General features: G+C 37.5%; 5 protein-coding genes across 7 annotated transcripts; 1 reads left to right on the forward strand and 4 right to left on the reverse strand.

Moving 5' to 3' along the window:
- Window positions 1-41,320: 41,320 nt before the first annotated feature.
- On the reverse strand, window positions 41,321-62,119 carry fnta (farnesyltransferase, CAAX box, alpha). Of its 2 annotated transcripts, XM_047802584.1 has the most exons (10): window positions 61,902-62,119; window positions 61,347-61,432; window positions 61,110-61,224; window positions 59,909-60,013; window positions 59,445-59,571; window positions 57,619-57,767; window positions 57,394-57,456; window positions 56,919-57,093; window positions 54,709-54,875; window positions 41,321-41,371 (listed from the first exon to the last, which is right to left on the reverse strand). In XM_047802584.1, the coding sequence occupies exons 1-9, from the start codon at window positions 62,033-62,035 to the stop codon at window positions 54,732-54,734; spliced, it is 1,098 nt and encodes a 365-aa protein (XP_047658540.1). In that variant the 5' UTR covers window positions 62,036-62,119; the 3' UTR covers window positions 41,321-41,371; window positions 54,709-54,731. The 2 variants fall into 2 exon arrangements, with proteins under 2 accessions (XP_047658540.1, XP_026991832.1); XM_027136031.2 differs by lacking the exon at window positions 41,321-41,371 and having other exon boundaries at window positions 53,915-54,875.
- Window positions 43,698-45,586, reverse strand: LOC113636115 (transmembrane protein 271-like). Its single transcript, XM_027136034.2, has one exon. The coding sequence runs from the start codon at window positions 44,887-44,889 to the stop codon at window positions 44,080-44,082; it is 810 nt and encodes a 269-aa protein (XP_026991835.1). The 5' UTR covers window positions 44,890-45,586; the 3' UTR covers window positions 43,698-44,079.
- Window positions 62,120-62,482: 363 nt separating the features above from the next.
- LOC113635977 (LRP2 binding protein) lies at window positions 62,483-67,681 on the forward strand. 2 transcript variants are annotated; one of them, XM_027135794.2, is made up of 8 exons: window positions 62,483-62,968; window positions 64,187-64,260; window positions 64,449-64,562; window positions 64,724-64,857; window positions 64,954-65,059; window positions 65,286-65,509; window positions 66,414-66,579; window positions 67,076-67,681. In XM_027135794.2, exons 1-8 carry the CDS (start codon window positions 62,839-62,841, stop codon window positions 67,139-67,141), a joined length of 1,014 nt encoding a protein of 337 aa, XP_026991595.2. In that variant the 5' UTR covers window positions 62,483-62,838; the 3' UTR covers window positions 67,142-67,681. The 2 variants fall into 2 exon arrangements, with proteins under 2 accessions (XP_026991595.2, XP_026991594.2); XM_027135793.2 differs by having other exon boundaries at window positions 62,488-62,968; window positions 64,184-64,260; window positions 67,076-67,680.
- A 173-nt stretch (window positions 67,682-67,854) lies between these two features.
- On the reverse strand, window positions 67,855-102,694 carry snx25 (sorting nexin 25). Its single transcript, XM_027135791.2, has 19 exons — window positions 101,641-102,694; window positions 98,344-98,428; window positions 92,021-92,237; window positions 90,957-91,129; window positions 86,825-87,011; window positions 84,128-84,198; window positions 81,852-82,042; window positions 78,803-78,934; window positions 76,997-77,272; window positions 76,185-76,349; window positions 75,584-75,715; window positions 73,773-73,913; window positions 73,415-73,528; window positions 72,151-72,312; window positions 71,490-71,607; window positions 71,302-71,368; window positions 69,939-70,120; window positions 69,071-69,171; window positions 67,855-68,239 (listed from the first exon to the last, which is right to left on the reverse strand). Exons 1-19 carry the CDS (start codon window positions 101,944-101,946, stop codon window positions 68,174-68,176), a joined length of 2,886 nt encoding a protein of 961 aa, XP_026991592.1. The 5' UTR covers window positions 101,947-102,694; the 3' UTR covers window positions 67,855-68,173.
- A 3,412-nt stretch (window positions 102,695-106,106) lies between these two features.
- Window positions 106,107-116,325, reverse strand: enpp6 (ectonucleotide pyrophosphatase/phosphodiesterase 6). Its single transcript, XM_027136196.2, has 8 exons — window positions 115,999-116,325; window positions 110,996-111,175; window positions 110,701-110,812; window positions 109,632-109,773; window positions 109,298-109,477; window positions 108,333-108,470; window positions 107,467-107,590; window positions 106,107-106,868 (listed from the first exon to the last, which is right to left on the reverse strand). Exons 1-8 carry the CDS (start codon window positions 116,234-116,236, stop codon window positions 106,657-106,659), a joined length of 1,326 nt encoding a protein of 441 aa, XP_026991997.1. The 5' UTR covers window positions 116,237-116,325; the 3' UTR covers window positions 106,107-106,656.
- Window positions 116,326-117,764: the final 1,439 nt, after the last annotated feature.

A 117,764-nucleotide genomic window follows, 5' to 3' on the forward strand; every position in this document is an offset into this window, starting at 1 on the left:
AGGCTGTGGACATTGCTCGGCCCTTCTGCTCGGCTGTGGACGTCGCTCGGCCCTTCTGCTCAGCTGTGGACGTCGCTCGGCCCTTTTGCTCGGGAGCCGTGCCTCGAGGAGGGGGTATTGTCAGAATTCAGCCCGGACTTTTGGCCATGTGCTTCTGTTTATGTTCCGTGTCACGTGTCTGCCTCCGCCCTGGTTTAATCCTCCCCGTCTCTGCACACCTGTTCCTTATGTGATAATTGTTAATAGTATTTAACCGTGCCACGTTGCCTAAGGCAGTGCGGTATCCTCGTCAATGTACGTCGTTATTCCTCGTCCCTTGTCAATGTCTAGTCTCGTCTGTGTTCTTGTTAATTTGAGCTATCCTGTATCTGGGTCTGTCTTCCTCCTTCAGATGTAACAGCTAAGTAGCATACAGTTAATACAAATAATTATGCTGAATGGATAAAATTAGGTTCTAGAAAATTATTCTAAAATTTTGTGTGTTTATCTGTTTGTTGTGTTTTAATTATGTTCTCATGCTAGAGAACATTAAACTCCTCATTAATTTTTTTTTTACATATAAATAACAGAAAAGTCACAATCTAAATATAGACTACAGTTATAAAGTCTAATTCCCTAAAGAGGTCTTAGTTATTACTTTTAAATATTCAGTTCTGTTCTCATCAATATTTTTATAGACAGTTAAAAATAGAACAAAAAGAAAGTATAAACATTGAAATATGTGATCTTTTTTGTCTTTTTTAATATTTTAAATATTAGACGATCATTGAAGGAACATCAAAGGAAGTGCTGAATAATGTCATTAAATTTAAATTGATTATTGATAATAGACATTTGTTCTGAGAAATGCTTTTGAATAGACATTTTATTTAGCATTCTGGGTTTTTCTATGAAGTAAAGGTTTGTGCATCATTTATGGGAGAACTTTATGATTGCAGGCTTGAGAAAGTTTATACCATCATGTTAATAAATATGCTAGGACAGGATGTTGAGCCCAGGGTTTATTTTCGGGTCAGCCTGTGTATAAGAGAGTGCATATTTTCTGCCAAACAAAGCACAAACTGTAGCCCCCTGAGTAAGACACTCTCTTTTTACAAGCAGCCACACTGTCACCGTGTGCTGTTGGTTAACTGAATCAGAAAGTGTTCATTACCATATTTTTACTATGTACTATTGAAACGGACACCTTCTAAGCCAGCAGAAGACAGCTGTTGAAAATAGTTATAGGTAATTTGGATGGATGATTGGTTTGAGGAGCTCTCTTTTTATACTGCCAATTCCATCTCAGCTATTAACTATCATGTCAGATACCTAATTAAGCATTATGATAGCTAGCTAACATGCTTAATTTATCAGATCAGATTCAATTTTATTGTCATTGTGCAGTGTACATGTACAAAGGCTATGCCATTCTGTTATATTACTTTAACCTGCCTTGATTGTTGTTGCCTAAAATCTACAAGAAACCAGCTATCAAAGTCTAGAATGCTTAGTCAGGTTCGGTGTTATCTATAATGGACATGTTTAGCTAGCTAAAATTTTTTTCATCAGCTAATAATTGAATTCATGGCATCCATTTGAACAGTACCTCAGCTTTCAGTGCCACAATGTCCTTGATGTTGTAAATGTAAAACGCTTTGAATGTGTCCACTAACAACAAAGTTGTAAACATTAAGAGCTGTGAGGTTCTTTGAGATATGTACATAGTATTTCAGGCTTCTAGAGTTTGTAACGTTTGAAGTTTAGCTGAAAAGTACTCTCTAGTGCTAGTCGATATAAATAAGTATATGATTTTTTTTTACCATGTGATAGATTCTTCAGTCAGATTATAACCAAGTAGCATCAATTTGTGGCTACCACGAAACCAACCAAGAAAGATTTGTAATAAGAACTGTGAAAGACTAAGTTCATACATAGTCAATAAAATATATGTTTTGTTTGTTTTGTTTTGTTTTTTGTTGTTTTTTTGTTGTTGTTAGGTTCCTTCTGAAACTACTATAATGGAAGACATCTGTGTTTGAGATCAAAAATGCATATGAGACAGAGAGAGAGAGAGAGAGAGAGAGAGAGAGAGAGAGAGAGAGAGAGAGAGAGAGAGAGAGAGAGAGAGAGATTACGGCTAAGGTCTAGTGATTGACTGTATCAGATTAAAACATTCCTCTTTCCCTTCCTGATGTTTTGGGTCATTGCCTTGCCATTTAAAAAAATTCCTCTAAACTACATTAAATGTAAATTGACAGACAGAACACTTCTGTAGACTTCTAAGTTCATTACCACTGTTAAAATCATGAGTTACATCAACAATAATGAGTAATGTCCTGTTCCAGAACTAGCCTTGTAAGCCCAAGACATGACCCTATAACACCACCTCCAATGTGCTTAGCCCATAAACTTTGGTTTTAAAAAAGACCAAATGTTTTAAGTCACTAGCAGATCCTGTCTTTCTTTACATGTTGGCCTGTCCATCAATTTTGTGGCTTATCTTGGTATTTATTTTGCAAATTCTGATTGATTCTCCAGGTAGGTGGTTTGCATCTTGTGATATGACCTCTATATTTCTGCTTTGAAGTTTTCTTTACCACATTTCTAGCATGTTTTTCAGTTTTAATCCAAAGAAAGCCAGGACATGACAGTTTCTCCTTTTTACTAGACAAAGAACTAAATAAAATTAATGAATGCTACATCCTACAAGACATTCTGAAATATAGCTTTGATCTTTAGATGTGTATAGCTGTATCGTGTCTTGAAGAAGAGCTTCGGGTGAATTTATGATCTAGAAGTGTGATCTGGAAGTCCTTAGAGGAGGCTTGAAAGAATTCAATAATTTTTTTAGGACATTGAGGAAGTTAATCACAGCCAGAGAGAGTGGTAGGATGAAGGTCAAGATTAAGGTAGTAAAGGAATGGCATCAGGGTCATAATTGATGGGTTTCCTTATTAATGATGAAAAAAGAGTAGAGCTGCACATGCACCAAAATTAAGCATACCACTATTCAATCCTCATAAAATTGGCAAAAACCTGGTAGCTTGCTTTTGAGTGTTACCTGTACAGAAATTAATAAAAAAAAAATTTAAAAATGTCAATGTTTTTTTTGTTTGTTTGTTTTAACTGCATAGCAAAAGAATGCTTGGTCACATGCATGTTTTCATTACAAGAGAGCTTACTGAATTAATAAACCCATTTCACTCAGATTACTGAGAAATAAAGGAGTTATTATTGATTATTGATGCTATTATTGATAGACAGAAGAGAGGCTATCATGAAAAAACTGAGGAAGGAATGCTGCATGTGAGGGCTGTGATAAAACATTGTCAGATAAAAGTTTAACGGGTGAAAACTAATACTCATCTCAGCTCAAGGTTTATACACAGTATACAAAAGAATGAAATGCTGTTACTACGGACCATGGTGCATAGGTAGTGAATTATGAGGTATGAGGTCAAATGTAGAGAAAATGTTGATTAAAGAGCAAGTGCACAGTCAGAGGTGTCTGTGTGAAAATGTGTGTAATGGTAACAGTTAAAGTACCTGAGTGCACAGTAAATGTGGCTGAGTGTGGATGTGAGTTGGTGTCCATTTAGAGACCATTAATGCCCATAATGCACAATTAATCAGGTGGTAGGTGGTACCAGAGTGTTAAGTGCTCTGACAGCTTGGGGAAAGAAGCTGTTACAGAACCTTGTAGTGCGTGTCCTGATGCTGGGGAACCTCCTGCCTGATGGAACTAAGTAAGTTGAAGAAAATTTCTTTTTCAGCAAATCTTTCTGCAGCAAATGATTCAAATATATGGGAAGAAGCACTGGAAAAAAATAATTCAGCTAAAAGTGTGTCAAAGCCGAGCTAAATAACGCACCCTTTGTGTTTTCAGCTGTTCCTTTCCAAACAATGTGCACTGGACAATGGGTGAAACTTGATAATTAAAACTCTGCTCACTCAGAGCAGCCTGAAGTTAAGAGCAGTGAAAATATGAGAAAAGGGCAGGAAACACCTTCAGAGCAATAGCTATAAGCAGAGCCTAAGCCACTTATCCGTGGGCCGAAACAGCCCTTTCAGCACTCCCACTCAGGCGGCAAATAGTGCGAAAACACTCCCTGCACACGAGACAGGCTTTCATTAACAACCAGACTAGAGTAGAGGCAGGATGAGCAGACTACCTATCTCCTGGTGCTTTTAGCTGGACACTGCGGCCTAGCAATAACCCAAGATGGCTGACAAGGCAAGTCCAAAGTGCAGCGTCTGCTAAGCTTTCATCCCTAAGGTCAAAACCTGCTTACAGGCATCCACACTGCTCTAAAATGAGAAGAAAAAGGTGGAGACCAAAAATGTGGTGAAGAGGCAGTCCGTGCGTACTAGCCGAGAGAGATTACACATTACATAAGGCATTTGTTCTGCAGTGTCAAGTGAGGCTGCCCATGTTTGCATTGTAATTCAGAGGGAAAATGAAACAGTGTGGGGGAAAAAATAAAAAAAAACATCCTCCTCCACATAGTGTAGAGTGGGTGAAAGCATTATAATGAGTTTGGAGTTGAAGCACAAACAGTCTCATTGTGTGGGCATGAGGACTGAGATCAGCAGGGAGGAAGTGAACTTTGTCCTAATGTTGTGAATGGACCCTGGGCTGATGTGGCCTTCAGTGGACAGTCTGATGTATTAAACTAATGCTGCTTTACGAAGACACAGCATTCACCTTCACCCTTCGCCCACAAACAGTCTGAATCTGACTGTCATTAGCATTTCTGGCACCCAAGGCACTTTCAAAACAACTATAAAAAGTCTTTTAACTGCATAGATGCAGAGGATTTTGTAATGACATTGAACTGTGTGTGCAAAGAGAGGTTAAAATGTGCTTTTTTTTTTTCTTTGACCACCTGAATTCCTGAATACAGAGCTGCACATTGTACTTGAAGATAAGTAACAGACACTCACACTGCTGTGAACATATTTTTGCCCACTCTCTTATTTTTAACAAGTACTTTGCATATGTTGGAGAACAAAAAACCTTAAAAGGTAAAAAAAATTCTAAAAAGTTTTGAATTTTGGTCACAACATCCATGGGATGAGATGGTACAATTGAGCAACAGCAACAACTGTTTCCCATTATCAAAACACTTTAAACATATAATGTGCTCTAAACTATACAAATACAGATACAGTAGGACTGTGGGATCTGAGATCAGTCAGGATGCAATAAAAAAAATCTGTGCTCTCTTCTGTGGTTATAAATATTTATGGCATAGTGAACATGAATCAGGAATCAAGGCCACAAATCAGAGACTATGCTGATGATTTCTATATCTCTTGTTTTGTTTCCTGAGCGTTGACACCTGATTCAGTCTCAGGGTAAAAACAGGCAATAGGTCCGGAGATTGTGTAAATGCAAACAGTATAAAAAAAACAGGGCTCAAAACAATCAAAAATAAGACAGGGCATCAGTGCTCAGACAAAAAAAACTTGGTAAGTTCAGATAAGGTACACTGAGTGCTACACTGAGTACTACTTCACAAAGTTTGCTGTAAGAACGTCTTTTTAAACAGTAAGTGTGTTGTGTAATGTATAACAGGTGTGTGTGAGTAGAACTCTGAAGACTAGAAGACCGAACCTGCAGGTGATATGTACAGCTGGAGATGTGTTCTGATGTGTGCAGTGTGTTCTGGGAGTTGGGTTTCACAGAGCGAGATCTCTCATGACAATCTTCTGCTTTAGGCCACATCTATTTACGGATTGAATACGATTAAAGATACAGTTATAGATATTTAGAGCACTGAACAGACACAGATACAGATAGTGGTATCGTGTAACACATTTAGTCTTGAGTTCTGTCCTAAACTTTGACTTTCATATGTTCTCCCCGTCTCTATATGAGTTTTCTTTCAGGTACACTGGTCTCCTCCTGGCTAACAACGTAGGTGGATTATCTGCTTGAAATTCCTGTGGTTTGGTGGATATAAAATTTCTTTAAATCATATGCTTTAGTTTTTGCATTCACTAGATCACAGTCCAGCTGAACACAATGAAAGCACTCTCCATCATCATCATCCTCATTAAAACACAGATTCTGGGAATATCTTCTAAAAGAACCATGTTCATTCTTCTGCTATAGTTCCAGAGACTTGTCGAAATTATTTTATGCATTGAGATTGTTGAGGTGGTTCACACATTTTTAAAATTATGTTTAATGATGTTTTTTCCTTTAATCGGTTACTCTTTCATATATAAGATTTATTATTATAAGAATTATTTCTATTATATCTAAAGTCTATTAAAGTAAAGTAAATTATTTCTAAAGTCAGTCTATTCTTTAAGTAATGTTCAAATCTAGCGAGTCAAATTTCTTCCCTGTACAATGTTAAGACTAAGTCTTTAGATTTCACTTGAAGCACTTTACTACAGTATCACACTCAACAACAATACCAGCAGATGTATAAGTACTATTGTTATTTATTTGCCTAATATACCATCTGAGCTCTGGGGTTCTGGTAAGAAACAGCATGGATCTCAGCAGGAGGTTGAATTACTGTAGATGTCTTTGGTAGGAGAAAATAAAATGCTTGTTTTGACATATGGAACCTGGTCTTAACACTCATTCTTAAGGTAAACAGGATACTAGATATCTCTATTAGAAACAGTACAAGTCTATCTATAAATTAATCTATTCAGAATAACAAGTTTGCTAGTGGGTTATACTATAGATAGTGGAAAGATTGTATTAAGATCTGAACCTGTAGATGCTTAACAATAACTAAATAATTTGCTTGGACATTGTGAGTGCAAGACTGAATTTATTTGGAGGAAGGTTATTATAAACAACCCAGCCGCTGGATCTACAGTAGTAGGTCTCCAGCATGTATAATGAAGTTCTCTTCCTTGGTACAGGTTTGACACAGGAGGGAAACCTTTAGTTCTGCTGGCAGAGACCTGTCTGTTAAGCTTATTGTTATACACTGTGTTAGCCACAGTCTGTAGAGGATATCTGTTTACACAGAAACATGCATACCGTACACACAAACATACAGTAATTTCCAGTCCAAATCTGTCAACTAGTTCTATGAGTTAGTTCCCTTACTGCCAGTAAACATTTTTTTCTTCTCTCCCTCTGCTCTCCATTTCCACTTCCCAGTCTGTAGTAGCATGTTTCATGTCACCTACTCTGAAATTCAAAAATAAAATCACGTCTCTTGATTTTCTGCACCAAACTGTTAGTTCCAAGCTTAAATTGCATATCTGCTCTTATCATTGGCACATGAGTAGGAGGAGGTCCTTTTCTGCATGATGCTTTGACAAGCTATCAAATCATAAAGTGGGTCTGAAGTGGTACAGGACAACATACTTTGAAAATAGTACAATCCTCACCACCATGCATCGTGTTTTCATAAACAGAATTTTTTGTCAGAAATTCTCATTCTGCGTTTTTTTTTTACATAAAAAAAAATGGTGCATGAGGAGGAAGTATGCCACAGTGGCATGTGTCTAATAGGATATTAGAAATTAGCCTGTTTCATGATCTGTGTTTCTTTTGATAGGTCTTAGGTTGCAGGAGACAGGAGTAGGGTACAGAAGCAACCAAAAGTCAAGAGACAAGGAGAGAGAGAGAGAGAGAGAGAGAGAGAGAGAGAGAGAGAGAGAGAGAGAGAGAGAGAGAGAGAGAGAGAGAGAGAGAGTGTGTGTGTGTGTGTGTGTGAGAGAGAGAGAGAGAGAGAGAGAGAGAGAGAGAGAGAGAGAGAGAGAGAGAGAGAGAGAGAGAGAGAGAGATATTCTGCTCATCAAATTCTAAAAATACTGTAGGTTGCTGGTGCTATTGATTAATGGGTGATGCAGTGTCTGACTTGTAGAGTTCCAGCTGTCTCTTTTGTTCTCTTTTGTTACCTTTATTTGCTCCAAATGACCTATACAGTGTATAACATTAATAACCTGAGTGTAAAATAGAATATTTTACTCTTTGACTCGTATTGTTTCTTAGCATTTGGTTTGTCCCCTTTTTGCTGTAATGGCGGTGTGCACTTGAGCTGCCAAGGACTCTTTATAATCCATAACAAAATCTGAGCTTTTGTACAAAGCGGTTAACATGGTCAATATCAGTCAGTTACTTCACTACACTAAGTTGTTTGGAAGCTGCAATACATTTTATGATAGCTAGTAGTTTATGAGAGCTAAATAGTGAAATATTCTGGTGTCATCATTATAACTTAATCCCATTAAACCTAATTTATATCACTATCAGAGAGTGATAACAGAAAGTGAGACAGAAAAAGATGGGACAGAGAGCAGCAGTCAGTCTCTGAAACTGAAATGTCCACACATCATGTAGAGAGGTGTGAATAAAAGGGTGGTGGGAGCTCCACATGTGTCTAACACAATCACCTCCTCAGATGTGTTTATTATAGTCCAGTGTCGGGTCACTGTGAATCTGTCAGCCTGAATATTTCCAATACAATAGAGATGTGGAAGCATTGTTCCATTTTCAAGCAAGTATGCAGTATACAGGGTGAATGCGAGTTACTTTATGTAACTGTGGTTCTATAAGACCCTGTTTCCAAAAAATACAGACATCATACATCTATCTATTCCTGAAATATTCCTCAGTTCTCTGCAGATTGGCACTAGTTTCAATTAACTAGGAACCATGGCAGTTATCCAGGGTTCACATAATCACAATTTTATGATTTCTTACAGCCAGGGGTGGTGAGGTTCACTTGGTTATATTATGAGCATTTATAATTTTTTGTAGATGTGGAAGTAAAAAGTAAAAACACATCGGAACAAAAGTATAGAACAAAAAAGTAAATAGAAGTAAATAACACCTAATATTTGGTGGTATATCCTTGCTTGCAATTATTGCAGCAAGCTGGCAGCAGCAAACTGTTGCATTCTTCTTTTATGAGCCTTTTACTGTTTTGTACTCCAGTTTCTTTAAAAGCGCAATGGTGGCTCATGTGATTAAGGCTCTGGGGTGTTGATCGGAAGGTCAAGGTTCAAGCTTCAGCACCACCAAGCTGCCACTGTTGGGCCCGTGTGCATGGCCCTTAACTCACTCTGCTTCAGGGGCTTTGTATCATAGTTGCCCCTGTGCTCTGACCCCAACTTCTGAAGATGGGATATGTGAAGAAAAGAATTCCACTGTGCTGTTGTTGTTTATTTTGTGGGGTTTCTCCCTCTAGTCTTAAAATACTGCTCGATTGGGTTAAGGTGCGGTGATTGACTTGGTCAGTCTATTGACAATGTCCTGTATTGTGTTGGATTCGATTTGTTTCGATGTATTTCTCTGTTAATTGGCAGACAGAATATTTCTGTAGACTAATGAATTAATTCTCCTGCTACCATTATGAGTTACATCATCAGAAATGGACATGATAACACTATAGCACTACCTCCGCTGTGCTTGATATCATATGTTTTGGATCACAAGCACCTTTCCAGCTCTTTGGTATACTGGTGCATCTCAATAAATTAGAATTTGAATAGTGAATTGATGGGTTTTTGATTTGTTAAACGAGAGTCAAAATCATCACAATTAAAAGACAAATTACCAATTACCAAAGACTTAAACTACTTCAGTCTGTGTGTACTGAATACACAAGTTTCACTTTTTGAGTTGAATTACTGAAGTTAATGAATTTTTCCATGACATTCTAATTTACTAAGATGCACCTGTATATGAGCATAATAAAGCTTGGTAAAGTGTCGTAACTCCCCCCTGTTTCAGTAATTCACAGGCTCTGTGAATAAAATGCCCATTTTTCTGATTGTTTGCTATGTTGCCCACATTTTGGGAAATAACCGCACTTACTGTAGGCTGCCTGTTTACAGCTGTGGGTGGAATCATTCATACATAGGCACACACATACAGAGGAGGGCCAAGGGCACAGGTCTTCACCCCTTTCATGCTATTACACACGCATACACACACAAATCTAGAAACTGTCTCCCACTCTCTGAATGTTTATTACTGTAGATACAGGAACGAGAGTTGTTTACTGTCATGCTGTCCAAAACAAACACCTGCCCCACATCTGCTCCACAGAGCAGAGGATGTTTAACACAGTCCAGAGGCAATGGTGTGTGTGTGTGTGTGTGTGTGTGTGTGTGTGTGTGTGTGTGTGTGTGTGTGTGTGTGTGTGTGTGTGTGTGTGTGTGTGTGTGTGTGTGCGTGCGTGTGTGTGTGTGTGAGTGCTTGCCTGCGTGTGTGCATGTGTGTGTGTTTTGTGTGTGTGTGTGTGTGTGTGTGTGTGTGTGTGTGTGTGTGTGTGTGTGTGTGTGTGTGTGTGTGTGTGTGTGTGTGTGTGTGTGACACGATACAGCAGCAGGAAACCAATTTACATAATGACAGATCAACTACTTGCAGTGGGTATTTTATTACAGTTGCAGGAATATAATTCCACATCATGTGTTAAACCGTCCTGGGATGTGACTGTTGCTGGACTGACACTAATGAACTTATACTCTTTTAACAAGCTAACACCATACACAAGCTTTACACACACTGCACAGCTACCGTCGGAAACAGACAGCACTGCATTTACTTATTTATTTCAGTTTTCCCTAATAACTAAAAACTAATAGGGGGTAAATTCCTGTCTCACACAGAGTGGGCTTTGGGTGCACCTTGACCTTAAATTGGATAAAGTGGTTACTGAGGATTAATGATGATTTTAAATATGCATGTACTTTATAGGCATATTTCACTGCAGATCCCTGCCTGACCCTTTAAGGGTTCCTTTACTTGCCCTGTGTAGTCTGTTCCACTATTCTCAGTAATACCCCCGATCACATGACCTACCAATTAAAAGTTTTGATCCTTCTAAACTCTAAACTTTGAATGAGTTTGAATCCTGATGATGTCGTATCCATGTTTGGGAGTCCATGAAAGCAAAACTGACTGTGTTAGGAGCTTCTGCTGTCAATTTAACCCTAACTGACCAATCTTAGCAATCTATGAGCTCATGTATGTGGAAGAGTGCAGTTAGTGCTTTACTCCAAACGTGTTACTCTGCCCTGTGACCACTGTTCCCCTCTATGCTGCATGTTTGTGAGCACCCACTTCTGATGATGCTCGCATGTAGAAAAAAAAAATTCAAACCTACCCAAAGCACAGACACAAATAATAATAATAATAATAATAATAATAATAATAATAATAATAATAATAATAATAATAATAATAATAATAATAATATAAAAAAGTAAAAAATTTAAAAAGGTTCAGTCTGACAAATAAATGCAATCTAGAGTTTGGACAGCAAGTACTCTGGAAAAGAGATTATTGGCAAAATATTACTTGGAGGGAGCACTGCTGCTCACCTCCAAGCACTTATGTTATAGGGGAGGACTGATTGATGGGAACTGGCAAAAGTCCAAACCAGGACTCACTAGTAATGCTATTGTTTCTGTATTTACAGTTACATGCTGTGAACCTATAGTCTGATATACCTCTCGCCCATAAGGGGATAGGTTGTTTTGAACAGTTGAGCTCACACTGACACACTCTGCACTCTCACAAAACACACGAACCTCTGTGATCTAGTCTGTGCTAACACATCTGAATACATACTACTTTAGTAAAAGTATGCAATCTGTAAAGTTATAAAGTGTATAACTTCCCAAGACTCTTGTATCTGCGTCTTTTGGGGAAAATTTAAAGAACCAATAACCATCCAAAATGGCTTATTTCTAAGTTTGTAAAGTTACAGAGGAAACAAACTGGTTATCTCTTAACTTCAATAAACTTGAAGCAGCACTGGTTGTAATGCTCACCCAAAAACATGCTAGTAGGTGGACTGATCACTATAAATTACCACTAGCGTGTGAATATATGTGGGTGGTGCCCTGGGATGAGCTGGCATTCGATTTAAGGTGTATTTCCACCTCATACACTGTATTCTTTAGAATAGACTCCAGAGCCACCACCTCGCAAACCTTGGAGAACAGACCACATCGCAATCCGCAGAAGTTGGAGGTGACATCAGAAGGAATGAACTGGTAGAATGACAGGAAGGACATGTGGTGACATGAGGAAGTAACTTTTAATGTGTGCAGACTCCATCTACTGTATGCTGTTTATGTGGAGTCGCTGAGTATTTTTTAAATAAATTGTTGTTTATTTCTTAAAATAAATGAAAAACGACGCACCTGAAAAACAACATAAAAGTGTATCCTTCTCTCCCGCGTTGTGTTTTGTCTCTCTGATGAAAGATTCTGTCTTTGTCTCTGTTTCTCTTTCCCTCACTCTGGCAGATGAATAATTCTTCAAAAGAAAGGAAATAACTATAGACCACAGACAGACAGAACAAAAAGAACCAGAGACACGCCTTTGACTATACAGCGAGTAGGTGTGCAGAGTCTGTACTTTAGCATGAGTTTTCAGTCTTTGTGTTTTCTGCCTTTGCACTACTCCGTATATGAATGAGTGTTGTAACTTCTCTATCTGAGCAGAAAGCAGTAAAGAGCAGGTGGACCTCTGCTTTTCATTTGATATACATTGAAGCTTCATCATGAAAAAGAATCAGCATTGGCTGCAGATGAAAAAAAGATACAAGGATTCAGAGTGGCCTTCCTGCTCTTACAGAGCACCTTAAGTGCTTTTAGAGCTACCTACACTTTATCTGTCACTAGAGCTTTTTGCTCTTTTCACTATCAAACCTGCAGGCTTTTAGATCGAGATGCTTTGAACACTAAAATATTAAAAGAGAGAACCCACTTAAATGTGTATCCAGCAATAAAAGTTATTGTCCTTTTTTTTATTTAAGCAGTCTTTGTCAGAAAATACAAGGAATGTGGTTTAGATGTCCTTAAAAGCTGTAAAACATTTACATACCTGGTACCATAGTACATAAACATGCCAGCTGTTTAAAAAATCTGTATGAGTCCAAACCAGGATGAATACAGTGTACCTATTATCTAACCGGAGCCCTTTAGGTTCACTTTAGGTTCAATAGGCTCATGTTTTGGCTGTTACATCTGTCTTCTAAAAAGAATTCATAAAATATACTCTTTTTTCCATCCTCTCATTTTTTACAGCATTCTCTCTTACTAACCCAAACACTTCCATTGTGCTATAGTCTTCATTAAAATTGTTATTTAAAGGATTGCTTTAAAAATATTTAAAAAGTATTCCTTTAATGAAAAAATATTTAAACTTTTATTATGTTTATTTAAAGGAATACAGTAGCATTTCTTGTTTACTGCATCTGGAGTTGTCATGCATACATAGAATAGAAGCCATATTTTTTGTCACATTTACATTACAGCGAAATTCTTTCTTCACAAATCCCAACTTTTGGAGGCAGAGCACAGGGTCAGATATGATATGGTGCTCCTGGAGCAGAAAGGGTTAAGGCCCTTGTGCAAAGGGCCAACAGTGGTGGCTTGGCAGTGCTTTGGCTTGAACCCCACTTGATCCACCACTTGACAACTTTATTGAGAAATGCTTCACATACATGTGTCAAAAATGTATTTAAAGGCAACTGTCTAAGCAGCTAGAAAGGTTTTTTTAAAAAATGTCTTTATGTTTATTGACAGAGCATAACAACTGGCCTAAAATGTTTAACTTAAACCCCTGTGAAATTCTAATCTTTATCAAAATATCTGTACACTTTCAAACCTACACTATAGTAGCAACTGGGACAGCTGGTATTAATGAGCTAGAAGGTTCCATCTCCCTCTCTCAAGAAACAATTCTTGGTCTTATTTGGCATATAACAAATTGCTGAAATTATGGTATTGTTTTTTAAATAAAAATGCAAAGAATGGTGTGAAGTAGAGGCTCGGGTTGATTTCAGAGTTTATTTATGCAGCCTATCCTGAGTCTGCGTGAATATGGTGTCATTTACTATTGTTTTGCTCTTACATGCATAGCATGTCAGCAGTGATTGAGAAGTTTTACTTAACATACCTTAGTAGGTGTAATAAACATGAACGAGGGTCATTACTTTCTCAATCGCTGATTTTTCTTGATTTTTTCTGAATATGCTTTTGGAGGAGAAAGTAGAGGAAAATAGACTAAGCAAACATTGTCGAATCAATGTGCAAAGAGATTAAAAAAAAAAGTTTTGTGTGGCTTAAATGAGCTTAGTAATGCCATGCGCAGATTTTCAGCTCGCTATTTGGAAGAGGCACTGCATGATTATGAACTTGAACACTTGACTTAAAATACAGCAATCATAAATGGGGTTGTCTATTTGTGCTCCAGTAAGGGTGTTCCTGTGCGTGAGCAATACTTTTGTGTATTATAAAAGCCCATGATTTAATGCATTCATAACAGTAATACAAAATACTGATATGTAGTAGACATTTTTTAGCCTCCTCATTCAATATTGTAAACAGACTTCAGTGAATAGCCATCTCTGAATATGGCTCTTTATTTTGACCCATGGCTTTCAAGCTCTGAACATAGGTTTTATACCTCTATGTCTGTCTTCGAAGCAGAAATGCCAACGTTATGAATGTAAATTAAGCAGTAAATAGGTCTTTTTAGAATTAGCATGATTTTTGTGCATTAATAACTAAAGGATTCCTTTAAATCATAGCTGTGGTAAAAATGCACAAAAGACATACTGTAGTAGGATGGTTTGTCATGTCTGATTCATCCTTCACTTTGTATTTGTGTTAAAGACTTATTTTTAAATGTTTAGTGACAGAGTTCAGCAACTTTAAGGGGGATTTTTTCAAATTCGATTTTTTTTTTTTTTGCACAACCCATAGACTGTATGACATGTAGTGAAATGCTTTATAGAATGTCCTAAGCTTGTGTGTGTTGTATTAGACATGTCCAGAAAAGTCTAGGTTATAAGCATTGATCTGTTTGAGGGTTTAAATGGCCTGTGGGAAGAAGCTATTCTATATGTTAGCCTTAGAGGAATAGAAGCAATTCCCTGACTTCAATTTTAAATAAACAAGAAGCTTTTGGTTGTTTTCATAATACAATTATTTGTTTTATCACAAGTCTTAACTAGGTTCCAATGTCCATGTTCTTCGTGGATGTGGTGGATAAAGATCAGCAATATGAGTGTCATGGTTAGACAAAGGCGAATGAGGATCCAAATGCAGTTTGAACATATTTAATCCAAAATCAAAGAACAGGCAGGCAGGCAGGCAACACAAGGCAGAACACAAAGCAAAACAGGGACCAGGAACAGAGACATAAACATACAACATACCACAATGACTAACACCAGGGAAGTTGACAGACAGATTAGATGTAGCAAACAGGAACCAATCACAAAATGGAGACAATCAGTGACAAAGACAACACACCTGGAGGAAAGCCTGAGTTGAATAGTGTCCATGGAAACAAATGAGTGGGCGGAGCAAACAATTAACAGCAGGGGCAAGACAGCAGACAGAAACAGTGCAAACACAGACAGACAGACAGACGCATTATAATGAGACCATGTCCCACATATCTGCCATTACATGACATACAGTTACACAGGTTTCCAAATCACACAGGGAAATTCAGAGAGGTTTGTATACACACCAAGTAAGGACATTTCCCGCTTAATACAGCTGCATTCTGTTTCAACAGTACAGGGAGTCATTTCCACCAGCTGACAATTTGTTTCCATGAGGTACTTAGCTTGCAAGTCTGACTCCACTGTTGCTATTTTGTTCTGTTTCAAACTCATTCCCTCTCCATCTTCAGGACAGTAAATACAGTATACCCATAAATGTTTAGCATCTAGTCACATCTCTGGCATCTAGCCAGTAATCACAGCACCTGGTGTATCCTGTATTAACAGCATGCATGGAATTACGGCTTATTAATTTTCAGATTGCTTCAGCAGACACGGGGACTGAGAGATGATGCTCAAGTCCTTTTCCCATGCCTCTGCCTTTTGCATGTTTCCTAACACATTATGAATTCATTTGCAACATCTCATTCAATCACTTTAGTGATGGTAATTTAGTATTTTAGATTGAAACTGTACTGAAAAACTCTAAGATATGGCACATGGAGACTTCAGACCAGCATGGAAAATCATCTTGACTGTTAGAAGCTGATGAAGAGAAGATTTCGTTCTGAGATCATTTTATCAGTATATATAATGAATACGAAATCTTCTCTTCATCTTCTCTCTCAGAGGGAGTCTGGATGTATGGACAGAAATTCGCTAACCTTGCCAAAACTTAAGCTAACAATTAACAGCTAATGAACTTCTCGAGATTTTGCACTAGGTTGCACACGATGCACTTTATGTGTCTAGGACAACTTACATTATTCCTTAGCTCTATGTTGTTTTATGTAGCGTTACGTCATTTTATGTAGCACCATGGTCCTGGAGAAACATTGTTTCCTTTCACTATGTATTGCTTCAGCTAGATATGGTTGAAATGACAATAAAAGCTTCTTGACTTGACTTGACCTAAAGAAACCATGTTGTACTACAGTATGTCTTAATAATCTGTTAATCACAAATTCTTGCTGATTGTACACAGTAAAATACTGTAAGTTCTGAGCCCTTGTCTAGTATTTTCCTTACCATGTATGACTCTTTTATCCCAGGGTACCACACCTCCATGGCCCTCAGTTCAATATTGTGTTTAGGTTACTTTGTGGATTTCCTCCAGCCTCTCCAGTTCACTTCCAAAATATACAGGTATGTGGATATTCTACATTAATTTCCTCTTGGTGTAATTATGTCTGAAAGTGTGAAAAGGCAAGAATGCGCTGTGATGTGTACCCCTGGTACACGATGAGTGTATCCCACCTCATATCCAGTGTTCCCAGGATTAGCTCTGGATCCACAACAACCCTGACTGAGAGAGAGAGATTGCTGAAGATTGTTTTCATTTACTGACAAACTTAAAATACACACCTGCAGTCTCTGGCAGCTTGAAAATCTAAGCTTAGTTACATAGTGAAACGCAACCTGCACAAAACTAACTACAATTCAAATTGCAAAATGAATCTTTATGTACTTTACATGACAAAATAAACATAAGATTACATAAAATTACTTTATTGCAATAAAAGAATTAAACACCGAAGGCAAGTTAAAATGTAGTTACACAGTTTTAAACAACAATAAACAGTAAACTCACATCAACCTTCATTTTCTTTTTCTGTTTTCTGAGTTAAGATATAAAATATTATATATATATATATATATATATATATATATATATATATATATATATATATATATATATATATATATAATATAAAATATTATATATATATATAAAATATTATAACTTATTTTGTCCTTGGTCAATCCTGAAGTTACACCATTGTACAGTTGTTTATCCACTTGCTTGTTTTACAATATGCCAACACTTTTTTGGTTTCTGTCATTTTTGGTCCCATCATACAGGTATCAATCCCTTAAATCCTAAGCTAGTTACTTTGTGTAGCCTAGCCCAAGATTGGGTTGTACTATGAATATTAACTGAAACCTTTTACTTTTGATAACAACTTTGGGGAAGCCTTTTGTTCCAAACCAACCCCAAGCACTGTAAGGTGTGTGCCAGGAGTCTGTGCTCATACTTCCTGGCTATCACCTTCTCCATGTTATGTAGGGTTCATCATGAAGCATTCATCTCAATTCATACTTCCAGTCAGTCTAGAGTGGATAAGTTCCTAATAGCATTTTTATCAGGGTAATATTCCCTACCACATGTCCATGGTGGTTAGAAGAAATTAAATACAACAGTGGTTACATTTATTTATTTATTATACACTTCTAGGAGGACTGTACAACAATGGTATTCATTATGAATACTGCTACGCATCAAATAGTCAAGTTTTCAATTTGTTGGAACATACACTATGAAGTATCCAAGTCATTATACGCATGATGGGACTACAGTTATGACAGAGAGTCATATACTACTATTATATGGCATCCACAAAACCCCGAACCCCATAAGATGGTTAACCTTATTTTTATTAGTTTTTTTCATTTGAAGAAATGTTTGAGCCCATTCTTTTACTCACTTGTTGCTATACAAAGAATCCTAGTCCCTTGTACAAAAAAAGAGAAATCAATTTCAGGGACACGTTGTTTGCACATAAGAACCAGTTTAGATGAACCCATGTGCTGACAAGGTTTGTGAATTCTTTCACAAACCTTCATGCTAAACAAATTGCCCATGCCACTAGTAAGTTCATTTTTAATTTATGTTATGCCTCAGTGTCTGACACTTAGATTTATTCGCATCATAACCCCCGAGTAGGCATGCATAAGTCATGAGAGGGGGCATATTTGGATAAGTAAACAGTCGTTTACTGATAAGACTGAGGTTCCTTCAAGAATAACACTGGTCTAAGAAACGCAAAGTGGAAATGTGAATGCAGTTAGATAATGCATTCTCCATTATTACGACAGCAGTCCTCACTGAAAAAAACATACTATTAAATGCAGCAGGTGTGTGTGTGTGTGTGTGTGTGTGTGTGTGTGTGTGTGTGTGTGTGTGTGTGTGTGTGTGTGTGTGTGTGTGTGTGTGTGTGTGTGTGTGTGTGTGTGTGTGTGCGAGTGTGTGTGTGTGTGTGTGCGAGTGTGTGTGTGTGTGTGTGTGTGTGTGTGTGTGTGTGTGTGTGTGTGTAATATGTCAGACTGAAAAGGAGTGTTTGAGTCATTCTGCATATTCTGGCAGTCAAGTGTTCAGTCCCCTCGATAAGGGAAGATGGCTCTAACCTTTTTAATAGGGCTGTTTGACAGGTGATTATTCACATGCAAAACGGATGCGTTTAATTCCTGACAATCTATTACACACAGCCAATCATCCATTTCCCAGCAGGCCTTTCGTCTCAAAAGAGATCTCTTTGCTCAGCAGAGACCACCAATCAGACCTTTGAGAGAAGGAATTCGTGAATCTTTTTTCTCTTGCTCTGACCTGTCAAATCATGGGTCTTCAGATATCAGTGGTCTAGATTGCTCATGCCGCCTCATTGCACCTGTTGGAAAGTCTGTAACTGTGTGAGAGCACTGTGTCATATTCACAGCCACATTGTGCTCTCTCTCTCTCTCTCTCTCTCTCTCTCTCTCTCTCTCTCTCTCTCTCCATTTATGACAAAAATGGACCTAATTTTTGAGTTCAGATATACTGTCATCTATATTGTATAAAACATATATTTTACCAAAATGGTTTGCCCTGATTTGTCTTTTTTGCCATGCTATCCCATAAAAGAAAAGCTCAATTCAAATCTTTTTTTTCTTACAGTTCTTAGTTTTTTATTATTTATTTATTATTACTCATGCTGGTAGGTGGATTGGTGACTAAATTATCACTAGGTGTGAATGAGTGTGTGTGTGTGTGTGTGTGTGTGTGTGTGTGTGTGTGTGTGTGTGTGTGTGTGTGTGTGTGTGTGTGTGTGCTTTCTTGATATTCATCATGTTTAATTATTAGATGTACTGAAGAAATGAATGACAAAACTAGTGTCCAGTAATATACTGCTTTTTATGCCCTATAAAGCAAAATATACAAACTCTATTTAGTACATGTTTATAGTACTGTGTGTAATAACTTATTCATATGGCCTTCAGGAAAAAAAAACATCATTACAGAAGTTGCAAATGAATTATGCATGCACATTTACACAGTGAGTGCTGCAAATAAGCTAATTAAAGGTTTGTTTGAATGTTATTGGAATATTATAAATATGTTATCATCAGTAGTGTATATAATGGAGTTGCTGGAAAAATTTTCACAAACTAATTAGGTTCAGTTTAAACTCTTGTGAAAAAATCTCCTACATTTCATTTGTAATTACATAATTTGAAAAGTCATTATATGAGCAATATTTAAGTGTGAAAAATATTTGATAATGTGAAAGTGCATTTCATGATATGATCTGATGTACATGTAAAAATGTCATGAATAAAACATTATATAAGCAGAAACTTTGTAGACATTACATTCGTATGTGGGTTGTTCCCAGACTGTATCCACAAAGTTATCTACAATACCATTGTTGGTTTTTTTTTAAACTTAAGTTAATTCCCTTAACTGGATTTAAGAGGCTCAAACTAGTTCTAGCATGCAGTGTTGTATAAAGTACTAGAAAGCAATACTTGAGTAAAAGTACAAGTATCGTACTAGAAAAGACTTTGGTAGAAGTGAAAGTCACCTTTTAGAATATTACTCAAGAAAAAGTCTTAAAGTATCTGATATTTACTGTACTTAAGTATCAAAAGTAATTTTCTGATATTTAATGTACTTAAGTATTTGAAGTAAAAGTAAAAAGTAAAATTTCAGTGATTTTCGCTAAGCATAAGAGAAACTTCATCCGGTAGGAAGAATGTACAGAAATATTTCTTGCAAATACAGCTATAGGTGTATAACGTTATCTTCTTCACCCTGTTCACCACTATCGTCGGTGTGGTCGTCTACGATCACGGGAGGTCCTCCAGTAGGTGCTTCCATGGCAGTTTCAGTTGTGCTTCCTCCTCCTTTGGCAACATTACGCTGAAATAAAGCGTGCAGAGCGTAATGCAGTCTCTAGGAGCAGTGATTCGCCAAACCTCCCTTATTGCAGTCACACACAATTCTTCTGATTTTATTTTGTAGTAACGAGTAACGAAGATGCTTAGTGGAAATATAATGGAGTAAAAGTATATATTTTATCTAGGAAATGTAGTGGAGTAAAAGTGAAATTTGACATAAACTTAAATAGCAAAGTAAAGTACAGATACGTGAAATTTCTACTTAAATACAGTAACGAAGTATTTGTACTCCATTACATTACAACACTGCTAGCATGGCAATGCCACTGTGCACAAAGCAAGGTCCATGATAGTGAATGTTAGAGATTTGAGTGGCCTGCACAGATCCCTGACCTCAACCTAACTGAAAAACTTGAACTGGACAGCACACTACTCTTTATAAAGCATTCTGCACAGCATTCCCAGAAAATGTTTTATCTATCTATCTATCTATCTATCTATCTATCTATCTATCTATTTATTTATTCAGTATTTTGTAGGCAGCTCATTAAACAGTATGTTTCATACCAGGATCAACAGTTTCCTGATATCAATATATCAATGAGTGAGAGAGGGGAAGGGAGAAAGCAAGGAGAAAAAGTGTGTGTGTGTGTGTGTGTGTGTGTGTGTGTGTGTGTGTGTGTGTGTTGGGAAAGAACACCCAATTACATTTTTCAATCAAGTGACCCTGGCCTCGCAATGAGTATAGACACTAATGAATGGATGTTTGGGCTTTATTCTAAATAAGTAGCTATGTAGTGATATTGAACTGTTTGTGTGTGTGTGTGTGTGTGTGTGTGTGTGCATCTCAGCTTGTGTCAAACAGAAATTAATAATTGAACCGGTTCATTCTTATAGTGAAGATTGTGATAACCCCTCTCACTCTTGGTGGGCTGTGAGTCAGTAGAGATGCCAAACAGAAGGAAGATTTCCAAGAGTAAGTAGGATCTAAAGAGTGCTTTATCATTATGACTCTGTCTCACATAAGAAGAATGGATTAAAGGCAATTTTTGGTTCAAGATATCGAAAGAACTCCTCCGAGGCCAGAAGAAGCATTTCAGTTTGTTCCTTCTGAAATGAGCTTCAGTGTGGGCATCATTGATACAGTGGGTGGACAAAGAAAGAATTGTGATTGATTTTCCAGCAACTGAGATGCTGAGCCATTTTCATATTTACATTTATATCCACTTTGTGCTGCTTAATTGCATTAGAATGCATTATTTTTTTTTCTGAGGTTTCTTAGGTTTGTTTTCTCAGATACTCTTCAGAGAGAGGAGTCTCAGAATGCAGCGTGTGCCCTCTGAGGAAAGAGATACAGGTGCTGCTTACATAAATAAATGCTGTTTGTTCTTTTGCTCTCTATTTCAAGTTGGCCTGGAAGGAAAAATGACTTTTTTATATCCCAGAAAAATGATGTACTTTATAAAGTGAAAGCTGATGTTCTGGTGTCATTTTGAATAGAAGTGCAGTCATAAACGATATCAACATGCTTCAACTATACAACATCTATCAATTTATACATTAGAATTGAAGAGAGTACAAGTTTTACAACTGTTTTTTTTCAAGTCTCTTTCCATTCCTTTGATATGAAACAAAAAAATTCATGCTGTCACATAAGCTTTACTCGGTAGCATGCTTTTAATGTGCCACTGTTTTTAACAGTAGAATATTAGATAAGTAAAAAAGTTTAATAAAAAAAAAAATACTGTATCTGTACTGTATGTCACGGTGAGGCAAAGGTGAGTGAGGATCCAAATGCAGTTTAGGCGTTTAATAATCAAAAAACAGACAAACAGACAGGCAAAACAAGGCAGAACAAGCACTGAGAGGAAACAGGAGCATAGACTACGACTAGCACCAGGGAAGTGAACAAACAGTGTATATATATCAGGCGGGAACCAATCACAAAGCAGAGACAATGAGTAACTAAGACAACAAACGAGAGGGAATGAATGAGTTCAATGACTATCCATGGCAACAAACGAGTGGGCGGAGCAAACAATTAACAGCAGGGCAAGACAGCAGATTCGGCTTGCTGCTGAGCTTGTATTAAAACCAATACGCTCTAACTGCATCTCTTTCAGTATCCCTTTCTGCTAAGCTTAAAAATGTTGTCCATGTGAACAATATTTATTAACATTGTACTGGTTTCATTACTTCTTAGAAATACTACTTAAGAGTATTTAGTAGCAGGCTTTAGCAGTACAAATAACTTTTCTAATGATGTAAAATAATGACCCAGCTAATGAAAGGGTAGGATAACCATCATCAACATGTCACGGATGTTTTTGTCTGTCTTTGTTGGCTGTAACCTTTAGTGTTAGTTAGTATTCAAAAGCAAAACACATGGCGGCTAGTCATCGGTGCAGCTGAATACATAAACAGGTATGTGTGAGATTGTTCATGACCGCCACATTTGTGCATATTTCTGTGTGATGTTCTCATTGATTGAAAAAATCTCTGAAACAGAAACACATTTATTTTATAATATAGTAAATTGCTTAGTGCCATACCTACTAACATTTTTTTCCCCTTTTCATAAATCAGCATATAAAGGCTGTCTGTTTTTAAAGTTCATCTGATCTAAACCATGTTTTTTTTTCTTTATTCTCTGTAGCGTGTTTATCCATTAAAGTCTCATGGCTTGAATATTGCCTAAAATGAATGTGGGAGGCTAGGATATTTCTAAGAAGTTAGGATTAGCTTTTGGATTTTTTGCCTAATGAATGCAGTGTGGAGAGGAAAACATTACAAGAAAATGACTTTGGCACATATTTTTAAAGTGAAAGGTATACAGCACATCTCATCACAAGCATCTACTGAATATACACACTAATGCTCTCATGTAGTAGAGTGCAGATTTACTGCCTATATCTTAATGTTTAATGACCCATGATGAAACTCCCTTGAGGATGAGTCTGGTGTGAAAGGTTGTAGTCTTTCTCTAATGTGTTGGAGCACAAATGGTATATAAAAAAAGTATTTTTTTTGCTTTTAAAGCGGGTTAAAATTTTATATGTCCCTGTCATCCTTAAAACTTCAAATGACCTCAAAAGCTGCTGAAAACAAAGCTAATGACTCCACTCCCTTCCTCAACTTTTTGAACTCTTTTACACAAGCTCCAAAAGTGGTTGTGTGTGTGTGTGTGTGTGTGTGTGTGTGTGTGTGTGTGTGTGTGTGTGTGTGTGTGTGTGTGTGTGTATACGTATATGTACGTACACACACATACATTAGTTTTAAGGAAGTTCTTTGGTGTTTTCCTATCTAGTGTCCTCAGGATAAGCTGCAGACCCTGATATGGGTGAGGAACTTATGATAAATGAATGATGAAATCTTTTTAAACAAGGAACTTCAAGAAGCAAAAACAGTACACAGTAGCTAGATAATATGGACATTGGCACATCAAATACTTTGTTTAATCAAAGCTAATGAAAGCTTATAACTCATTATTTCAAAGAAAATGTCCAATTATCTAGGGAATCGTACTTAGAAAATGAGTTTATAAAGTGCTATAATCCAGAGTTCTACATATGACATCATGCCAACATGACTGTTCACACCATTACTAGTAAAATAATCAAGCAAATAAACAAATAAATAAATAAACATGATCTGATACAGCACCTCGTTACTTTAAATGAGTAGTTTCCATTTGAAATGACTGTGTTAATTCTATAATGCTGAACACAAACAGAGTTCTCTGTTTTGAGAACATTACATCACTCATGATAAATTCATAGTCACTAATAGCTGGCAGAGCTAAGCTTCTTGCCAACAAAACTCACTCCTTTTCACTGAGCTCAAATATTTTCTAATTCAGAGCTTCAGAGTTAAGCTGGATACAGAACCAGCACAACCCCCCCCCCCCCTTCATGTTGCTATGTAACAATGGTTGAAAAAATAATCCGTTCTAATTACAGTTACAATTGTACTTCATTGCTGTACTTTTATTTTATTAAGTACTCTTTACTTTTACTATTAAGTATCATTTAGGGAGACATAGTCTTTTTTAATTGATAGTTATTGAAATAGAATATCTGTGCACTTTCTTAATTATGTTGTAACAAAAAAAAAAATTGTGAACTATTTTGAGCTGTAATGTTGTTTTTCTTCCGCTGGTCCCGTTAGAGGTTGCCACAGTGGATTATCTGTATAATCCATATATTTGATTTGGCACAGGTTTTACCTCTTCCTAACATAACCCCCCATTTTATCCTGGCCTGAGACTGCCACTGATTGTGCACTGGCTTGTGCAACACCCGGTAGCTGAGCTGTTTCCCTGCCAGGGAATAAAACCTGGGCTGTGGTGGTTAGAGCACAGAACCCTAGCTGCTAGAAAACCGGGGAACATTTACAGCTTTAATGTACTGAATACAAATGTATAAAGCAGTGGAGGATAAACTGGTGACTCGCAAGCTTCATGCAGCAGTCTGGCTGCTCCTCTGCAGCCTTTTCAATCTATTAATGTGTTCTGTGTTTACAATCAGGATTAATTTCTTTATATGTTTTAAATAATTTTGGAATAAATCAAAATGCATATAAATTTGAATGTCTGGATATAATTTACAGTGTATAAATGTAACTCTGGCCCTGCCTCGTTAAAATGTTTCAATATGCTGGAGTCACATTTAAAATTACTCATATAAAAATAAAATGCGATTCTTGTATCAAACATCGTTCCAAGTCAAATTTTAGCAATTGGTAAATACTGTTTATGTACTGTATATTATACAATGATTAATACATTGACAAACATACTGTATACTGTACCATATCACGTATTTATTTGACTATCAAACTTATAGAAAGAAGCTTGTTTTCTGGCAAAAAATAATAGTTGGTTATTGCAGTTTAATATAATTATTTAGAGCCTGGGATATGTTGGCTACGTGGTTGGCACGTTTGCCTCGCTCCTTTTGGGTTAGAGGTTCGGTTCATGCACTTGCCTTGTGTGATGTTTGCATGTTCATGCCTACTGTACGCTTCAGGGGTTTCTTCTGGGTAATCTGGTTTCCTCCACCATTCCAATGACATGTTTTCGGCATGTCTATATTGTCAGTAATGTGTGAATGTGTATGTGAATGTGCCCTGCACTAGATTGGCACACCATTCACGGTGTCCCCTGCCTTATGCCCCGAGTCCCCCAGATAGACCTCAGGTTCCCTATGACACCTGAATAGAATAAGCGGTAGAGAGGATGGATGGATGGATGGATGGATGGATGGATGGATGGATGGATAAATAATTATTCAAGATTGATTTTAAAATACATTTTTAATAAAGTAGTTAAATATAACACTTTACATTCTTTCACTTTGGAAATTCTTTTGACTTATGGAATAAAATGATTTCTTATGGAATAAAAGTGCATAATATGTTACTGTAAATACAGTATATATATAAAGTAATTTAAACGCTATTCCAAAAAGAATCCTGGCTTTGCATTATAAGAGCAGACATCATTAATAGTGTATCACCATACATATACTTTGCTTTGCTGTGAATAGAGGCCTTGGAGCTTGTGCACTGTATCAGAGCACTTCAGTGTCACTTCTGCCTTCAAGTGGCAGACTTAAGCCTTGAGATTCAAAGTTGTTTAAAGGCTTTTGCATTTACATGTCTCTTATCTGCAGCACACAAAGTGTGGGAGTCATTTACAAACTTTCAACAGCTGGATAAAGATATATTTTTGCATAAGTGTGCATGTATATTTGATTAAAATTGTTTTTTTGGGGGGGGATAACATTGATTTAGTTTCACAACTTCCAGAGGTTGTTTTAAAGTTTTGCTTAGTGAATAGACTGAGACTGAATGCTCCCTGTGTCTCTGGGTTCATGTCTCTCCACATCTCATTCCCTCTTCACTCACTCACAATGGTCTGACATACCTGCCTGTTCGACATGCTGTCGCCTAGCAACCTATTGTCTGCTCAAAACTGTCTATCATTATCAGGAATTGCTTCTCAACTCGAAGAGCCCGAGTCCGACATGAGAATACAGAGACGAGTTTCTCTTCATTTTGCTCCTATGACAGAACTACAGTCTCTCTATGATTACAGCCAGCTGTTCACTGAATCAGCTTCGTGTTCTCACAACCATACATTGTTAGACAATATTTTAGAAAGGGATGGTTACAAAGAGGGATTATAAAGGTTCAGCTGAGACAATCAGGGTCTTGTAGCAGTCCATCCTTTTTTTCACATCCTGAAACTTTTTAAGCCCTCAATTACCTGGATGTCATAGTTTCTCTCAAAGAATATCAGGAATGTCTTCATCTGCTTCTGATTGCTGAAGTAGAATAGACTCCAAATAATGATGAGAGAGATTATGATGTGTGAAATTGTTGGTACAAGCTGCCAGTTTAATGTGGTTAAAACGACTTACAAAACTAAACTGCATTTCTCTTCTCATTTGAGTTTTTGTCTCTGCAGCTGATAAACAAAATTCAATTGTATACATATTAGTGGCAGCTGCATTGCACAACTTGTTCAATTGTAGTTCACACATACAAAAAAGTCATTTTTAATACTACTCAGGAACAGAATGTATTAATAAGATAGATTTAGTGTTTTGGTGTTTTTTTTTTACCTGTTGTATACTCTAATACCCATTCCTTTGAAACTCTGAAATACAGCATGACTAAAACTAGACTACATTTCAGGTAGAAACAAATAACATTCTGTCAGTTAATCTGTCATCACTTGCATTGCTGAGGTAAAATAACAGAGCCTGGTCGATGTTTTGATTGTTGAAATATGAAGCATTTCATGTAAAATGTATATTATTAAGCCAGCGTATTAAGTCATTCATCTTGCTTTATCCTGGTCAAAGAGTGGTCAATCTATCCTATCTATCCATGGATAGGATGCCAGTCCATCACAGTGCATCACACACACACACACACACACACACACACACACACATCCACAGTGGATCGACCTGAGAACATTAAGCCGTGAGGCTGCAAAATACTGTAGTATAGGCGATTTTTTATTTTTTTTGAAAAAAAAAAAACCTTTAACATGACAAACAATCCAATCATTTAAAATAAATAACCTTAAAATCTTTCAATGTCACATGTATAATAGAGTATTAACTTGAATGAAACTACTTATTCAACTGCCTTTATCCACTGTACATACAAGTGCCTTTTTTACCCACTGTACATACAACTGTCTTTTTACCCACTGTACATACAACTGCCTTTTTTATCCACTGTACATACAACTGTCTTTTTTATTCACTGTACATACAACTTTCTTTTTACCCACTGTACATACAACTGCCTTTTTTACCCACTGTACATACAACTGCCTTTTTACCCACTGTACATACAACTGCCTTTTTTACCCACTGTACATACAACTGCCTTTATTATCCACTGTACATACAACTGTCTTTATTATCCACTGTACATACAACTGTCTTTTTTTATTCACTGTACATACAACTGCCTTTATTATCCACTGTACATATAACTGCCTTTCTTATCCACTGTACATATAACTGTCTTTATTATCCACTGTACATACAACTGCATTTATCATTGCCATTCTGTTTACACTGTGGATCTCCTGTACTAGAACAAATTCCTCATATGTGAAAACATACTTGGCAATAAAGACCTTTCTGATTCTATAGCTAGAACCAGTAACTACTCTTCAAAATGTACAATCCGGTGTAACAGCCATGGTTGAATATTCAGAAGAAGACAGCAAATTAAGATGGCAGTCTCTTCAGACTTTTTGCAATTGGAACTAGCTGATTAATTGATTAGTAAAGTCATTTATTTAGTCAGGTTTGGGTTGCAGGTCAAATAATTGTTTGGGTAAGAGTTAGATAACCTTCTGCATGATTATATGAGGAAGTATTACAAGTGATGCAAGCTCTTACTAATAGAGAAAAAAAAAACAAATGTATAATTTGGAGTAAGTCATTTACCTCAAAATGAACTGTATAAGCTATAAAAGCTATAAAAATTTCTATGTATTGTTCCTGATCTTCTGATGTAGAGAAAAGTGAATGTGGTACAATTTTGAATAGAGCTTGAGTATATAAGACAAAGAAATGTACGGTGTCGAGTGCAAAAAAAAAAAAGGCACGTAGAGTAGTAATCATCATTCTCATCCTCATCCTCCTAATCATCATCATCCTCCTTATCATCATGGGGGCCATGGTGGCTTTATGGTTTTACATGTGACTTCCAACTCCAGGTTGGAAGTTATCCTTATTATTTGGGGATAAAAAAATTACTCCAGTTTTGTCCAGCAGTCCCAAGACATGCATTGTATGCTGCTTGTCATCTCTAAATATTCCATAGTGTGTGAAATTGTGTGTAAGGGTGTGAAGATTGTGATGAGCTGAGACCCCATCCAGGAAGTCCGCCACCTTGTGCTCCAAGTCTTCAGGATAGACCCCAGGCTCCCTGTAATCCTGATAAGTGGTACAGATAATTGATGGAAGGATCATCATCATCATCATAATAATAATAAGAAGAAGAAGAAGAAGAAGAAGAAGAAGAAGAAAAGCTTTAGATTTCTTTGCCTTTATCTGTGCTATAAATTCTTCTGCAACATGTCAGAATTAGGAATAGTTGCACAAGTAAACAAGTACTTAATATACTTTATTCATGAACTGGTGCATCACACTTGTACATTGTGATAAAGCAATATAAAAAACAGAGTGTTCCCCTCATTTTATTCAAAGAGTTAATTGCCTAAACAAGCATTTCACATCCATTTGAGCAAAATAATGTAATGGGTAGCAATGAAAAATCTTTTGCTTAAATATGTTAATGCCTTTACTGTCACTTAGCAAAGGTCATGCCCATATGAAATCGAAATAAATTAAGTCCGTACCCTATAATCACAAAGTAGATTATTCACAGCAACTGTGTACCAATTCACTTAATGTTCTTTCTTAATAAATGACTTAGTAATTCATCATGCCATTGTATACTAAGTAAAGTTTATAGCAAAGCTTTTTCCCTTCCTGTTCCTTCCCTCTTTCTGCATACTGGCATGGTGTCAGATTATGCAATTCAGAGAAAATAAGGCTAGCACCGATGACTCTGCAGCACAAAGTTGGCTGTGCTGTTGTGTTGACTAATGACAGCGGCATTTTGATTCTATGTCGGTTGCCGCGGTTTATCTTCTTTGTTCAGTCCAGCTCAAATCACTTTTCTTTCTTTATTGCTGTCCAATGGCTCACTCCCATTTGGCAGCCGTTGAACAGCCATTTACAGTACTTGTAGAGAATTACAAATACTGTTTGTACAGAAGTAACATGAGATTTGAAACTACAGCACAATAAATGGAGAGAGTAAAAGAACAGCATACAAGCAGAGGGCTAACATTTGAATTTAGCCAAAGGGTTTTTTAATATTATTATTATTATTAGTAGTAGTAGTAGTAGTTACTGATCTTACAACAAGTATTTGTACACTTAAGCTCTTGAATTGAAAATGTTCCCATTATTAATATATAAACGGATATTCACCATCAACCTTTATTTTAGACACAATTTAATCCTTTTACTGATTAGAAAATCCTCTATTTGAATTTTCTCACCTTATTTACCCTGCTGTCCAGCCAAGAGGTAATTCAAAAGAAAAACTAAATTCACAGAAATAAGAAGAATACACTTGGGTTAAGAGTTTTCATACTATAAAAGAAAAGCTCTTAGATTTCCCAGAGAATGCAAAACACATTTCTGTGCTTTTGGCAAGATCATCATCCCTCCACAAGGTCTTTACTCTACAAGGAGTTTATTTTCTTAAACTTCTCAAAGCTCTGGGGTATGTAAAATGTTCTCAAATGCCATTCTGAAAACTGCAGATTCATGGTTTATTGTTGGGTTTATTTATCGCCTATGTTTGATAAAGAACCCAGTCATCATACTTGAGTAAAAATAAAGATATCTTTATGGGAATAACTGAAATAAAGGTTAAAGTAGCCCATGGGAAATTACTCAAGTAGAAGTATTTGACATTCTATCTACTGAACTGTTCTACCAAAAGTAGATGTTAAAAGTAGATAAATAATGAAAGAAATATATATTCCCTGTTTAGTATTTTAAATAAGTGTTCTTACTAAAATTTAGCAATACAAAACAGCGTTCTAAGTCATACAGGTTTCTTTTTGTCAAGTACTGTTATTATATTATATTAACATAATACTATTATATAGTAACATTATTGACAATAAAGACAATTACAAAAAGCTTGTAGATGGCACAGGTGGCTAAGTTTACTTCCTGGGTTACTATCTGTGTGTAGTTTCACATGTTCTCCCTGTGGTTATGTGGGTGTCTGTCAGATTTCCTCTCACCACATGGCAATGGTGGGTCTTCTAGGCCAAAATTGTCCCTAGCTTTCAATGTGTAAGTGAATTTGTATGTGCATGGTACCCCATAAAGAACATCTCTTCCATTCGGAGTGTATTCCTACAAGATGCACGGTATGACCAAAGGTTTGTTGACCAAAGGTTTGTTGCTCATCCAGTCACAAGCGCATTAGTGAGGTCAGAATCTGATACCAGATGAGAAGTTCTGTCATGTAGTCACCATTTCACCCCTACTGTTGTGCTGAGGTAAGGGTTCTGGCCAGGACATGTGAGTTCTTTTACTCCGTCCTAGACAGAGCATTTCCTAAAGGTTCTTTCTTTGTACACAGGGGCATTTTCATGCTGGAAGAGGTTTGGTTTCCAATGAAAAGAATTTCTAATTGTCCTAAATACTGTACTTTTGACCCTATTGTGTTTCTCGGGGGGAAAAATTGAAAAAAGGGGGGAAGGGGGCATTTTAAATAGCTTGTCTGCATTAGTTGTACTACACTGGTAGTAGATTTTCCACTTATTTTCATATTTTTATTTTTATTCATATTTCTGTTTGTTGACCGCATGCTAGCACATACTGTATATATCTATAACAGTTAAAGATCAGGCCATGTTTTTCCCTTTATCTCTTCCTCTTACTAATCTGTTCAAATTGCTGTTCTTGACTGAGTTAAGAGTGCAACCACTGCTGTTGAAACCTGTCTGCCTCAAGGTTGGATGTGTTGTGAGTTCCAAGATGTGTTTCTGCTCACAGTATTAGAGGGACTGAAAAAAAAAAAAAAAAAACATGTGTCTGGGAACTTACCATTTTCTTTAAAAAAAAAATAAAAAATAACAGTGACCCTGAGAAGCATTCCTACAAAAACTGTAAGAAGGCACAGTATTTCTAATTTCATTACTATAAAAGCATTTATATTGCTGAGCTTTCAGTTTCATTATCACAGTGCTGTGGTGTTGAGGCCTGACAGAATACAGTAAGTGCACCATCTTACAGCAACACTACAATACTTGCTTATAACTAATGCACATTTCAGCTCCCACTTAATAAAATGGGCTTTCCCAGGTATTCACTTTGCTCTTATGCAGCAAATACACTCCTCCCTCTGGAAGAAGCGATGCATTATGGGAGCACGTCAATTCTCCTCACCTGCACTCTCATTCTGGTCACAAATTCAATTTTCGCTGGACCATTTCCAACTTATCCAGTGCAGTGGCACACAAATCTCTTTCAAGGGCGCACACACATTCATACGCACATCCATCTCGCTCTGCCTTCCCTTCAAATGTTTTCATTAACACTTAATTTTATTATGACAATAAGAGGCAAATGAACTGCACAACTGAACAGTCGACAGTGTCCCACACTTATGCACACACAAACACGTATACGTGTGAATATACGTGTTTGTGTGTGCATAAGTGTCCCACACTTATGCACACACAAACACGTATATTCACACGTATTCTCTTTTGTGTTATGTATTTTTACCTGTTCCGGCACACATGTTGTTTAGCTATCAACACATCTGCTTGCTTCTGACAGCTGGATGACTTGTGGAAACGAGTCTGTATTTTTGTTCTGTAAAATATCTCCAGCACCTAAATATTTCCTTTGTATTTTGTGATGAACATAATACAATGCTTCACCAGTAGTTTTCAAACATATAGATTTTCTGAAGTATTTCTGGAAAAAAAATAGAGAACACCAATCCTGACTCTGTTGATACTGTCCTGATTAAAAGCATATCAGGTGGAACTTAGTGTTTGTCAACATCATTGTCACATTAGTATGCCAGATCTGGCTTTGTGTTCATTAGCAGTGTGAGCTTGTGCATATGCCATCACATCTGCCAAGTTTATATTTTTGCACGGCTCCATCAAACAGTGTCACCAAACGATTTGCCGGAGAGCTGCTCCCAGCACGCCTGAACAACTGTCGGTGTGGGATCAAGAGACCGACTTTGGTATTAAAAAGGACATAGCACATGGCTATAAAATCACCTGCAATAAATGTAGAAACACTATCAGGGTCTACAGAGGACTGTATCTTTCAGCATGCCCCTTGTCTTGTCCATGATGGCTTGAATGAATATGCTATTTGGGACACATAAAAGTCTAAAATACAGGACAAAGTCAATGTAAATGGATGAATTTAATAACACTCAATGTAATTTTCTGCCTGAATGTCATTTCAGGAAAAGCTTGAGCAAATGCCCAAAATGCAGCTATTATGTTTGCAGATCCCTGTAGACAAAATGATTACTATATATAACTTATATACAGTATTTTTCAGGTTATGCCTTAATGTCTCAAAATGAGTCGCTATGTAAATCTATTAAATCTAAGTTGAATCTATACTATTCAACTGATTCTATACATTCAAGATTGTCTAAGTCACTTATTCATGAAAAGTATCATTGCAGTATGGCATGGAAAATGTTGCCAGTGTTATTTTTTTTTTTTTAGTTCCACAATGTAAGTTTTTTGCTGTGCTGGGATTGCTGAATTTAGACTTAGATGTGGGTTGAGTAAAGGGGCGTATAAAGGGGAGTGTTTACAAAATGACTGATAAGAGGTCAGTCCAAACACAGACATATAATCTGGACTAAAATACCTAACGTTTTCAAACAGGTTTTTTTTAGCCATGTCTTAAACCATCATTGTTATCATGCGCTACAGTACATGCAGCGGGAACAAACAGGTATCCTATTCAGAGTGTATTCAGGCACTGGTGTTGGTCCTAATGTGTCCAGGATTCTGCTCTTAAACCAGTATTTTTTAAATCATGTGATACATATATTTCTGCTTATTTTTATTTGTAAGAAATAAAAACATTTTGATTATTGCACCTTGACAACAGCATACCTGAGAAGATTTTATTCACACATACATTAGGAACAAAACATAATGTATTTTGATCTCACAGCCTTTAACGGGTATTATGCTAGATGTGCAGTTATGAAAGTATTGCAAGTCTTACTTTTAGCTCGACTCTTCCTGGATTCTCCTAAATCATTGGTGCTATTAAAAACAAATAAAAAAAAATGATAAAAAGACTCCTTGACATAGTGATTTTCCACCTGTATGTTTACATGTGTTATAATACACACAGTTATCTAACACGCATATTAACCGCTCACATAACTTATTCTCTTGCAAATGCAAATGTAAAGTATTTTTTAATATTTGATGTTCCCCAGCAACATTTAAGTAATATTGATCCTGGAGAAAAATGGCAGATGAAGAAATGTGTGTGCTTCTAGAGAGGGGTTGAAAAACCAGTGTTGCTGATTATCCACAAGTCTTACAAATGGGGTTGTATTCTTTTGGGAGATAAGGTTATTTCAAGTGATGCACCAGAACTGTTTTCTGCTCAGTATAATTGTCTCAAAGTCACTCCTCTATATGAAGTCATTTGCCTCAAGTCTTTATTGATGATGTTACTGTTTACTGAGCAAGATTAATTCTATTAGGTTGTGCCGGTGATAATGTCTCAGACGCACGGCTTCATTACGGGGCCACTTTATCACTATATCTTACGGTGTCATTCTTGTTCAATCTTGTATTTACATTTAAGAACTATCGGCACCCTTAAAGGGAATTACAGCAAATAAACATTACATACAAGTTAACTCATAATTTCCACTAAAAACAGTTCGAGAAACAACCTACCTTTGAATGACAAATATATTCTTATCTTCTTTATTAAACAGTTCAGATATTTTATTGAATAAGCTTAAAAGTGAGAAATATAACGATAGATTCACAGGAATGTTTTTCTATGAATGGGCAATTTAGTCAACTTGTTGCAAACAAAAGGCATGGCATGCAATTTACAATCATATAGTCATATTTATTTTTCATGTGCCATCTGTGAGATTTAGTAAGACAGCTGTTAGTTATTGCACTCTGTCATCATGCAGACTTACAGAAACATCTAGTAAGATGAATCAATGGAACAGATTTTAAGCTATTTATATGGGAATTGTTTGTATGGATGGCATTTCTCTTAAAAAATAAAACTTTACATATAACATCTTTAAAACAATTTTTATAAATGTTTTATTTCCCAACTGACTAAATATAAGGGTAAACTAACTAACTGAATAAACACTTTATAGATGGTTCTTGCCCTGCACAAATCAGTTAATGGTTTTGTTGATTTTTTTAAATGACAAAACTATGGATAGAATCTGGATAATAGATTCGTAGAAGAGTTGTCAAGTTTCAAAATTAGCTACATGTAACCTCCATAACAGCAAACTGATGCAAGTGTCACACAAAAAGTAAAAGCTTTTTCTGAAAGCAAACCTATCAGAAGGACTTCTTTTAGAGAAAACATCAGTAGAACTACAATTGTAATAGTTTACTGTGATTATAAGAGACCAGAACATTTAGTAAGAAATTAGTAGTGTATACAGGAAAAAGTGCTAATGTGGTGGATAATTGATGCTGTTTAGGGATTTTTTGTGGATGGAATTTCATGTAATTGATTTAATCATGAATTCAACCAGGATATTTTAATCCAAAAACCAGTATCCTCTGCCATAACTGTATCTTTCACCAAGGTAAATACACCAAGCATATGTCCAACTCAACTATGAATGGTTTGAAGGAACCTAAAGTCTGTGTTTTTAGGATGGACATTTTAGTCTTTTGGTCTTAACTGAAGAAGCAGTTCCATATGAACAATATAAACTTACATATGACATGTTCTGTAGTGTGAAATGTTTAAGAGTCCCTTTCCAACCTTGTTAGACATTACAGGAAGAAAGTCATTTCTATCATATCCATTCCATAGAAGGTGTAGGGGTCCTGTTTTTTTTTGTTTGTTTGTTTGTTTTACAGAAATATGAACAGGGAAAAGACAGTTAAAAACACTACAATAACAACATAAAATTCATAAGACAGCATGAATAAATAAAGAAAGAGTAGTCAAATAAATAAGAGAGAGGAAGAAATGACATGCAGGAATTTCAAGGATTTGTCCTTTAATGATTTGTGATATTATGGTATTAGTCAGTGAACATTACAAAGCAATATGCTTGCTTTATAATCCACAGAAAATATAGCAGTTATCTTCATTGTATGTACTTTTTTATTTCCATTGTAAAGGCATGACTATATTTCCTCAAAGGCAAAAATGATTCATGACATATTTTGTGGACTAGATGAAGCACATGTGCGTAGTTATGATATAATTGCAAATGTCAACACTGTGCATTTTATGATTTAGTCAGTTTTCACTTTTTGCGATGTTATGTAAATATATGTAAATATATCATATGAATTATCCAATCAATATTTCACCAAAAATATTAGCATAAGAATGACACGCTGTGAGAGAGTCACGTGCTAAGAAATTAGAAACATAGATTAGAACATACAGAGTGCTATTACTGAGCTAGCATACTTTATTCACATATATCCCCGACAGGGAATTGGATGTGTGCTAGTTTCTAACAGATGTTGGAATAACAGGAACTGATATAGATTTTTTTTTATTTCACTATTCCTGTAAGAAGGATTAGGAATAGAAAATGCTTACATTATAAGAGAAAAGAAATAATGAATACAAAATCACTCAAAAATTCAAAAAAACTTGGTCTATAGGACAGAAATGAGTGCTGGTAGCTAGTGTCCTAGCATGCCATCAGTCTACTAATAGATTTCATGGCCATGAGTCTGTATACCCTCGAGCGTTACCTCTATGCACAACTCTCCATCTTGTGAGGCTTTCAAAAAAACATGACCAGTCAAGGTGTGTTTCAATCGCTGTGCACTTGACGGATGGAAATTCTCCATGATGCAGTGCTTCTTCTCATCATTCTATTAAAGTGACACTAATTACAGTGGATTTGCATAACTGTGGGCCCTGCCGTCAGAATGAGCTTAGGCCTGTATCTGTCACACAAGTCATCAGTACATGGTAAAGGAGCTATTTCCTAAAAACTGAAAGCTGTGCAAGAATTCACAGTGAAATAAGATGCTAGTTTTATATGCAGTGACATTTCCAGGCATCATATAATGCCATTTAATGAGAGCTTTAAAGGTGGATTACAAATGTCGTATGATAAATATACTATTTCCATACTGTATTATCGGTCTCTATAATATTGTTCAGATGGATTCCCTCACACTCACAAATTTTGTCATTGCTCAGAGTTATAAAATAAATATTACAGACTCCAGAATCCAGAATCCAGTTCTCCATTTTCTCTCAACTTCTCTCCAACTGCTTACCTTAAATAAAAAATTCTCTCATTAATAAATATGGAGCAAAAATATCAGCACTCCAAGAGAACATTATGCAGAAAATAAATGCAGACTGAAATGCTTAAAATATATTTTTAATTTTTTTCTCAGTCTCCAGTCTGCTGCCTTCGACTAAGGATAAGGTTGCATACATGAAAAATCCTCAGTATTTAAAAACCGATATGAGAATGACACTCTACAGAAAGAAGTCTGAGAAGGTAAGAATATCAGTAAATCAACTGAAGTTGCAGCACAGCTTTAACCAAAAATTTAAAGCTGTGCAAGCATTTGGAGTGAAATAATCTAGTTTTAGATCCGGTGACATTTACTTAACTGTATAATGCAATGAAATGATTAAGTGCTTCAAAGGTAGAGTAAAAATGCCTAGCCATACACACAATATAAAATGTTATTAAAATCACACAATGGTCTTTGCATACTGGATTTGAAGCAAGAGATGCATCACGCTGATGCATCACGCTTAAAAACCAGGAAAATCTAGACATTCAGATAAATGGTTGCTTTATACTGAGCAGATTGTGTTCAGTCTTAGTGATAGAAAAAGTCTAATGAGGTCAGTCTAAGTGATTTTTGGCTGCTGTCTGGAACACTGTATCTGTAGTTTGGCCGATTGACCATTTCAACCTACTTTAAAAAGTTACCATCAGGACTGTATGACAGAACTGTTAAATGAGCTAGACTTTCTGTTACCTATATATATTTCTGCAAATCAAACAGTGCATAATTTTGACTTCAATTTCTGATCTTAACTCAACAGTGTAACAATGTTCAAATCCTTTAAATATCTCCCAGAAAACTTTTTCTGAAAAAAATTAAACCACTTTGTTCCCATTGCTTGGCATCGTATAATGTCGGTGTCAACATCACTAGCCAAAAAGTACAGCGGGTCCCCTTTCTGAGAAGGTCCTACTGTCATCTCTAATGGTTTAGGAAGTCTACAGTGAATGTACAATCAATTCTTCCTTTACTGAAGATGGGTTTTGCCTTTAATGTCTGGAGCTTTTCCAGAAGCATCTTCTACCTGGCCACTGCACCAAGACAAATGGATCTGTACATAACGAGGAGCTTTTAGCAGAGATCAATTCCCGCTTTCCATCAATGTTGTGTGTCCATATTTTTAAAGCCTGGGAAAGGATGTATCTTTGTCCAGAGGAGACAGAAGAGAAGAAGGACAACATAGTGTATAGAGGCTGCATTGTTCTTTGTAAGCACTTAGTCATGATTGCTCACTAGGTCTCATGAATTAGTGTCCACCCTTAAAAGTGTGGGCAGCAGTCCCATGATCAGGTTACACTAAAATCTCTTATGTAATATAATCACTTAAACAGCCAATACAGTGTAGATGTTCTTGTCAAAATGGTAGAAACCAAGGGCCATTATACCCTCAGGGACATGAGAATGTTCTTTATTACTTAATCATCTGATCAGCCATAAAAGAAAGCTTAATTGTTCCTACCACACCAATTGATTTTTTCCCTGTCAGCATTATGAATGACATTAACAGGGTGATTATGAAGGCTTGTCATTGTAAAATTGATCAATCTCTTACACATTACACCTCCTCCTCGCTCAGCTTCTTTCTCTATTTTCTCCCACCTAATGGAAGTTCTTTCAGAGTTGTCACAATATCAAACTTTCCCATTAACTTTTAATATCTATTCATCTCAGGTAATTTCTTTCAGCTAATGCGTACAGTTCAGCTTGAAACTGTGTTGTCCTCTTTTTTGAGTTCACAATTAACAAAAGTCCTGAGAAGGAATGAAGCTAAGCCTGAGCTCATTTGTGCAGTCTTTTCAGAAGAAGAACATCTTCAAATTAAGAAACCAGTCACTGAACATCGTTCCTGAGGAGCAGCTTCAGGGTCTCATTATATACTGCAGGACAGTATTCCTCTCTCCATCTGGCTTTTTGTTCGGTCTTCAACTAATCTTTACTGCACAACCTGACACAAGACTTTTTTCATTCATGTGCAGCAACACACCTATGTACTCACTATTTTTCACTCTCTAAGAGAATCTCTAAAAAAAATATTTGGGTTTGTTATCCTCTGGTCCTTCAAATCCACTGGATCTACAAAAGTGGTGCATCCTCCTTATAAATCAAAGTTGAAGATTTTAATAGTCCAGATATACAAATTTAAACTAATTCAAAATACAGAAAGCCTCTGCTTTACTCTCCTGTCTTAATTTTACAGTATTCCCATTTTTATAAAATTAAATGCATATTCAGTAATGCAAAACAATGTATAACTATAGATATATTGTTCTAACTCTCTTTTTCCTGATTTTCAAAATATCTTAATTATAAATATAAAAATTCCAGATGGCAAATGCCACAAAAAACAATGAAATCTAAAATATATTATTTGTTTGCATTAAAAAAATCCACCGCACACACATTCTGTTGTGCAATGTCATATATTTATATGCAATTTGTACCATGCAAACTACTTTATTTAATATATGAAAATACATAATAAGCCACAGTAATTTTGTGTAATTATTTGATTTTAAACCAGAACACAGCTGGAGGACAGATTAAAGGAAAACTGTCTTTGGAAATAAACTGTGAAGAGCCACCAAAACAGTTCTTAATTCACCATAGCAGTGATTTCGCAAGTCTCTAGGATTGTAGAACCGCTCTAGCGAAGGCTGAAGAGAGCCAACCTCTGTCACCCTATCCTCAGCACCTACAGAGGGATGACAGACAGCACCCTGACCAGCTGTCGTACTGTGTGGTATGTGAACTGCACAAGTCTCTGACCTCAAAACCCAATAGTAGATTGTGAGAACAGCTGAAAAAATCTTCAGTGTCTCTCTACCAACCAGCATCGCCTTATTAAAACTACATCAGCAAAACCCTCAGCATTGCGCTCAACCCCTCTCACCTATCCCATGGACTCCAATAGAAGATACAGGTGCGTCAGCACCACCACCATTAAACTTCCTTAACAGTTTCTTCTTGAGGCAGTCAGATTACTTATTTAGTCATGTGTACTGTACAGAGTTCCTGGAGAAATGACATTTTGTTCCAAGGTATATAAGCTATATAGAGGAATGGCCATAAAAACAACTTGACCTATAGTTATGACTGGACACAAGTGAGCAGTGGAGGGTTAAAAGTTTGCTTAAGTGTTGGTGATGCAGGGATCTGAACTCATGAAATTCTAATCAACTAGCCCAGTCGCCCAGTGCCTTAACTACTGAGGTAGAACTGCCCAGAGTGGAAGAAATGAACATTGTTTTTTTAAAGGATATTCCTTTCCTCCATGCCTTTTGATTAGCTATACAACTGGGCTGAGATTGATAACTGTGATGGTTAAACTTTCATTATTTCTTTCTTCATAACCACCAAGTAAACCACTGGGCTCTGTGTATACAGCATTGTCATCCTGGAATAGAGCGCTGATCATGATAAAAATGTTTCATCATAGGATAAAAATAATCCTTCAGAAGTACTTTATATATGCAGTGTCCATTTCCCTCTATCGTACAAGTGGATCCTAACTATACTGGCAAAATCCTACAACCTTACAGAGTCACCAGTTATTCCATTAATGTGTCATGTGTCTGTTGCTTTCCAAGCCCTTCTCACTGGAGCGGGACCACGAGAGAGAGAGAGAGAGAGAGAGAGAGAGAGAGAGAGAGAGAGAGAGAGAGAGAGAGAGAGAGAGAGAGAGAGAGAATGAGAGAGAGAGAGAGAGAGAGAGAGAATGAGAGAGAGAGAGAGAGAGAGAGAGAGAGAGAGAGAGAGAGAGAGAGAGAGAGAGAGAGAGAGAGAGAGAGAGAGAGAGAGCGACCAAACAAATGATAATGGAATGAAATGAAGCATGGAAAAGCTTATTTATAGGGTTTGGATAAGAAGAGTAATCACTTCATAAGGCCCAGCACTAAATCACCCACACCTAATTGAATTGCTGAAGAACACTAGTTCATAAAACTAAATTGAGCAAACATGTTTCATTAAAGCTCTGATGGGAGCTAAATGAATTGAGTCTCTTAAAATATAAACTCTTCTCTGTGTTGCCTCTGATAAGGACTCCAATCACACTGAAAGGCAAATACATTTTTGCAACTGCTGCTTGTTTTCAGTCTTTCACTTGATGACGATGTGTAGTTTTAAAGACAGCTACTGAACTGTGTTACGCATTTAAAGGGTTCGATTCACAATGTATCGTTTTTCCCATAAACCACACTCACTGCAGAACTCACTAATGGAAACAATCTATTCCTTAGTTCCTTTCAAGCATCTCTAACTCCTTGCTCCTCCCTAACTCACTCTCTCTCTCTCTCTCTCTCTCTCTCTCTCTCTCTCTCTCTCTCTCTCTCTCTCTCTCTCTCTCTCTCTGTGTGTGTCTCTGTGTTTGTGTCTCTCTCTCTGTCTCTGTCTCTGTCTCTCTTTCTCTCTCTGTCTCTCTATCTCTCTCGCCAACATATCTCTGTGTCAGGTGACAGAATGCAGTAATCACAGTAGTAGAGTCAAGACCTTGGATCGCATCCAGGACTGTCTGTATCAGACCGAGTTCCACAGCAGAAAACCCCTCTGTCTGCTCTGGATTACAATCACACCTCTACAGTCAAAGAAATAATGTGTCTCTTACCACTCTGAGAGGTAAATGCTGGAAAGAAATATTTTTAAGGGATTTGGGCATAGTAATAAAGCATTTCATGCATGCAAATGGATACCATCGTGAACCAGAACACAGTGACTGAAACAATGAGGTATATTTTTGACAATATACAAGAAATGATAGAAATTACCTTTTAAGTACCAGCTTAGCACATACAGCAATCACATTAATGTGTCACTGTTTGTTTTTAAATTTCTATATGCTTTGTAACAGATACCTGATGTCTGCTGATACAGAAGATGGTTCTAGTATTAAACGTGGACTCCTGTACTGCAAATATGCAAATGAAGAGCCTGCCAAATTCATCTCAGGGTTTGACCAAAACATATTTAGGGCAATTAGCTACTTCCTACAATTGGTGAGGTTATTTCACTCATTAAAATTATAATGAATTCAACTCAGTGATTTGCATGTTAGGACTAACAAAGTAATCTCTTTGACATTTATTAAGCTGCTCAAAGCATGACCTCAAAGACATATGACTATTACAGTGCAAAATGTCCTTGCTTCTTCTTCCATATGTCTGCCTATGTGAGATATATAGACGAAGCCTTCATAGATCACAACTGCTTTTTATTACACAAATAAGTGTTTAATTCTGCATTAAAAAACATTAACCTTAGTATTTAATTATAGGAGAAAAACAGCCCCAGGCATATGCATGCCAGTAATAAAGTCAAGCAGGAGTTGTAAAGTTCTGTCCTGCTCACTTGAATAATATATAACAGAAAACAGAAATGGAATTGGGCAGAGTGGCAAACTGGACTAAATTTTGTCTCAAATAACTAAATTAAACCATTTTAAAAACATTTCATAAATGACTAAAAAAATCAACAAGACATTCTTCTCCTAGAGTTTCAGGGATTTTAGCACGATCCTAAATCACTGTAACTTGTACATGTGGCAAAGTTTTCTTGCAGTTGTCGACCCAGCTTCTGTTCCCAGAACTTTAAATGCATGACAGTTATCCACCCCATGGAGATGCATGACAAGTCACACATATAAAACAGAGTGAATGCAATCATAGATTGCACCGACTGATTTTTCACCAAGGCTTTTGTGCAACAAAATTTTTTAAAAGGTTCTCGCAAAACATCTAAGACATACAGTAGTTGTTAGTAGTTTGTGCTGTTTGACCTTCACCCACTAAGCTAACGTTTAACTTTCATTAGGTAACTATTGGCAAAAAAGGCCAAATGTCACACTACAATGCCTTTCCAATGCAAAATTTACATGATAATGTGTCAGTAAACTATATGATGAATCATAGTTGAAGCTACTATCACAAATGCACGATGAGGACAGCCAGTGAAGTGTAATCCATCATACTTTGCTAAGCATTATGCATGGAAAGATCAAGATTGATCTCATGGCGATGAACTGAGCACAATCTTACCCCCATTCTGTTTAGCAAAACTGATCTATGAACTTTTTTATATTTTAACATCATTTTAGCTTATATAATAACAGGTAATCTCTTTGTTCTTGCTGCAGCTACAATTATATTTTTGTTCATCCTTGAACTTTTATTGCCAGTAGGAAAATGTGAATCACTATTAAGTGTACTTCTAAGGTGTTGCAGCATATTAAAAGTGATGCAGGGTTATTGTTTTCCATCCCTCCTGTTCCTCACAAGCTCATCAGCATGCTTTTAAGGCAGCTGTTTATATAACAAATAAAGGCTTGAAAGCTTGGTGATTTTGCATTTCAGTGTTTAGAGAGAAGCACAACACCACAGGTGTATAATAACATTATTCTATTTTAGAACTGCTGCAGCTTTCATTAGCCATAATGTAGGCTGTAATTGCATCAAAGAATTGCATGGTGTTTTTCACCGTGTTTTGTGTCTCCAGTCTGTTTAGATATAAAAAAAGAAACCCAGGTGCATTTCAAAGACCTGTTTGCTGCTAGCCTGTTGACAAAGTAGGCCAAAGAACCTTAGGGGCACACAAGCTACCATCTTTACATGATTAATTCCTGAAATGTAAGAGTTGTGCTTATTTTGACTTGATGTACGCTGCATGAAATATCTACGGCATAGAAAGGTGAATATTCTTTTTTTTATTCATGAGCCAAACGGAGGTAATATGACAATAAACCAACGGAGTGACATCAACCAACGTACATGGGCATAAGATGTTGTGTACAATCAGAGATTCTAAACAAGTGCTGTGTTAAAAAGTCACCAGGCCTTTATATTTATAATCTGAATATATATCTTACCATTTTAGTTCAGTTTTCCTACAGGCAGTTCACTGAGTGTAGCATGTACTTACTTGCCCACTTCCTATGACAAAGGGAGCAATGCGTTAATACATTCTGCTTATTATTTAGCCGAGAAAGGGACGCGTGTGCGTCTGATGTCCGGGGCCAGTGATTGTCACTGCAGATTAGAGATGTGGTTTTGCAACTTTCTCTCTGTTTTAACACTCAAACGCTTTGTTCCTCCTTTCCCCGGGGAATATGTCCTCGTAGGCCGGCGGTGAGTCGTTAGCTGGCGGATAAGAGAAACCGTACACGTGGTGGAGCACGTTTTGGGAAGGCACGTAGCCCGGTAGTTCGATAGACGGATGACCGCTTTTCCGCGCCTCTGCACCGTCCTCACGCGCCTGGGAGCCGCACGCCGCTAAGCTGATATAGGAGACCGACCGAAAGTTGGCGGCCACTGTGAGCTCGCGCTCCTCGACAAGCAAGACCTCGCGCGCGCTGCGCCTGTGCGCTCTGCGCCTCCGGTAAACCTGAGCCGCCTGGTACCGCTTGATGACCACCAGGTTTACAAGCCCAATGAGGCACTCGAGCGCGTTAAGTACGGTGGACGCCACCAGGCCACGCTGGTAATCCTTGAGGCGCCCGCACGCCGCAGGTACATCCAATGTGTCCAGGCAGTAGCGCGAGTACTTCCGCTCCACGAGTGACACGGCGTCGCCGTCTACCACCGCGCCCGAGAACGCAGTGAGCACGCCGAGCAGGAACACAAGAAGCCCAAAGAGGAAAAAATTGCGACACGCAGCTTTGCCCCTGCAGCAGAGCAACGCAATGGCCAGCAGTGACTGTCCAAGTCCGAGCAGGATTCCCGAGTAAAACGCACCAGCAGCCGCGCTCAGTTGGAAGTGCGCTTTCACTTTGGCTCCCAGAGAGAGACACTCGAACCCCACCACTGCTGCGCTCACGGCGCACGCGAATAGCAGGCTGCTGGAGACGACGGCGCACGCTCCTTTGCCACTCAACTTCATTATAATCCTCCTCTGACTCGTCCGGCCCGTCTCCCTCCTTCATCCTCCTTGGTCCTCTTCTCCAGCTCTTCTTGAAGTGCCCTCACAATGGGACATGACTTGCCTATGGCTGCTTGCAGAACGGAGGATGTGCGGAGCCACGTGCCGTGCCGCCGTTTGCCACCGCTTCCTCAACGGATGAATAATTGATGGGCAGGGCGCGCTCCTTCTGCGGTAACAGCCGCCCAAATCCAGCTTAAAGGTAGCGATTACCTTCATGACCTTCTCCCGCCATCCACTTCCGTAGGGCTTAGTCGTGAAGACCGAGAGGAAAGACTCTGCCTCCCGCTCTTACAGCCCTCCAGCGCGCGCCGCCGTGAGCAAGCGCACATCAGTGAGACTAGCTTTCAGTCTGAGCTTTGAACTCGCTCCACTCCGACTGGCTGCAAACTCGAGAATGCGACACGTAGTGATGCTTTCTTTCACTGCTTCCCCATTCTCAAACAGAATCTCGCTACAGATGCTATCGTATTCAGATGGCTTTCCCGACGTAAGCTGCTATAAGTAAAATTATGTTTTCAGAAGGAATATGGTTCAGAAACAGTGATTTGGACTATTATAAAGAAAGTGATGTAAAGTTCGTCTACGATCGTACTTGCAAGGATAGCACGTAAAGATAAAGTCTATATCATTCAATATGCATAATAAAAGCTCCAAGAGCTGCCCATGGTGCTGAAACACTGCCTAGTGTTTGTTCAGGCGGAGCTGAGATTGGCTAATTAGGGAGTGGCTAATGTTACTTCTGTTCTGGTGATATGATAACTACGTTATCATACAACTATATGATAACATCCTTTTTTAAATATAAGCCGTGTGGTTCTACGTGAATTTGTAAAGATCAACAATATTTTATGAACCAAAGTCTTCTGCATGCAAAACTTTATTGGGCAGATCAGGTTTTAACAGTTCTCCAAGACTAAAAAAGCCCCCTTTTTGTATTGGAGAGCTGTTAAAAACTGATCTAGTATAACAGAAAAAAAATGTTTTATATTTTATAATCCAGTGCCAAATGTCAAAATGTAAAAAAAAAATGAGAGTTTAAAAGTTGTTTAGGCCAGAGGGTAAACAGTATTTTCACATCTGAGAATGTTCTGAAAAAGCAAATTCACTCAGTTACTCAGTGTGTGTGTGTGTGTGTGTGTGTGTGTGTGTGTGTGTGTGTGTGTGTGTGTGTGTGTGTGTGTGTGTGTGTGTGTGTATGTGTGTGCGTGTGCGTGTGCGTGTGTGTGTGTTTGGGAAGCACATGGCTACATGGCATGGCATGCAAAGTCTCAAATTGAAATGAGAAAAGCTTCAGCTTTCTGCAAAGTACAACATTGTTTATATTCCTTTTGATGAACTGTTTTTATTTACCAACTCAATACATTCGTATTAAAACAGTTTAAATTATACAGAGAAGCTCTAATTTCAGCTATGGTAACCAACAATTATTCCCATGAGGGAGCTAATCACAGCAATTAAGCCAAGCTGCAGGTGTCAGCATGTCTCTGGCTTTTCTAAGTTTCGGGCTTCTTAACATGCAGCAAATGTACACCACTCACAAAAGTGTTCCTACTACAGTCTTACACACACTTAAAAGATTGCACACTTTAGGGTAATTATAGTACAGGTCTGGTTTGTTGGCACAATTACTTTTTGTGTAACGGTACTGGAAAACTCCAGGGGAAACACAATCATTACAGTTGCAAGCTGTTTTTCTTCCCCCCAAGAGAAGAAGCAGAATACCAGTGTAAACTAGGCTCTTGGTTCTACATGGAAGTGAATCATATTCATTCAATCATCTCAGCTAACTACAGTATAAACACATGCAGACAAAAGGTACAAAGTGCGTTCATAATTAAATAGATGGTAAATTGCTTTACAATCCACTTTTCTGAGAATATCCTCAGTAATTAATATGCACATAATACTAAAGACTTAATTTACGTCTGGACAATATGGCCAAATATATATTTATATATTATTATAAAATTAATATATATACATATTTTGCCTAAATTAGGGACAGCAGGGATACTAATCCAGTTGCCTAAACAAAAAATCAACCTCCAGTTGTGTGTATTTTATATAGAAGATCATAACTGGAGTTACATTTATGTCTAAAGGACTGTGCAAAATTTTACAAAATAATAGATGATGACAGTATCGTCTTAAAATATCACTCTTAACAGTTCATGCAGCAGTTTAACAAATACAAATTTAGGACAGATGTGGTGAACTATTCATATAAAAACTTTGAAACATAAGGTGAGCATATAGAGCAAGAACTTATTGGCAGCACAATTGGTGAATGGTGGCTTCAAAATCATCTAAAGATGATATGGTCATTACTATGAAAGCAGATACTCTCAGTAAACTGTACATAAAAATGTTAGCTCAGGTAATGGATTGCAAAAATCCAGCATAAGACATCCAAACATACACCAAAGAGTACTCAAATAAAATATAACTATCTGAATGTAAACTACATGGCAGAGCATTGTTTAAAATGCTTGTTTAAAATCTTATTACAGACTTATTCCTACACACTTTGGGAAGGCTTTCCACTAGATTTTGTGAATTTGTTCTTAGGTACATTAGTAAGGCCAAGCACAGATGTTGGGTGAGGAGTTCAGGGGTGCATTCGGAGCTTTCAGTGTGGTTAGAGTGAGTGTTCTTTGTAGCACACTCACAGATCTTACACACTGACCTTTGCAAACCCTGATTTATCAATAATAGACATTGCTTTGTGGTCAGGGGCATTGTCAAGTTGGACTATGTTTGGCACTAGTTCCAGTGAAGAGAAACTTTAACAGTAAATGTAAATTTTAACAGCCGTGTATGGCTTAAGTGATCAGTTTTCCATTTATGTTTGGCCATATGATGTATCATATTCTACTTTTAGTAACCAATAAATGGTGGAAGCATTTCTTCTACTGTGTAATGCTATTAAACCTTTGTATGGATTCTCTTCGGGCACAAAATTCAAAATTCCTCGACCCTTCACCCTAAAGTTGTTCAGTGCTAACATTCTCGGTCACTCATTCAATAGTCTTAAAGTCTCTGGAGCAAATGTAGAGAGGGAGAGGGAGAGGGAGAGGGAGGGAGGGAGGGAGGGAGAGAGAGAGAGAGAGAGAGAGAGAGAGAGAGAGAGAGAGAGAGAGAGAGAGAGAGAGAGCAAATTCTGCCTGTGCTGTAGCCAATGAGGTAGAGACAGAGCTCCACTTCATAAACACTTGTCCTATCTACAAAGAAATTTGATTTTAATTTTTTCCAAAATTTGAAATAATTTGTCCTGACAAACAGCACAAAACTCCAATATTTGCTGGGAGAAAAAAAGAGACTGCATTTCCCTAGCAGCTTGGTACGTTCATAGTTGCCACAAAAAGAGGGAGGAGTCAACCAATAGGTAATGTGCTCATGAAACCATACCTCGATTATACCTCACTTATAGATTTTAAACTTTTATTTTGCTATCCTTTTATTTCTTGGTTTATTTATAATTTTGTTTTCATTCCTTGTTATTTTAAATGTTTGTAAAAATACATGTAAAATTTGTCATGTCATTATGTTATGTCATGTCAAGCTAATTTTGAACTGAATTGAACTGAGAGAGAGAGAGAGAGAGAGAGAAAGAGAGAGAGAGAGAGAGAGAGAGAGAGAGAGAGAGAGAGAGAGAGAGAGAGAGAGAGAGAGAGAGACCATTAAAAAGGGCATTTTCTCTATTTAGAGTTTTTTACATACAGCACACTAAAGTAAAGTGGCTCACTATGCAAATAATTATAAACTATCCAAAAAAAAAAAAAAACCCTTTTGAATTTGGAATTTTCTGGCTTATTTTCAGTAATAACTTTATCCTGGTATGGGTTGTAATGGATGTGGAGTTTATCCACACTCTTTCACTCCTAGAGGCAATTTATCTTAGCCAAAATACTTACTAGCAGGAAACCAGACAACCCAGAAGAAATCCACATGCACACTTTGAGAATAAGCACAGAAACTCCACACAGACATTAACCCAAGCTCGATGCTAACTACTGCACCATCCCTCTTCACATTTCTGCAGCTTTAAATAAAATATCTCCTCACAGGAGAAATAATTGCTTTCCAAGCTCTGTAAATCAGAGGGAAAAAAATGTAAGTAGACTACTAATATCCAACCAACCTGTTTGGTGGACAGTTTGAAAAGCCCCTTCACATTGACTTTGTGTATTATACAATCCACTGTAAAGGAATTGGAATGACAAGGCTAATTGCTTTGCTTTACACTGAAGATATTCAGGTTTGGGTTTCCTTCTCTGGAAATGAAATGTTGCTCTGTTGGTTTAAGGTCTGGTGATTGACTTGGCCAGTATAAAACGCCGCACTTTTTCCCCAGCAGGATGAAGTGCTTTGTTGAGTTAACAGTGTGTTTTAGGTCATTGTCTTGCTGCATAATGAAGGCTTAATAATGCTGCCTGTTAAGAAATCAGATAAAGTTGGATGCATTTCTCAGTAAATTGGCAGACAGGATGTTTCTGTAGACTTCTGAATTTTTTTTGCTGAAGCTTTATGGCTCAGCTCTGAATTTGTTTGCAAATTCCAATCTGGCCTTCTGATTTTTACTGCTCTCAAGGTATTCCTCAAAAAACGTGGATTGCGAGACCTTCATCTCTGTCCTGCGGAGGTGGTTAGTAATGTCACTGACTGGTACTTTTGGGGTTTTCCTCATAGATATCAATACTTCTGTCATTAACTGCTGTTGTTTCCCATGGCCAACCTGTTTCAATGTGTGCCTATTAGTACACCAGTGGTTTCTTTCCTTTTCAAGACCATTCAAATTCCTGTGATGGCTATACCCATGTCTCTAATCGATTCTCCCTCTTTTCTCAGCTTCAAAGGGGTAGGACTGTGTTTATGTAGAAGAGAGAATAAATTGGTGCCATCGCCATACTGATGAGTTTGCTATTATTGTACAAGGATCACCATGGCTGTTGACAAAGGAGATAAAAGAATAGGAAAGTGAGGTAACTATTTGCAGAACCACACCACGCACACACAATCGTTGGGTTGCCATGGTGGGAAATGTTAGAGAAGAGAAGACAGAGAGACTATCCTGTTCCATTGAGTGCATACACATCTGTATATGACAGATACAGCTGCTCTGATAGATTCCTGGGAGAATCACACAGAAAGCTGGAGAAGCATATTAGCTTCTCAAAATTAGAACTAGTATGGAAGACAAACATTCATGTGGTAATGATATCACAATATTACAATAAGAAACCCAATACTTGACATGCAGGTGACTTATTACATACACATAAATCATTATGTTGTCCAAATAGAGAAAAAAATAGAGCTTAAAAAAGCCCATTTTCCTTTAAAAATTACAATTCTCTCTTGACTATTCTAACAAAAAAAATGAACAATTACAGATTTGAATTTGAAGCAGAAATCTCAGAAAGGTAGATCACACAATCTAACTTGAAAAAATTAGCAAGACTCTGCTTTCTAATGTGTTAAAATTCACTATAATAGATGTCCACAACCTGATCATGGTATATAGCACACAGCATGCATACATAATCCCAAACTGATTTCTCCTTATTTTTTATTTCCCTTCTTTTAAGTATATATTTACTATCAGTCATACTCATGGACACATGCCTGACTGACTGTCACATTAGAATAAGGAATAAAACACTACAACATGAAATACACCTGGGAACAATAAGCATGCAGGATTTAATAAGGTTCTGAAATGAACATCAGTGAACTCATTGCTATTCCTTCCCTGTGCTAGAATACAGATAAGGGTTTACCTGTCCAGCATCATGAAACACTAAATTTTCCTCACACACACTCACCCACACTCACACACACTCACACACACACACACACACACACACACACACACACACACACACACACACACACACACAGAGAGAGAGAGAGAGAGAGAGAGAGAGAGAGAGAGAGAGAGAGAGAGAGAGAGAGAGAGAGAGAGAGAATCAGAGCCTAGAGAACTATTGTTTCAAATATTAAAAGTTGAAATGCACTTAATATGTTAACACAGACATTCTTCATGATTTAAAACATACCCACGTGTTGAATGATTGTGCCCTAGGCTGATGTTAAACCATGAAAGACCTCTGTGATTTTGTGTTGGGTGATTGAGTTCTTGGCACACCCTAAAATTAATAATGAATTGGTATCATTTCTTACAGACCTCCTCCGATTACTTTCTACCTCATTTACTTTCATGTACCTGGTATTTCCCTTGTCGGCTATAATAAATAAATAAATAAATAAATAAATAAATAAATAAATAAAGCTTACTAAGAACTTCATCTCTCCTTTTTGCATATAAAAACCGGTCACAGGTTATTTATATTTGGAAGCAGATCGAGACTTATGAGGACTATGAAACCAGATAGGAGTTGTAAAACCAAACAGTTCACATCAGTTCTATTTGTACAGCTCAGTTAACAGTAGATCTTGTCATAAAACAGCTTTATGTAAATCTGAACGTAGATGTAAAACTCTGTTGAGAATCTTAACGGTGGATGTAGCAAAGAAAACCTCTCTAAGACAATACGCTTGAGAAGAAAAAGAGTGATAAATGTGAATGATGTTGCCCAGTTTATCTAGAGATAATCCACACACTGAATCCTGGACATACAGGATTCTGGGATGTATAAATCCTTACAGTAACCATGTGTGACCACCCACAGCCTCAGAAAAACAGTAATAAGTGCAGATGTCAAGCAAGGATAATTCAGTCAGGCCTTTTGGATGACATTTAACTGGCTAGGTCTGAAGAGCACCAAAAGCTGTAGTTATCCAGAACACCAGTCACTGAAGGTTATCGTAGGATGTTAGGCAAACAGGTTCCCTAATGTAGTTATCCATGGAGAACTAATGATATAAGCTTTCATCAGTCAGAGGTAACTAAGGGTAACAGATGATGTTCAGTGCTACAGTATGCTCTGGCTATATCCCAGAGGTGATATGATTATGGTTATGATCGCTGAACTGCTCTAAAAACCATGTCTATATAATACTGTAGGAAATAATTGGACTATTTTGAGTCCTTTAAGGCTAGGACACTATCAGGAAGGCTCTTGTTTCTTTTAACACAGCTCAGTCTTAGGACAGGATAAGACTAGTTAAACATTGACAGTCATAGTGGAATCTGTATAACAGAACTAAAGCTGGATCAAGTTGTTATTAAAATAAAAGCAGGTCTGGAGAATCAGTTTCAAATGATGAAACTCAACTGGCATCAATTACACACCAGCGTACAGTCCCACTGTCAGCTCAGTGAGGTTGTAAATAGACTGAATCAACTACTCAAGCTTGTAGACAATATTTTAAGACCAGAGCTTACAGGAAAGATTGGTTAAAGGAACAAATAACCCTGACTGTGGAAGAGGGAGCAAACAAACTCATTAGCCCACATCCATTTTGTTGGATTCCTGGGGTATCACACTACTAATAGAGCAGTCAGTACCTATGGGACAAGGCCTGCAATTACTCACCAGCTCTGGCCACAGGCCCTGAAGTATTAGTCAACACCACTTCTCTTCCCTGCCACCTTCTAAAACAGAGGGCCCTAGTGAAATGAACAGAGGACTTCTTACAATGCTGCCTGTTAAGCTAGTTGAAAGAGGTTGCAGATGAATTAAAGGAGAAACGTCTTTGCTTGGTGTGTATACAGACAGACCACTCGGAATTCTCCTGCTCTCTCCTGCATGACCTGGGAGGCATTGGGTTGCTCCAATACAGCAGTCAATATTCAGAGCCTGTTTACAACAGAAAATGGGATGAAAATGAGATCCTCTCTTTCGTACACTTGTGAATCCTCAGATGAATCCGTAACCACGGGACACAATGAGCTAAAAGCAAGCAAAGGTAGAATACTGAACTAAAATACATATATTTAAAAAAAAAAATCATACAAAGCTGAAGATCTGGATTGGTTCTCGATCGACACAGCCAAAGTTTATCAATTAAATGAAGGTCATGGAAATTAAAGGGGAATTAAATTATTCAGAAAGCAGTGTATGGTGCTATAATAAGCAGTGCAATGGTCCTCCAGCAGTACTAATCTGACACTCATGTATTAATTAAGGTCACAATTAAGCTTCATCCATATAGATAAATATGGATAAATACTATAAAACATATGAATAAAGCATGAAAAAGTGTTTTTTCTTTTCTTATTTAAAAACAGAAATACACATATTGCACTTTGCTTTCCAGTTTCATGTTTATTGGTGATAAATACCAGACATCAGTGGCCAGTCAGTCATTTTCTACCACTTATCTGAACTACCTCGGGTCACGGGGAGCCTGAGCCTATCTCAGGTGTCATTGGGCATCAAGGCAGGATACACCCTGGACGGAGTGCCAACCCATCGCAGGGCACACACACACTCTCATTCACTCACACACTACGAACAATTTTCCAGAGATGCCAATTAACCTACCATGCATGTCTTTGGACCAGGGGAGGAAACCGGAGTACCCGGTGGAAACCACAGCGGCACAGGGAGAACATGCAAACTCCACACACACAAGGCGGAGGCAGGAATCAAACCCCCAACCCTGGAGATGTGAGGCAAACATGCTAACCACTAAGCCACCGTGCCCCCCTACATCAGTAGTGTCCAATCTTATCCACAAAGTGCGCAGGTTTTCAATGGGTACAGGTTTTCATTCCAACCAAGCAGAAGCCATGCCTGATTCCACCTGTTTAATCAGTTTTTCTTGGCTTTTAGTAGACTCAGGTGTGCCTTCTGTTTGGGTGGAATGAAAACCTGCACCCACACCGGCCCTTTCCGGATAAGATCGGACACCTCTGCCATACATTTACCTTAAAATATACAATATACATGCATTTTTTTTGTATGAAATCTTCCTCATGAACTCTGTATATTCCCCATCAGTGGTGCAGGTTCCAACAGAACACATCCCAAATTCATGAGAATGGATTATGAAAATGGATTACAGACAGCAGAAACCAGAGCAACTGTATGAATTTATTAGCTGCAGCCCTTCATGAAGGCATAATGGAGGTGGGGAAGAAACTGGGCTAAATGAAATATATTGCAGGCACAGGGGTACACAAAAAAAGACAAAAATAAAACCGTGGATGAGTGCTGGCTGAATTCATTTAGAAGGCATCTGCTCAGCACTAGTGGCAAAACCCCAGTCACACAGGGAAATGTACACCTGTTCTACATCAAATTAGTTTCCCTACACTGATTTAAACCGTTAGTCACTGTCTTTCAATTAATTATGTGGACGAGAAGAGATCAAGTCCGATATCTTCCAAAGCAAAGTAGTGATAGTGATGCATATTCTTTCCCGAGATTCATATCAAATAAAAATAAACGGTGTGTTAACCTTTTTTTTTCTTTTTTTTAATTGTAAGCATACAAAAACAACCATATGCACAGAAACTTTGCAGAATTTGTTGAAATATTTTGGCAAAAGTGGTTTGATAATATTTGCAGGTTAAGCATATTATTTGTTAGTCTTATTATCAATTCTCAATTTCTTTTTGTCCATCAGACTCTGAATTCCAAAAGTTCCTTTCAACTTGCTAGTAAACTATGACTGATTCATTGCAGCCTTCAAGTCTTGTCGCATAACTACATGATGCTTTCATATTCCTGCTCTACATTTACAGTTACATAACGGGCTTTACCAATATGGTAAAACCAAAATATAGAAACAACACAGTTCAGCGAGAGACATTTAAGCTTCTAAGTAAGAGTCTTACTCCCTCTAACAAGTTATACAGAACTGTGCCTCTCTCTCTCTCTCTCTCTCTCTCAGTTATTGCTGGGGATCTCCTGCTCCTCAGTGGATGTAGACTGGATGTCTTCTGAGCCATACTTGCTCTGAAGAGAGCGGGCCACGTAGCGCCAGTATTCCCGCCGGATAGTATCCTTCTCCTGGGCAAGCTGCTCACAGATCTAGAGGAGAGAGCGGGTGCATATGGGGTAGAACAGGAGAGTGAGTGAGCGAATGAGTGGGAAAAGCTCATTAAGCCCAATACAACAAAATGTTCAAGAAAAAAATGCTGCTGTGAAACACTGCAAATTCCCCTGCCAGGTAATGGCAGCCTGACCTGCACTTTACTGTAGAGCTGACATTTTTCAATCCCAGGAAGAGGGATTGGTTTGTAGTATTCCTGAGGGAACATTACACCTCTCTGTGAGACACTAAAAGCCTTTTAGCTCAAGGAAAAGGTGATCCTACTGTTAACAATTTTCAATATTCAGCACTTCTTGCGCTTTGTGAAAAGATCACTAGTGTGGGTTTGTTTCTTTTAGACCTATTTCGCCATTCCTTGGTCACTTTGCTGGAAAAAAATAAAAATAAAAAATGCTGAGGAAAACACACGAGAGTTATTTTTGAGTATTGGTTTATCTCTTAATTAATTTGTTTATGTCTCCATAAAAATGCCAAGCTTATTTCACAGCAAGTGACTGCACAGAAATCGTTCAAACCTCACGTCTGTTTTTATTAGGCTATGGAGACAATTTTGAAAAAATGACTCGAGTGATCCATCTCCTGTATATCTGAATTGTAATTTGACATGTAATTTATATTGTATCATATTTATATTCTATTATGTTTATTATTATATTACAACTGCAGACAATCGTGCTGGGTTTCATTCCTGTGAGCCAAGACTTTGAAGTTACAGTGAAAGCAGGCGAACAGAAATGTGATAGCTGACAGCACAAAGGTAACAAAAAAGGATGCCTGGTTTTCTGCTTCGACGTGCAGACGACGGGGTCGTCATTCTCGCATGGTTTGAATGCACGGAAAATCCTCAGCGTGAATGTGGCAGACAAATGCGTAGCGATTGTGTGTTAAAATACAATCATGTCAACATGGATCAGAATCTCAAAGCACCTTATAGATTCTATGCCATATGTGCAGTGCCACACAGACTAAATGGGGTTGTTTTCCCAAAAACACCCACATTATTAAAACATTAACACAGCAGTTGTGCATTTATCCAGTACACGTTTCCACAGACAACGGTGGAATACATGGTCGAATGAAATGGATAACCAATAAGACGCAACTCCTTTAGGTCTCGACTAACGCAACCGATACTAAACCAAATATCTAAATGGTATTTATATTCGCCCATTGGCCTGCATTTCAATTATTAATTGATCTGGTTCCCTTTCAATTCCCAGCTGTTCTTTTGTCCTTATTGCTGTACACACAGTATTTAACATTCCTGATCAATGATTCAAAAATGTAAGAGTCAATATGTGTATTCACAAACTGCACACGAATCGCTTCAAATTCTAATCCCCTTTGTCCAAAATGGTAACTCTACAGTAGTTTTGCACATGGATTGTAGAATTATAAAACATCTAATAGCTTAATAAAATGTAGATAGCCACAGGTAAATGAAACGACCAAAGAAAAACAAAACATTGTATTAACCTTTAAGCGCTTAAGCATAATGACGCTTCGGGTCGACCCGAGTTTAAAGATCACATGACCACACTTACCACCTTAAATGGGGTTTAGTTTACACATGCACTTCTTCCCTTAAAGCAATTTCAGTCATTCTAGCAGTATTAATTTATTTTTAAGCCATTAGCTAAGGTACAAATTATGATAGCTCTCAATTTATATTAGTGATTAAATTCTATGCTCCCACTGGAGATCGCTGAGGAATCAAGAAACTGAATAAGTTCCTTTACAGTTTTGTATCCAGCTGCATGGGGTTGGTTCTATTTTGCCTGATTAAACAGAGCATCTGTTGTTTTTAAAAACCTATGGGCCCTAGCTCAGAGTTTAGTTTACCATTAGAGAGAGATGCACTGTTAGAAATTTTAATATACTTGCTAAAATTCTTAATATTTAAACAGACTATGCAGTTATGCTGAGCATTCGAGATAAAACTCAGCGTGATCGTTTCTATGATTATGTCTGTACTTGTTTGACGAACACAATGTTGTGTTTAAGATGTTTTTTTTATTTACCTCTAAGCCCTTGTTGAGTGTGTCTATGTTGTTGCTACTGCTGTTGCTTTCGAGTGCGTCCTCGTAGAAATCCACTAGGAAGCCGAGTAGATGTGGCGAGCAGCATGTCTCCTGCAGATCTAGAACTTGCTGAAGCACCCCAGGATGCGTCGAGAGTCCTGAAGCCTGCAGAATCCTACATCGATCAATCAATCAATCAATCACACACACACACACACAACACTTCAGTTCCAAACTCACAGTCTTGCACATAGCAGGTACAGATCTAACAGTACTAAATAGTCATAAATGTTGTCTTGAGATGTTTAACTTATTTTATAATCTCTTTTCTAGCTCATGAATGATTCCTTTTGTTCCATTCGGATCAGGAAACAGGAATCTTCTAGATTGAGAAACGCTGCCATCTACTGCTTGCATGTACACACTACCCTAGCAGAATATCAGCATGTTGTCACTGATGGGGAGAAACACTTACCCTTTCAGATAATTCCATGCACTTTCATTGTGTGGTGCTTTCTTGATTTGTTTTATGGTGTACCTTTTGCAAAAAAAGAAAGAAGCAAACTGTTCTGTTGTCCAATACCAGCGGATAGAATGAAATGAATGGTAAAAGGCTTCTACGAGACGGAAATAAACATAGATCATGTAAGAAGAAAGAAGTAATGGGCCAGATCCGGCCTGGTCTGTTTGCAGCACTCACTGCACTTCACGCTCTAGCACATCTGGGGGACAGTAAGTGGTGGTGTGACTGATGACAAAATGACGCTGGTTCCATGCCGAATTATTCCTCACATCTTCCTCTAGGAGCTCCTCTACATATTCCAGCTCGCCGTCCCACAGTTTATATTCCTGAGAGAGAGACAGAGAGCGAGACAGACAGACAGAGAGAGAGAGCGAAAGAGAGAGCGAGAGCGAGAGAGACAGAAAGAGAGACAGACAGACAGAGAGAGACAGAGAGAGATAGAGAGAGCGAGCGCAAGAGAGAGATAGAGAGAGCAAGCGCGAGAGAGAGAGAGCGAGAGAGAGACAGAGACAGACGAACAGAGAGATAGACAGACAGACAGAGAGAGACAGAGACAGAGAGAGAGACAGACGAACAGAGAGAGATAGAGATAGAGAGGGAGAGAGAGAGAGAGAGAGAGAGAGAGAGAGAGAGAGAGAGAGAGAGGGGTGTGGGTTTGTTGGTTTCTAAAGATTTCAACATTTACATTTATTCACATGCCTGAAGCCAAATCAAAAAAACCACCCAAGCACACAGATGAAATCAGAGGCAAAGGAATATGTCAGCATTTGACAGCATCTGTAGCGTGGGTGAGATTATCACCACAATCCTTTCAAAATGATTCCTTCCACTGAGAAACGCACACAAAACCCCATATACCCAATCACTAAGACTGAAAGTATCCAAATAAAGTTTCGTATCATTCAATAAAGGTTTGTGATACAAAACTGTAAACATGTTCTCAGGAATTATTCCGTGAACGTTATCTTTATAACAAAGCTCCAGAAATCCGTAGGTTTCCGAAAGCGGGACCTCTTTCACAGACGAGGGAGAATGTGTGCTTATGCATTCTCGGTATAAGGTATCAAAAGGTCTCTCAGTGCCGATGATCAGGTGAATAAAACTTTGACTGGTTGTTTATTGTTGATATTCAACAACTATTAGGTTTTTCTTGAAACAGGAAACATGTCAAAATTCTCCTCAGTGGTAACTGGATATAAGCTACAGATATGACCGAGATTAAGTTGGAAAGAAAAATGATGGAATATTATTTTATAAAACACCTCATAATAAACCAACAGGCAGCTCTGTGGATTAGAACTCACAACCTTATGGTCACTACAGCAAAACTTTTCCTAAACAGTTATATGAGGTTACTTTTGTCTCCACAAAATGACAGCACCAAACCTACTGGTTCTACTGTAACGTACTGTAACAATACGGATCATTTTGAACTTTACAGTAACAGACATTGATGTTCTTGGCTGCACATCTACAACAGCCTCTAGGTCAAAAAGACAAAAAGTTGCAATTGATAGGTTTAGTTTGCGATCTCTTAACCGTCAAAGGTTAAGAGGTTAAGTTTAGAATGCTTCACCATCCTGAGTTGAAATCCTTTAGTACGGTGCGAAAAATCACCAGGCTGGTTGCCAAGCAGAAGCAAATCCCACCGCATGGTGCTTTGCAGAGTCACCATAACCATTGTCACGGCCACCTGTTAAGTCAAGTCAAGTTGAAAAGCTTGTACCATATACAGCTGAAGCAGTACGTCGTGAAATAAAAGGTGCTACATAAAACAACACAGAGCTAAGTAACTTAACTTAAAGTAAGTTGTCCTAGCCACATAAAGTGCACTGTGTTTAACCTAGTGCAAAGAGACAATACAAAAATACTACAAGAGAAAGTAAACAAAATAGCACCGTCCAGAGTGCATTCTGTATATTATACAGAAGATTGTGCAAAAATATAGAAATTTTAGATAGCATGACTGGAAGAAAGACTTGCGAGGTTGTTTGGACTTTTACCTGAATGACCCACTGTCTGTGCTGCCATGCATGGTAGTTCTTGGCGTCCTGAATGAGGATCTCAGATGTAAACTGCAGCTCTTCAGATGGATCGTTAAGCCACTCGACCACCATGTGCCTGTGATGCCTTTAACCAAGCACAAAGTGCAAAGTCAAGCAGACAAGAGTGCAACAATAGTATAAATGTGTGTGTGTGTGTGTGTGTGTGTGTGTGTGTGTGTGTGTGTGTGTGTGTGTGTGTGTGTGTGTGTATTTTAGGGACAACATTTAAGAGAAAGATTTAAGAGTTTATGAAGAGGAAGCTTCTAACTGCTGCATAAGTGACTGTGTGTAATGTATGACGAAACACAAATAGTACATAGTACAAATCTAATTAAAAGCACATGGTAATAAACAAACAGATGGTTTTCCATAATCTAGAATAAGAAATTAGTTAACTGTCAATGAAGTGAAAGCAGAATTACCAGACTTGATAGTTCTTGGGTTGTTCTTCTATAATTGCAGTGATATATTTCATCTCCTTTCTCAGATCTTTCTGTAAGGCCTGCAGCAGTACTCTCCTGTAGTGCCTGTACAGCGGATTGCAGCATATTATCAGTAACCATTTACGTGCAGATAGAGCCAGGTGATATGGCAGTGTTATGTCGAAATATTTGCGTTCCAATACTTTTGGTAGCCCGTGTAGCTGAACAGAAATGAAATGATCTTGCATTAAAGATATGTGCTTATGTAGAAAAAGTGTGGATCACAAATGTGGTTTTTAAGCACTCTTCACAGTCACTTTCTTCTAGTTTACACTAAACCTAGGTAGAGACGGGGTCGGAGAGATTGGGGGATTTCTTATATGCAGATTTCTGCGTCAAAGCAAAAATTTGACAATCATGGAAATGTGCAATTCTCACAGTGGAAATCAGCATTCTACTAATCACGGATCTATTGCTGTTGCACAGTTTGTACACGGGCTGATTTAAACTATACAGTGTATAGTTTAAATCAACAAACTATATTCTTGCATAGACAGCTTGCAAAATTACAAGAAATCTCCTGCACGTTTGATGTAACCAGCAGAATCCCAATGACAGACACACTTTATAGGTAATACTGTTACACAACCGTGTTATGAGAGTTAAAAAACCTACAAAGAAGCTGTAGAAGTCAGGAATTTTATTCCTACCTCGAAGCTATATTTTAGTCACAAATCATCAAATACTGCTGCTAAATGAATCAATCAACCATTAAAACACATCCACAGTTCAGACGCTGTTTATGTACTAAAACAATTGAAAGAATTTATAATTATTAACATACTTAATTATTTTTAGAACAATCTGAACCTGTAGTACATCTTCTCTACACTATTAAACATCTGCTCATAGATATTAAAAATACTTATTTTCATATATATATATATATATATATATATATATATATATATATATATATATATATATATAAAAAACACACCGTACAAAGTTTATAACTCAGAAATAAAATGTGCATTAAAATCTTCTTCTAATCATTTCGAGATTCGAACCGAATTGAAGTCTGTATCGTTACACCTCTATTTTACATTCTAAACACACACAAACGAGGTATGTTCATCTAAACAATGTCACAACAACGCTTGTATATCCTAATACTTCCACAAAACTTTACTAAACTCACCATACTGTGTAGTTTGCAGCGTTAAGTTCAATGGCTTCAGCAGTGAGCGCGAACGCTCTCTCACTCTTCTCATCATTCTTCAGCAAGGCTCTGAAGTAATCAAACACATCTGTAACTGTAAAGACACAAAGTCACCACATTTAAATACTGTATGTTTTGTTTACTAAAGAGAGAGAGAGAGAGAAAGAGTGTGTGTGTGTGTGTGTGTGTGTGTGTATACAAGCTAAATTCACTCACATCTGTCTGAATATGCTATTTTTACCACAGGGTTTGGCCCATCATCCTGAGGAACAGGCTCCAGATCTGCCCAATCTTTCCTGTCCCTTTTCAAAGAAAACAAAACAAAACAAAACAAAACAAAGAAGCTTCGTTTAAAAGCTTGTACTTTAAATATGTAATATGAATGTAATATGATCAGGTCTATCAGGGTTGCAGAAAGTTCACGGGTTCTGAATTACTACTCCAAATACACACCAGGAGAGATGCTTAAGAAAGTAGCAGAACAATTGCATAGGGATGAAAACAGCCTAGAAATAACAAGCATCATAGTGTACAGTGAGACAGGCTGTAAATAACCGGCTTAAGTAGCATTTCCTGTTCCAAAAACCGCTCTAAAGACCTTTCCTGAAGCCCCAATATGATGGTCTCATACCTAAAGTTCTCCCAGATACCACAGTAACCAGTGAGTTTAGTAGTTTAACTACCTAAAGCTGTAAGTGAACACAAAAGCTACAGTAGCCGGCTATGCTAATTAGCAAGTTAGCAAACTAGCCACGAAGCTGCAGTATTTACCTATAAAACACATATCCGCCGCTCAGAGGCTCTTCCAGATCCATATTTAATTCTTCTTCCACATAGTCATAGTTTGCGTTTACTTCCTCTAAGGCATCGGACACAGCGTTAGACATTTCCTCAACTGATGCCATTTGTAATGAAAGTGAACTAGCTAGCTCGTCTTAACGGAATGATGAGAGGAGAAGGGAGTTTGACAGACTGTCGAAGACGAGGACGTGTCAAAATAAAAGTGTTCTGTTCCGACGTTAAGATGCAGGAGACTTTTAATAGAAAGTTACTTATGTATGTCGATAAAGCAAATAAAATAAAATAAAATACATTTATTTTAATTTATTACATAATATTTATTGCAGCCTGAACATTTAAGACTCAGTATTTCTCTAAATCAACAACAACAACAACAACAACAATAAAATATAAATAAAAATAAAATAATAAAAATAAAATAATAATAATAATACCATTAATAATAATAATAATAATAATAATAATAATAATAATAATAATAATAATACCACTAATAATAATAATAATAATAATAATAATAATAATAATAATAATAATAATAATAATAATAATGTGTAGAGCTGGAGTGCAGTGTAAATTACGTTGGGGAAAACCTGCTAAAAAGTGTTTGTAATGAAACTATTTATTGTTTTGTACCAAAGGCTAAAAACAAGAGCTTCAGCTTTGGGGGAAATATAATCAGACTGTGCGACTCGGTCTTTAAAATCTTAAACGTTATTAATCTTTAACAACCACTGAATGTAGCATATAAATCAGTTTACGTCACAAAGCACTGGTCGTTAAGGAGACGGTTGTACTCAGGGTTCAGTTACTAAACTCCAGAGTAAATGCATCTGATAAAGTGCATTCACGTTCGTCTGCGTGGTCAATGTCTCTGTTACTTTGTTAACATTAAGGAACAGAAAGAATGATGGATTACTCCGACCAGACTCCTCACAAGACCGATAAACTGCAGAAAATCAGAACAGACAAAGTGTTCAACGCTGTTCTCAGTGTTTATGAGAACCATGCAGCGTTCAAATCCGCCGGGAATTCAGGTAGCCTTGAGCACAACATTAGTTTCCTGATTGGTTCTATTCCAAGCGCATTAAAATTTACAATGATTAATTTGGTTAATTATTACGTGCTGAAAGAGCTGACATGGTAATTATTCCGTGTAAAACAACGTGAATTTAATCATTTGTAATACAATTACAGTTCTTCTTTAATATAATTAAAGTCACTGAATAAATGAAAAATATCTGTGTGATGGGTACATGATGGGTACGTGATGAGAACGTGATGGGTACATAAGTACGTGATGAGTACATGGGGAGTACGTGATGAGATGGGTACATGATGACTATGTGATGGGTACGTGATGAGTACGTGATGGGTACATAAGTACGTGATGAGTACATGATGGGTACATAAGTACGTGATGAGTACATGAGTATGTGATGAGATGGGTACATGATGAGTATGTGATGGGTAAGTGATGAGTACATGATGGGTTGAGCTGGTTACATGATGAGCTGGATACGTGATGAGTATGTGATGGGTATTTGATGAGTAGTTGATGGGTACATGATGAGTAAGTGATGAGCATGTAATGGGCATGTAATGGGCACGTGATGAGTACATGATGGGTAGGTGATGAGTATGTGATGAGACGGGGATGCGAAAGGTACATTTTGAGTACGTAATGAGATGGGTGTGTGATGAGTACATGATGAGTACGTGATGAGATGGGTACATGATGGGTACATGATGAGTATGTGATGGGTACGTGATGAGTACGTGATGGGTTTAGCTGGGAACGTGATGAGTACGTGGTGAGTACGTGGTGAGTATGTGATGAGTATGCGATGGGTATGTGATGAGTAGATGATGTGTACGTGATGAGTACGTGATGAGTAATTGATGGGTACGTGATGACTCAGAAAAACACTACAGATGGATAAATACATCTTATTGAAACAAATTCACATTCACAAATTCAGCAGAAGAAAAAACAGTAAATATAGTAACAAGTATATTTACTTGGTTACAAATATAGTATGTGTTTGTACATTAGTATTGTACATTTATTTACAATTTAGATATTAATGTTAGCTTAACATGCTACAGTCCCTCAGGAATGCTCAGGAAGATGCTTTTGTTTTTTTTAAGAAGGGATTACTTTTAATACTGGAATATTTATTGTTTATTTCTTTATTTTGACTGTTTCTCTAATCTATGGTGGAAATGTCTAACATGAATTGGTTTTACAGCAGAATGCCTGGTGAAGAAGGCTGAGGCAGGAGACACACAGGCCTGCTTGCTGCTAGGACATCTCTACTATAAGGAGGTAATAATCCAATGTATTCATGATTTTAGACATCCTGGCAGTGAGAGACTGCTTACCTATTGTATTAATTGACTTTTAGAGCATTTTCATTTTTTCAAAGATAATCACAAGCCACCATAATGAAATGACCAGTCTGAGCTCAATATCATGATTTGTGCCAATTTGAGATAAATAATCATGTGCGACAGGGTCACTATACAGAAGCAGGAGCTATATTCCATGGGATTAAAGATAGAGAACCACAAGCTCTCTACCAGCTGGCTGTTATGTACTACGATGGACTTGGTATGACAGCAGACCCTGTGAGTTATGTTTGAATCCAGTAGTAGAAGGTTACGGTAACGGTAACGGTGGAATCATTCCTCGCTACTCTGTTTATTCTTAAAATTCCTATTAATTACTGATGTGATAAATCCCATGATTATATATTCATTTCCTTCCTGCCTTAATGTGTCTCAAACAGAGCAAAGCAGTGGACTATATGAGGAGAGTAGCTGAATGGGACACCGGTAGTGTCAGATATACAGCTTTGTACAACCTGGGCAGAGCCTACATGCAGGGATATGGAGTCCAGGCCTCCAGAGAAGAGGCAGAGAAGTGAGTACAGTCAGAGCAGTGTCTGACAAATAAACAACAAATCAACCATTCCAGAATAAATGTCTAGTTCTGAGCAGCGTTTCTTTGTGCCTGCAGGTACTGGCTTGTTGCAGCAGACAATGGAAACCCAAACGCCAGTGTGGAAGCTCAGTCCTCTCTCGGATTGTTCTATTCCAGTCCTGAAATACAAGATCTCAAAAAGGTAGTGAAGCATTGACTAAAAAATCACACTGTTAAAAAAAAAAAAAATAAGAAGAAAATTGAGCATTTGGTTTAACGTTTTGTACAACACAAATCAATTTACCTTGACCTGGATGACAAAAATCCTAGAAGACAGCAGACGGATTCTGAAAAGTCTCAACGAAAGTGTAATAGAAAGTTCTCTTCTGGTCCAGTATAACAGTCTGGTAAAATGTGTCTATCTTTAGGCATTCTATTGGCATTCTGAGGCCTGTAGTAATGGCAGCCTGGAGTCCCAGGGCGCGCTGGGAATCATGTACCTATATGGATATGGTGTGTCTAAAGATCTGTTGGCAGCTTTTTACTGCCTCACAGATGCAGCGACGAGGGGTAATGTTTATGCCCAGGGTCACCTTGTGGCTTACTACTACCAGCGCAAACTCTACACCAGAGCAGCACTTTTGGCTAAGAGGTACTGCAAAGAAATAAAGGACAATGACATTAAGCAGGTGTATGAATGTATTGAGTTCAATTGAGCAAACAAATTCAGGTTAAACTTGCTGATTGAATGCAAGTAAGATGGGTCATGAAATCTACAAGAAAACACTTGTGATTTCGACTCGGTTTCTTCTAGTAAGAGTTCCACATTTTATTATATTTGAATTAAAGTTAATGGAAATGCTGTTAAAGGAAAATAATCAACCTTGGTGGTGTGATGTTATGACGATCAGCACCATCCATGAACATTAACCATTATGGCTTTTAGTGATCATGTCAGTTTAGCTAAAACAGCTAGATTCACAACAAAAGTTGAAATATAAATGTGAATGAATGGCAATTAATTTTTTTACATAGTGATGTACAGTAACATTCCCATGTAAATACACACACACACTCTGGTGGATGACTGCTTTGTGTGTGCATCTCATTCAGCTCCATTGTTCAGTAGTCGGCCATCTTAAGGGCCGTCTCAATCCCAAAACCCTTCCAGTGCATTGTTCACACAGATGTTCACACCTTAAAAATCCCACAATGCACTGCAAAAACCAGGGAGCATCGATGCTCAGTATATTTCGTTACTGGAAATAGCAATTTTCTAAATACTCTCATTAGTATAGCTCTATTGACTTAAAAAACACAACAAAAAACAATCATACATGACATTACTTTGTTAGCTTATTCAAAATAATTTCTGACATAAAATGTCACCAGAAATTGAGTCATCAATTTCCTAATGTGTAGTGATCCTTACCAGTGCCTGAAGCTGTGTACAATATATACTGATCATGACCTAGTGAGCTAGAGAGCTTACGGAGACACAGGTGCTAGGATTTTTTTTTTTTTAATGAACAGTGAACAATGTGTTTGCATTGCAGGGTGTGCACATATGTAGACATTAGTGCTATAGCCAATTCCACAGGCTGCAACCCTGAGTACATTTGTAAAGGCATAGCTACGGGCTTATTCTACTATGCCCGCTGCCTCCAGCTTGGCCGTGGAGTCACACAGAACACAGAAAATGCACTGCACTATTACAACAAGGTAAGGTACTGAATACACACTCAACAGCCACTTCATTATTTCTGTACACCTGCTCATTCATGCATTTATCCAATCAGCCATTTAAGGCAGCAGCAGCAGGGCGACTAAAATCATGCTGTTTCTAGAATTAACTCATAATGGTGGTACACAATGGTTCTGTAGACAGAAATGCCTTGTTGAAGAGAGACGCTAGACTGCGTTGAGCTGACAAAGTCTGCAGTTATTTAAACCGCCACCCCTTGTAGTGCCACATGACAATTTTTACATTACAAATGTGACTTGAATATTGCATGAATTAGCAGGTGTACATGTGTTCCTATTAGCTAGATGTCTGTTGAATGCATCGTCTGTATGTAGTCTCTGGACACCTAGACAGTTACATGATCCCTGTGCTAATGAGGAATTTTCCCGGTATTGACAATATGGTATCGTGCAAATCATGCATACGCTGCCACCTTTAGTGTGGGTGTAGTTCTTGACCATGATTTCTTTCCAGGCAGCCCTGATGAATCCAGAAGTGTTTAAGGACCTCCAGATGGCCCTCACATATGGCAGGATGTAATATATATGAGCACTGCTGCCATAGCAAATGCCCCTGTAAAGCCACCATTCTGGATCAATCACCATGGATTCAACTTTTGTCTGTTAGAAAAATGGAAGGCTTAATTTTCTTATTAGCAGCATTCTGACTTCATCATGTACTTGCTTTAATCATATCAGGGTTTTTTCTTTAGGATTCTCTATTGTTTTTCCTGAAAATAAAAATTTCAGAAAATGTCTTACTATTATGATACCTGAAGAAATAATAATAATAATAATAATAAAAAAAAAATCATATGAATGATTGTTTTCCTTCCTTATTCGCTCCCTTTAGATCTAAACCCTATAACACAAACAGCGATCCATCACAGGGGAGCATTTACACAACCATTCATAACCTAAATGCATTTACCTGAGCTGATATTTTGGGAAGGTCAGAGAAAAACAGAAGCCATGCGGCCTTCTGAAACTCAGATACTGAATGCGGTCAAAATAACAACCCTGGCACTGCAAGGCCTACCTGCTGCATGACCATCGCTCCCAAATCTATTAATCCATGATAATAATTGTCACGACTATTCTTTTGTGATTTATTGCTTATAAATGCTTTAATCTAGTTTTGGTAAAAATAAAAACTATAATAATAATAATCACAAATGAAACTAGCACAATAACCTTACATGACACATTGCACAATTAAAAGCCATCATAATGAACACAACATGTACTGTAATGTAGGTAGAGGTTCAAGAGGTCCAGGTTTACTTTTTCTCATTTTAAGTATGTACAACACTGCAATCCACAACTATTCACATTTTAGGACCTTGCGGTGTAACAAGATGTCACAGACGATAAAAAAGGGACAGAAAGAAAATTAAACTTGGTTGGTAGGCATTAGATCTGAGTATGGAGAGGATGAAAAAAAAAAAAAAAAGACAATGTCAGTCAAGTCTTTCTCATAGTGATTCTTAAATAAATCTTCCTTCCAGCATGTTCAAGTAAAATAAGTGGATTTAGGGTGAAGCTTTCTTTCAACGGGCGACTGTTTGCGAGATTAGACATGTTCCATCTCTTCGCTCAGCTCAGGACAGAGTTCTTTGAGGAACATCTCCAGCAGGATCTGTGAATGAGAGGGGGGGAAAAAGGAAAAACCTTCACTGATATTTATGAAAACAGCCTCAGTATACATTATAGAATAATACTCCTACATTGCCACTAGATGACACTCCTCGTCAAAATTTTACAACTGCAGTACACAAAAAAGTCTAGATTTGAAAAAGGATTCTTCTCATTACTTAAATTTGCGACTTCTTAAATCCTTCTTCACTTCGGTTCTAAGCTTTACCCTTTGAGGAAGCATATTGTATTCGTACCTGTTTCTAATACACTTCTATTAATAATACTCTTGTATTTGTGCTTTTTCATAATGTATTATTAAATGGTTTGGAGAGGTGGAGAATATATAACAGTCTAAACATTTACATTCTTAAAAAAAAATAATAAAAGTAATATAATAATAATAATAATAATAATAATAATAATAATAATAATAATAATAATAATAATAATAATAATAATATAAAAATAAAAGCCTCTCATCTTAAGATGCATGGAAGAACTCTTACAAGTCACAGACTTTGACCACTAGGTTACGGGCTGTACAGGGTGAAGTTTACAATACAATTCATTCTAAAACAAATTCAGACTGTCCTCTCATGAGCTGCTTATAAAAAATTGCTTATAGCCGATTCTTTAATCCAATGAAGCGATGGGGAAAAAACAGACACTGGTTTCTAAGTTACACTAAATGAATAAAGATATGGCTAGAATGACCATTCTGTAAAGTGAAAGCACCCTAAACAAGAGAAGAAGCAGTCAGGACGCAGGTGCAGATGAAATACAACACTACAGGTTAGGCTGGAGCGACTGCATACAAATGATATACACTTACATAAAGAAGATGCTTGTTGGCACTGGATTCCTGAAGTGCATTGAAGATCTTAATGATCCCATAACGAGCGTTCTGCTGCCCCACAAGATTCTGTAGTGCATCTAATGGGGGGAAAAAGTTAAAGCGTTTCACATTTACTCCTGATTTGCTCGGCTAAGATAACGATCAGACTGAAGTGTGAATGTTGGATTCACAGTTCTGGAGCAAGAGTTCTAATGGTACTGTTTAAATACATTTACAGAATGGAATTGTGTCTGAGTTGCAAAGTGCTCGTCGGGTTCCAGTGAAATCAAGGACAGTGTGGCAAGAGCTCTAACGGTGAACGATATTAATCTCTGTGCTGAGGCTCAGATTTTATATGTTGTGTATAATTGACATCAAACAATACTATATAAGCTTTGGTCAAGCATTTTCTGCCTCCACAAAACAACATCTAATTATATTATTGTAATCACCAGCACTTTGACTCCTTTTCGATTTCCACTTTTCAGCACATTCATTTCAAGTATTAGTAGTTATGTGAAAAATATAAAAGATACACTGATCTTATCTTGTGAACCAAAGAGAATCTTCTCATCTGGCTGTTGTTCGGTTAGATGTTGAACTGCAAAGTGCTCTAAAGTGTGTCTGGTTCAGTGTAATGGATATCTGTGGGTAATTACAGCACGCCTCTGCTCAGTGAAGAAGCCTTCAAGTGGAACTGTGTTTATACTGGACCTCAACTGAATATCATTAAAACTGGTGCCTCACCACACAGGTTCATCAAAAACAGACAGTCACTTAAAACATAGTGATGGATATTTCCTTTAGGAACAGGGAAGCAAAATTAAGTTAAGAACCTGCAGGTTTTAAGAGAAGGCGCGCTTACCAGGGATGTTGTCCAGCAGTTTTTGCTGTGCTCTCGCCTTGGTCTCACGACGCTCTGCATCTGAGCGAGCTTTGTTATGTGGTGCCAGTTTCCCGTTGGGCCAGAAGGAGTCTCGGAAAATATTAATGTAGTAAACGATCATCTGCTCGTTGAAGATCCAGTTCACGGTGTCTCTGATCTGCCTATGAAAGTGCAAAGGGAATTACACATTTGTATTAGTAGGAGGCAGAAAAAAAAAAAACATCTCAGACTGTACACATGGAACATGTGGAACCTTAAGATGGGTGAGCTACAAATAGCAGGAAACCACATTGGGTTCCACTTCCTCTTCAATGTCACACAAGACACTGAATCTGAGTGTTGTTTCAATCTTTACCTTCTGCCTTACTGACAGATCTAACCAGTCAGACCATTGTAATCTCTAACAACACAGCATTTCTACCCACAGAGCTACAGTGACTGGATGTTTGGTTTTGTTTTCACACCATTCTAAATAAAGAGACTGTTACTGTAGGTGTGAAAATGGCAGATAAGCAGCATTTTTTTTTAAATACTGGAGCCAGTCTGTCTGGCAATCATGCCACATCCAACATCACTAGATCACATTATTTCTTCATGCTGATTTTTGACATTTACATAAACCTAAGGGTCTAGAGCTGTAGTTATGCAACAATGCTGTGCAATTAATTACACTACATGACTGGCTGATAATTTCATGAAGGAGCATCAAGTGTACAATTGCTCTTGTTAAACTTACCATTAAGTACATTTTGTCAGGATACATGACTGATAAATTCTAAGAATCTAACATAAAATGATGAGTGCTGAGCTTCATTTCTTTATGTGATAAATACAAGCCAGTTTTCTAGCTGTTAACTAGTCAGCTACCATTAGGCAGCATTTATTTTATTATTCGTTTTCTCCACATAGTTCTTGGCAGAGTTATGTGGAGTGTAGCTATATTTTATATATTTTGCTGTTTTAGTAGTAGCTTCTTAGTGGTGAGCTAAGCAGTGTGTTGTGCAGTATTATTTACACAAGCTTCACATGAAGAGATAATGGCTCTCATTCAGAAGACTGAAAACAGTGGATGAAATGGAAGATTGTCCAACACGTCCCAACCCTCCACTCAGCCTGCAGACTCTCTGTACACACAGCTTCACCAGTGTGCGTTTATCTTATTCGACATGACCACACCATGCATGATGTCAGTACTATTATCCTGTCATTCATGGTACTCTTGTTGGGCAATGTCAGAGCAGAACACAGCAGGAGAGCTCTTTACTTCTGTCTATTTCCTGGAGATTTGATTAGCTGTCAGGCGCGGTCAACTACCAGACAGACAATAAGGCAGCCTGCTTACTTGTTTATCGTCCTTCCAAAAGTGACTTGAACTAGTGCAATTAGTGTCTTCCGAACCCACTTGAACACTGTAGAGGAAAAGGACACATTCATTTTCTTATTAAAATGCAATTGAATGCTTTCTAATAATTAAATTTTACATTTAATACACACAACATATCAGTATTAGATAGGTGAGATTTCGCTTACTGCCCCTGAGTTCAAACACCTCTCCGATGAGCATAAAAAAGGGCTCAGCAAGGACATCTTTCTTCCCGTCCACCTCATCGCCGTAATCGGAAAGATCGCTGTCATCCTCTGCCTCATCCTGTGAGGGAAAGAGAGAGAGATTTTAATTAGAGGTGATGAATTAGAGTGAGGATACAGATGGAATTACACAATTATTTTCCTTAATGGTTTTATATTGTATTTTCCTGATAAGGGGGACTGATGCTTAGAAAATCATGTCTATAACTATTGTTATTAGTTGTTTTAGAGTGCCTTCCTCTGTGCCTTCTACTGACAGTCTTTACCAAGAGCACTCACTAGTCATGAATCTTCATAGTTAAGAAAAGGAAGAGCTTCCTTTACCAAATTAGCTAATCGGATGAATCAAACAGCTTATTTTGTCAGTACAAGCAGTTTTTATATTAAAAAGTGTTTCATTATTGATTAAAAACCTTTTAAGAACGTTGGGTGCATGTACTGTCATCTTTTTTGGTGTAAAGGCTTTCTCTACATTGTCTCTGGAGGTTTATTTAGCTTGAAATGGAGCATAGAGCTATTTCTATTGTAACTGCTTTCTACCACTCCTGTCACTTCATATGCCCTTCAGAAAGTGCATGTGTGTGTTTGTGTGTGTTCATGTGACCTCTTGATGGGAGAAAAGGTCTCCTGGCAGTCTCTCCAAAAATGAGGCAAGAGAGAAAGTGGATTTTTTCTGGATGTCGATGACCTTAAGGTGCTCTGGTGATGGGCTGAGGAATGCGTACAGAGCTTCACTCTGGCACATCCGCTCATCTGTCAGCATTTTCTACACAACACATACGATCAATCAATCAACCTATCATACATGATATCTAAAGGATATACATTATACATTTAGGGTTTATTCTGTTTGCCAAGTCTAAATTAGAGTGATCCTTTTGATTCTGTTATTTGGTTTCACACTGAAAACAACTAAAAAAAAGAAAAGGGAAAAAAATGTGCAAAGAACAAAAAAAAATCACAGTTGAGTGGGAGACATAGTTTGTGCTAAATAAAATGATTATAAATGACTAGTTTACATTCTCTGTGCGTTATCTAGCATTCAATGTTTATTTTTTTTTGCTTTTCAGTCAACACTGCCAGAAATGCAGCACCACAGCTCTGTCCTTTGGCTCAGTTGGAACCTTTAGCAGCTTACTTCAAAAACAATTTTGAAAATAATACAAGAAATGATTGGCTCATTTCCAGCAGATGGTTTAACTCGGAGTCAAATCACTTTCCAACTGCAATCAAACCATGCTGGAGTTAACGTAGAGCTGGACTGAGACTAGCTCACTGAGACGGTGTGACTGCTGTGTTCACACCTGCATAAACAAACTACTCCAAGGGGAAAATGTTTTGTTTTAAATGCCATCTTTTTAAAAGACTAGACACTACTTATGTTATAGCATTAGCAACCTCTTAAGAGGTTTTGGGAAAACAGCACCACAGCAAATCATAGGCTGGTTACTGACTATGTATCCAACTGGCAGGCTAATTAATCACAACACTTAGAACATCTGGCTAAAGCAGTGATTCACCCTTAATATGTCATAGAAAGTACTTAAATGAATCAATAACAATATGTTTAAAACTATGAGACAGACAGATAGAAGAGACGCATGTTGTGTATCAGATAAACTTGTATCCTAAAAGTAAAACACAACAGTGATGTGAAAGTTTTGATTTCTGCACTTTGCGCGTCTACTTTGTTTTGCCGGGTCATTAGAACACATTCGATCAGACTACACTAGTCTCAACCCCGCTTCAGCAGACAGACACAAACAAGCTACCTAGAGAACCGATATTGCTTGTGTTCTGCGGCTACACTGAAAAGATGAATAGCCTTGGAAAATGCAGTCGGTGTCACATGGTAATATAACACTCACCTGCAAGAATGTGTTCAGTTGGTTTTTGGATTTCTCCAGGAATTTTTGGTCAATTGACTTGAATGGCAGTTTACTGAGGGAGGGCAGCTGGACCTTCTTCAGTGAGGGAAAACACTGAGAGAAACAGAAAGAGGTGCAGGTGCCCTGTGGTGTTAAGAGTTTTGTCATGTGTAATTTGTATCACATCCCAAAACATGCAACAGCTCGATGACTCATCTTGTTGCCATAGCAACTCCGCCAGGGACATGGCAGAGTCATTGCCGACTCAGATGTCTGCACTGAAGTGAGGATTAAATGCTCTTTGGAAGAAACAACCATATGTCAAGTAATAAAAATGTCCCCAGGTGAGGACAGGTACCTCAGTCAGCTTCCTGTGCAGTGCCTGAAACTCGCTCAGCTTTCTTGTGACGCACCAGTTGCTGTTCTCTGTGCTCTCTCCTTCCAACAGACTCACTGCTACCAGATAAAAAGCCATTTGCTCGCCGTTCTCCTCATAAGCCTGGCAGTGTGCACAGACACAAAATATATACATTTGAACTGTCCAACGGCTGTTCATTCTGAAAGGACATCCTAGCTGTGATAAGGTTGAACCAGGTTGCATTGGTTACAATCAGACTCACATCTAGATTCTATTGTTAAATGTTTCAAAATAAACCAATGATCACTGAACTTCTGACAGGAAATTACAGTAAGCTAGAGAAAGCTGCCAGTAGACCAAGACTCCTAATCAGATCAATAGAACAACAGGAAATGAATTATTTTTGGAGTGCTGGATGCTGACCTGATTCTCAATGATGACACAATCACTCTTGAAAGTTATCAGATGTGTTGAAGAGCATAACTTAATTACCACTATTTCTATCCTGATGCAAGTGGTCTCTTTCAAAGTCCCTGAGCCCCAATCTACAGGACACAATGGCCACTGAAAGGCTTCACAGTTAGCAGCTCTCAACCCAATTCAATGTCTGTGGGAAATTTTGGAAGGGCATATTAGACAGCAGTTGACCATCATGATCAAAACACAAATTACGTGAATTTCTTTTTGTCAGAAAAGTGTTTATCCATCCAGTGCAACTCATTTATTTAAATATCTTGTTGATACTCTAGAATACTAGCAATGCAGCTCAACTGGCATCATCTAACAGAAAGTTAGATGTTCCTGTATTTGTTTGTTTGTTTGTTTCTGTGGTGTGCTGTTGGGTGTTTTAGTGGCAAAAGACTTCTGCTTGTTTATAGCATGGGTACTGTACATATAAAAACTCCTCTGCTCTGCTTTAAAAAAAATAAAAAAAACAGTTCAGAGTTTATTTCTTTTTTTACAACCACTCAGCCACCTGACAGGTGGTCTTCTCACTGCAGCCTAACCGCAACTGTTTTTCTATTCTATATATAATTTCCTCTGCTGCATATCAGAGCTAAAAAATGCAAGCTATAAACAAAGGCACAGTGTAACAGATGTGAAGCTCAGTTGTTCTGCAGTCCTGGTGTTATGTTTCTCTGCTATCAATAATTAATATCCTGATTGCATAAGTGTAGAAACTCCATAAGTAATATTTAGTTGAATCACATTTTGCCTGTAATAAAGCATTCAGTTTTTTTGGGACTCTGCACAATTTACAACACAAATTACAACATATTCTATGTTATAGTTGGCTCCTCTGTTTGTATACATCTTAGTCTTTTGTATTCTGCCACAAACTGTTAACTACATGTAAAAGTTACATGCAGTGACTCACCATTTCTAATAACAGTTTTCCCTGCACCCTTTATTAAATCCAACTGCACCTAGAACAGTCACTTGCATTCTGTCTTTTTGCCAATTCAATGTTATAATCTAAATCGTGAGTCAAGCACATTCACAATGCATTACAGGGGATTGGATTCAAACTCAAAGTACATGAAGGCTGCTTTTATCCCCTTTCACTCTATGACTGGTTTAAAACCTCTAGTAGACACCACTGTGCTTCTATAACTATTACAGAAGACTGAAGGGAACAGTGATGTTTGAAATGTTTGTGATATTTTTGCATATTTACTCCTTAAAAAAGGAAGAGTTTAGAGTTTAATACAAATCTATTTATGCCTTTCTCGGTAGCAGTTTAATTTTGGAGGGAAAAAAATAATCTGTTGTTCCAAAAGCATCATAGCAAAAGCACCCAGAAGGCTGACCTCAGCTGTGTTAATTATAGCTCTCCATGTGCCCAGATTCTCACACCACCAGTCTGTGCGTGAGATATGCAGCTGCAGGTCACTGTGCTCCTTCTCCATCACCCCAATCTCCTCTTTCAGGAGCGACACAATCTGCATACACAAATACATACAGTATTCAAACACAACGATGCTGGCAATCCCAACACAGCAGCAAGTGAAGAGTCTGTTTGTTTTATGGCTATAAATAAATTGAAGCACAATATTCATGCAGAAAAATATCCTTGCTTGTGTGTGCTCCAGAAAAGGACTTGGACAGAAAGCACATATCTGAGCAAAAGAGTGGTTTTATTGAAGATAAACACGTACACTGACCTTGGGGTTAACAGGCACATATGGAACAACTGAAGGCATTGTTAATAAATCAGGCTATAGTGAGGCCAAGCCATCATTGTTTAGGGCCAGAGGAACAAACAGATATATTTCCACAGTAAGAGCAAAGGACATCTATAGCCTGCTTGCTAATTTTAGAACTACAATCAATCAGGGGCTTAGTTGTGTTGTTTGCATATGTAATGGATCGTCTGTCCCTATAATAACCCTATTTAAATAAAATATTCACCTTTTTGTCAGGTCTGGGTGCATTCTGTATAGAGCCCAGTGCTTGGCGTTTATACTCCAGTCTTTCGTAGAGTTGCTGGAGTTTGTTAGCAGCATAGCTGGCCTGCTCATTTATACCTTTACTGCCCTCGTCTAGAGTCACCTCTGCCCCCTCCATGGTCTGACACTGCACACACACACACACACACACACACACACACACACACACACACACACACACACACACACACACACACACACACACACACACGAGCAGAATGCTGAATCAGCTGCAAAAAGCATAAATATAGCTAGGACAAGAGATGACAAACATGTAGTCATGATTTTAAAAAAAAAAAGTGCAGTGATAACATTACTAAAGTTCACAGGTCACTGCCTTTTTATTTAGCAACAGTGAAGCTTGAATGACTATAGGATAATGCAGTTCTTTTTATTCTGTGGGAAAAGAGCCAAAATTGCATGTATGAATTAGTTTTCATTTTATAGGTACCTATAAATAACTATTTTATTTAATCCGAGCCAAGCTCTGCAGAACGCGAGTTGCATAAGAACATGGTCTAGCTGAGTGACTAGAAACTGGTCCGTGTGCTTTGCTGAAAGCAAAATTGGTGAAAATCTGTTTGTCACTGTGATGCTTGTCTTTGACATTAGCATTTTAGCCTCCTGACTTATAATAGGATATTAAAAGATTGACTGTTACTTCTAAATTGTTTAGCAATGTGTTTAGCTAATATCAAATGTTTAACTGTCAGTCATTATGCCCTTTTCTTCAAACAGCCCTTCTTATCTAGGTATTATGATGCAGGGACTTACGCCATCATCTTTTTCCTCACTGCTGGATTGTGAGCTGCTCCTTTGCTCCTCCCTCTTGATAAGACGCTCATACAGGTCGCTCACAAGGAATGAGGGGTAATATCGTTCCTTCATTGTCTCATAGACGTCGCTCTGGATCTTGTGAAACACATCCGTGCCTTTGTTCCCTACCAGAGTCTGCTGGATCTCTTTATACAGAGCTTTCTCCACTGGGATCTCCCGACTCTCTACAAAGAAATTCTGGTAGATTTCACCAACCAGCTGTGGCACCTCACTCTGTACGGCAAAGAATTTAAAGAAAAAAGAAAAAAAAAGGATGTAAAAATCTGATTCGACTTTCAATACATGGTGTTAATAAATATAAATATAAAAAACTTAATACATCGAATAGGTAACAATCTGGATGCCACACTTTAAATCAATTTATTATGTAGTGGCTAAATAAATGTTTTTTTAAACAAGTAATTCAATTGATATATTCAGCTTGTAGACCAAAAATAAATTACACGGCCATATGGCTTTAATTAAAACTAACAATATGCCATCAGCATGGAACACACTGTAGGAATATTAAAGAGCAATGGAACTTGCAGGTTGGGTCAACGGCAACAATCCGCAGTTCCTAATAAATCTACATTTTTCCCTTCATCAAGAAAACGGCTTGATAAACAAATGCATATGGATTCCCAGTGTTATTGCAGAGGTTTCTGTGCAACATTTAAAATATAATAATAATTATTACAATAATAATTACACACTTTCATTTCACTTTGATTAGCTATACAACAAAGTAAATGACAGTGTAAATGGTCAGTCGTCAATCACATGACATGGACTGATGCTTTTGGCTCACAAAACTGAATGAATTCATGACTCAAATAATGAGTCTTCTGTCAAAAAATTAAGCAATTGCAGAAATGATATTTCACCTTTGTTTTACATCTTTGTTTTGACTTAATAAAATCCACGTCAAATCTAAACTGGCAATATGAGGCAATTAAAACAGTACTTTGAAGAAAATAAATACAATAAACAGCATGAGAATTCTATCAAGGCCCAAAGGGTATCAAGTGTGTCATGGGTATGAATTACTTATTCTTCCATGTAAAACTTTGTGTATAGACTCGCATCATGCTGCCACATTTCCACATGGGGCCACATTTCCACAAAAATACTTGCAATATTTTATTTCCTTCAATAATTTCATTTATAACTATAGCCATCTGTATATTATGTTCATAGTACACACACACATCTGTAAATTACTTCTATATTACCACTTTATTTAACTCATTATTATCTTGTAAAAATCGTATATCCTGCACTTGCTGCTATTGCACTCTGGTTAGACTTAAACTGCATTTCGTTGCCTTGTACTTGTACATGTGTAATGACAATAAAGTTGAATCTAATCTAATCTAATCATTTGCTTGTCTAGGCATTATGTCAAATTACCAAATTGTGATAGGAAGCACTGATTGTAATGCTGGAAACCAGTTCTGTATGTTCACAGCAATACTTCAGCTGCATTTCAGTAAAAAGGAAAACAGAAATCAAAACAGAAGTGCTGTGTTCAACATAAAATAATGCCTCCGGCAGATTTAACAATGCAACCCAGGCCAACTTGTGCTCATCAGATGAACTTGTGCTCATCATATGATATCGTTAACTAACAAAGCACAAGAGAAAGATCTGCATTCAGAAATAAAAGCTAATCAGCTGCTCAGTAGTAAGAGTTCAAACTCCAAGCAAATATTCTCCTTGTTTCAACATTAAGCCTCCAGAAGATACAAATGTTTCTCTCACCTTGTTAGCACTTTTGAGCATCTCCACCAACTCCCAAAAACTGATGAGGGCTCTCTTATCCACACGCTCCATATAAACACGGAAATGCTCCCGGAATACAGCGTTAGACATGATCTCCTCGAACTGAAGAATCTGTGTGAGCAAAGAGGAAATCAGTAAATAAGAGACAAAGGTGCAGTATGTGCACATATTCATATATGTATCTGTTTTCAGATTCAAAACAGAAATTGGTGTGGTCTAGACAAGGTTTTCTCCTTTTAAACTGAATTTTACGACCTACACCTTTAAAACACTGAATAAGGACTCAGAGCTATGGGGGGTTGGGGGGGGGGGGTATATTTCTTTCACAAATTATAGCAACAAGCAGGCATTTGCAGAACATAACTTAGTTTCTAAACTTCCCAACCAAATGCTCTATGAACCTTGCTGGCAACGTCCCTATATAAATACTCTGAGGCATATTTAAATGATCATACATTATATACACTCTATAGCCAAAAGCATGTAAACAAACACCTGACTGTCACTCATATGTCATTTTCATTTTCATTTTCATATGTCCCATTATGCCTATTTAGCCAAACAAGCATGAGTGAGGACACGCACTGATATAATGTGGGAAGGCCTTGCTTCAGATTCATCCCAGATGTGTTCAGTGGGGTTCAACTAAGGGCTCAGGCAACTGGAGTTTTTTCATATCGACCTTGGCAAACTGTCCTCAAGGACTTTGATGGTGAATTGAAACAGATTTGAGCCCCTTAGTGAAAAAGAAATCTTAATAATGCATCATATACTCAACAGAGTGTATATTCTGTGAGATATGAACGCTGTTTGTACGGAAGCATCGTGGTAATATGGCTTTATTTAAGAACTATGAAATACAGAAAGTACAAATCCATGAAACATTAAAACAGTAAGGCTCAAGATAGCAAATAACTTAAGTGAGCAGTCTTTAGTATGCAGTAACACTACTGCTGTGCTATTCCTGATGATGACTGAAGCAGACATCTCTATAGGCTACACTAAAAATATAATGTAACTGTGTGGGCCTAGACTTCTAGTGATTCTAAATTCGATTATAGTCTTATTAGTACGCAAGAAGGCTGCTGTATAGCTAAACGCTCAGGTTTATTGCACTTCCTGGCACATTGGCTGAGAAAGAGTTCATAATTACCCAGAGAGTCTAGAGAATATAAATAACAGAACTCAAATAACAGAGCAGCCAAATGTTAGCTGAATCAGTGAACAAGTCTTCATATCTGGTGAGCCTCGAAGAAAACAATAAATTGTCTGTCTCTGACAGTCCCCAGGTACAATGTGAATGGACAGCTATGAAACTTGGTCCTCAGAGACAAGCAGAGGCAAACCTGTGTGCTTTATAATAAAGTCCCCATATAGACCTGATGAGAACACCATGTAAAACCACATAATGAAGGGCAAGATTATGCTAAAGTAAGTTCCTATCTGAGAAAGGTGGAGAGACAGAGAAGAGAACAAAGGACCAAAGGGATGTGGGTGAAGAGAAACAGCAAGTAAAGACAACAGCATTATTATTGGTGTGTTTTGCTGGTTAAAGCCATTTTTGCAAAAAGAAATCAAGGTAGTAAAAACGTGGCCTTATGATAACTACCTTGTCTTCAATTTTGAATTGGACAGATAGAAGAAGTGTTTTGGAAATGTTCAGCACAATCAACCAACTTGAAAGCAGTTGTGTGATAATTAATTATGAAGCATCGGATCTACAGCAGACTTTTTAAAACACTCCTTAAATTCTGTCATTCAAATTTTGGTTGGAATCCCCAAAATTCTCATTCATGCAACCATGTTTCTTTCTTTTTTTTAATTCTATCTGGTAAGTATTGCACTTAAAATCATACGAAAAAGAAAGTAAACCCATTTAGAACCAGGTGGAGAAAATGTGAGGAAATACACTCCTTCTACACTCCTTCTACTTCCACAACGATCAAAAGAGAAACATCATTGCAAGAAGAAAGCCCGTGCTTATGACCTCAGAAAAGCAAGTGTTGCAGCTCATCACTCTGGATAAGGTTTTAAGTCCATCACCACACAATTTGAAATTCACCCTTCTACAGTGAGAACGATTGGTTACAAATGGAGAGCCTTCTAGACAGTTTCCCAGGAGTGCACATCCAACAAAATCAGACCAAACTTGTACTGTTTTTTTGCTAGGACATCTCAAGATACTCAAGAGCCACATAATGTAGCCTACTGGGTTCTGTAAGCACATTACATGTTTAGGTTCATGATTATAATGTCTGGGTGTCTTGGTAAACATCAAACATGGTTTCGCTAAATTACACCTGAACAAAACAATTTCTGATTTTGATGAGACCAAGATCGAGATGTTTGGTCACTATACATTGTCATGATCAAATGTCATGAATGTCCATACAATGTCATGATCAAATAAAAATCAGTACATCATAAAATGTTTATGTTGCCACCTGAGATTATCTGTTTGTTTATAGGTGTTAGTGAAGGTCACACATTTATTATTAAGGCTCTGAGAAATAAAATATAGAATTGACAGCTAACATTATATCTGGTAAGACAACCTTTGTTATTTATCAGTTTCATGCAGCTATTAAAAGCTTACAAGTTTTAAAAGTTTTACAAGTTTGCAAAACTCCATTCTATTCCTAGGTGGATAAAAAAAATAACTCTATTGCGATTGCATCATGACCCTTAAAGAGACCCTGGAAATGAATACATTTTTTATTTTTAACCATTTTTAAGTCTATTCCACAGTAGACAAGAACAACAATGCACAGTAGAGCTGCTCCGGTGTTGTGTGAGCACAATTGAATTGTGCTATTATTATATTGTGGAAACACATCACAATAACAGTAAAAATGTAATTCACTACCGATGAAACACAGCAGCACCACTCACATTTTAACTTATGAAATATTAGAAATATGCCTAGTTAGATTTCAATATTCTTGAGATTGGATTTGTCTGAATAGTGATAAGCTGTGCTGATATAGTGATGAGCTGTGCTGATATGGGGCCGTATTTTTCGCCTCACCTTCTGGCTCTGAGGTCCATCTCCCTCATCTTGGTTCCCGTCTTCATGCTGCTCGTAGTTTGGACCCCCCAGCAGCCGGATCCTCTTTTCACATTGCTTCTTGGCCACGGTGAGCTGGTTAATATAGCGCTTCATATTCCTAGCTCGTAGCAAGTCCGCTTTCATAGCAGCCGTCTCCTTCCCTTTACTGTCTAAAGAGTTGGGAGAGAGAAACCGAGAATGAACGTAGCAGGCCTAAAAGAGTGCGAAAACAAAAATCCTTGCAGGATAACTATAGGAAGATAAAAGGGAAAATATAATTTTAGGCCATATAAAAAATTTTTTTTTAAAAAGAGTATCCCAACACTGCCTTGTAGTCAAGGCACATCAGGCAAGGTTCCTAGTTTCTCTAGAACACAAGAAAAGAAAATCCTAATCACATTAAGACACCACCCACATTAAGGACCAGTGATGGGCTGTGAGAGACTCACTGAGCCATTAATAACATTCGAAATTATTTTTTCAATATATAACTGTGATCAGAAAAGCTAGATATTGTCCATTTTATCTTGCGTTTTGTTGTGGAAATGCAGCCACAGAGGTCCAGCAGTAAAGCAGTGATCATCCTAAAGCTCTGGCACTAGAAAAATGAGTAGTCACGGATTACAGACATATCAGCATGTTCTCCTGGGCATTGAAGACAAAGCAAATGCAGGAAGAGGAAACAAAAATTTTGTTTTTGTATAAAAGAAAAAAAAAAAAGAAAGAGTGAAACAGAGGAAGGAGAAAGGGGAATTAATTTTCAATCTCTGCATGCTTCTACCACAGAAGGGCAGCCTTGTAGGAGCAGTTATTGATTGGCCCATTACTGATGTCTGGGAGCTGACAGAAGTGTAAGAAAAAAAAAAAGAAAAAGAAAAAAAAAAAAGAGAGAGAGAGAGAGAGAGCAAGAGAGAGAGAACTTGAGTAACCAAAAAACCTTTCAACTCAGGCTTACTCATCCATAACATTGCTCATTTATTACTTTGAGGAACATCATTTTTACAAAAAGATGAGTAATGAGAATCGTTTCACAGTGATGAAACTCTTTTTGGCTTTTTGACAAGGAATACTCTCTGTGTCTGTTTATCAACCTAATGATGTACCTGTGCTTCTTTGTGTTATGAAAGACTGCCCTCAAATCTAACATTATATGCTATATTGAATTTCAACCTGGCTGCACTACACAATATATAGAGCTTGAGTTTGGATATTTCAGATCAACATGTATCATTAAAACCCATTTCTATACATCTAGATCGTTCTAATCAGTATTCCATAAAGGTCAAATATAACATATATAAAATAATATAATAGAATAATAATAAAATATAATATATAAAACAGCAGTTTGTACAAAAAAAACAACAACTTTGAGTTGCTAAGTTAAAAAAATAACAAAAATACTCAAACACAAAACATCAAAACACAAAAGTAAGCCTGTCAGAGAATGACATTTAGAGACATTTTGACATTGCTCTTTTTTGTGGACTTCAGAGTAATTGGAAGAGGATGCATTAAATGTCATCTCTATCTGATTACATTTAATGAAGCGGCTACAATTACAAACCTGCCTAAAGCCTGTATGACGTGTAAAGTCATTGCTATAGCTACGCAGACATCATGTTTACTTGCATTAAGGTCACGCTTGTCAGACCTGGCTGAATATCTCAAAAAAAAAAAAATAATAATAATTAATAATAATAATAATCAATAATTTGAATACATTTGAGCTCATTTGGTTAAAAAAAATCCTTTTGCAACTCAGCTGGACTGGAATTGATAGAATTACTATTGGTTTTGGAGACCAATAGTAGAGAAAAGTAAAATTAAAACCCTTTAAAAAACATTTAAAACCCATCACATGGACAAATAAAAATTACTTTGAACACTACAGGCAATGTCGAATGGAAATATGCATTTTTGGATGTACCTCAACCAGAAATACATAGTTCTGTACAAAATCCATTACCCTGAAAAGACTCTGCATTAAATTACCATATAATTACAATATAATATTAATATACAAAAGGAAAAAGCATACTTTTAATTACCAGCATCATCTATATTAGTCAGTGTCATCATCTGACATAAAAGCCTAAGCAGTTGACTAAATGTTGCATAATTTTGGGGTCATTTAAACCTTTTAAAACTTTGTTAAAATGTATAGAGAATGTAAGCACTGAAACCGAACACAGCACACAGGAATAGCACATCTACTGTTACAGAAGGGATTTATCAGCATCTCTCAGACATACCTTTCTGTTTCTTGAGCTGGGGAATGCTGCTGATAGTGGTGGCCTGAATAATCTCCACAACTATCTGATACCTGGTAGGGTATAAAGAAATGCATGTTAGTGTTTTAATGGCCTCCTTTACCAAACAAACACTTATTTTGTTGACTATTTCTTATGGACATTTATTTTGTCTAATTTGATTGGTCGAGCAGCATTTAAAAACTGCACTGGGACTTTTCACTGTTTTTATCACTCCGCTCATCAGTTATGTCACATAAAATCCACTAGCTAGTTCAGTAGCGTTAGTGGCTTCATCAGAAGGCATTGAAAACAACACTTTATATCGTCCTACTTTAGGATCTGTTACTGTTATGGGAGCAAAAATATTCAAAACCTTATCCAGAATGTTTTATGCAATATTGCACTCTCAATCATGTGATATTGCTTTATTGACTCCCTAGCTCTAGACAGGGAAAGTAAGAGAGAGATAGGATACACTGAATAAATTGAGCTCAGTGAATGTCATACTGTATTACTTTAAATGAGACATCTGCTCTAGCTAGGTGTAGTGAACAATAGATTTGCCATAAACAATGTATTCAACCAATGATTTTAAAAATTCGGGTTGTGGGTGTAGAGACTTGTCACGAATCTCGTAGAAATTGTGATGAACATAAAGACAGGATTTTTCAGCATGCAAAAAGTTGAGGATGTGAAAGGGGGTGCTGTAAACTGACACTACAGTTTTTATGGAAATGGTATATACAGCTGTTTGAAGGCAGCAGTGCAGTAAGCAGCGTGTTTAATTCATTCTTATTACCATTAAACTATTTGTAAAATGTTCGATTTGCACATTGCATTTAAATCTTTTTTCCTGTTGCCTGAAATACATTTAATAATTTTTTTTAAATAAATTCTGGGCAGAAATATTTTTGGATAACCCTAACTAATATACATCACTGATGTTAACTATATACATACGACTCTAATGTTAGCCAATGCAAACATACACTGGCAGATTTTATTTGTGGGAAAATCGAGACAAAACTGGACTAATGTTAGAATGGGGTGGGAAAGGTGTCAGTTCGTAACCGCGAGATCACGACACCAACATTACACCAGCTGTCAAGCATTCCAGACAAACGTGTTGAGCAAAGGGTTTGCAGTTTCGTTCAGAAAGGAAAAGAAAAGCGTTAACTTGTTGCGGTTTACTCCGATGTTAAGTGACAGAATTCATACACAAAATACAAAAAGTGTGCAATCCCTTCCAGAACTGATCAATCTGAACACTACATTACAGGTCATATAATAGCACAAATCTGAATACTACTGGAAAAGATTACAAACATTGTCCAAATGTTTGTAGGCCTGAACCTAGCTAAGTTAACTACGAGTCCTATGTGAAGGACATGAGTACTGATGTCACCTGATGTCGTTAGTTCAAATAATTGCTGTTACAAAAAAATTAATGGATGTTGATCTAGGATGTACAACCAAGGAAATCTCTCAAATACAAAATATAGTTTGCTAAAACAGTGTAATCCTAATACTGTATCACTATGGTTGTTCAGCATTCACAAAGGAATTAGCATTTACGATTTTATTATTGTATGATAAATATATAACCGTGAACTAAATGAATTTAACAGTAAGATAAGTGACCATGGTAACTTACTAAGCCATATACTAAGGCTTTAATATCTACCATATGCCAAATATATCTTCTCTATCATTTCTAATCTCTCTCTGAATAAATAACAGTCATCATATCTTTTTCACACTCATGTCATAGCTTTTCAGAAGGCTAATGTTTACCTGTGTCGCCTAGTAACTGACTCACTAATGCCCACCAGAGCAGCCACTGGTGAGAATCAATAAGCTGGCTGGGGGAGGATATCACAGTTCTGTCTTTAAATCCTACTAAATCACCACATTAGAATTGCTCTGCTTTTTTCCACCATAGCACAATATCACAAAGTTCGCCTTTCAGGCAAAGACATCAGGTAATTCATTATGAGGCAGTAGCAGAAAGCCTGATTCCTACTATTGTACAAGATCCTTCTCAGGAAATCGTTAATAGTGACTTTTCCACATACTGAGCTTGATACAATTCAATTCATCTCAAATGATTCACAGCGATTTAAAATGAAAATGAAAAAGTGAATAATGAATTATGATGGAAACCGGCCCATTAGGTGAAAAGCTCATTACCTCTGGAATAAAGTCACTTAGGAGGATATTCACCAGGTATCACTAAACAATCACTAAACTGTAGTAGTAGTAGTAGTAATAATAATAATAAATATCAAATATGAAGCGTTGTCTTTTTGCAGTGTGATTGCACTTTTCATTTCCTTAAAAAAATGCCAAGCCTCTCTTTCCCTGCCTCAGACCAATAATTCTAAAACTTTCTGCTGAGTTTTCCAATGTCATTTATTACTCACAGCGGCACTAATCTCGATTAGCTTTCCAGCACTTCTGCCTTCTCAAATAGCACTCAAATATATTTCCGTAAGACACAAATAGTAAATATTCATCAAATTTTTCCCTGCAGTACATATGCAGTACTTCAAAATAACAATGAATGCATCTTGCATTGCAAATTAACTTGGGTACAAAACAATGAACAGTGCAAGCTAGAGTAAGACTTGTGTGCACGTGTCTAAGACTTAAAGGTGAACAGAACAGGTGGCAGCAGATGAGAATGATTTGTCTCACCTGAGCTGTTTGAGGAAGTCAATGTCAGAGCTGCTACTGATGAGTTTGATGAAATCTTCATAGGACGGCGCATACGTGTACGCTTTCTTATGGTGCTCGTTCACTTGCTCCCGATGTTCTAGCTGAGCCAACAGCATCTGGTTAATGTAGTCTGGATCACTTAGCACCTCCACCAATGGCTTTAACACTGACATAGAGGATAGGTGTAAAAATACAAAGAGTGTTTAACTCCAAAGTGAAACACAAACACGTCCATACATGCTGGATCAGTTTTCACTAGCTTTCCTGCTAGAACATGAAGTTAGAAGTTAAAAAGCTTGCATACCCTAATTTGAAACATGGTGCATTTACAGAAGATAAAGGTGATTTAAAGAATTAAAAAATGGCAGAAAACACTTAATAGAAGCAACAAGTGTCCTAAACCATTTGTTACATTATCTACTGAATACAAGCCCCACTGAAATGAAGCAAAGATTAAATGTGTGAAATGAAGAAATGGGGAAGGGAGTTATGGCATATTGCACAGTCTCACTCAAAAACTGTCAGTGAACCATGACACATGGACATTCTTCTTATTTCACTTTTGCCATTTACTCATGGTCTAACTTCAGCAAAACAGAAACATAAGCAAAAGCTAAATATGTAACCAGCTATGGGCTGCTGGTTTCCTTTTAAAGTGGAGAGGACATACTCTCATCCTAGTGCTCTAATATAATTAGGCTTTTATAATATATAGAGGGATTTGCAATTTTGCAGCACAGATTCAGTAATTCAAACTCTAGTGCTATACTAATCATTTATATGTTTTCTTTCCAAAATTGGTTAAAGTATCATGAGAATTCACAATTTTTAGCCAAAAAGAAACAGAATTTCTATTTCATCAAGCAACCCTAAATCAAGTCTAAAGTGATGAACACACTGACAATCAGACTTCACCACTATTTTCTGGAATAAATGGAAAAAAAACAAATTAAAATATAAAAGGAAGCCTTTTCAGGGCTGTAGTTCACTAGATCCTAAATGCCAAATGAAACATAGGAGAATTCACATTAAATGTTCAACAGACGGCACAAGGCCTCGACATAGTGCTGGATGGCTGAAGCTCCACTCTGTAAATTAGTGCCTGGCTGCCAAGCAGTGAGCAAATAAAGGCCTGCCCATTCCCTGACAAGTGCTCTTTACTGAGACAGAAACAATATGCCTGCTACATTTAAAGTCTGGCTGCAAATTTTAATAATAGTAGTAAGGAATTGTAGACATGATTAAAAAAAAAAAGAGCACGTTCATAATAAAATGAGAAATGTATAGTGATGCATCAATACCTATAATGGTATCAGGTACTGGTCTGATACAATGCTCATTTATTCACAACTCTGATCAGTGACATTACATTACATGGTCTCACTAATGAACACATGACAATTAGCATAAGCAGGGAAAAACTACAAAGTGTGCTAGCAACTAGGCATGTCTATATTGCTTAAACACAGCATTTAATCATATTTAGCATATTGAGCATGCAGAGCTGTACAAGTGAGTATGTCATTAAAAAGACTGCAAGATGCCAGGAATAGTGTGTGCACAAAAATATTCACGGGTGTGAAGCAGTGACGTGGGCATGTGGTGAAAGTGTGGAGCACTGAGACACACACACTTGACTTGGCCCTTACTTACCAGGGTCTATACATCAGTTAGCTTGTTAGTCAAGGACCAATTCATGGCACCTTGCACTCATTTTTCAAAACCATGCCAACTTACACAGCTCTGTGAACTCAGGTCAGCTATCCTAAAGCTCTCTATTGAAGGTAATAAACAACACATGTTGTAAAGCTCTCTATTGAAGGTAATAAACAACACATGTTATATGACTCCTCAGATTGCTTAATACTAAATAAGGGTTATTATTTTGTCATCAGTATCATCACTGATGACTATCAACAAGAAATGTGTGTGTGTGTAGGCTATAAAAAAGTCTCACAAATAAATGAATGAAATATCATGTATTGACTAAATTAAGAGATTTTAAAAAAAAAAGCTCCATATACACTTTACATAACCATTAATTGTTTCATTGCCCATTTGGAATATTTTAAGACACATATTGTAGACAAAATGTTGAGTAAATGCTAATCACATTCTCTTCTGGGACAACAGATGTATACTAGCAAGGTCTCTTTTGGAGATTTCAATTTAAATAGTAATTTCATGGCAATCTGCAGACAAATTAAGTCAGTGAATTGACTAAGTGTATGATTAAAGATAATGTCATGGGGACAAACAGAATAAAACTATGGCCAGACTTTGGATCAGCTCATATAGCAGTCCCAGAGTTTATTATGGCTCTCTGAAAGTGCATTGCGTTTCTCAAATACAATTATGCAGTCGGGCACAAAGCAAGTTTGAGAATCAAATCAACATGTATTAAGGTAGCACATTCTAATTGGTGACAGATGAGGGAACCTACTTAGACAGACAGATGCCAGAACAAATGGGAACAGCTTGCAAGGAGTAGAATCACTAATACTCCACAAACAAATCTAAAAGTACAGATCTTAGTGCAAGGTATGGTCACTGACGGATGTTGCTTAGTAACAGAGATTAAAGAAAAAAGGGAAGAAAAAAAAGAGTCATCTTCAAATTAGGCCCTGTGCATTTCCATCAGCTTGCTCTTTTCATCAATTCTGGGTAGTCAAAACACTTACCTGCACTGTTTGCACAAAAGTAGGTCATCTTCTACAGACACCAAACTATCAGTCTATAAAAGACAACCCAACTTAAATACTGAATCATTTTCTATATCTTGAAGTGCATCATAATAAAATGTTGCCGTGTTTTTAACAGAATATTCTTTTTCTACTCTCACCGGATCGATGCACACTGGCTTTGGAGCAATGTGGGTGGACAAATCAGTAATCAAACTGTCAGGAGCTTCCTGGTCCCATTTAACAATCCTGACATGCTTTTTAACTGTTAGAAGCAGTACAGATGAATACAGGCTTCATCCCCTGTGATTACAAATAAACAGCATCTTATGGCTTTCTGGCCTTGAAACTGAGTGAATTTTTCCACAATCCTCACTAATTATATATATATATATATGTGTGTGTGTGTGTGTGTGTGTGTGTGTGTGTGTGTGTGTGTGTGTGTGTGTGTGTGTGTGTGTGTGTGTGCAGTGTTTGGTTGATGCCCAGTTGATCTAATGAAATTAAAAACACTGGACACTTTCTGCACTCGGCGAGTGCAAGTCTGTGCAGATGGCATTAACTGAAATGCAGCAACGTTACATTGTGCAGCAAATGAAATTATTCCAGTGGCATTTGTTTTGGCACAATGACGTGACGCATGTTGTGTTTACTAGAAAAAGCTAGTGCTTGATTTAGGATAATACCCAAAATAAAGGCACTACATACTTAGGTACAGTACACTGTATAGAGTATATATATTTATATATATACACACACACACACACACACACACACACACACACACACCCCAAGCACTTTATTAGAAACACCTGTACAACTACTTATTCATGCAATCTTACCAGACAATAATATGGCAACGGGTATGAGCCAGCAGCTTTACGTATTGTTCACATCAACCATTAGAATAGTGACAAAATGTGATCTGAACAATTTTGACCGTGGCATGGTTGCTGGTGCAAGACAATCTGGTATAAATATTTCTATAACGACTAATCTAGTGGGATTTTTTTTACACACAAAAGGATTTAGAAATTACTAATGCTTGGAATGTTAATGCACAAAAAGAAAGAAAGAAAAAAAAGAAAAAGCAGAAAAGTCTTTAGGTGGTAGGTTAGCTCCACCACATCTATTTTCCACACTATGACACCATTAAGTTGAACATGGAAGACCTTGAATAACTATTTGGTTTGGTAAAATTTATCCTAGTTTCAACAAAAATATCAGCAAAAATGCTAAATAATAAAAGAAAAAAAAGTTACCAAAAAAGCTACTGAGATTTTAAATATATAAAATAAAAAGTATAAACTAGCACCTTTAGTACTTTTTACTGTGTGTAAAAAGACAAAGAGCTGCACTTTAATGCATCATGTTCATAAAGAGAAAGCAGAACAGTGCATGAAGGGGTAGTTCAGTAAGAAATAGGTCACCTTTAGTGGCGATAACCTCAACCAGGACGAGCCGAAGACTGTGGGAGCGAGCGTCACGAAAAGGCAGCAAGCAAAGAACTAGTAGACGTGAACAGCAGCGCAGGAAACGCATCTCCTCATTGGGACTGCACAGACAAGGATGAAGTGGGAAGGCCCTGGGTAACTCTTCCTGCCTGCAGAGGGTTTGGTAAAGATGACAGGGAGATAATGAGTATGGAGGGTAAAGATTGAAATTAAAGAAGGGGTGAAGGAATGGATAGAGGGAAGAAAAGAAATAAAGCCATAAAGAAGGGGGAAAAGGGAATATGAACACAGTGGAAAACAATGAAGAAAAAAGTGAGGCAGTCAGTGAGTAGAAGACAAAGAGTGAGAGAAACTGCCTGGGACAGAGTTTGCGTTAGACTTCTACTCAGCTAATGAGCTCCGCTGATCGATCACTTCAAGACAGAGAACAATATAGACATGATGGGCACATTGACTAATTGAAGCTTTCTGAGGTGCGTGTATGTGCCGAAGCAGCAGTCCTGAATGACTAAGCCAGATCGATTCATAACAGTTTATTCCTTAGAGACCGTCATTAGGGATCTGTTTAAGGCCATGAGTGTGTGTGTATGGTATGATCAGGAGTAAGAAAAAGAATAAACAGCAAGCAGGCAAATACCCGTGTTACTTCTAAAAACAGCTCTAAAATGCTATAATGATATGCATGTGAAACGGATTACAGGCTAGATATGTATATTTGCTTATTTAGCTGATGATTCGATCTTAAGCAAGCGCTGAGAAAAGATGGACCTGAGCAGCAGAGAGTTAAGCGCAAAGCCGTTATCACTGAGCCACAATTTCCCAATTGATAAAACAGTAGTTTCAACTGATCAAATGTCCTAATGTGTAATAATATACTTAGGTAATAAATGATCAAATCCTTATAATTGAAAAAAATAAATTATAATATGCCTTGAAGCTAATTAAAAGTCATTAAAAAAAACAACAATCTGATTAACTATGTGAAATATTAAACTGCCAGAACATTGGCATGACTAATATAAAGGACTAAAGGTGCATACCTGGTGTTCGAGGCCTTGAGGTCACAGAAATGGCCATGGAGGCTCTTAACCATGTTGTTACAAACTACATTGACAACGTCCACTTCGGAAAGGCGAGTCCTCAGCTGTTTAATCATTTCCCAGAAATCTTCAGCCAGCATCTGATACAACTGGCCTTCATCTAGACTCAGAGGCACATACCAGGACAGGATGTAGTCTCTATAGCTGTAGTCAAACACTAAAAAGGAAAGAACATAGGGTGTCAAGTTTAAAGCCACATTAAATTAAACTCTACTAGAACTACTCAGAACTTCACAGAAGGCATGTGGAACAATTTGGATTCAATTCTGAATAATTCATAAACACCAGTACATCACCACAAAAGCAAATTGAACTGGATCAAATTACACTTTTGTTTGTCCAAACATGCCATTTGAGCTGTTCTGACAAGTACTGGATTCAGCGCCACCAATGGCTTTGACTTTAGAACTGCATTAAGCAGAGAAATGGCCCTGTAAGAGAGGCACAAACAGCTCTGGAGAGAGTATCTGAAGAGGACAAAGGGACCTGGTTCCAACTAACAGATGGCTGCAAGTTGGTACTACTGCCAAGAGAGTACTGACAATCGCAAACAACTGCAACTCTGAGGCCACTTCATGTCTGTGTCTGTCTGCAAAAGAATTAACTCTAAATACAACAACCCATTTGTAAAAAGCTAAGCCAACCACATTTTGAGCCATTCTTCCTTGCTGCAGCTCAACAGTAAGAGCTTGAAGCATCAGTCTGATTTTTAACACAACAGCCAATGAATGAATGTTTGGCATTTTCAACAACCAAAACTTGGTGGCACAGCTCCCCAGCTCAATACTTAGACTGGGTTATTGTCTGTGTGGTTTTGCCTAACAAACATACATACTTGAATGGATTGATGGATTCACGTACAATATTAAAAATTCAATTAATGCTATTCTATTTAATAATATAAAGCCTCTAAGGCATGCCTCAATGCTCAATTCTCAGTGTGTGTGTGTGTCTGTGTGTGTGTGTGTGCGCGCGAGTGTCAGAGAGAGAGAGATAGACAAAGGCATCTATACAGTAGTGTGATAAATATAGAGCTAAACACACAGACATACAGCTGAGACACAATCATTCCCAGACGTACCAGGCATACTCATATCAATGCTCTATTAATGACTGGTGGGTGTTATTGCAAGTATACATTCAGTTGAAACTGGCAATTGGGTTTAATCTGGATCACAGTGGTAGCAGTACATCATGACGCTGTGCTAGTCAAACCCGCATGATCTCATCCGTGTTGCAAAATATGTGCAAGGAAAAAGAAAATGAAAAGAATGTGCTGACCTGAATGTGCAAGCATGCAAGGCAATACATTTCAGATATCCTTACTAGTAGCTTCCACATATATTGCCAGAGAAAGCACAGTTAAACAGTTTAAGAAGAGCTGTCTTATTGGAATAACATCATTCAATTTCCATTAGAACATCATATACACATCTAACACAAACAAACAGGGAATTTTACTAAACATAATATATAACAAGAGCTTGGAAATACATTCAGATCTTAGTTGTGCCCCGATAGCCTCACCTCTCTAAATCGCTTCCCTTTCTATTAAATGGAAACACAAGATAGTATACAAAAAGCCAGGCTTATCACTATGTATGAGCCACCCACACGGTTACTGATGGACAAATATGAGTGGGGAAAACAAAGGCTTTTGTTTTGTACTGATTAAAAATCTGTTTTTCGAGTTTTTTCATTTTTCGAGGAACCAGACAAAAGTAAAGATGTAGACTAAAGCACTGACGCATCAGTGTAATAGTATTTATTTTATAATGGCAACATGAAAATCTAAATCTACTGCCAAAACAATGTATTTATCAGATCTATTCATAAACATAAGTCTAACAAAATACTACTTAAAGCTGTACAGAACAATGACATGATGTTAAGAAATGACTCATGTACTGTATCCAATCAGTGCTTCACCACAAAAGCCTTCAAAGGAGAAGCAGGTATTGAATTATTAAAAGAAGCGTTCTAGTCTAGTGGAATGGCAAACCACAAAATCAAACATGTAGACCTGAAATAAGGGACCGTAAATCTAAATGATGGAGTAATTATAAGAAAAGGAAGAATAAAATATTTACAAAGTTTGCTATTTTTTTTAATTTACATTTTTGCTGAGAGATTTGAAGCTACCAAAAATGATATCATTTTATTGTCTTTTAGGTCAATGCAAGCCCTTGGACTGTTTCTCACCTTTAGTGAAGAAACTGACGGAAGCAGAAAGAGGAGAGGAAGAGGAATCTTATTTCAAATCACACAGAAATTCCACCACGTCCTCATTTATGAAACGTACGCTAAATTACAACCACCACATCTGTCATATCTCACAGACAGATTCCTATTTTCTTATTATTTTTGGCAAATCAGAATTCTTTTTAAACAGTGGCTGTCATCAAACATGTATGATTTGATTTGTTGATACGGTATAAATGTATTTTATATTCATAATATTCGAATGGTAAAACAGGGTGTGTTTGAAAGGAGCTGTAGTTTGAACACTATTTTTTCTTCAACATGAATGAATAAGCAACATTGTGTGCTGACTCGACAATCCCTTTTACCCTGCACTTCCTTTTCCTGTTCATCAATCCTCTTACAATATACACCTAGGGTTTGTTCACAAAATGTGTTTTCCCCGTGTTGTCCCACTTGTGCATACATATAATCTCCATCTGTCTATGTTGTTATGCTGCTAATGAGATTCATGTTAACCTGCTTTCACTTTCAAGCCTCTTCTAGTCACTCAACCTTACATTGAACTGCTGTAAATTCCGTGTTGTTTTTCTCAACAGACTTCCTCTTATGGCATTAAGACACTTGAAACCCCAGTTACCCTAAGTAGGAAAAAAACAGATAAGAGCCTTTCTCCGAATAAAGGTTAATAAACTATTCTACACCACAGCATCAGTGACTAAAAGTCATAAACATGGTACACCAGAAACACACATTTGTTCCAGTTTGAACAAACAGAACCAGGACAGCTTTAAACAAAAAATATCATATTAGTTATTAGCAATTCATTATGAAACAGAATGTAGGATAATACAGGTAATAGTAGGATGATCTATCCATCTTTGTAGAGAATCTTTTCTTTTGTTTTTTTAAATATGCCATTATACAATATGCCCATGTATATATGGTACTTACTGCTTTCATTAGTATTTTGATAGCAAGCTTAAACATGATACATAGGGAGCCATGAAATTCTCTTTTACTGCCCACCAATGTGAGCATTAATAATCAAGATGATCTGAATCGAGTAAGCGCCATAAATGCAGATTATTCTGTATTTTATTATAATACTGAGATGATTGTGCACATGAGCAAAGTCTACGTGTTCTACCAGTCATCTGTACTGCATAACTCATTGGCTCAACAGGGCTCTATGGTTGACAAGGCTTGAATGAATGCCCAGTAGTGCAAGAGCTTCACTATTTTCAAATACAACCACAAATCATGCTCTAGTCAGCTCTGGGCAAGAATCCTAAAGCTCTCTGTTCCAGTCACTACAATGCTGCAGTGCCATAACTCTAATTAGTCAAGTATACTAATAATAATTAACAGTATTAATACTTACTAAATAGTATTAATAGTAAAATATGAGCATATTACTTCATTATATATAAAGACATGCAGAACAGTTCTCCTAAAACCTGGCACATGTCTAATAATCAGTACTTTTGCAGTTCTTATAAGCAGTAATAAGATATTTCTAATAGTTGATTCTAAAGACTAGGACTTCAGCAATACTGATAATCAGTAGTTCTAATGACGAGTGCATTTATGTGATTATGATCAAAACTAATGGCCAATATTTTGAAGCTACTACTGACCTGTACTTTAATGGTACGAACTAATATTAATTCTAATGATCTTCTAATAACCACACACTAATATGAACATAATCAGAACTAATGACCAGTACTTAAACAACTGTAACTGTAAACTTAAACAACTGTAAATGAAAAGTATTTAATTACCTCTAATAACATCAGTACATCTACTGTCAAGTGCTTCTAAAGACCAGTCCAGACCAATGTGTATATGTATCACACAGACAAACTGCACAGTAGCACAGGAATAAGTAGCACAGTGTCATAAGATTTAAAAACGCTAATTTGTGCTTTTCCAATAAAATAAAATAAAAAATTGTAGTTATACCATTCATCATCTTGCTAAAAAGCTCAACAAAGTTGAGTTTTTGCATTTGCTAGTGGTTCTGACATACTAAATGATGTGTACAAACAGAACAAACAAACTGAAAAAGCAAAATCGATTTCTATATAAAAAAACAAAGTGAGAGTTCTTTCATATAAGATAAACTGTATGACAGGCACTGACAACCAGTGGAATGTTTTGTAAGGATTTGTGCATTACTAAAAACTAAAAAAACTAATGGAAAGACACACTATTTTCAAGTACTGCACAACTGCTGAACTGAGCATACAGGGTCACAAATATAAATAGAGAGCTTCATAGACGTGTACGTGCTCGGAGCATTTTAGTGGATTATACATGAATGCACGAATGGAGGAATGAGAGGGGAAGTCTTGTGGTACAGGGCAAAATTTGACAAGACCTCTAGGAACAGTCTGGGCTAGCTAATGGTGATTCATACATGGTTTGTTTTAGCACAACCTACATCTGCTAAGTGAGCAAGTATAGCACTGCAAAAGTAAAGCTATATGCTGGCAATATTTTGAAGCAGACAGCTGCACTACCTTGGTGTGTACCGAAAGTCTCTGCAGCAAGTGTTTTTTTTTTACCTTCATGCAGGTAGGAGCAAGAAACAGATACAGAGCCTAAGAGATTCAAAAATAAAAATGGTTCAATCTATCAACAGGACATTGCGAGTTCAAATCCTGATGATTCTAGAAAAGTCCTAGAGAGATAGATCGCTCCTGCTGCCTGGGGTGGTGGATGTCTGGGAGCTCATGTATGTGGAAGAGGGCACTGCACCCCTGTATGTTTATTTACACACTGGTTTGCCATAAGCAATTTTTTAAAAAGAGAAGGTGTCTTGGAGAAACCTCCTGATAACCCTTACCCAGCTAAATGTGATAAGGATCTAGGTTTTGGGTGGAAATTAGCAAATGTTATACACATTATGTACCTTAGGCTTGCAGGGTCACTCTACTTTGCTTTTACTCCTGTATTATTTTGCTTTCCTGTGGAGCAATCACTTATGCTCCATTCATTTACTAAATCTAATGTGCACTTGTCTATGCTAATCTTTAGATTACTGAAAGCATCCATTGCCACAGTGGCCACAAGGTTGCTAATCAATGACACTTTAACTCCTCTCACTAACACATGCTCTGTGTTAGAACATTTATGGAGTTGGAATTTCAACTGGCATCAGATTGTACACTGCAACAGCTTTATTAGGAACACTTGTACAACTACTTATTCATGCAATTATCTAATCAACCAATCGATTGGCAGCGCTGCAGTGCATAAAATCATATGGGAATGAGCCAGAAGCGTCATGAAACGTTCACGTGAACCATCAGAATGATGAAATATGTGATCGCTGTGATTTTTACCATGGCATGATTGTTAGTGCCAGATGGACTGGTTTGAGTGGTTCTCCAGGGACTTTCACACACAATAGTGTCTACGGATTACTCAGAAATGTTTTATTTAAAGAAGAAAAACAAAAGAAAAAAAAAGGGAGTGGCAGTTCTGCATATGGTAACATCTTGATGATGAGACAGGGCAACAGAGAACAGCAGGATCATGGTTCGAGCTGAGAAAAATGCTACAGTAACCCAGCCAACCACTCTGTACAACAGAGGTGAGCAAAAAAGCACCTCAGCATGCAGAACACACAAAGGCTTGAGGCAGTAGTGCTTTGACATCAGCATCACTCAGACACATGATTCTGTCCTCCTCCCCTCTGCAATAACAACAGCAAACAATTCAGCTCAGCTTGCCCTCATCCATCACATCGGGTTTAGAGAGACATGAAATTTGTTCACACGTATTTTCCAGGCTTTCTAGCTGTATATAGATTTGCTTTGCTGTATTCTACTCCTTTGTACTCCAAAAGGAAGAATGACTATTTGTTTGCACATAAACTATGAGTCATATGACCTCTGCTTTAGGGTTATTTGTTCATCATAATCAAGTGTTGACCATGAGAAGCACTGATGGAATTTTCCTGGTAGTGCCACATCGATGCCTGACATTTTACAAAGGAACGAGCAAGATTATTTGAGATGCTTTCCTTTAGGTATGATTTTTCTACTCACCCTCTTTTAGTGCTTTGTCCACATTATGCGACACCACTACTCGTCTGGTCTGCGCCGAGTCTAGAAGTGGTACAGAAAACCGTCCCTGTGGAACACAAAACACAGACAGACACAATTTAAGCACAGAATGATATGAATCATACGACACTACTGGACTAGAGTAAGTTCGCTGGAAACCTTGAATTGCACTCATTGCAAAACACACTGCAATTAACAAGAACAAGCAGGCATCCCATGTGTCATGCCCCCAGGGCTTCACCACTCATTGATATTTAGGTTTATTCATTAAGACTGAACTATTTTAATGTAATTTATAATAAATACATTATATAGAGTTCCTGATATCTGTAATTAGAGAAAAATATTCACCCCTCCTGAACCTTTTTGTAGTTTTGAAGTGAAATTACTTCTTAGCTATTACATATATCACAAATCTACATAAAATCACCTGTAACACTGATTGAAATTGGCAAGGACACCAGTATAGTTTAAGTAATGAAACCAAGGGATCAAAGATAACGTGCAATATAATGCTTCCACCACCATGCTTCACTGTAATAGTAATGTCAAACTCCAAATTAGATTAGATATGGCTTGTCACTGTTCCATGAAGCCTAACTTTAAGATGTGCCCAGGCTGTGGCACTCCTGGGAACAACTTCTCCCGTCTCAGATGTGGATGTTTATAGCTAGCTAACTAGCTGGTATAGTCAGAACAGAATTACAGTTATTGATTTAACTCCATGTCTGAGCTGCCTTTTTCATATAAGCACAAATAGCACTTTGTACAGTGTTTTGTCTACTTAATATTGCATGTTTAATTTAATGACTGTATATTTACCCACTTAAATATAAAGCCAAACCCACCTTTGACATTACTTAATAACAGATATCCTATCATCGAACCACTCTATTCAGATGATGCCATTTCCACAGTCCTTCATCTGGCCTTCACCCAACTGAACAATAAAGACACATACAGTATGTATGAATGTTGTTCATTGACTTCAGTTCAGGATTCAACACAATGAGCACCTGATTTAAAAGCTGAGCCAGCTGGGCCTGAATACCTCCCTCTGTAACTCAATCCTGGACTTCCTAAATAAGATACCTCAGTCAGTCTGGATCAGGAACAGCATCTCCAGCACCACCACACTGTGTCCTGGTGCCCCGCAGGGCTGTGTGCACAGTCCACTGCTGTTCACTCTGCTGTCTCATGACTGTGTAGCAATGCACAGATCGAACCACATCATAAAGTTCGCTGATGAAACGACCATGGTGGTCTCATCAGCAAGAACAATGAGGCAGCATACAGAGAGGAGATACAACAGCTAACTGCCTGGTGTGGAGTCAACAACCTGTCTCTGAATGTTGATAAAACTAAAGAGATTGTTGTTGACTTCAGAAGAGCACAGAGCGATCACACTCCACTGAACATCGACAGTTCCTCCATGGAGATTGTCAAGAGCACCAAACTCCTTGGTGTTCATCTGCCAGAGAATTTACCTGCTCACTCAATACCAGCTCAACCTGAGCAGCTGTATCGCTGTCTGGTTTGGGAATTGCACCGTCTCAAGACCCTGCAGAAGATAATAAGGACAGCTGAGAAGATCTCTCTTTTCTTTATCATGGACATAGCCCATGTACTTTCTATGCCAATTAAGGAAGTACGGTCTGCTACAGGAGCTGTTGATGCTGTTCTACACTGCAGTCATTGAATCTATCCTGTGCACATCCATCACCATCTGGTTTGGAGCAGCAACTAAACAGGACAGGAACAGACTGCAACGCACAGTAAAAACACCCAGGACACAACCTCTTTCAGCTTCTCCCTTCTGGCAGGCGCTACATAGGTTTGCTTACTAAAACTTCCAGACACAGGAACAGTTTCTTTCCTCAGCCAATCACCCTGATTAACAACTCAATATAGTTATACTCCCCACTTCATATCTACAAGTACTGCATTATCAGAACGATCAGTCATCACATCATCCGTATATGTTACACACACTACTGCGGCTGTATATTGTAAAAAACATTACACAATATTTTTATTTGCACTACCATGCACTTCTCACACTTTATGTACATAACTGACCAGTCATATATTCTGTATTCATATTTCATACTGTCTATATTGTATAACATCTGCATTTTCTTGTGTTATATTGTCTTGTATAGTATAATGTTAGTTATGTCTGTACTTTTGGGAGTCTCAAACAGCTGGAACCAAATTCCTTGTGTGTGTCAACACACTTGGTAATAATCCTGTGTTTATCTGCAAGAACCCTGTGTTTACAACTCTATACCTTTGCACAATGTTTTGTACAACGTACAGAATGCACACTGATTGTCATGATCTTGTGGTCTTGTCCTAGTGTTTTGTTTCCTCTGTCTGCACAGTCTCTCGTCTTGAACTGTTTGCACTAGGTTGCACACGTTGCACTTTATGTGGCTAGGACAACTTACGTTCAAGCTCTTAGCCCTGTGTTGTTTTATGTAGCACCATGGTCCTGGAGGTATGTTGTTTCATTTCACTATGTACTGGATCAGCGATACATGGTTGAAATGGCAATAAAAGCTTCTTGACATGACAAGTGTGGAAAAAAGTAGGCATTTTGTTACAAATATCTTGACAACTCAGATTCTATGACCAAAAACATAGGGATGTGATCACAAACAAGTGGAGTATTACATTCAAGTGACAGATAAATAAATAAAAACTGTTTGGTGATCTTAAAGATTTAAACAAACTAGGAACACTTTTAGGTACACCTTACAGCCAAGTGTATTTCAAAAGGTATACAAATATTCAAAATAGGCAAACTGTTTATAGAGTCCAGATGAGCCGTCTCACCGAACTCCGTCTGATGGTCATTCAAATAATAATCTCAACACACATTGTGACACTGACATGGTAGTGGCACCTTGGCAAGTGTTGCCCTGGTATGAGTGTATCAGGCATGATCAGCAATGGACTGTACATTTTACTAGTGCTAGTAGATGGTTTCTAAACACAATTTGAATAGTTGAATTTTTTGTGACGGCCTGTTCTCGGTTCAGGAGTGGCATCCCAACAACACTGTGCCCAAGCTGTTCTGGGATGTGCGATCATCCCATCCAGGGTTTAATCATGCATCACACCCAGTCTGAGGACCTACCATGACCCTGTCTAAGATACACCGGTTACTGAAGATGGATGAATTAATGAATGGATGGATGGATGGATGGATGGATGAAAGAAGAACAGAATTTTGGGGGTTAACGAGTGATTGGAAATTGATGTTTATCTGCTTACCATTAATTTGTTGAATATATCCTGCAGCTTGTGCGAACGCCCCTTGGAGGGATCAAATAGGATAATCTTTGGTGGACTCTTCTTGACAATCGAGCCCAAACTGCCCAAAAGGAAGCAGAACAGGACGAAAGAGATGTAAATGAATAGCTTGAGGAAAAACGAGGTTATAGTGAGTCCTCCGTATCCGTACTGAAAGAGCACCGCGGCCACCGCGATGCCCAGAGTGAACGCTGGCAGGAGGCGGCTTGAGGGGCTTGGCATGGGGGCATCGCTACCACTACTGCTGCTGCTGCCAGTGACATGCATGCTGCTGGAAATGACATGGCCTCACAGGCGATAACAGGACAGACTTTATGCCCTTCGAGTTCACCCAGCTTTCATTCATTAGCCAACTTATATCTCCTTTAACGGTTCAAAGAGATACGTCCAGGCTCGACTGCTACTCAACGCCGAAAACCCAAAGGAAACGTACAGCTTTGCTAACTAGCATCTTACTTTTGTTACCTCGACGGTATCGATGACCTGTGAAGTGCTGTGCATAAAGACAGCTGGAGTTTAAAACGCCAGACTGCGTATAAACATTCTAGCTTTGGCTAGTTTAACCTCGTCTAAAAAAAAAAACAGCCGTGTTATTTATACAGTCCGAACATGTATAGAGCAAGTGCAAAGGAAAATTAACCCACTGCTATCTAAACTAAACACAAATACCAAACAGACAATTATCAGGTTTGTTTGGCTAATTTAGACGCCGGTGTTTTAAAAGCTAACGGCTATGTTCACATTAATTTACGTAGCTATGCGCGAGGGCTCAAGTTTCCAATCCTGGGAATAAAAAACAACGCAGAAAATCCTCGCATTCCGGATACGTGAAATCCGATGAAAATCCACATCTGACAGCGTTAAGACCAAATGGATATCAGAATCCAAATCGCTTTGGGTTGTGTTTAGGTTAGGATGGTTGTCGTCACGACAGCCGTTAGGCGGAGGAAACGCTTTTCCATGGCACACGTGAGCCTTATCGACCAATCAGTGATCAGAGCGAAGTCCTCGCAACACATAATGGGTCAGTCAATCAGGTCGCTCTGATCACGTTTAAAGGCAGGGTCTCCGTTGTTTAAAAGCCAATGTCGACATTTGAAATCACCAAAACAAACACGCCCCTAACCCAAATGGGTCCCACCCCTGTATTGATAGCTCCGCCCACACATACATACGTAACCCAGGCAACTACTGGAAAGAAATGTGTCTTTATCATAGCTGAATGGAAGAACAACACGATTGCAGATAAACAAACAAGCAAAAATGACACACAAGCATAATCATGCAAAGGACGGCATATACCGCATTAGTTCTGTGAAACAAAGCAAAACCAGCGTTACCCACCTATCGAGAAGGAAAAAAGCAACATCGGCGTTCAATCGCAGGCCTTCCCGTTCCTTCAGTTCTCTCCAGCGCTGAAAAGCTGATCCTATATTAACACGGGTCCTACTTCTTGCCTTATCGTAAACCTTTCTTCGCTCTCTTTCTTTGTTTTTATCCGCCATGTCAATGTTAAAACCGCTTTCTGCTAATGTCACACATGCGCACTAAACACTCTCTCCGCCCATATTGACAAGACGTCTGCTCATTGGCTACACGTTTGTTTTGTTTCTGTTTTGTTTGCCGGCCCAACGCAGTTTTCTGAAGCATTTTTCAAACAACAGAGACCCCACCTTTAATGTGATGTTTCAATGCTGAAAATTAAGATATTGTTGGGACGTATGAAGATTTAAGTTTGGTAGATAATAATAATATAAGTGAAACCAGCACTGGGTCTCTGTGCACACGTAACAATATGTCCAGGTTTGTATGGTTTCTGTCAAATCTGTATATAAGAATCACTATACAATAGAATTTGACCATCTATTCTGTGTCACAGTGACCAGATCAGTGAATAGCCAAAGATATTGTTGACGTCTGAAAAAAGCAAGTTGTGTGACTCCTCTTGTGTCATACAGTTCTGACAGTTGCCCTTCTTGCCCATGCACTTTGCATTTGGAGGAACATTCTGATCTTGTTAGTGATGATCTTGATCTTAAGCTTGTGGGATGTTTTTCCACTTTGCAGTAATGGATTTCACCTTCCTGCTAGGAATGTTCAAAGGTTTATTGATCTTTTTACAACATTCTACAGCTTTTGTCCTAAAAACATTACCCCACCAAACATATAAAATCTTCATGAGCAGTTTTTTTGGGATGCTTTATAGGGGACACACAATTACGTAGAATGTCAGTGTATTCCTTAGTATACAATTGCATTTGAACAATTTGACAATGGCCCTGTGCACAAAGTGAAGCTCATGATGACATAGTTTACCAAGGTTAGTGTTAAGGAACTCAAGTGATCTGCACAGGAGATCTGTCCTCAACCCAGTGAAAATTTTTTGGATGAACTGAACATAACAGGCTTTCTTGTCAGACATCACTGACCTTTTGTGCTCTTATTGCTGAAACAATTCCCTATAGCCATGGTTCAACATCTAGGGGAAAGCCTTCTCAGAAGAGTGGGGATTGTTGTGTAATGGTTTTGTAATGGGATGTTCAGTAGTCAGGCATCCATATAATTCAAATGTATAGTGTGCTTAAAGAGAATACGGTATACTAGAGGCTCTGTACAGCTGTAGATTTAGGCTTTATAGGTAAAAGTCAGTATGGATATATCTTTGCCTCAAGCACTATACGACATCAATTTTATGACTAATCAAACAATTGCAGGCAAGTCAATGAATCAGCACAGTGGGGCAGTGAATTGTTACAAACCCGATTCCAAAAAAGTTGGGACACTGTACAAATTGTGAATAAAAATGGAATGCAATAATTTACAAATCTGATAAACTTATTATTTTATTCACAATAGAATATAGACAACATATCAAATGTTGAAAGTGAGACATTTTGAAATATCATGCCAAATATTGGCTCATTTTGGATTTCATGAGAGCTACACATGTTCTAAACTGTTATAATATTTAAATAAAGTTGGCCTTGTCCCAACTTTTTTGAGATGTGTTGATGCCACTTATTTTTCCCTTAAAATGATACATTTTCTCAGTTTAAACATTTGATTATGTCATCTATGTCGTATTCTGAATAAAATATTGAAATTTGAATCTCCCACATCATTGCATTCTGTTTTTATTCACAATTTGTACAGTGTCCCAACTTTTTTGGAATCGGGTTTGTAAATGGCAGTCAGAGAATAAGTGAGGTTGTTTCTGTCTTTCATTCTAGACTTGTGGAAAATAATGATATATTCATGTGAGAGATCAGGAAACGTTGTGGGGTATGAAAAATAAAAATTAATGTTATCGTGCATTTGAGTTCTGTAACACTGAACTGAAAGACACAACAAACAAATGGTAAACAAAATATGCTTACAGCTTACTACAATATTGAGTTTAAAATGAGTCATTAATGTGTTTACAAATGTAAAGAATTTTACTGAAGTCTCTTGTTAATAAACAAAAAAATAAAATTAGTTATAATTAATAATAACATAAAAGCACCAGCAAATAAAACAGTATGGTTTGTAGTTTATGGATTTGTGTGCCTGTAATAAAATAATCTGTGTTTTTGTGACATCTGCTGTTTAACTGGTAAAGCTTCTTTTGTCATTACTTTTAAAGTGTCTCTCTAAACTTAATTTTCTCTCTAAACTGCCTCAAATATTTAAATTCACACATTTTATGAGTTTTATTGATATGCATACTTCATACTACGTATATTTACTGCCTATAACCAATCTATTGCTGTGCAGTTTATCATGCAGTTTATCTTTACCCCATTTGACAGAAGAAATAGAACACCAAAGTCTACCACATATATTAGTCAATAAGTTTAGTCAAGATATTAGTCAATAAGTTTCGTCGACCATTCCCAGCACAGCACCTACAGTATGTGTCACTAGAAGGTGGGTATTGGGGACAGCCACCTCATTATCGCAGCATTGTCGCACTTTAAATAACACGAACTGAGCAATTAGTATTAGAGAATGAACACGGATTTTTCAAAGATACAAGCAATAAGGCCTAATAAATAGGATTTATGTGACAAAGTCCATTACTGTGTTATATCCTATTGTCAGAGGCATAAGTTGATCAAGAAAAAAAAAATTATATACTGTACTGTATGTTCTCCTCATACAGGTCCTTTGTTCTAATAAATATGCCTGACTTACTGGATATTTGGCCTTCATGAAAAGTTTTATTTCTATCATTTAGTACAATAACAATTTTTATTTCATTCACACAAAGGCAGAAAAAATCTTAGTAATTTTTAGCTTTCTTAATGGCTTAATAAGCCTTTGTTATTTGAGGCAAACCAATTCTCTGTTAGCAGGAGGTAAAATATGACTAGTGGAATAATAAAGTTGTTTCCAGCGTCAGTTTAAGCAAAATGAGCCATATCAGCATGAGATGCAACACAGTGTTACCGATTAAATAGGACAAAAGCCTCTCCTTTATTTAAAAAAATTAATGATTACTAAACATCACACACAATCGGATACATAAATAGTCAGAAAACAGAGTTACCGTAAATTGCAGAAATTTGGAGTTTAGTAAAAAATCACCACAGATTTTTACTACTATTAGAAATAGATTGGATACAAAAGCATCCTAAGTGCAAAGTAAATAGAAATTTAAAAAGTGTAATAGAACTAAAATCATGTGTCATAATGTCATAGTGAAGTAGGTCATCAAAACAACAGGTTTCATACTTTAAATGTGCTTTAAGTTATTGTGTATGTGCCAAGCGTTGGATCATTATTTATCAACTCACACAGCCTTCAAAGTTATATGTACAGTTTTCACTGAGATTTCTAGTTATTGTTTTTCACATTTTCTGATAGAGTGTACTGAAACATAAGAATTATTATATATGTAGATCTGAGATCATCAGTTGACCATCAAATGGCCTTTTTATAGCACTGATTAAATCCATAAAGCAGTTCTGCAGGAGGAAGATGTGTGTGTTGTTTCTAAATCTGAGCAGACAGTAGCATCACCAGGATTGCCAGCACACCGCTGTAAAGCAGCATGGGCTGCACAGCATCAGCAAAGCCCGTCAGCATAAACTCCACCCGAGACCAGGAGCCATTATTGGGAAGAGGATGGATGGAAAGGGTGTTGCACATCAAGTTATACACATCCACTGATCTGATTGGCCCTGCTCGGAAATTCCTCTTGAAGGCTAACATGCAGAGATGTGACAAGGTATTAATAGAATTACAGCGTTGTTCAGATTGAACATAAGTATAGTATAAGGAAGGGTTTACATTACATAACATTACATAAAATATTAAATACATGAGGTAAATTTCATATTCATACACTTTAAGCTATCTAGGCTATACCCCATCACACAAAGGCTCTGTCCTCGTTATTGCATGTCAGGATTTGGATCTTGTTTTTAAAAAAAATCTTTTATTTTACTTTTAAGTTTATTCTACAATATATGGCCAGTTTGTGTACAGTGCCTGACACCACTAATGCTCACCATGGCTGTGCAGAGTAATTATTTGAGTTCGTATTTCCTTCCTGGCAGCTCAAACCACTCTAGCCATTTTCCACTGACCTCTATTAACAACAATGTGTTTCCACCCAAATAACTGACTCTCACTTAAGGTTTTTTTTTCTGTATCAATATTAGGAAGTGTTTGTGGATAACTGCATGAATGTTCAGGTGTACAGGTGGTCCTAATAAAGTGGACAATATATTTTTGCTTATTCTTGCCATTTCACCCACCTATAAAATAACATACAGCTATAGTGATTTATTTGGTATTTACCTGGTCCCTGAGCCAGAAAAAAGCCCCTCATGTCCAGGAACTCATTATCATAACCATGCCAACCATTTTGCCAGCCCCGAGGCTCCCCTGTATCATTCTGCCAGTAAGGCAGCTTAGCTTTGTTCTGCAAGAAGAATCTGGTTAGATTGGTCAGATAGGTTTGGTCCTTCACAGCAATGCATGAAGTAATGACTGGAGTTTTTAGATATTGGTTACAAAATGACTTGAGAAGTATTCTTCACTCAAAACTGAAAAATAAATGTAAGTCAAATGTAGTCTTAAACAAATTTCCAGTTAAAGTCATCATTCACTCCTAAATGGTCTTTTTAAATAAAACCTTCATTCAGTCATAATTTTTTTGATGGTCACAAATGATAACTAAATAAATTGGAATTTATGATGAAATGGATCAACATTTTACTCTACAAATAAAAAGGTTATAAACAGATAGTTCTGCACATTAGAGGACAAGGTAGATAATTCTGTTTAACATGGAATTTAAGATGATTTTATAATATTAAAACGTGAAAAATAAAATAAAAATAATTAAATAAATTTGAGGAAAAAACTAATTTAGTGACTGAAACGGATTAGTTTAAAATCAAGGCCAAAGTTGCTGTAGTTCCACAAATCTACAACAATCTAATTAAAAATATAGACTTATTTTTAAAGTATAATTAAATCTATTGTGTATTTTCTAACAAATAATGTTTAGGTGAAAATTAGCTTTTAACTCTTTTTTTTTCTCTTACTATCAATATCTTTGCTTGAAGTGCTTCTGCAAAAGTAATATTAACTGTGAACATCAACATTAAATTTTATCTCTGGTATCATATTTTGACATTTAGACTAGACTAGAGGCTAACCTCAGTGATGAACCATCCAGGGTCAGCAACAAGTGTTAATGGTGAGACAAATTTTCCACTTTTATAGTGATAGCGATCCAGGATCTCATGTGTCCGATACACCTTCATGTTCTGGGCTGCTTGTAATGCTGTATATATCTGAAAAGAATTACAGAAAAGTATTCTAAAAGGTATACATTCTACACTTTTGATAGTAAAATCAGCAAAATCCATCATAGCACATATATTCTGAACATTTTAATCAAAACAAATGTTGATACCAAATACAGTGCCTTGCATTGGTATTCAACCCACTTTTCCATATTTTTAGTGTTATAACCTGGAACTAGAATGGACTCATAATCATTTATTTGTGAAATAATAATAAAATTTCTGATTGCAATAGTATTCACACTTGAATTAGTTCTGGTGCCAAAAGCGTCACATGACCTCAATGTAAATACATTTATTCCTAGACAGCCTTTGAGTTTTTTTCGAAGACAAGTTCATGTATCATGAAGACAACAAAGAAATATAAATATATTTTTAACATAAAATAATATTCTAATATAATATTTTGTCTCTGACAAAGTTCTTGAAAATAATACTAAATCAAATGTTAAAAATCTCAATTTACTCCATTTTAATTCCAGATTATAATATTACAAAATGTTGAAAAGTTCAAGAGGTGAATTCTTATGTCACTGCAAGTATTTTTGTGTTTTTCTGCAAAAGGTTAATAGGTTCAACAGATGTTTATGAGGTTTATTAGAGGCCTTATGAGTTTACTAGCAAATAAGTATCTCTGCATAAATGTCTCACACAATCAACACACATTTATTCTGATTACTAGGCATAATCTAAAACAAGCATAGAACAAAGTCTACTTCTTAAGCAAAGACAAGGCCCACTTGCCACACTTATCTTAAATATCTTCTTGCTTGAGTTGTGATACAATACATACAATAACAGCAAAGTATATTTACCTCATCAAGCCTTTCTGGTTTAGGCCACAAACTGACAACTGGGCCTCTGTCCATCATCTTGATGATACTGGACATGTTTATGTAAGCATCCACCTCAATAACCTTATCCATCCAGTTGATGTCAGTCATCCCATGATCAGAGAATATGATGACATTCAACTTATCTTCCAAGTCTTTCTCCTGAAATGCACAACTGAAATCTCAGAGGTTTTCTATATAAATTATTGTCTGTTCCTGTATAAATGGAAAGCAGATCAACTCAAAAGAAATTGTACTGTATTTATTTATAGTTTATTTCATCACACACAACTTTACTACTTTACTTGTGTTTGACCTTGATCTTGCGGTTTAAAGTCTGTATTGCCATGTCCAGTGAGTGGACAGCAGTCCGCACTTTCTCTGACCCAGGACCAAAGTGGTGCCCCTCTACATCAATGTTCTCATAGTACACAGCAGCCATGTCTGCCATATTGTTCCTGATGAGGACAAATCACAGAATAAGAAAATAGAATAAACAGCTTTTTTTTTTATCTTTAGACAGCTCCCTGTTCGGGGTCGTCTCAGCGGATCACATGGTCCATATACAGTAATAGGATTGGTACAGGTTTTACGCCGGATGCTCATCTTGATGCAGCCCTCCCATTTTTATCTGGGCTTGGGACCGGCACTGACAGTTAACTCTTCAGTGACTGGGTTCGCTCCCTGCCTGGCAATCGAACCCGGGCCACAGCAATGAGAACCACCAGGAGAGAAATAATATAAACAAAATAAACCTCAGAATTAACATTCATGGGTATGTTTACCAGGCTTCGTTGTTTTGGATGTAGTTCTGCAATACAGGTATATTATATATGATATCTATCATTAATACCTTAACAAGTCGCCTGAATCCATAGTTAGCATTGCTAATACACTATGTCATAGATCTTGCCTTTGAATTAAATTTAGCTTATACTGATGGTCTGGTATGGGGGCACGGTGGCTTAGTGGTTAGCACATTTGCCTCACATCTCCAGGGTTGGGGGTTCGATTCCCGCCTCCGCCTTGTGTGTGTGTAGTTTGCATGTCCTCCCCGTGCCTCGGGGGTTTCCTCTGGGTTCTAGGGTTTCCTCCCCCGGTCCAAAGACATGCATGGTAGGTTGATTGACATCTCTGGAAAATTGTCCATAGTGTGTGTGTGTGAGTGAATGAGAGTGTGTGTGTGCCCTGCGATGGGTTGGCACTCCGTCCAGGGTGTATCCTGCCTCGATGCCCGATGACGGCTGAGGCTCCCCGTGACCCGAGAAGTTCGGATAAGCAGTAGAAAATGAATGAATGAATGAATGAATGAATGAATGAATGAATGAATGAATGATGGTCTGGTGCTGTTCATTTGTGTCTAGAGAGGTCTGTGTAAGACTTACTGTAGCACATTGAGACCATTCTCTATGGCATCACTGAGATTCTTCATGGAAGGACTGGAAACATATTTCTCACAGAATGTTGGATTTACACCAAGAATCTTCACTTCACAACCTGTACATAAACGATTTACATTTTAATGCAATAATTTAATAATAATTACATTTTTATTTTGCTGGGTACAAATCTAATTGTAATTGACAAGTTATTTTTATAGTCCTAATTTTATACACTTAAAATGCAAATGATCAGTATATCACATACACAAGTGTATTTACACACACAACCATCACTGACCTGGCCAGTAGTACATGTAGACTTTCTTTCCTAGTTTCTGCAGGGTTACCCAGATGGGTTCAGAGCCGTCCCACCACATTGGTAAGCGGCTGCCTGGATTAGATCCAATTAAAAATTCCTCTGATGAGTTTTGATCCCACATATAATTCCCTGTCATTTGGTGCACATCACAATGTCGACCTGGAACATCAAATAAATTGTTTACAAGTTGATTACATGAGAAATGATAAATATTTAAACAGTTAAACATATAGCTGGAATCATAAGATGAAATCTTTACTCTGGTACTGTCACGAACTACAGTACGAGCCGCCGCCTGAGCGTCACCATAGAGACGCATCTCCGGAGTACTAGCGCGCTTCCGGACTACACCTCCCATACACCACCAGTCCCGCTCATTATCACCGCCACCTGTTTCTCATCTCCGCTCCTTTTAAAACCACACATGAACGTGACGTCTGTGCGAGGTCTCGACTAGTCTCTGTACTGTCATTCTGAGCGTTTTCCTGTGTTCTGATTTCCTGGTATTACTCTGTTTCTGGCTCTTTGCCTGTTCTCGACTCTGATTTTTGCCTATTCTCTTATATTTGTACCTCTGCCTGTCCTGATTATTGCCTGTCTGACCACTCTTCACTCTTCTTTAAAACTAAGCTGCAATTGGATCCACAGCCGTATGCCTCCTCATTACAGGAACACTGGAAAATATTTATTTATAGCCACTCCTTCCACACACACATTGACATAGAGCAGACATTATTTTGTCACATATAAAGTACAGCACAGTATTTCTCCAGATAATCCCAGCTCGTTAGGTAGCAGGGGCCATAGTGCAGGGTCAGCCATGAATAATACTAACCTGTTGATTTATAAGGAACTGAATACAGCAATCACACTGGGAGCTTCAGAGCTGTTAAGTTGTAAAGTTATTTGCTGTGTCACTATGGTGTCCTTATCTTAGACTGTATATCATACTGTATTACAAAACATGGTGTCAGCCTTTCCATTTGCTGTGTAGCTCAAATAAAACATTTTTATGCTACTGTAAATACATTTTAAATTGATCAAGTGAACACTGTTTAAGAAATATGTTTAAAAAAAAAACACCAATTAAACTATGTATTTTTACAGCCTTTTTAAAAAAAAATCTGGCTATATTCCAGGTCTAACCTGATAGACAGAAGCTTGCATATTAAGTTGAAAGCATTTAGCTAAGTAATAAATAGTATATTACATTAAAAAGTACTAAACCCTTTAAAAAAGTGTATGTTCAGGTGTGTACTGTGTGTGCAGGAATATAGCTGAAAGCTCAGATCAGCCCATAAAATACCAAACACTGGTTTCAACTTGGACAAACTGTATAGAAGGATTAAGCCTGTAATTTAATCAAGCAGTTTCTGCCAGTTTTTCTTGCCTAATTTCAGTCTGCTTTTGGAGTAGTGGGACCACAGGCTCTCTTTTTAGTCAGGCTATGACTTCATTGTTCACTTTGCTATTGTCTGGGTGTGATTATTGGGACAGAATCAAGCCTAGGCTGAGGGTGAAATGCTTAAGCCTAATCAAAACAACCACCATCAGCAAAGCATCTCTACACAGCTGCAGTGATGGGGAAAGGCTGCACTGTGACTCTTTGTGTTAAGGTTTAGTGAGGAGGCCCAGAGAAAAGTAAGCGTTCTGTAGTAGAAAGATAGAAAAGACTGAGTTTTCCAAATATGCCTGGAAGCAAGTAACCCATCAAATAGCAGAAAACATTTATAGCAAAAAATGGACCAAATAGGCAACTGAAATAAAGTTGGGAACATGTGTTCACACAGTGATCAATATGTAAAAAGATTTAAATGTGATCTTTAGTGATCTTTCTTGCATAAATACATACACCCATCCAGAAGCCTACAATCATCTTCAATCAATCAGCTGTCATTTTGTCCTAATAAACATAACGTCCTTGTTGATTACCATTTTTCACCTTTGGATACATAATTATCCTGCTAATCATATACAGGTACCTTACATGACTCTGCATTTGATTAAATTGATTACTAGGATTAAAGTAGGGTTTAAAAAAGGATTAGCAAACACGTGCTACCTACAGAGGACAACCACATGGACCCAGGCCTGTTCATTAAATTTACTTGATTCCAGCTTTATGCAAAATAAAAGAATAAATTAAACTAGAACTAGATTTATTAAGTTCGGCACGACAAACATTGATGTTGGCTTTGATGATGCAAGTATTCGCAAAGCCGGTGCTTTTTGGAGGCGAGTGGACATAAGGATCAGTGTTACTTTTGGAAGCAAGTAGACAGAAAGCTAGGGAAGTTCCCCTCATTGTGCTGAGTGTTTTGATATGTCACATGTCCATGTTGTGCAAATTTTTTATTTTCACGTGACATCACGTGACGTCACGTGACCTCATCAGAATACCCGTGAGGAAGTTCCCCTTATTGTTCTGAGTTTTTTGATATGTCACATGTCCATGTTGTAAAAGGTTTTTTGATTTTGCATACTTTGGGGGTGGGGCTGCGGGACAACCAAAAGGCCAGTCGGTACACCAATTTAAAACTTTGTTCAGAGTATCACCCTAATGGAGCTGGCTGAGTTTGGTGTAGATAGTCCGAAAGCTTGCCGAGTTATAAACCTCCAAAGTTTATAATGGGAGTCTATGGGGAAAAAAGGCCACTTTGAGACCCGGTACCGGAAGTACCGGTACTCGGATCGCTTGGAAAAGTAATCGCAACAAACTTCAGACCAGGGTCTACAACATATTCGAATTTGGTGCATGTGGCTCTTGATAAAATTTTATCAAAGCTTATATAGGGAAACAGAATGTTAAGCCAACATAAATATCATATATGATCTTTGTTTTTTATCTTTTATTTTGGCTATCTAGCCTATCATTAACTCCATGGCATTATTTTTCATTAGATTAGCAGCGTGCTATCTAGTGCTGAAACAGTTTGAGCAATTAAAAGTATAATATAACTCCAGTATACAACCTAGTATTAAAATTTCCTACAGCTTAATATAACAGAATTTATAACAGTACAGTTCCTAATATTTTCCAAATGCCAAAAGTTGTATATTAAATCATATGAAAGAGAAGCCTCTGCCTCTAAAATTTGAATGCTAGTTTTTTTAATAAACAGGGTTTTCCTCCATAAACTATATAATATATAATTACAACTTGTCATTGCATTAAATAACAAATGATTAAACTGTACTGAATTCTGCAGTGTCCTCAAATGTCCTTAAAATACTTTAAAGTTTATGTTCTGTAAAGCTGCTTTGAGACAATGTCTATTGTAAATAAACAGTAAAAAATAGAAAAACAAACTTGAATTGAATTGAATTAAAGTCAGCTGACATTTTCTGACTAAAATCACACTTAGCTATGTTATTATTATGGAGAGTTTTGTTGAAGGATATGCCATTAGCATATGTATGCCATGTCTACATTCCACTACAAAACCTCTACACTGTCATAACAATATAACTTTCATTTATAGCACTTTGATAACGCTTTGTACTTTGTTTCTGATCTGAAGTTACTGCCAAATACAAAGCCATTTATAAATCTATAAATGGCACCAGGCTAGACTGGCCAATCTCTCTAGCTTTGTATATCAGAGCATTTATTCCTAATGGTTCAGACATTGATTCACCATGATCCTGTCCAGTACCTTATAACAAAAGAACAAATGAATGAATAAAATTTTTTTATAATAATTTAAATTTAAAAATTTAATAACGGGCATTACGGGCAATTCTTTTTCCCTGCAATTGACAAAATGTAGCATTGAGAAATACTGGTATAATAGTATTAATATAATATGAGAAAAATTATATACAAAATTATGTTATACTGCAGAGCTCCTCATTTTGGAGGAAAACAATGCAAGTCATTTGAGTTAAACTTTGAAAGAGTTTTATATTTGCCATGGTAAATTTCAGTCAAATTAATTAGTTTTTGATTCACTGGCAAGATTATTGCCTAGACAGAAACAACCATAATATTGGGTTATTAAGTATATATCCTAGATAGACACTGCTTTTCTGCCTTCTTTCTTTCAGGATGGATACAGATTCACTGATGCTATAGACTTTAAGACTAAAAACCTGTAAACGTATTAGTACTTGCTTGCAAATTCCACTTTTATATCTGTGCCGTTTGCTTTACTGTACATGCTTTTAACTTCACAATTTTCATATTAATTTTGGTCTTAAAATATTTAGTATGGTTTCTGCTCTCCTTTACATCTTTCAGCCTCTTCGTTATTGGTTGACAATTTTGTCTTTTATAGCCTTCCATTATGTTTATTTCTCAGGGACATCAGTCTGATTTGTAAATGTCAGATCACCTTGATCAAAAGAATGAAATCAGCCATAACTTTCCCTAGTCAACATATTCTGTTTACAAGTGAAGTCATATTCTGACCAGTTACTTTATAAGGAAAACATTTACACCTAATGATTAATGTAATTTCCCAAACAGTCCAATCAGAACAGGGGAAATGTGATCTGAGACATGACATTCTGTTTCAGTCCTGTCAGCTAAGAACAGAAATCCGAGGCTACGGTGGACACAGGCTGAAACTGGACAGTTGATGATTCATCTCACATAACCAAAAGCATGGTATGCCAAACACTAAAACATACAACTGGATATATTAATACCACATTGTGATAACGTTTCATGCATGCTGTAACTGCATATGTCACACCTGCTCACTGGATATATGACAGTTATACATTACATATTACATAACCTTCATTGCTTAACAGATACATATGTAACCTTCTCCAAATTAACTTTTGCAGAACTAGAGACACATAGGTGAACAGTGTAAGGTTTTAGGAATATAAAATTAAACATAGAGCCAGAAAAACAAAAATAAATCAATTAATTTACTATTGCCCTCAAATCTCTCTCTCAAATACACACACAACACACACACACACACACACACACACACACACACACACACACACACACACACATTTCTCACCGGTCATGAGGGAATAATAATTCGGGTAGGACAGACTCGGAAAGTCTGGGGTCATGTAATCCACTTTCACACCGTTATACACAATTTCTTTAAACCCCGGCAGGTTCTGTAGATCGTCCAAGTAGTCATAGCGAAAACCATCGATGAGGAAGACCAAAAGTTTATCCTTACAATGGCATCCGGATACAAACAGAAATGCCACGATGAAGCAGCACGATGAGCTCACGGTACTCAGCATGGTGCCTCGGTGAAGAGCAATCTGAGCCGAGTGAGCATGAGAAACTAAGCGGACTGAGTGCAGAGGGAACAAGTACTAAGTCCACACTGAGAAATGAGGAAGCTCTTAAGTGCGACATGCTCCATGGGGCGGAGAGAGAAAAGGAGGACCCTGAAAGAACTATAAAAACAATATCAGTAATATCGTGCTATATCTCGATCTATACATTATACATTATACAGTATTTATATACCATGATATAAATGATTGCGTATAAATATAAGACTAAATAAGTTTTTTCTTCTCAGTCCCAATACATTCATACACATCCCCTTACATGTAGCAATAAGCCTACCGTACTGTATATATTCGCATAAGCTGTATATGTATATGTAGCTGTATAGGATATAGCCAGTGGTGTAGTCTAGTTTTTTGTAGTGAGTATACTCTGACCCCCCACCCCCCCACCCCGCGCCTCATACGCACCCATCCTAGAGCAACACCCCATAGGCACCACCACACTCACTAATGCATATAATATGCATCTACATGTAATTTAGAGCATTATTAAAGACTGCTTATGTGTTATCAACATTCCAATTTATTATAAGCAACAAAAGACAGTCAGCAGATAAAACCTGTGCTCCAGGTCCCATATTCATATAACATTCATTCATTCATTCATTTTCTACCGCTTTATCCGAACTACCTCGGGTCACGGGGAGCCTGTGCCTATCTCAGGCGTCATCGGGCATCAAGGCAGGATACACCCTGGACGGAGTGCCAACCCATCGCAGGGCACACACACACTCTCAATCACTCACGCAATCACACACTACGGGCAATTTTTCCAGAGATGCCAATCAACCTACCATGCATGTCTTTGGACCGGGGGAGGAAACCGGAGTACCCGGAGGAAACCCCCGAGGCACGGGGAGAACATGCAAACTCCACACACACAAGGCGGAGGCGGGAATCGAACCCCCAACCCTGGAGGTGTGAGGCGAACATGCTAACCACTAAGCCACCGTGCCCCCTATTCATATAACATTTAAGGCTTAATGTAATCAGACAGTGGGTGGCAGCACCCATTGACTTTCACTGTAGGAAAAAATATAGACTATGAAAGTCAATGGGTGCTGCCAACTGTCTGATTACCAACATTTTTCAAAATATCATCTTTTGTGTTAACCAAATGAAAGTACTGTCTTGATATATTCTACCATACCTCAATTCTCACTCTTGTTTGACTACAAATATGTGCCTTAAACCCATCTCTGTACTCAAGGCCTACTCTCGCAGACGCTCTCATCCACAAAGCAGAGGTCACAATCCCAATAACCTCATCTACCCTCCTCTGTTGTGTAAGTCTCAAACAGTAGTGGTAGGTGGGCTCTGGAATTGTCAGTCTGCGGTAAAGAAAGATGATTTTATCTCTGCTTTAACTTCCCATTACTCCTTTGGTTTTCTTGCTCTAACAGAAACCTGGATATCCCCACAGAACACTGCTACGCCAGCTGCTTTATCCTCTGCCTATGCTTTCTCTCAC

The sequence above is a fragment of the Tachysurus fulvidraco genome, chromosome 17 (genome assembly GCF_022655615.1).
Source record: "Tachysurus fulvidraco isolate hzauxx_2018 chromosome 17, HZAU_PFXX_2.0, whole genome shotgun sequence".
NCBI classification, from domain to species: Eukaryota; Metazoa; Chordata; class Actinopteri; order Siluriformes; family Bagridae; genus Tachysurus; species Tachysurus fulvidraco.

Coding starts and splice junctions, on each gene's coding strand:
- LOC113636115 (XM_027136034.2), bottom strand. CDS start 44,889: ATGAAGTTGAGTGGCAAAGGAGCGTGCGCCGTCGTCTCCAGCAGCCTG.
- fnta (XM_047802584.1), bottom strand. CDS start 62,035: ATGGCATCAGTTGAGGAAATGTCTAACGCTGTGTCCGATGCCTTAGAG. Junction 61,433..61,901: donor GGCGGATATGTGTTTTATAG/GTAAATACTGCA, acceptor TTCTTTGAAAAG/GGACAGGAAAGATTGGGCAG. Junction 61,225..61,346: donor AATAGCATATTCAGACAGAT/GTGAGTGAATTT, acceptor GTGTCTTTACAG/TTACAGATGTGTTTGATTAC.
- LOC113635977 (XM_027135793.2), top strand. CDS start 62,839: ATGATGGATTACTCCGACCAGACTCCTCACAAGACCGATAAACTGCAG. Junction 64,563..64,723: donor TTGGTATGACAGCAGACCCT/GTGAGTTATGTT, acceptor TGTCTCAAACAG/AGCAAAGCAGTGGACTATAT. Junction 64,858..64,953: donor TCCAGAGAAGAGGCAGAGAA/GTGAGTACAGTC, acceptor TTGTGCCTGCAG/GTACTGGCTTGTTGCAGCAG.
- snx25 (XM_027135791.2), bottom strand. CDS start 101,946: ATGCATGTCACTGGCAGCAGCAGCAGTAGTGGTAGCGATGCCCCCATG. Junction 82,043..84,127: donor CCAGCTCAAGAAACAGAAAG/GTATGTCTGAGA, acceptor CCAACTCTTTAG/ACAGTAAAGGGAAGGAGACG. Junction 70,121..71,301: donor TTTGGAAGGACGATAAACAA/GTAAGCAGGCTG, acceptor GCACTTTCATAG/GCAGATCAGAGACACCGTGA.
- enpp6 (XM_027136196.2), bottom strand. CDS start 116,236: ATGCTGAGTACCGTGAGCTCATCGTGCTGCTTCATCGTGGCATTTCTG. Junction 110,813..110,995: donor CTACATGTACTACTGGCCAG/GTCAGTGATGGT, acceptor GTTTATGTACAG/GTTGTGAAGTGAAGATTCTT. Junction 109,478..109,631: donor CTTTAAACCGCAAGATCAAG/GTCAAACACAAG, acceptor TGTGCATTTCAG/GAGAAAGACTTGGAAGATAA.